We start from the raw sequence: 144179 nt of genomic DNA on the forward strand, positions 1-144179 counted from the left end.
CTTGGTCTGATCTAGCAGTGCTCTTCTTATGTTTTTATGTTCTTAAGGTCAGGCTGAAGTATTCTGCTGTAACACTAGCATTTGTTCTTACTCTCGCTCACACACGCACAGACATAACAGGTGGGTGGGTGCAACTGGCCGTGTGCATGTGTGAAGCCCCTCATTGGATCACGAAAGCTGGTTTCAGCCTGACGAGAAACTGGATTCAAAGAACTGCTGATAACTCATTCTCAGGGGTACTTTTTTCAGCTGCTGAATGTATTGGCAGTGACTGCATGTCTGAGCTGAAAAGGCTGCCATCGTAATAGGGGTGGGGGGATGATTCATTCAAGCCCATAACATGAGCAATGCAATAGTAAGTGATGACTTGCGTGGGTCCAGGAGCCGTCGGAGTCAAACGCCACATATAGAACGTCCATGTGATTTCAAATAGCATGTTTTGTTTTTAACAGAGTCAGTTCGTACTTCTGGTTTTTGGTTATCAGCTTAGTAATCAAGTTATGAAAAATCGTGTGTATCATGAGATAGGGAACCTCTTTCAGTCCAATGGCCAAATTCAGTTTTAGGGAAGGTCTTGTGGGCTGCATTCCCAGGATATGTGGGGCTGAAAGCAAACAGGCCAAAGGCAAAGTTTTATGCCCTAAAATACCATAAAATACTATAGACTTGTGGAGTTTGTAAGCTCTGTTCAGTCTGTGTTTTTTGGATTATCATTTTGTTCTGTCATCCACTTCTTGATGGCATTGAATTTCCCAAATTTGTGCAAATTCACACTTGCAAAAATGCACAAATCCTCCTCCCCAAAATGCACCTTCTTTTTTAATGGGCCTTCTTTGTTAATTTTACATCTTTTTCTATGACTAAATTTTGTGTAAAATTCTGGAAAGTAACCCCCCCCCAACTCCTCTGCTGGTCTGTGGAAACAGTGTGACTTGGGAAAAGCTGGTGCACTGCAGAATCTGTGAGTCAGATTCATAGAAATCCAAACTCATTTGATTCCATTGCAGACTTTCCGACATCCCTATAAAATACCAGAATATTTTACCTTAAAGCTCTTGCTGCCAGTAATGAAGCTTTAGGAGAGGCACTCCAATGTTTTAGAATAGGGAACAAATTGCACAAAAGACAGGAAACCACCAAACTGTTGGAGGCTGAGGGAAAGGGGACATGGAGGGCTTGATTTGGCCCCCGGGCCTGAGGTTCCTCACCCCTGATTTGTACGAACCAGACCATGGAATCCTCCAATGCCCAGATGTGACAGCATGGCCCATGGACGTCCCATCCATCTGGTGCCCCAGCCATCAATCTATGGAAGCCATAAGAAGCCCTGAAATATCACCCACCTGCCCATCACTGAATGCAGGATCAATCTGATCACATGTAGATCTCATCTCACACACACCTACTGCTGAGCCATGGGGGGAGCCACTGAATGAATGGGAGAGACTGGGTTAGTTGAACGGAGAGGGTCTGAGTGCCTCTAAGAAGCTGTTGTGTCTGATGCTCAGGAATCGATAGCATGTAAACCAGGTTTGATGATGGAGGTAAGTGCATGGGTTGCCTTTTAGGCTGGAATGTGTTGCTTTAGGCTGTTGTTCATGAGCGCCAGGTTATCTGAAGGAACATCCCCCATTTTGACCTACCTGGACATTAAGATCATCATCTGAGTCCTTCTTATAGATGCTCCTGCCAAATGAGGTGAGGCTGGAGGCTATGAGAGAGAGGACCTTTTCAGTGGCAGCACCTCATTTGTGGAATGCGCTCCCCAGAGAGGCTCACTTGGCACCTTTGTTGTGGCCTTTCTGGCAACAAGTGATGACCAGAGAACTTTTGGTGCTGCTGGTTTTTATGATGTTGCAATGGATTTATTCTTTGCTACTAATTTTATCTAATTATTATCGTTTTATTCTGTGCTGTTTTTCTTTTTTCTTTTAACGTATTATACTGTATATTTTAATGCATTTTACAACACCCAGAGACCTTAGGTGATTGGGCAGTTTAAAAGTACAATAAGTGAATAAATAAATAAATACTGCCAGTAAACAAATTGTATTATTTACCCAGAGTGTTTGTGCTTCCTGGTTCTTTGGCACAATTGTTATGGGCTGCATTACATGGGAGAAGAGAGGAAAAAAGGGGTTAGAATTGAATATTTCCCCTCCATTCAGTTCCATTGGGTTCGATTGAGACAGTGCCATGTAGTGGCAGAATATCCTGCTGTTTCCCAGCTATTGCCACTTTAAAAGTGGTTCTTTTTATCCTGGGATTTCCAGAGGATTCTGTGGGAGATGTCCTGGTTGTTGATGACATCATGAAATTGACCCAAAAACTTCCATGAGTGGTCAGTCATGAGTTTGCAATAAATCACTCATTTAGAGGAACCCTAAGCCTTAAGAGAGATGTTTTATCCTTTTAGAATGGGGAAGTTACATTTCTCACGTGTGTGTGTGCTTCTGCCCTAAGGTAATACCTTGGGAGATTCCTCCTGCACTCCCAATATATTATGCACTAAGAGTGTCATCACACAGGGGGAAATCACGTTTCCTTACCGTCACTTCTCCACCCTCACTTCTGTCCCTTATTACTTCCTCTTTTTCCCCAATGGGAAAGAGGAAGTAAACGAAGACCACGTGGCCCACTCAGGGGCCATTTCTATCACACTGCTTTTCCTGCACACAGCAGGAGATTGCAGCACATTCTGACTTTTGTTTTTAAAAAAGTTGGATTTTGAGGGATGGAAAAATGAGCAGAAGGGCCGGGAGGTGCACAGGAGGTGGATGCTGTTGTCTAAAGGATGTGCACACATCCGTAAGTGGGCAGTAGCGAGTGTATAATAAAAGGCTCATCTGATGAACCTCTAAAAGCTTCATCCCATGTACCTGCTTCCCTTGGATTATCCCCGTAGCGCGAAGCTTTCGCGGTTGTTGTTGTTTTTGCTACCAGGTGACAGCGATCCTTTGCATACCAGGAAGTGAGTTTAAGGGGGGGGATGTAAAAAATCATTTAAAAAATCAACAGATGACCCAATTCAATTCAAATCTGGTATGCTTAAAGCTTTCCCTAATATCTATTACTGTGCCAATTTTGGTGTCCTTATCTTTAAAACTTAAGCAGATGTAAGCATTTCTTTAAAATCCTGCTCCTGCACCCCAGTGGCGGCTCAGAAGATACGCTCAAAATGTAGGGGCTAAATACGGTGAATATTTTTGCTTTTATTTCACAATTAAGGCAGGATGCATGGGAGTACTTCACAATCAAAGCCGATCATAAGGTGGAAAACTTCTGAGTCCTTTGCATGCAATTCGCAGTGATTGCACAGTATAACGCTGGTGTGATAAAGCTCTAAGAGGCTTTAACTGGAGTAAGGGGCTGCTTGGTGAAGGCAGGAAGAAAGGGGCTACAACAGAGAGCTTGAGTAGCTCCTTTCTTTCCTACTCTTGCAACTAAAAGAACTGCCTTAAGAGGATTCAGAAGCCATGACTTACAAAGAATTTATAAAGAAATGATGATGATGATGATGATGATGATGATGATGATGATGATGATGATGATGATGCAATACATTTTAAGATACAGCCAGTTCCAGTCTGCTGCTGGTTATACAATCCTAGGCCATTCTACTTCTTTCAGGATACTGATGATGGATGTCCTATATTCTGTAGCTTCTTGGAGCCCTAGTCCAAGAAACGACTAATGCAATCATCTGTACAAAATGCACCTTTTCATCATCTGGCCGGAAGCCCCTGCAATTTTTGTCCTGATTCGCAATGACAACTCAGAACAAGTGACCCATTTACAAGGGTTTTCTGAGGTTGACTGCCAGCAAGCAGATTGCCCTGGAAAGCATATGCAATGTGAGGGTGATGACATTTTGCTACCCAAAACAGGGCAGTGCTGAACTATCTGAAAATAGGACTATATAATCCAAAGGATGAAGATGTAGACCTATCCACCATGGTCACCTTTAAAAGTCAGAATTTACTCATGATTACAAGTGTGGTGGCAGATCCAATCCATATTTCAAAGGGCTTATTTTAATATGATTTGGAGCAACAGCCACATTTTTAGAAAATTTAACAGAAACATTTTTGTTGGTTTATTTGTTAATTACTTTGCCTGCTATAATTACTCTTGGCTTATGGAAGTTCTTTATTTCACACACACACACACACACACACACACACGTACGTGTACTGGGTGCTTTGAATTGTTCAACCATGTGTGGTGTGTGTGTGTGTGTGTGTGTGTGTGTGTGTGTGTGTGTGAGAGAGAGAGAGAGAGAGAGAGAGAGAGAGAGAGAGAGAGAGAGAGAGAGAGAGAGAGAGAGAGAACAATTTAATTGAACCCAGGGCCATTTCAGACACCACACTTCTTTTTTTGGTGTATAACCAAGTTGTTTTAATGTGTACCCCTAAAGATGTGATGTGACAGTGCAGCAATTGTGTTTGTGAACATGTTCCTCATACAGGTATACTTGTCAGGGAGCTGTGATAGCCTGCAGCTCTCTGTTAACTATACATCTGGCAGCAAAGCCATTCATGTAAATGCCCCTGCCAAGGTTTCTTCCATGTCCTGGACCCCGTGAGCAATTCCTTAAGCATCTCTGTCGCCTTTAGAGTCCCACTTTCCTTCTTTTGCCTTCCCCTTCCCAGTAACATGGGGTTTAGGGTTTAGATGTGGGGTGAATGACAATCCAGACACGTGTGGCTTAACACAACCATTTAGTAGTGAATCAAAATAAGCAAATTATAAATAAATGTATTTAGTCAATAGAGCTGAGTGCTGCAAAAGGCATTAAAAGAAAACAGAAGTTGCAAAAATGCAAGTTCTTTTACCCTAAGGTGCACCTAAACATCTTCAGGCTGCTTCTTTCTGCTCCTTCCTCATGCTCTAGTCCTCTCAGGCTGGCTGGCTTTCTCCTCTCCTTTCATACCCTTTCCCCAAAAAGACAGAAAGTACTGTTGAATCTTGAAGAAATGAAACTTAAGTGGAGAAATGAAACTTGACCAGGGGATGAACCTTTGACCAGAGAAATGAAAGTACTCCTCTCAGGGATACTCCTTCCCGAAAGAAAAGCTTCAGCCTCTAAGGTTGACTTTATTACCTTTCCTCTGTAGGGTTAAACCTTCACAGGCACTGAGACAGGCATGTTCTTGGATAAGCCACTCTGGGACAACTTTTGTCTTCCACATTTTAAATTTCAGAGAGTATTTTTCCTTGTTTCTATTCAGCTTTGCACCAAAAGAACACTTGCCTGCCCACAGAGTACTTAGAATAAGACAGAATAAAAGCAAAACAATAAATAATTTTGCTGCCATCACTGCCCCACTGCTGTTTCTAAGGATGTCAACAGGGGCATGTTACCACCAAACCTAATGGTCCATAAATATACTTGCTATGGTCACCATGATGACCATTTCTCCACCTTCTGGTGAATGTCCCTTCCCTTATTTCTGACTTTACATTGTGCTTCAAAAGCATTCAAACCTCTAAAGTACAATGCCATTTATTTATTTATTACATTTTTATACTGCCCAATAGCTAAAGCTCTCTGGGCAGTTCACAAAAATTAAAACCATAATAAAACAACCATCAGGTTAAAAGCACAAATACAAAATACAGTATTAAAAGACCTGCAATAACAATAAAGTTATAAAACAGCCTAAGGGGCTAAAAAACACTCAAGGGCTATTACAAATTTAAAAACCAATGCCTCCTTAAAGAGTCACATTTCTATGTGCTGCCTAAAAGAGTAAAGTGTTGGGCCTTGGCATATTTCTTTTGGCAGAGCATTCCACAAGGTGGGTTTAAGCAAGGGGGCCAGGTGTCCTCTTTTACAGAGGACTGTTCTCTATTTGAAGGGCTGCCAGAGGACTGTCCTCTGTTTTGAAGCTGTCCTCTCTTTGAAGGGCTGTTCAGTTCAAGTTCAGTTTAAAGAAAAAGAACCACCAGAAAGAAATGCTGGGTCTTCAAGTTATCATCAACAGCACCTGGATAGATTGAGCAAGGCACACAAGTCAGTTATAGTTTACCACTATGGTGAGATGTACTGTATTTCTATTTAAATTATAATAAGTATTTCTAAATTCACATCTCTATGCAAATTTTAGGCGAATCTGATTTTCCTCATTTTTGGCCACCCAGAGAATGGGCAGTATGATACTGAAGGTCCTATCTGAACCATCATGGGCTGATGGACCTATGAAATCTTGGATACCACAAGGGAGCAACTAAACAGGCAGAAAACATCTTAAGCATCCTGGGTTCCTGAGTTGTTTAGGTCTTCTTAAGTACCAAATCTTAAACCTGGCCTGGTAACATATTGGCAACTAGTGGAGTTCTCTTGCCACAGCTCTCTTGCCATTCTACACATCAATCATTGCAGGTTGGCTTTTGAAAAGGTCAAAGTAAATACACCATGAAAAATGCGTTACTGGGAATTCCTCTGAGATTGCTCAGAGAAACACCTGCCGTTAATTTCAATGACGACCCAATTAGAAGCTTTGCAAATTGTTCATGAATCAAGCAGAGAAATGGGTCCTTTCAAAATATATGGGAATGCACTAAATTTCAATAGCATTATAGTCTACATCTGAGTAAGCCTGCCACCAGCGATGGCCCACAACATTTTGCTGCCTGAGGCAGAGCAAAAAATTAGGGCTATGCACAGACTCCCCCTGATCCGCTCTGGATCTCGCAACTTCTGGATTGGGTCCGCTCTGCCCTGCATTGATCTGCCTATGCTCTGCTCCGCTCCGCTGTGGGGTTCTGTATCTGTATCGGAGCTCCGTGTCGTAGTCCCCCCCATAGATTTGCATTGAAAATCAAAAGCCTATAACTTTTTTACTTTTAACGTCAGAAACCTCAAAATTGGCACCATGAGAGCTTATACATGTATCCACATTCATGTCCAGTTTCAAGCAAATCTGAGCATCTGGAGCCAGGTAAGGCCCCCCTCCCCTCTCCCCACTTACCTGCCTCCTTTGTGGCCCAGCAGCAGCTTCAACTGAGGCTGAGGCCTCAGTTTAAGCTGCTGCCAGACCGTGATGGAGGCAGGTAAGCCCCCCTCACCCCTGCCCCTTACCTGGCTCTGCTGCTGTTGCTGCACAGACTGCGGTGGTGCCGGTGATGCCAGGTAAAGCCCCCCTCACCACTTACCTGCCTCCATCGCGGTCCAGCGGTGGCTTCAACTGAGGCCCAGGCCTCAAACCGGAAGACCAGGCCACCAAGTAAACCCCCCTCCCACCACACTTACCTTTTTTTCAGAGCTCCAGATCAAGGCAAAGGTTCTGCTTGGTCTTGATCCGCTTGGTCTCGATCCACAGCTCCCCCGACCCGATCCATCTCTGCCTTTGTCGGAGGCAAATCAGGCTGCTCCGCTATCGGTTCTAAAGCGGAGCACAGCCCTACAAAAAATAGCAACCACCCAAGTCAAGGTGTATAGTACCCAAAGTTAGCTGAATTATTTTGGTACGCGTGGCAAAAAATGCCATAACACCTTTCCCCCTCCATGGCTGTAGAAATACAATAACATGTTTAATAACTAATAATTGCCACCTTTTTATGACACCCCAAATTTGCTGCCTGGGGCAACTGCCTCACTCTGCCTAATCGTTGGGCCGGCTCTGCCTGTGACTACTATCAGTTTAATTTTCTTTTGTTCCTAGCTATTCACTGAAAGCAATGAAGTGGAGATCTATTGTCTCACTTACCGATCCCCTTCATTCTCGCAATGGCTGAAAACACAAAACTGTAATTATTTTTCATGAAAATATGGGGGGGAAATGGATTAGTCATCTGCTGGCAATACTGTGCTGGCTAGAATCTGAGCATTGATTAAAGCAGCTTTCCCCGACCTGGTGCCCTCATGTTGTTATGGAACTGCAATTTTAAAATATTGTAAGTTGCACCAGAAGGGTGGTATATAGATGTTTAATTAATTAATTAATTAATATTGGATTTGCCTGTTACCCTACAAATGAGGCTCCTGTGAGTTGCACAGTGTTTTCCCATAACTACTCACTTTGCCCTGTACAACTTGAAAGTGATGTGTGAAATTGTTTGATGTGTGAAGTTGTTTTGGAGAGCAGTTTTGCAAACTATTCTCTTGGCTGCCAAAAGAATTCAGGAATTTCTCTGCTGTGGATTGACTGGATTTGCTGATGGCATTCCGAATATCATCTCAACCCTTGTTAAGGGTAAAAAATTTAAAAAATAATCCCAGAACACTGTCTTCCATGCTCACATTAGCCCTGCAGATGCAACTAAGCAGCACTTCCAAAGGACAATATATACTTGTGGAGCATTTATTTGTGGCACATACCCTATTGTGGGGCTGCCCTTGAAGCTGTTCCAGAAGCTGGAGCTAGTGCAGAATGCTGCAGCTCGGCTGTTGTCTGGAGCTGCCCCTTTCCAGCATGTAACTCCTCTGCTGAGGGAGCTGCACTGGCTGCCTATTCGCTACCGGGCCAGGTTTAAGGTTCTTGTACTTGTGTACAAAGCCCTAAACAACTTGGGACCAGGATACCTGAGAGAGCGTCTTCTCCCTTACCAACCTGCCCAGTCATTGAGGTCATCCGAGGGCCTGCTCCTGGTGGTTCCACCTAGATCCATCCTCCGATTGGAATCCACCAGGGGAAGAGCCTTCAGCGTGGTGGCCCCCCTCCTGTGGAATTCCCTGCCTCTGGAGGTCAGGCAGGCGCCAACCTTGTACTCCTTTCGGCACCTCCTGAAAACATCTTTATTCCAAGAAGCCTTTCTTTAATATGCAGCCTTGAATCTCTGTTTTTGCTTCTTTAAAATTTTGTTTTAACTGTTTTATTCTGTTTTTATTTTCATTTTATCTTGTACACCGCTCCGATATTTTTCAATGGGGAGCAGTATAGAAATATTCTAAATAACAACAACAACAACAACAACAACAACAACACTCAGCGGCAGGGCAGCTGCTTTTCATGCAGAAGGTTTTAGGTTCGATCCCCTGCTTCTCCAGGAAGGGCGAGAGAAGAATTCTGCCTGAAAACCTGGAGAGCTGTTGCTGATCACTGTTGAAAATATTGAGCTAGAAATGGTCTGACTCAGAATGACGCAGTCTCTTAGGTTCCCGTTCCTGCTTTTTATGCCATTTGCGGCCATAGGGCACTTACATTTACGCACATTGCAGCCATTTGTGCCATAAAATACACCATTCATGGCTGTAATTTTTCCAAGATAGGCTAATGGCTGTTGCCATCAGCCCATCATGTCTTTTCGAAAGCTGGAGAGCCGCCCCATGGTAACTCTTGTAGGCACAGAGGTGAGTGCCGGTGATACACTGCAGACTCTTTGGAATCTGGCCTCATTTGAGTCCCCAACAGATTTCTCTAGGGTCCGTACTTGGCCCTCATGGGGCTTGGAAGAGCTTTAAACAGCATCTCTTCTCATATCCTGACAAGATGAAGGTTTTGTTGGTGGTTGGTTTATCAATAGCTCTTTTGGCTTCTTTTGAAATGCCTAATATGTTTTGGCTGAGAAGGAATCTCAAAAATTTACTTTGTATTTTGTTTGAGATGAACTCTGATGACAGACCTGGGATGTGCAGAACATCCTGATGTTCTTTTGTTTCCTGCAAGGTCCTCAAATGTTTTGCCCAAGGAAAAGCCTCCAAATCAATGTCGAACTTTGCTTTAGCTCAATTCCCGTGGTGATTGTATCATATTGGCATTTTCAGTAAAGTTGATACAAAATGTCTTTCCACGCACTAAAGATTTCAGGAAAGTAGAGAAGGGTGAGAATTTCATTTGGTTCATTTTGTTAATATAAGAACATACTGAATTTTGCCTGCGTCTTTTTACATGGGATAGAAAGAACCTGAAATTTTAAAAAACTGATTGTAGGAGAAACTCACAGATTGGCCCATCTGGACAGGAACAGCTGTTTGAAGGAGTCAGGGCCAGTCCTACCATTAGGAAGGGTGAGGTAGCCACCACAGGCAGCCAATGCTAGCAGGGAGGTGTTGGAGGAGAGTGCCCCATAACCTATCCTTCAACCTCTAAACTAGCCTGATGCCCCCAGATGCTGTGGAAGATGCTGACCAATCGCCAATCTGGTCAGCTTCTTTAGATGTAATGGGAGCGGACACAATCTTGTATGTCATTTTGGGATGTCAGAAGAATCCTCAATGGAATCAAATGAGTACAGATTTCTATGAATAATCTGACCCACAGATTCCAGAGTGGACCTGCTTTCCTAAATCACACAGATTCTACGGACTTGTGGTTCATTATGATTGTTTAACCTTCTGAAATTCTATCCAAATTTAGTAATAGAAAAATACGTTTAAAAAAGAATCAATCAAAAATGCACATTTCCCCCATAGACTAAAGCATGAAAATTCTCATGGGGACAGGATTTCCACATTTTGAAGGAATTTCTGCATTTTTGCAAGATAAAATTTGGGCAAATTGTGGGGGGAATGATTCCATCATTGAGTTGATGACAGAACAAAAGGCACCTGGCAATCGGTGAAGCACAGATGGAATGGATTTTTACAAGATCCGTACATCCCTACCCTTGCCTCAAGCATCAAAGTGTTTGGGGCTATCCCTAGAAGGAAGGGGAATGTCTCACTGAGTTTTACAAGGATTGGACTATGGAAGGTGGAGGCATGGACTGTTGGATGTGCAATATGAATGTACCCACTTCAGCTGTCTGCCTGCGTTGAGGTTTCTAGCAAAGTGCTCTCTTGTCTGTTCTGGTCTCCTAGTTATGCAGAGTGTGCTGTATTTGTCATTAGAGAGATTCATCCTGAAATCAGCTAACGTACAAAACGAATCATAATGGAAGTTGAGTTTTAGACAATCGAAACCAATCCACGAAAGAACACTGATACCAAGTACCACGCAGGGTGCAGACTTTTATATGGAGCCTTACTCGGATACACAGTCATATTTGCTCAGACATACTATGGTTTCCTTAATTTTTTATTATTCACTAGATGACGCATAACATAACCTTCACTGATTTAAACCAAATAGACAGCAAATGACTCCAGCATCGCCAGAGGTCTAAAAGAGGTTACAGTGTTTATCTTTTCCTTTCTTTCAGAATTCAACCTCTACATTTCCAGGAATAGGTCTTTGCTTTCAGTGAAAACTAGGGTCAGAACAGGAGCCCTAAGCAGACTGATAATGACCTGGCAAAGGAAGATACTCATTACAACTGGAAGTTTCATTTATGTAAAACGAGAAATAATTTAATTAAACCTGAACTGTGAGCCCCGTACACTTAATTGGATTTGAGCCACATGTCCCTGGATGGCTTTCCAGGGTGCTTCCTAGGGATCATGTGGAAGTATAATTATTTATACCGCAATGATAATGATCAAATGTTTGGATTATCATGATAAATCTAAGGAAAGTGCTCTTAGAGCATTCCAAATGGATGCATCAAATGCCAACATTGCAAAACGTGTAGTGATTTCAATGGATTTTATGTTTCACACTCGGAGGCTCAATTCCCACATAGAAAATGGCAGGGTGGTATTATGTTCTAGTTATCACATTTGTATTGCTGACATCACCTGAGATCCTCAGGGTAGATGGCATTTAGCCTCCCAGCCACACTGCCTGTGAGACAGGGTAGGCTGACATAGAGAACCTGGAGCGATGTCAGTCAGGGAGCTTCGTAGCAAATGGGTCAGTTCGGCAATATGTATTGCAAGTGTGTAATATTAAGAGTGCAGCAGGAGGGAAAGGGTTAAAGGCCTTCTAACTCTTCTATAGCTACTTCTATAAAGCAATGTGTGCCCTTGCCCTAGTGGGGATTGGAAGAGTGCTTTAAGCAGCACCTCTTCCCATATCCTGACAAGATGAAGGTTCTGTGGGTGGGTGACTTGCCTGATGAAGGAGGCAGCATGCAACTTGTTACAAAGGGGTTACACCATCCCCGAAGGAATGGGCCCATAGCCTGGGTGTGCTGATTGATCCAGCTTTGTCGCTAGTGGTCCAGGTGGCCTCCGTGGCCCATGGCACCTTCCACCAGCTCAAGTGGGCATTCCAGTTGCAACTGCTTGTGGACAGAGATGGCTGAGACACAGTTCTCCATGCCCAGCTAACTTCTGAATTAGATTATTGTAATTCAGCTTTCCCCCAACCTGGTGCCCTGCAGATGTGTTGGATTACAACCCCATCACCTCCAACCAAATGGGACTGATGGCTGGGGATGATGGGAGTTCTAGCCCAATTCCCAATCCAATATAGGTCTTCTCAAATTCAATCCAAACAAACAAAGACCCACTGTACATACACAATGGATTTATTTTTCCTCAGCATATAAAATAACAGGGAATACGCAGATATGAGAGAGGGAGAGAGAGGGAGAGAGAGAGAGAAGAAGGGAAGGAGGGGGAGAGAGAAAGAGTACATACAGTTTCATCAACACATAAGTGAGAATGCACAACAGAGGACTATATTTCAGACTCTAATCACAACCACTGAGTACTGGTAAAATTCTGTTTTGACTATGTTGAGTCTTTCTTTATCAAGTCACTATGAAAAATAGGTTCAGTGTTCTTTTCTTTTGGTTTGGTTCTGGTTGACATAGCCAGGTCAAAAACCTCCTGTTCTTTTGATGAGAAAAAAAAATCCTCCAGTTGTTCATACCATTCCAAAAGAGTATACCCATTTTTGTTACTATACATTCCTATTAACTTTGACATTTTTTTGTGGAGGTGGGCCAGGAACAAATTCCTGGGAATGGAGAGAAGCAAGAATCACCCAGTGGGGACTGCAGAGGGCCTTTCACCCATTACAAACCTAATTTGACCCTGACAGGAAAGTTTGAGCTAATCACAGTTCCCTCATGACAATGTCTGCAAACCTGTGTTGGTAACACCTGGTCCCCTCTCACCAAGCTGTGGAGCACTCACAGGCCTGCTCATCAAGTGCCCCAGGGCTTGTTGAGTGTCCAATGAAGGCACCCGCCCCTTACCGAGCTGCCATAGTTGCACAAAATGGCAGCTTGGGCATTTCCAGGAAGATCGTGCTGTGTAAGTGGTGGCCATAAAGCAGTCATTTATACAAATTACAGGAGTGAATGGAGCATTCATGCCTGCAGTGTTACATAAATGGTGGCCATTTACACAACTTGACCTTCTTGGAAATGCCCAAACCGCCATTTTGTGTAATGAGGGCAGCCAGCCCTGTGGCCTTGTCAGGCGGTCAATGAGGCAAGGAGAAGATCGCGGTACCACAAGTAGAGACGGTGGGTAGTGGCAGCTGCACAAATGCCCAATGAGTCCAGGCACAGATGAGTCCATCCATCCCCAGTTTAAAATGACTTGCACCAATCCAGCCGCCAGAACTATGCAAACAGAAGCAGGCGTTTGCATGCACATTCTCAACCAGGTGGAAAACTTTATATGCAAACATAATGTAATTCACCCAGGGGATGGGACATGGTTCCCCTCTCCATCAAGCATCTGGGGCTGGGCATGTAACTCTACCAATCAGTTGTTCAGTAGCTGAAATCACTCCCCTAACCCACTGCCTGCCCAACAAAAAACAGCTGATTGGCAGCTGCAAAATGTCACAACTTTCTGATGGCATCCATCGCCCTCGGAGTACATCATACCTGATGAATGACCCTCCTGTTGCAGCTAAATCTCCCCTCCTGTAATTGATGCCCTACTGCTAAGCATCAGGATACACAAACATTATCTTTGTGTTTGCTTTTGGACGGGATGCAGAATAGAGCAGTGGGGGTTGGTGGCTCTGATTTTGGTAGGGCTGTCAATCCATTCTGCATTTCAGTCAGAACCAGCCAGAACTCTAAAGGAGATATCCAAGGTGCTGAACCCTATCCCTAAACTAGGTTCAACACCTTGGATGGCTCTCTTAGAGTTCTGGCTAGTTATGACTGAATCCCAGAATGGATTCACAGCCCCACTGAAATTGAAGCCACCGGCCTCCGTTGGGTGAGCGATTCTAGAGCCAGAGGCATGAAGGGAAAACCGCCAGAAATAAACAGCCGCCTTTCTCACATCTCATTTCGACAGGAAGCAATCCCTGCTGCTGCATTCCTTCTAGCTTAAGTCCCCTCCATTGTGGATGCTTGGCTCCGATCCCTTTTGCAGTTTTATAGGATTGTTATCTGGACAAGTTTTGAATGCTATAGGTCAGTAGAATATGATCCAGATTTACTCACAGCAGGTGAAGGTTGCATAACCCTCACTGCCAGCAACCGCTCATGTGGAAATGGTGGTTCCAGCAGTTCTGAGAAGACATAACATACCAGAGGGCTCAGAATGGCCTGAGAATTTATCCCCTTTTCTATGTGAATCCCTTTCCCTCACATGCTTTAGACATGTTCATTACCAAAGATCTAAGAAGACTGTTCTTCAGGGTCACATTCAATGAATGTATAGTGAAAGGGTAGAGGGGGAGAAGAAGCAGTGTTAAAAATGTAAATTTTATTTGTTTGGTCCTGACTTGACTCAGCTAGGGCCCTCCGGCTGTTCTCTGATGTGCCGTGTGAAAATGGAGACCTGCAAATAAAATGCTTGGCCCTGTTCAGACAACACGTATTTTATGGTTTTAATTGGGCACTGCCCAGAGAGCCTAGGCTAATGGGCAGTATAAAAGTGTAATAAATAAAATAATTTTTTTAACAAAAAATACGTTAAGCTGCAGTGGTAAAGCATTTTGAGCTAAACATTATGACTTAGGCCATAGCTAGATGAGGTCCTATCCTGGGGATCACCCAGGGATCATCCCTGTGTGTCCAGATGACACACAGGGGATCCTGGGGGCAGGGAGGGATGATCCCTCCATTTCCCTGGGATCTTGCCCTACCCTTCTATCCCAGTTTTTCCATGGTCCCAGGCTGATCCCATGACCGTGGAACATGTGGTCGGGTGTTGTGGTTTGTCCTGGCTCCTTGCAAGTAACCGCGAGCAGCCGGGAGCCACGCACGGGGCACAGTGCTCCTCAGGAGCGCTGTGCCCATTGGGGCTGGGGTGGGAGGAGCATGGAAAATTAATTTTTTTTAAAAAAAACTTACCTTCTGCGCACAAGCGCTCATGCGCTCCATCTCCTTTAAAAGAAAAAATGGCAGCCACGATGTCGCGTGCCATGTCTAAACCAGCGTGTAAATCGTGAGATTGCCTCACTCCAACCCACCTCGTCTTGCTGAGGCCTTAGTGTGTCATGTGAAATATTCCTAACCATGGTGGCTACATAACCACAGTTTAAACACGCTCACTAACCATTTGCTGCAAAAGGGTGAGTGGCCTAACCATGGCTTAGCATGTTGTCTGAACGGGCCCATTGTGTGCGCCAATTCTGGATAGATGTACAGATTACTGAACTGAGACAGGTACTCGAGAAGGTATCTTCCCAGTACTTAAAGAACTGGACAGAACAACCCTATGGAGGAGGGAGGGTGAGGAACCGAGGCACAGGAGCAGCCATTTCCAGCAGGACAGAAGGGGTGTGTGGGTGTGGGTGTGTGGATGTGTGAATGTGGCTTTTTATTGGCCTGTCTCTGTCCGTTTTCTTCCTGTTTTTACTTTACTTTTAATTATGCCAGCTCCAGGGCTGGTGTAGTTCTTCCCCAATTCCAGGAATATGTTGTTCTGATCCTATAGGGTTAGAGTCTCTCCTGGCCCACGCATGAAGCACCTACACAGTGGTGCAGTCAGGGTTGTGTTACAAAAATTGTGGATTACAACCCAATTAAATCAATGAAAAGGCATCCGGATGCAGTTTTCAAAAGGAAGGTTTATTTTCCACTCCAGGTACCAAGGAATCTTCTTTGCGCAAAGGTCCTCCCCTCAGATCAAATGGGAAAGGGAAGGCCACGAACAGAGATTAACTTTTAGTTTTATACAGAGGGAAAAACATCCTACCCTTACAATTGGCTACGAGTCCAAATTGTCACCTTTAGCATCACCAGACATGCTCAGATAGGGAGAAACCCCGTTGACCTTGCAAAACTCCATTATCACATGTTTCCCTTAGCAATGAATCCTGGGACATTCCTGCCACGTATTCCATTGTCTTTAACTAATCCCCGTCCACCACTCCCTCCCTGGTTCCCCCTCCCCGAGCTGTGGAGAAAGGAAAAGGCGTGTGTCTGCACAAGCAAGCGCCTGGCGATTTAACCAGCGGCTAGGGCCCGTCCTTTACACCTGAGTGTAAATAGGTACCCAAACAGGTAAATGGGGCTTTTCTCCCCTACCTGGGAGTAGAGGGTCTATTCTACTCATCTAAATCACTTAGAAATCACCCAAGGATGGAATTTTGGGGCAGGGGAATGAGGGATCTTGGAAGAAGAAGAAATGGACGAAGGGAATAGTGGGAAATCAGTTATTGACTTTGGGGCCAAAGTTTAGGGCCCCATGGCCCAAGCTGCTCCCAAACGCCCACCGAGAGAGCATCAGGTGATGAGGGCATCAGGGCAACAGAAGCAAAGTCCATTTTATTCTTGTAGTCATGATGGAGGTATGATTTAAGAGAGCTTAAAATGTGAAAGTGTGCATCCTCAGAGCATTTCTCTCTAAAAAACAAAAACAAAAAAACACCTTGTTTGGCAAAATGCCTTTCATTTGTTGCTCTACAGGGCCAACCCTACTGTTACGAATCAGGGACTTTGTTTAAGCTGCCTGTCTATTGTTCAATACTTTGAAAGCATTTAGCCCCTCGCTTGCTACCTAACAAAAGATAAAATACATCTAAACGAACATCTAGGATTGTTTCGTGGGTTGCAATCCAGGCTTTGTACTAACAAGAATTAGTACAGGAAAACCTTTCTTGATCCATGTTTTATTTCATTACAAATATGCTTATAACCTGGAGTGGATTCGCTGCTTCACTGACACTGGAACCACCAGCCTCTACTGGTTGGGTGAGGTGAATGTAATTTGTGTACAGAATCTTTCTTTTCTTCCTTTTCCTCCTTCCCCCTTTCTTCTTTTGACAGCCAGTTCCAGGAAGAAAAGGAGAATGGTCTTCCAGGAAGAAAAAGAAAAGTTTCCAACTGCCTTCAATAGCTGCAAATTCTCTTTTTTAAATTTTGTGTTTGTTTGTTTTTTTAAAAAAAACCCTGTTAGCCTCATCTTTGGCTTCTTGCACACAGCAACAAACTACCAATTATGCATTTCTCTCCCCGCCCTCCTTCAGTCTTTTCTTTAAGCTTGACCTTTTCCATTAGATTTCAGGCTCTGTCATATATGATTTCAATATCATTTACAAGCGGACAGATAAAGTCTTAATGAAAATACAGGAAGGGCATCCCATGACCATTATATAATTGTTCTGTTCTGTTCTGTTTCATTTGAATCGATTAAACTAGAGGCTGTCTTCAAACGAAACTGGCTTTATTCAAAGTGCAAGACAAGCTTCTGCTGAGTCCCAGCTAAGAGTCTCCTATCTCTGCTGACTGGGGCTCGATGCAAACCAGTTCTTGTGTGTCAACATAACAATCCTTCAAAGAGGAACAGCTTATGTTCCCAACGACATCCCCTTCTCTGACTTCCCTCTTCCTCCTCCTCCTTTTCCTGCGTCCGTTGCGTTCTGTCGGCTGCTTCAACTGAGTCCGAGGATTCAAACAGAAAGCAGTCGTGGCCTGGTCTTCCGGTTTGAATCCTCGGGCTCAGATGAAGCCGCTGCTGGAACGTGACGGACCCAGGTAAGGAGGAAGGAGGGAGGGGGGCCTTACCTGGCACTGCCACCGCAGTCCATGCAGTGACGGTGGCAGAGCCAGGTAAGGGGGCAGGGGGGAGGGGTCTTACCTGCATCTGTCGTGTTTCAGCAGCATCTTCAACTGAGCCCGAGGATTCAAACCGCAAGACCAGGCCGCGACTGCGACTGCGGCCTGGTCTTCCTGTTTGAGTCCTTGGGCTCAGTTGAAGCCACCGCCGGAATGCGACGGATGCAGGTAAGGGGGGAGGAGGGAGGGGGCCTCCACCACTGCGGAGCTCCGATTCAGAACCAGAGCTCCACAGCGGAGTGGAGCAGACCATAGGTGAATCGATGCGGGGCGGATTGGGCCCAATCCGCAATTTGCAGATCAGGTGCGGAGCGGATCGGGGTGTGTGTCCATGCACAGCCCTAGTTTCTACACCAGCCCGATAGTCCGGGCTGGTCACAGCTGAGTCCCTGTGCACAGGGACTCCCGGGGGCAGGGGGGATGGGCACAAGTTTTCCCAGGGAAACCCCAATATTTCCCACGGTCTTGGGATCATCCCGAGACTGTGGGAGGTGTGGGCGCCCATCCTGGCTTCTTCCCTCTTACCCTCGAGTAGTGGGCAGGAAGGAAGGAGCTGAACTGGGAGGAATTCAGGGACATTGGGAGGGAGGGGTTGGGCCATTTTTTTAATCTTCATTTTCACTGGAGCTCAAGAGGAGCTTCAGCTCCTCTTATTAAAAAAATGGCTGGTGTGATGGATGCAATGCTTCTCTTCCCTTCTGGGATGTTGCACATCTGGACACCCTGGGATGATCCCAGAAGCAGATAAGTCCACAATCGCCCCCCTCCCTCCCTCCCTCTACACCCTTAGGTGTAGCAAGGGCCACACACGTCAACTTCTAAGTGTTCTGTGGTTTCCCAGCCTTTCTGCAGTTTTTCCCCACCCTAAATGGTTGAAATGCCTCTCCTTCAGTTTAGTTACTGGCAGTAAGAGCTTCAAGCTAAACAATGCTGGGTTTTTTGCCCCTGCCCCTTTGGTCCCAACACCTTTTTTAATCTCCCGCTACACCCACCACTAGAATACAGCCCAGGAGAGCTTCTCTGAAATGCAATTGGTCTCTCAAGCTGAAAGAGGTTCTGCATCTCCATTTTCCAGGAAGCCTGGATCCTGGCAACTGATCCAAAATGGAAGGGATGCGATGCTGCAAATTTTGGAGGTGTGACTAATCTTAAAAGGAATCAGAGCAGTATACGCTCAAGACTCCAAACAACGGTGCTTCTCTTTGTTGTGATGTGATGTCTCCGCTTGGGAAAAATAGGGCATCACATGCTCTTGGCTGCTTATTCTCAACTGCTTCATTTCTCTGGAAATGACGCGGCGTTGGTGCCTCCAAGGCAGCCCTCAAAAAAAGAGATGGTTGTGTTTCCTGTTCATAACTGTAAAAAAGTGGAGTTTTGGCTGCTGTAGCAAGCGGTTGTTGAACAAAGCAGCTCCTGTGTCCTGGGACCCACACAGGAGACAAAAGTGTATTGCTGTCTGGTGTATCATGGAGAACAACATGTCTTAAGGCAACCGACGGATAGAGAATTGCTATCCAGATGGCTCATTTCTAGTGTGTGTATAGGCAGTTCCTCAGCCATTTTTCCAGCCTGAAGTAAAAGGCCAATGCGAAATCTAGCTGTGCCTTGCAATGTACAGTGGATGAGCAGACCTGCGGCAACACACACAAATGCATTCAAATGCCTAGATTATGACAGCTTTGTTTGGCTTTCCCTCTGCAGTAGAGATATTGACGGAGTTCACCCAAGCCAGGCTTAAATACAATTTCTAGAGGCTTGAAAAGCCCGCCTCAAAAGAGAGGTGCTGTTTGAAAGCCCCCTAATTCTTCTTTGGTTTGGATCTAAATCTGAGCTGGAGAAGAATTTCTGAGCTGGCCCCAGAAGCTCTCCCCATGAGCTCATCACCTCCAGCAATAAACTCCCCCTTCCGGGGCTGCAGAAACTATTTCAGTGTGAGGGCCGGATTCCATTTTGAAGAGGCTCTTGGGAGCACACTCCAGTGGTGGGAGGAGCTGAAGGCAAAGGGGGCGGGGTCAAAAAACAAAAAGGGCCAGTATATTTCAGCTTAAAGCTCTCCTTGTCGGTAACTAAACCTTAGGAGACACATTCATAATGGAGGTTGGGAGGAACCTCCTGGGGGTTGGGGGGGGGGAAAGGGTGGAGCTAGGGGAAGCAGGTGAGGCTTTCCACATGCCCATGGAAGGCCAGAGAGCTGCACCCCTGCCTGTGAGGATATGTGTGGCAGTCTGAGCAGCCAGCTGCAAGGCAAGTGGCTTGGCCAATTGGCACACAGAGGGACACAGAAAGGGGAGGAAATATGGGAAACTCAAGCTCCTGCCAGTGCCATTTGTAGCAATCCATTTTGACCAGGGAGGGGAGGGAAAATTTGTTTGGGGGAGCTGAGGAGGGTGTCTGAGGGCATGTGTGTTTTGGGTGTGTGTGAATTATTATCCAAGCCCCTCAAAATGGCTTGGGGGGAAAATAAAACAAACATTCTCCCCCCCCCCACATGATTTTCCCCATGAAAAACCAGATAATTAACAAATCCATTTGAGGCAAGCCTGGGACACCTCAATCATCTCTACTCTAAAGTAACTCCTTTTTTCTTATTTGTGCTGATGATGCCTTGCACTATCTAAAGGCCGGCTGGAGAGAACAGATTTTTCACAGAGTACCAGAATACATGAATGAAACAAAGGTCACTCTTGGGGATTACAGACTGGGAACATTCTCAGTTTGGCTGCCAAAGGAGTCAAACCTCAGATCTTATTATCATATTAAATCTGTGGAGGGAGGAGGAGGAGTCATATGCTTTTGTTTTGTTTTTTTCTGATATGTTAGAGGGGGAAACTTCCAGCAGTATATTCAAACAGGGCCACCCAGAGGAATCCTGGGGGCCTGGAGCAATGGAAATTTTTTTTTGGGGGGGGTTGTTGTCACATACCCACACACATACAAAATTTTGTGAACTGCCCAGAGAGCTCCGGCTATTGGGCGGTATAGAAATGTAATAAATAAATAAATAAATAAATAAATAAATAAATAAATAAATAAATTCTTATTGCTGTTTGGTGGCCTGGGGCAAATTGCCCCCTTTACCCCCCACCACATCCAATAGGTAAACCTGTATTCAAAAGAAATTACAATTCAGCAATTGTGCTTTCTCTGGATGTATTTCTCATGGACCTTTCCTCTAGAATGGCATTACTGTGTGAGTTTATGGTCTTTATTTATTTATTTATTTATTTATTACATTTCTATACTGCCCAATAGCCGGAGCTCTCTGGGCGGTTCGAAAATCTTTATACAAATCTATGGTGCAGCCACACTTAGCATACTGTGAACAGTTCTGGTCATCACACCTAAAAACAGATATTGTGGAGCTGGAAAAAGTGCATGTGATGTGATGGTGACAGCGTACTGCATAATGTATTGTGCAGAATCTTGATCACACACACACATATATATATATATATATATATATATATATATATAATATAAAATAGCCTCAGAAACGGAATAAAGGAAGCTGAAAACATTTAAAAGGTTAAGTGCCCCATTGAAAGGGAAAGGCGACCAAATACATCTCTAAGTATTGGTGCCAAAGATAATATAGTTATGGCCAGGGTATTGTTGGAGGAGATCATAAGGAAGCTATACTTTAAGGGTCACCCTAAGTAACGACAATTATACTTCCACATCACCTTCTGGCAACATTTCTGACATTGAAGAAAAGAAATGTAGTACTCCATCTGGAAGATGGTTACATTAATGTAGTTTTCAAAGATACATTAGAAGTAATGGTGGGAAGTTATTGACCTGGTGCAGCCAATGCATTCCCAAGTTTTTCCATGAAAGTGTGAGCCCTTAGCCTCAAGTACAAACAAGCTAATGTGCACGTAAAGGATGCAGAGTGGATGCACATTTCACACTTACGTTCACACTGTGATGTCCATTTGGGATATTCTTGATGCAGATGGGAATGTGCATCGCCATCAAGGACCATGACTTATTGCTAGTTATGTGTGATTGGGTGTTTTTGTTTTTTGTTTTTAAAGGAAAACTGAACTCCCAGTCCATAAAATTATTGGGAAAGAGAAAAGAAGGAAGCTTGGACAGTAACTGAAGGGCACCCTATGGTGAATTCCAACCTATCACTAATAATCAGTGCTAGCTCCAGGTTTTTGAAAGGTCTTGGCCAAAACTCCCTCAATAGCTCCTGTCCTTCTCATCATCATTATCACTAGCTGCTTTTGCTTGTCCTCCTCTTCCTTATCATTTCCACCACTTGCTTGCTTGACAGAGAGCCAGGTAGCAAGTAGGCAGTGATACCTTCTACTCCTTCTTCTCACCACCACCACTATCTGGGCTGCTGGGCTGCTGGGCCCATTGTTGGGCCCTCAGCAGCTGCCCAACAATGTCCACCCTTGATGCCAACCCTGCCAATAAGAAGGGAGGACCTTCCCAGAGGCATCTGGTTGGCTACTATGAAAAACAAGATGCTGGACTAAATGGAACATTGGTCTGATTCAGCAGGGTTCTTCTTATGTTCTTAGAGGTGTTCCTTTCCCCCCTAGCACAGACCAGTTAATTCCAGCCTGTCACTCAAAGGCACTCCTTCATCCTTAGTTGGACATGGGTCATCTTGAAGTATTGGGGTTTCACTGACAGTAGCAATGCAGCTGCTAGTTTATTCCATTGGTCATCTGTGACCTACTTATAAGATGGCCAGACACTGGGCACTTGAAGCACTTTCTCCATGCATTCTATTTTTAGAGAGCTCTCACTTTATATGTGCACTTATATCTGTCATCAACAGATCAATGGCCAACTTCTTATTTATGCTACTGTACTGTGACACAATGTCAAGCCTTCATTTCAGTTATAGTTTGATGGCCTATTGAAGGTCATTGCTTTCTCTAGCATTCTGACAAGCTCTCTTTTTGTAGCTCTGCAAGCTGATCTGACTGAACTTCAGCAGCTCCATGCTCAAGTCCAAACAGGCTGCCTAAAACAGGAGTCAATAATAACTACCATGCCAACAGCAACCACTTTGTTCACAACCAGGTATGGGAAGAAGGTGAAAGTTAAGAATCCTTGTGGCCAAAAGTGTCGTTGAGGACAGCAAAAATCTGGAGAGAGAGAAAGTGAGAATGGACATAATATGGTCTGAACTGTGGAGGTCGGGGCCAGCATCCCTGGAGATGGGAGGGGCAGGGGCCCATTCTGAGGACAGACTTTAAGCCCTCTTGTAATTCAGGTAAATGCTTGAAGAGAGCTAACAAGGAAAGGGAAACATACATATGGCTGTTTCTGGAAGAAGCTGCAGAGCCTCCAGCCCCAGGTCCTCAGTATCTGGCATCCTCAGGCAGCTTCTGGGGCCCACACACCACAGCAGGGGTCAGTGACTCTGAGCCCACTGCCACAGGTGGCTATGAGCTGCCATTTTAGATTTCCTGCAATGCCACAGAACACCCAGTGTAATGGGGAAGTTTAAAATGGTGGCCAACTAGCACCAATCAGAGGGGCAGCTATTTTGCTCCAATTGGAGGGGTACAACCTCTGCAGCACTTGGGAGGCACCAGTGCACATGACATTGAAGAGTTCCTCAAGTCTGGAGTTGGCCCTGCCCAGACCTACCTCCAGTTTTGTCCAACATAATCTTCCATTAGAAATACAATTCATGTTATCTTACCCTTTCTATTTTAACACAGCCACAGTTGTTCAGAGCAAATGGACAACAATGGAAGAAGACTTCAAAAATCCAGTTATTGGCGTTCATCATGGCCAACGGTGAGGTATGATGGGAGTTGCAGTCCAAGAACATCTGCAGGGCCACACATTGCCCATCCAATTCTTTATATCTAAGTCAGCTCCTGAGTCTGGACAGATTGCCTCATGAAGCAGCCACACTTCCCTGCTCTGCCCAGGCCACTTACACATTGCCAAAAAAGAGGACAGCAATTTCCATAACAGTAGAATATGCACATTTATTTGTATAGGGGCAAATTAGGAAATAACAGTTCTATTTTAAATAAAACATGAGACATCTCACCATTGCTGAGGAGACTGTGACCAAGTGACCTGATGCCTGCCCAGACTGCTGCCCAAGTGCTAACTGCAGATGGGCATCTTCAAGGCCCAGCTCTTCCTTCTGATGGTTCTTTAGCTCCTGGGCTTGAACTGGACATCCCATCAAATTGATGATACCTTCAAACAGAGGGCTGTCCTCTGTCAGCTCTCCGAAATAGGGAACTGTGCTTTGTAAAGTAGGATACTTAGCCACCCTACCTTGTGCTCACAGGTGAACTCAGTGGCAAAGAGCACCTTTTATCAGCTTAGGCTGATATACCAACTGGACAGAGATAGCCTAGCTACAGTTATCCATGCTCTGATAACGTCTCGTTTGGATTACTGCAATGCGTTATACGTGGGGCTGCCTTTGAAAACGGTCTGGAAACTTCAACTGGTACAAATCAGGGCAGCACGGTTACTAACAGGGACTGGCCGACGAGACCACATTACGCCAGTCCTTTTCCAGCTTCGTTGGCTGCCAGTCCAGGTCCGGGCCCTTCAAAGTGCTGGTATTAACATTTAAAGCCCTAAATGGCTTGGGGTCAAGCTATCTGAAGGAACGCCTCCTCCCATATGTACCTGCCCGGACCCTAAGGTCATCCTCAGGGGTCCTTCTCCGTGAGCCCCTGCCAAAGGAAGTAAGGCAGGTGGCTACCAGGAGGAGGGCCTTTTCTGCTGTGGCACCCTGGCTGTGGAATGAGCTCCCTATGGATGTTCACTTGGCACCTACATTATATTCTTTTAGACGCCAGGTGAAGACCTTTTTATTCTCCCAGTATTTTAACAGTCTATAAATTAATTTTAACTTTGCTGTTTTAAATTTGTATTTTAAATTTGTATTTTTGCATTGCCGCTGTTTTATTTTAGTTGTGCTTTTATAAGAATGTAAGCCTATGCGGCAGGGTCTTGCTATTTATTGTTTTACTCTGTACAGCACCATGTACATTGATGGTGCTATATAAATAAATAAATAAATAAATAAATAAATAAATAAATAAATAATAATAATATTTTATATTATTGTTTTATACTATTGTTTTGTTTTGAATTGTCTTAAATTTGTAAACTGCCTGCAGAGCTTCGGCTATTGGGCGGTATAGAAATGCAATAAATAATTAAATAAATAAATTGTGCTGGAAACCAAGTTGGCCCATCTACCTCTGGGTCTTTTGACCCTCATTTGCTTGTACAACCCACTAGCGGTGGCCTGTCTCTGAGCTTGGCCAGGATCTGTCAGGTCTTGTTCTGGCTTGTATTACTGCCGCCGAAGTCTCTTCATATCCATTTTTGTTCACAAATTTGACTCCAAATATCCCAGTAATTGATTATCTATGTACAGAAAAAGCAGGGTCATTTGCAATCTTCCTCTATCACTCTACTGCCCTTATGGTTGCCTATATGTTTTGGTCCAATATAGTTGAAGGCCACTTATGAAATTATCACCCCCAAAAATAGGACAAACAAGGCCAGTGATTTGCATAAAATTTATATATGCTAATATATGTGTACATGCAAATTATATAGTAAATCTCACTATAGTGCAGAAGACTGTAAGCAGGTGACCTCTGTGTCTACCTGTTCAGTTTCCTCCTAGGTTCTACCTGTTGATGGGCAATAGTTCTTTTGGTTCTTTATTTTGCATTGCTGCTGTTTTTATCTGGTTGAGCTTTTATATTGTATTTTATATTATGGTTTTATACTGTTGCTTTATACTTTGAATGTTTTTAATTTTTGTGAACCGCCCAGAGAGCTCCGGCTATTGGGCGGTATAGAAATGTAATAAATAAATAAATAAATTTATCTTTAACCTGGAATTGGACCAGGCAGTTCTTCCAAAAGAGGGCAGCCCTCTGGCAGGCCTTCAAACAGAGGGCTCTCTTCTGTAAAGAGGACACCTGACCACCCTGCTGGGAGAATTCCTCGTCTAGATTTGTGTTCTCCTGGAAACTGCTGCTATCTCCATAGTGAAGTTAACAGCTGGTGGATTGCATGACAGCTGTGATGAAAATAACCCTGGGTTAAAATAAGTCTGTTTTGTAGGGTTTTAGGAAACAATGCGATCCAGTTTAGCCATGGCAATTATTTGGATTGCTGGAGGGTTTCTTGTGTCAGGGTTGTTGTGGGTGGGTGGGTGCATGGGTGAAAACAGGGATTAAAATATACTGTTTCCTGTATTCTAGACTTCAGTATAATTTTAGCATGTCCATCCCTATTGTGCAAATATAGTACAAGGAAAATTCCTTGCACTTATTATTATCAACAGACATTTACTTAGCAGTTTCATATTCGTTTCTTGATTGAGGTTGTTTGTTTGTTTTAGTTGGGGAGGGGGTATGTTTACGCAATAAATAGAATATAGAAACATAGGAAGCTGCCTTATCAGAACCATTGGGCCACCCAGGCCTGTACTGTTGACGCTGGTTGGCAGTGGCTCTCCAGGGTTTCAGGCAGTTTTTTTAGCCCTACCTGGAGATGCTGAGGATTGAACCTGGGACTATTTGTATGCAAAACAGATGCTCTACCACTGAGCAAAGGCCCTTCCCCAAGCAATTCCATAAAGTAGAGGCTACTGTTGAGAAGGCTGTGTTACTAGTTCCCACCAATCAAACTGATCTTAAAGGCTGACCAATGAGTAGGGCCTCCAATCTTAAAGCATGGCCAGATTCATATGGGCAAAAGTGGTTCTTCAAATAATCTGGCCCCAACCAGTGTAGGGTTCTAAATCAGCACTTTTAATGGGACCTAGAGATGCTTCGGTACTTAGTGCACCTGGTGCTGAATTAGTGTACTATGTTCTGACAATCTGGGTCCAACACACCACATGGACACACGGGCACATTGTGCACCAGTGGAAGTTTCCAAGTCGTCTTCAATGGCACCCTAACATAGAACATACTACAGTAGTCTAGTCTACTAGTGCATACATGACCAAGGCTAGATTCACTTTCTCTAGGTAGGGTCACACCTGGCACACCTGCCTAAAGTGGTAAATTCATTCTTGGCCACCACCACCACCACCACCACCTGTGCTTCCTCAGACAGTATCAATTCTAGAAGGCCCACTCAAACTTCAAAGTTGGTCCTTTGGGGGTGGTGCAGGGTGTGTGTGTGCGCAACCTTATCCAGAACCAGTTGCATCCTTTGTGTTACAGTTGAACCCTTTGACAATGCTTTTGGGGCACATTAAAGACCAGATGGGAAGAGACCATGCTATTCTATGGCTACACATTTGCTGCTAACTCAAGCATGGATTCAGCTGGGAAGAGCCTGGAGAATATCCCCACATACTGTTAGCTGATCAATAAAGAGGAAGATCTGGTGCATCATGATCATGATTAAAACTAGCAACAATAAACTGCTATGCAACGGGAAGACACAACCAAACATAAACTGTTCTCCAACATTGGACGTCCATTATTAATTAATGGAACTGATACAGTAATTAATGGAACTGATAAATTAGCAACATTGGATATTCTAGGTGTGAGATCATTTCATCTATTAACATTAAGTTTATATATGACCATAAATCTGGTACATAGGAAAATTTGGACTGTATCCAAAGAAAAGAAACGTGGCCCTAATAATTAGGGGTGTGATCCGCTCCGATTAGGAGCGTAGAAGCAGTAGCGGATTGGCCTGCTCCGCCTTACCCAGAGGCGGAGTAGGAGCGGACCGCGGACCCCTAGAAGCAAGGCGAAGAGAAGCGGCCATTTTTCGGAGCTCCTAGTTCAGGCGGAGCGCTCCGGTCGCCATCTTGAAAACATTTCGCCATAGGATTGCATTGCGGCAAATAATCCCGGATAACTACGTTCTTTTTGAAGCTATCGTTCTGGAAATTCTTGTGCTCAGAGAGTCGTGGATGGGGGTCATTTTGAGACCACTCTCACCTCTCTGCGTTGTGCGGGTCGCGTGCTATATTTTTTTGAAAATCGGGTCAACCGCGCGGCTCAAACGGCGTTTTCGGCTTTTCGCCCATAGGATTGCATTGAGGGAAAGAATCGGGGATAACTGGGGGGGGTTTAAGCTATCGTTCTGAAAATTCTTGTGCACAGAGAGTCGTGGATGGGGGTCATTTTGAGACTACTCTCAACTTTCTGCGTCCTGTGGTTCTTGTGCAATATTTTTTAAAAAATCGGGGTTTGGGGTTTTTTGTTTTTTTTTGGAAGCGATGACAGGCACATTCAACTCCCAATCCTGATGAGAATTGATCTCCTCAGAAAGCATCATCCTCCAATCCCAGCGTTGGAGGGGGGACTAAGGCAGACCCACCCTGAGAACTTTCTGTTTTGTGTCTCTTTGTGGGTTGGCGTTCGTGGAGGGAACACTTAGTTAGTTAGTGCTCCTGCTTTGGACTTTGGAGATAGATTAGGATAGATTTAGTTTGGCGCGTGTGTGTGTGTTTGCTTCTTTCTGACTTATAGCTTAGTTTGCCCTGTGTTTTTCCCTTACTTTGATTTAATATAAACTTTATTTTTAAATTTTGGAGTGTGTGTTTGGTGGGTTGGGTTGGTTGCCCCCCCCCCCTGACTGTTCTGCTTTTGTGAAAGCTTTCTTTTGAAAGCATACACACACTTCTTGTCCCATTTCCCTACATTTATTAGTAATATTCTTAAACATATTTTATTATATTCTTTTACATAGTCTTAGTAGTATATTAGTATCTCATACATATTATTAGTAGTATTCATATTTTATTCTTCTTATACATATTAGTAGTAGTGTTTGGTTGGTTCTTTTCCCCCCTCCCCTCTCTTAAATCCTGATTGTGTTTTCTTCTATCTTCTATATACCAAAAAATACCAAAAAATACCAAAAAAATATTTATTCTCTTTTTCTTCTCTGTGTAACTTGGACTGAGTGGGCTGCTTTTGTGAAGTGCAACAGGCAGCCACAGATTGAGAATTTTGGGGAAAGCATACACACACTTCTTGTCCTATTTCCCTACATTTATTAGTAATATTCTTAAACATATTATTAGATATTCTTAGTAGTATATATATTAGTATATTCTTAGTAGTATAATATTTTATTCTTTTTATACAGCATACACACTTCTTGTCCCATTTCCCTACATTTAAACATATATTCTTCTTATACATATTCTTAGTAGTACCTTATACATATTATTAGTAGTATTAATATTTTATTAGTCATCATGAAAAGAGGGAGCAGGCGTGCTGAAAGCAGCAAGGCTCAGGCTGGCAGCAGTAAGCAGGCTGCCTCTCCTCCTGTGAAAATCAAACGGGCAACTCCTTGGCTGACTGCTCCAAAACAGAAGCAGGACAAGCAGCAGGCAGAGCCACTCTCTTCTGCAACTTGTGCCCGGCGTTCTCTTTTTGAGGGTGGGAATGGGAAAAGTGCCCCTTTACAAGAGGCAGGTGGCATTAGAGGAGGAGGAGTATCCCCAACACCTTCATTATCCTTTCAGCCCACGAGCCCGCTGATGGACCTAGATGAGGGGGAGGGGGAGGAGGAGGAGGCGGTGGGCCTCCAGGATGTGGGGGCTGAGGAGGAGCAGCAGCAGCAGCAGGCCGAGGCTCTCTCCCCAGTCTCATCCCACACCCCTGTTTCTGTGGCAACACCAGAGAGCTCAGGCGGGCAATTGGTGGTGTCACCACGGAAACGAAAGACAAGCATCGTGTGGGACCACTTTGAGTTGGGAGCGGATCCCCGCTTTGCTGTCTGTCGCCACTGCAAACTCAGCCTAAGCAGGGGTTCATCGACAGGGCATTATGGAACCAGCAGCATGAAGATGCATCTTCATAGGCAGCACCAGGCGATCTTGCTGGGGAAAGAGGCGGGCAAGGCGACTGGTTCCAGGGGAAAGCCGAAGGCTGCTGCTGGCACTGCCACTCTAAGCTCTCCATCTCCCATCCCCACAAGGGTTAGGCAGGCAACCCTGCAGGACATGGGGTGGGGGAAGTATTGACCCACAAGATGGTGTTTTCCAATGCCCACCCAGGGTGCTACTGTGGTGGGGCATCTGCCGGGACTGACTCCTCCCCAATACTAGATCTATGACATGTCACTCTGCCTGCCCCTCTGCTAGCCTGTCCTCCTCGGTGACCGACTCACTGGGATGGTTTGCGTTTGCAATGCGTGACTAACTGCAATGCTGGCTTAGAAACCAGCCATCACTTCCTTGTGCCCCCAGAAATGCCCGCAGCCTGCCTGCCTGCCTGCCCGCCTGCCCGCCTGCCCGCCTCCCCCGGGGTGCTGCTCTGGTGGGGCATCTGCCAGGACTGACTCCTCGCCTACTCTGCCTGCCTCTCTGCCCGCCTGGTGCCTGGTTTGCTCCCAATCGTCCTCCTCTGTGCCCCTCAAGGCGTAACTGCTGGCTTAGAAAGAAAGAACCAGCCATCTTTGCCTCACTTGCTCCTTGTGCCCGCTTACGGGTTGGTTTGCTATGCGTTAGTGCTCAAGCCATCCTTGCGGCACTACAATGCATGCTGCCTGCCTGCCTGCCTGCCTTCCCTCCCTTCTCCCCTTCCCGCCTTGCAGGGATGGTGTATGTGTCTTGCTTTGACTCAGGGGAGAAGTCCTTCCTGCGCTCACTTAGACTTTATCAAGTTCAATAATCCCTTTTTCAAATGTGCCAGAAGATTTAGGGTTATCTCGTGGCATGTTGGGATTTCCTTGGAACTGGCCCCATTGAGCTGTCTGCATTGCAACTTTAAATCCCTGACATACTGGAGTGCCCGATTTTCAAAAGTTCCCCTAACATCAGAGGATGATGGGATTGCCTTGAAACTTGGTGTCCATGGGGACACATGGGTAAGCTGTCATGGGACCAAAGGATAGGTTTCTGACGTGCAAATTGACGTAGTTGTAGAATGGGACTTGATTTGGGGTGAGTTAAAAAGTTTAAGCCGCGCCAAAAATCAGGGGATGATGGGATTGCCTTGAGTCTGGGCGTCCATGTGGACACATGGATAAGCTATCATGGTGCCGAGTTTGAGGTTTCTAACATGCAAATTGACGGAGCTATCCCAAGGGGTGCGAATGGGGTGCCCGATTTTCATAAATTCCCCAAAAATCAGGGGATGATGGGATTGCCTTGAAACTTGGCATCCATGTGGACACGTGGATAAGCTATCATGGTGCCGAGTTTGAGGTTTCTAACATGCAAATTGACGTAGTTGTAGAATGGGACAATTTGGGGTGAGTTAAGCCGCGCCAAAAATCAGGGGATGATGGGATTGCCTTGAGTCTGGGCGTCCATGTGGACACATGGATAAGCTTTCATGGTGCTGAGTTTGAGGTTTCTAACATGCAAATTGACGGAGCTATCCCAAGGGGTGTGAATGAGGTGCCCGATTTTCAAAAAATCCCCAAAAATCAGGGGATGATGGGATTTGCTTGAAACTTGGTGTCCATGTGGACACGTGGATAAGCTATCATGGTGCCGAGTTTGAGGTTTCTAACGTGCAAATTGATGGAGCTATCGAAAGGGGTGTGAATTAGGGTTATGGGTGGTGCGTTAGAGGTTAGAGCCGCGCCAAAAATCAGGGGATGATGGGATTGCTTTGAGTCTGGGCGTCCATGGGGACACATGGATAAGCTTTCATGGTGCCGAGTTTGAGGTTTCTAACATGCAAATTGACGGAGCTATCCCAAGGGGTCAGAATGGGGTGCCCGATTTTCATAAATTCCCCAAAAATCAGGGGATGATGGGATTGCTTTGAAACTTGGTGTGCGTGTGTATACCCCCATGAGGTGTGTTGGTGCCAAACATGAGGTTTCTAACTTGAACAGAAAAAAAGTTGTATACTTTTTTAGCTTTCAATGCAACCCTATGGGGGGCAAAAACGGAGCTCCGGATCCGGATCCGGAGCTCCGAGCGGAGCGGAGCGGAAGTGCGCGGAGCGGGGGCGGGGCGGAGCGGCCCGATCCAAAAAATGGCGGATCTGCAAGTGAAGCGGAGCGGGGGGTCCGTGCACACCCCTACTAATAATGGATTGTAGCTGAGTGGCTGGAGAAATGATAGCCACAATGATGCTTTCGAACTTGTTCTTACTCTCTGTTTCTGGCCTTTGGCCCCTGGCCCCATTTCCTACATCTGCAACACCTTCACCCAAATCTCTCTTTACCCTCATTATTTCAGTTCCATTTAGCTGTACAGCCCATTTCAATAGCTGTATCAGTGAGCTGCCTGCAACGTTCTCCAGGCCCTGAAGAACATATCCTCTTCCTCAGCTTCCACAGTCAATTAAGTGCCAGACAGTAGCTGTGCTGGTTGTTCCTCACCTCTGAATATACCTAGGAATGTACAAGAATTCTGTCTCTATTTGGAAATCATGCCAATGTGTCACGATCCCAAACAAGGAATATCGGAGGAATCTGGTGGGGGGCAGTGGATCTCATGGAGCATTCATTGGCTCCCCCCCCCCCGACTCCATTCCATCTTCCATTAGGGGACCCATCTTGGCCTGCAGTGCATCAGGCTTGCTAGTGGATTTTTGGTGATTTTGAATTTGCATAAATTATGTCCATAATGTGTGAAAATTATGGAAATTTCAGTCATAATTTGTGCAAATTATGCAAATTTGTGCAAAGCAAGCCAGTTTGGGTGCACTAAAGAAATCCAGAAACCCTCAAAAGGAGTGTATTTCCTGGTGATGGACATCCCTATCCCAAACAGAAATGTGAACTGGAGCTCTCTTTTTTTTACAAGAAATGATTGCAAACTCCCAAATTTGCATTAGGGAGACATTGCACTTTGAAATGCACATTTCTCAAAACATTCATTTTGTCACACTTCAGTCAATGAGGCAAATGGAGCACTTTTGAAAAACATGCACAGAAATGTGCCTTTCCCATTTGAATGATCCTGTTAAACGATAAAGAAGGGAAGGAACGCAGGAGCCTTGACGTTGTCCATGAAGAGTCAGCACCTGAGCAACAGCTAAATGGGCAGGCCCACTGGTCACAGTATTCCCCACTGTGGTCACATGTACTGCATTTTTTATTTAAGTCATAGTAATTACTTCTAAATTTGCACCTCTTCATTTAAATTAGCATATGCAAATATTATGCAGAACTGTGTCCTTCATTGTCCTCTTTTTTAGGCTAGGCCTAAGTGGCCACCTTACCTCAGTCCAGGTCTTGAGGATTCTGCACTGAGAAGCTGCCACCTGCAGTTCAGTGGGTCACCACATGGGGCAGCTGTCCACAGACCGTAACAACTCCTGAAACTTTGCTTGAGAAGGCCCTGAAACTGTTAACAATGCAATATAATTTAGTTATTTGTTTTCTTAACAAAGCTACCGCTGCCTTAATGACCGCCGCTGTCCTTTCAGTAGACGAATCTTAGCGTAAAGTGCCAAACAAGAGATTTGCACTTTCCGTGTTTGTTGCTCATCTGGCAGGGTTAATGCCGCCAAGGTTAGTTGCGTTATGCAATGGATCTGTGATTGTATCTGCATTTTGTTATCAACATTGAATGCTGACATTGCACCTGCTGTTTCTAAAAAGTGGTAGAGGAAATCCTATAATATACTCTGCTATTACATTACAAATCCTGAGGCATGTAGCTAAGAGCTCCATAAAGCCCCCAATGACAGATTGCCGGGTTAAAAATAGACTGAAAAAACCCACATAACCTGACCAACTTGTAGGTTGCAAATGAAAGACATTTATGCAGTGCGTGGCTGTGATTGGCTCGACTGATAGCGGATGTCTGGCTGACCTTGCCTACTCAACCGCAGCTTGCGTTCAAGGAGTCGGCAGGCAAAGCAAACAAGCCAAGAATGAACCCAAAGCAGCAATATTTTTACTAAGTGCCTGTCCTCATGGGAGATCCTGCACTTGTGATGTTTCAGGTTTCTCTAATGGGGATGAGGAGGGGCAGGTTGCAATCACCACAGAGGCAAACAAATAAATATTTAACAATTTTTACTGTACTTAAGGAGGTTTGGTGAATTATACCATGAAGAAAACAATTTACAGCACTATGAGCCAAATATATTCAACTCCCTTTTTGACCCACAGTTCGCTGTGAAGACCAGTGCTATTTTTGTTGGACCAACAACACTTGAGTATCCGCATTCCTTAGCCTTTCATTGCCTGCTTCTGTATGGAGATGCACTCTTTGTTGAGCTGTGGAGTGTCTCCTTCTCCACCCCACTGCTGGTTTCTCCATCCTTCCTTCCCTTTTCTCCACCTTCAATCTCTTTCTGCCTCTTCTTCCTCCAACTCTGGCATTTTGCGCTCATCACACTACGTTCCATGCCTCTCCTACTTTACTCAGCCTGCATCCCAAGGCCCTTGAGACAGGTATTACATAGAGTCAGCAGGCAAAGCAAACAAGCAAAGAAAGAACACAAAGCGGCACTATTTTTTACTAAGTTCATGTCCTTGTGGGAGATCCTGAGCTGGTGCTACAACCAAAGGTATAGGGGGGGCAGGAGCAGAGGGAAAATGTGTGCTGCGTGGCACAATTGCATGGGGATTGTGGTGTACTTTGGGGTCAAATGAAGCTGGTCCTGCGATCCCCAAGTCCATCATGCTAAAAGGTAGAGAATCGTGCCCTGTGTGTGTTTTTTAGTATCAGATATGCTGAATCAGTTCGCCTGAGAGACACACCCTGCTTTGCAAATAAAATAAGTTAAAACAATGCAGTTGAATATGCTATAATACTTAGAGGAGCAATTGTCCTCCATAGGGATATCACTGTTGTTGTCCAAAGCTCTCTGCTAATACCATACAGGATTAGGATAGCTTCTCCTGGAAATAGGCATTGCTATCTCTTCAGCAAGCTAGGAGTGCTTCCAGGAAGAGGCACTTGTATGTACTGGGCAGGCTGGATGAAGCTTCCCAGTACCCACAAACCATACTGGGCCAGGAATAGGAGAGCAATGACAGAAGGGTCAGGGAGCTGTGAAAAGTGCTAACAGAAAGTAGTTTAAACCTATTGCTTGCTTATACCACATATCTAGGGTGGCCACTTAGGCATCACCAAAAAAAGAGAGTAACTGCATCACCAAAGAAAGAAGACATCAATTTGCCTTGAAAACAATGCAGTGATTACTAGAAGCCAACATGGATTTGTCAAGAACAAATCCTGTCAGACTAATCTGATCTCATTTTTTGATCAGGTAACCTCCCTTGCGGACTGTGGGAATGCTGTGGACATAATATACCTTGACTTCAGCAAAGCTTTTGAAAAAATGCCCCATGATATTCTGATTAACAAACTAGCTAAAAGTGGGCTAGATGGAACAACTATTAGGTGGATTCACAGTTGGCTGCAGAATCGGATTCAGAATCGGTAACTTCTCAAACTGGGGGGAGGTAACGAGTGGAATACCACAGGGCTCAGTCCTGGGCTCAGGACTCTTCAACATTTTATTAATGATTTGGATGAGGAGGTACAGGGAAAGCTTATCAAATTTGCAGATGACACAAAATTGGGTGGGATAGCTAAGACCCTGGAAGACAGAAACAAACTACAAAGTCATCTTGATAGGTTGGAGCACTGGGCTGAAAACAACAGAATGAAATTTAATAAAGATAAATGCCAAATTCTACATCTAGGAAAAAGAAACCAAATGCACAGTTACAAGATGGGGGATTCTTGGCTCATCAATACTACAAGCAAGAAGAATCTTGGAATTGTTGTAGATCACAAGCTGAATAGGACCCAACAGCGTGATGTGGCTGCAAAAAAAGCAAATGCTATTTTGAGCTGCATTAATAGAAGTATAGCTTCCAAATCGCGTGAGGTACTGGTTCCCTTCTATTCATCACTGGTCAGGCCTCATCTTGAGTATTGTGTCCAGTTCTGGGCACCACACTTCAAGAAGGACGCAGACAAGCTGGAGCGTGTTCAGAGGATGGCAACGAGGATGATAAGGGGTCTGGAAACAAAGCCCTGTGAGGTGAGACTGAAAGAACTGGGCATGTTTAGCCTGGAGAAGAGAAGACTGTGGGGGGGGGGGGGACATGATAGCACTCTTCAAATACTTGAAAAGTTGTCACACAGAGGAGGGCCAGGATCTCTTCTCGATCCTCTCAGAGTGTGGGACATGGAATAATGGGCTCAAGTTACAGGAATCCAGATTCCGGCTGGACATCAGGAAAAACTTCCTGACTTGTAGTAAATACTCACGCACACATCTGAGAGTTGAAGTGACTTGAAGCGACCGAGGCCACTCAAGTGAAGTTTATTGAGCATACACAGGGTTTTTGTAGGAAAATCTCTCTTCCTTCTTCCCCCTCCCTCTCCGCTGAAACTCCTTTGATCACCTTGCTTGTATCCTGAATCCACATCTTTAATCCCCTCTGTTTGCTGAGTTAGTCTGCCTTGGTTGTTGATTCCATGTTAGTTACTGGAAGCCAACAGGACATGTCTAGCATTTGAACAATGGTCAATTAACAGGGAGGAAGATAACAGCAAAGCCCTGCTTTGCCCGGGCAGTCTTCTGTCAACGTAACTCCACAGGCCTGTGCTGTAATACTTCACTGACTGTTAGAGCAGTATGTCAATGGAATCAGTTACCAAGGAAGGTTGTGGGCTCTCCCACATTAGAGGCATTCAAGAGGCAGCTGGACAACCATCTGTCAGGGATGTTTTAAGGTGGATTCCTGCAATGAGCAGGGGGGTTGGACATCATGGCTTTATAGGCCCCTTCTAACTCTACTATTCTATGATTGTATGATTCTATGCCTAATGTTTTCATATGCAAATGTATTATTATTATTATTATTATTATTATTATTATTATTATTATTATTATATACCACCACGTAGCTGAAGCTCTCTGGCTGGTTTACAAATGTATATGCACAGTTGTAAATTTAGAAAGTACTATAATGTATATAGAAATACAAGACATTCCACCATGATGCAGAACAGGGATGTTTCTGAGGAGTAGAGTTTTGGTGGGTTTTCCTAGGCTCATCCCTCTCAACTTTGCTTTTTTTCTCACTGTGGCACCTGAATTGATCACACTTTATTAGGCAGTTTGCAGTTTTTCTGAAAATTTTGCACATGGGGGGCAGGGGGAGGTTTTGCAATTTGCACAAATTTCTGAGCAATTTGTACAAACTTGGTTGTAATTTGCGCAAATTCTACAACTTTACTAATAATAACTTTCAAAAATGTGCAAGAAAGTTCCTGGAGTTCAGAGAACAGCCCATAGGTCAACTCACAGTGACTCGTACATGCCACAGAACTCCATCAAGCCAAAAAAAAAAAAAAAAGATTTCTGAGCGACAGACATCCCTAGTGGAGAAGACCAGCTAGGTGACACCTCTGTCTGCTGTCCAGGCACTAAGTGTTGATGGGCAACATCAAGGCCTGTGCTGCTTTCTCTTGTTATAGCTTTTATTTTTTTAGTTTACACCAGACTTGGACTGGACACCTCTTCAATTGTAGGACTATCTCCAAAATGGAGGATTGTCCTCTTTAAAGCAGGATACTTGGCCACCCTACATCTATCTCAGTCTTCCTTAATCTGGTGCCCTCCAGATGAGTTGTACTACAACTCCCAGCCTGAACTGGAGCAGGGGGGTGACTGTAAAAAAGGGCTGAAATTGTGTCCCCTCTTTCCCCATTCAAGGGTGGGAAAAAACACTCATTGGTTCCCCTATGATCTCCCTTCAGCTGGTGGTTATCATGTTTGTGTTCTAAGAGTTTATTATCCATTTTTAGAAAGTGTTTGTGCAGGCTGCCATTTCAACCTACCCCCCAAAACTCCCTGTTGCTGAGATCAGTGTAGCAGCACAAAACAGCATTGTTTGGGGCATTATTGGAAAATAAAATTGAGGGCCACCAACACAAGGAGGTAGGGATGTCGCGGGAGTTTGAGTTGGGGGGATCGACTCCATCGGACTCCCCCCTCACTCGGCATCCCTGGACCTTACTTGCCAAGCTGCCCGCCATGTACCAGATCCATCTGTGAGTGCTGACGTGGTCTGCGAGTGCCCAGCGGCACCTCATCATTCTAGCGAGCCACCAGTTTGCACGGAAATGGCGGCTCTAGTATTTCAGGAAATTCATGTTCAGGCCCTATAGTGTTGCGTAAATGGCTGCTTTATGGCTGCTGTTTGGGTAAACTTTGATTGACGGAAAAACAAGGAGTTGCCATTTTTACGCAAAATGGCAGATCACTGAGGACAGCTGCTGGGCATTTGCAGGCAGGTCTGATAAGGTCCGGGGGCTGGAGGAGCTCAGCAAGTGGGATCCAGGAGGCCTGGGGCGGGGAGTCCCCCAGATTATTGTGCTTGCACCATCCCTTGTCCTCACGTAAACCAGGAAGGGACATAAAGTTCAAGGTGATTTCTATTATTATATTCCACTTCTCCACATCACTATTGCTTTCCTTCATTCTCTTTGCATCTTTGCTGGCCTTTACCCTGACAACACATTGGTTTTCCACAGCAATACTTGGGGAGACCCATGTAAGACCAGGGTAGGGTTGTTACCTTGGATGGCCTCTCCTTGCTTAACCTTTGACAACAGAGTGAGTTCCTCTGGAGATACAGGTCAATAAGTACAGGGTTTGCCAAGTATTTTGACTAATACAGAAGTTACCATTTGGGGATAGGAAAACAGGTTACATTACAACAGATCTTGGCCTTAAAAACCCAATCGCAGCATGCAAAAAGTGTTTATACCATTGACTAATTTAGCAGACTGAGTCAGGAATGGAGCACATTAATCCAATTACTTGACCTGGCTTCTCAAACCCATACACAACCAATTGTCAGAAGAGTTTACAGTCCTGCCATCAAGATGAAAAGTTAAACTTTGCGTGTTTATGGCAGGCCTAAAAATACACTAGAAAGCATTCAGAGCACCTGACATCATAATGAGGCTCTCCTTTTTCTAACAAAGCAAAATTACGCACTTGTTAAAATTTGCAATTTGTCAGAGGTGCAAGACAGGCTGTTTCAGCTGTACACAAGAGTATAGCAGACATGTTTGCCTCACAATAATGAGACAAGAAAAAACAAACAAACTACAAATCTTTACACCAAAACATTTGATCGTTTCAGGATTAAATGTTGCAAGTAGTTCAACATCTGCTGCAGCTTATTCATTGTGATTCTCTCCAGTGAGAGTCAAACAACCCCTAAAACACTCTGGGCAGTATCCAACTGTATCCAAATGATGTTGCACTAGCAGAAACTAGGTTCTGAACCATGTGCAAGAGAAGAATCCCACTGAAGTTATTTTTTGCGCAACCACGGTTGGGCAAGCAGTGCTGCATAACTCTTGTGCAACCCATCGTGCAACCGGTTTTGCAAGTGTAACGAGCACAATGGAAAAATTCAGAGGAGCTCTGCAAGTGCTATTTTTGGAATGACACCATTGAATACTGCCCCCTGTGCTGAAAAAACCTCATCATAGTTTTTGGAAGTTATAGTAAATACATTAGTAAATACATTAGGTATAGCCAAATCGTGGCTATATATTACCACTAAAAGCACCTGGAGTCAAAACATGTTTGGTTCTGGGTTTTGTGTGTGTGTGTTTTGGACTAAATTATATGATAGCTGTAAATTTTCGTTTGAAAATATAAAGTTGTTTATATATTGAAAAGCATGGTCATGTTCCATTGATTTGACCCAGTAGCCCCAGCATAATTCTTGATCATAAGAACCCCGTCCTCCCATTATGAACCTCAGTCAAGACATGTACAAACGGTGAACCCCCTACACCTAATGGCAACATTCTCCCATTGACACCTCGACAGATCAGCCCTGAGCTTCGGCAAATATTATTTTATAAACCGCTTATATCTGAAGATTTCAAAGCAGTTCGCACAAATTGTAAAACATGCCCTATAAAAATAATACATCAAATCCATATACAATCTCTACATTATCCATACATGGTAGGCTAAACTATGCCAGAAGGCTCACATAAAGGTGTATGTCTTCAACGTATGCATAAAAATAGGAATTGCTGGCACACGTTTAATATCAGAGGAAGAATATTTCACATAATGGGTGTCAACATGCTAAATGCTCTTCTCAATCATCATCATCATCATCATCATCATGGTAGACTTCAGGAGTGTGTGGCACCACCAGGGGACCTCTCTAGATGACCTCAAGAGCTGAATGGGTCTATAAAGGAGAAGGGCCTTGCCTGGGTGTCTCAGCTCAAACCATAGCTTGTGCTCAGTTGTGTGGCCTCTCCGTCAATACCCCATGCACTGCATGTGGTGGGTTTAATGCAAAGCAGAACTCTGGGCAGAACTCTTTCCACCTTATTTATTTATTTATTTATTTATTTATTTATTCATTTATTTATTATTTTAGTTAAACTATTTATCTACCACTTGATATCATGAAATCTTTAAGCAGTTTACATAAGAAATACATAAAATACAACATCAAACTAATATAAACAATATAAATTAAAAAATACATCAAAACATCACAGAAACAATAAAACAGAACAGTGAAATTACACATCAGGGAAAGCCTGAGTAAACAGGTGTGTTTTCAAGAGGCATTTAAAGTTCACCATAGTTTTTGCCTCTCAGGCCACACATGGGAAAGCATTTGAGAAGGTGGGGTGCTACTACCGAGAAGGCCCACTTGCATACTGTACTTGATGATTTATTGACTCAGAAACCTCCCTCTCTCTCCCTCTCTCCCTCTCTCTCTCTCTCTCTCTCTCTCTCTCACACACACACACACTGCTTGCACACCCATGGGGGGAAAGATACGGAATGTTCTAGAACTGGGAATAATGAAAAATAAATCTATAATGGTATAAAATAGGGGTGTGCATGGACTCCCCGCTCTGCCCTGCGGGCCGTGGACGGAGGCAGGTAAGGGAGAGGAGGGCGGGGGGGTTACCGGGCCCTGCTGCCATCGCCGCCCATGCGGCGACGGCGGCAGAGCCCGGTAAGGGACCAAGGGGGAGGGGGGCCTTACCTGCCTCCGTCCGCGGTCCGTCGGCTTCTTCAATTGAGCCCACAGTTCAACCAGGAAGTCTGGGCCGCAAGTGTGGCCCAGACTTCCTGGTTGAACCGCGGGCTCAATTGAAGAAGCCGAGGGACCGCGGACGGAGGCAGGTAAGGGAGAGGAGGGGGTGTTTACCGGGCCCTGCCGCTGTCGCCGCATGGGCGACAGCGACAGCGGCAGGGCCCGGTAAACCCCACTTACCTTTCCGGCGGAGCTCCGGATCAAGGCAAAGGATCCGCCTTCACCTCAATCCTCTTCGCCACGCTCCGCCGGCCCCCCAATCCTCTTTGCCTCCGCCTTAAGGGGAGGCGAAGCACCCCGCTCCGCTTCTAATTCGCTGGTCCGATTAGAAGAGGAGCACATCCCTAGTATAAAAGAAGAGTGGGCAACTTCAGGCCCTCTGGGTATTGTTGGACTGCAACTCTCATCAGCCCTAGCCAACATAGCCAATGATGAAGGTTGATGGGAGCTGTAGTCCAACAACATTTGGAGAGCCACAAATTGCCCACCACGATTGCAAGCGTAGGAGCAGCATTCCTTAAAATAGGAGAGGAATTGACCATTGGGAAACACTGCTTGCAATCCTAACCATCCGCCATCTTGTCTCCTACAGCTGTGGCAGCCTGAAACATTTTGTTTTCACAACTCTCTTCAGGATCCATTGAAATACACAGAGGGCCACTTATATTCGAAGGAGAACACTTGCATTGAAAGAAGGGGCTGTGTCTGTCCAATGCTTGTACCGTCTCAATGGCCAAGACTTACAGAATGATATCCTTTGGGCTGATGGAGCCATTAAAAAAGTGTAAATTCCCATCTAATGAGCCAGCTGCAGTTTTCTAAGAGCCTCCTCATGAGATCCTTGGGGACTTCATACAGAGGGAATGGGAGAGCAATTGGATGCAAGGATTCAGAGTGATATCATTTTGTGGTTTTGAGGCTTGCAGTTCCTTTTATTATTGGTAATGCTTTTTTCCCTTCTCCCTTCTCTGATATTTCTTGTACCTCTTGCCTGTTCAACCTCTTGGGTCTGTCTCTAACCTGACCAACGTAGTCAGCTAGCTACTTCGTTTTGTTTAGTCCTAAGGAGGGTGAGTACATGACCCTCTGCAATACATCAGGCAGTGATGATCACGTGCTTTTGACAATTATTATAAACATACTCATTTACCGTGGCATTTCCCTGACTGTTAACTGGTCTAAATGTTGTGGCGCTTTTATAATGATGCATTGTTTTATTATTTGTTGTAGGCCATAGCTAGACCTAAGGTTTATCCCTGGATCATTCAGGGGTCAAACCTGTTCACCTAGATGACACACAGGGCATCCAGTGTTCAGGCTGGGGCGAACCCTGGATGATCCCAGGATAAACCTTAGGTCTAGCTGTGGCCGTAAACTGCTTTGGGATTTTTTTAAAAATGGGAAGCAGTATGTAAATATGCTAAAATAAATAAAAGGAAAAGAATAAATCTGCTCTTGACAGTTCCAGCTCACCTTCCGGATGAGCAGCAGATCATTTGAAAGCTGGTCACACAAATGGGAGATGGAAGTAGAAGTAGAAATTCTTCTTATGCTAAGCACTATTTTGGCCACCTTCTCTTCCTTAGAGGAAGCCAAGGAGAACAGCTCCACCCCTCTGTTCTGACATTTGTTTGACTTTGCTATCACTTATTGCTACAAGCTTCATGTCAGTTTGGAAATAGCCCTATGTAGAACGAATCAGAGGAAGGCAAAATCCCCACCAAGTTATCACTCCTCTGAATTCACACACACAGCACTATAAAAACTGATTTTTTTTAATTGCCCTGCATTTTTGTTACCCATTAAAAGTGACGGGTGAGGTTGAAGTGTTGTCAGACTGATGTAGTGCCCTGTGAGTGTCACTAACTAGCCAATGAGGGTAAGAGGGAAATAAATGACCACCTGTGTTTCTATTATTCATTTGAAGCAAACCCATCACCATGGCCCTAATGCAGTGGTGCACAACCTTTTCAGTCCCCTGAGGGAGGCGGGTGGCGAGGGGAGACGCTCTACTTTCTCCCCCAGAGAGCCTTATACAGATTGCTCATTTCCCGCTGCTTCTACTAGTGAGGAAAGAGCCCTCACTCTGAGGATCTTCATGGGATGGAGTGGAGTGCCTTCTCTTCACCCCTTCCCCAACAATCCTGACACAGATCACTCTATCCTTTCTCTTAGAAGCAGCAGGAAATGGGCAATTAGGAATGTTGTGGGCCTTAAATGCAGGGGTAGACTCTGATGGACTCCTCCCATTTTGGCCTGCTGGGCTGGCTCCCTTTTTGGCCCTGTCAGCTGCCCGCCCCCAGCTCGATGCACCATGTGAGCCGCCGGATGGCCCACAAGTGCGGTGCGTCCACCTTAGTGTGCCACCATTTTGCATAAAAATGTCGGTGCGTTATTCTGCGTAGAAGTTCTTTTATGCAAATGGTGACCGTAAAGCTGCCATAGATGCAAAATTGGCAGGGTGAATGGGCAGGTGGCCGGCCAGCCGGCCAATTGGGGTTCAGCGAGCCCCCGGCGGTGCGGACAGAGTTGAGTCTGTCCATCCCTTTGCACCATCTGTATGAGGATCTCTGGGAGAGAAAGTAGAGAGCCTCCTTTCCACATCCTCCCGCAGCAATCCCAGAAAGCTCATCCATTTCTTGCTGCTGCTGCTCCCAGTGAAGACAGAGCAATGTGTATCAGGATTGCTGAGGGAGAAGGCAGGAAATTAGGTGGTATTTGGTGGTAGGAGGGTTTATTATTTTGTTTTTAGCTGTGTATATTTATTGTTTTATGTTGTATGATTTTATCTGTACGCCACCCTGAGATCCTAGTGATATAGAGCGGGATACAAATGTTTTTAATAAATAAACAATAAGCATTAAGGGGCAGTATCCAGTTGGGATCTTCTGTATGCAGCTAGCCCTGCTGGTTCCAGTGTGCGAGCAACCAGCCCCACCAGTCCTGGCCTACCACTTGCATGATGTGATATAGTACTTCCAGGAGCCCGATTGGTGCCAACGCAGACTTTATTCCAGCACCAAGTAAAAACATGGCTTTTAAACAAAGCTTTTAAAGGTTAAATTCACATGGCTTGCATATTATTTTAACTGTTTTAATAGTTTTTACTGCTTTTAAATTATATTCTGGTTTTAACTTGATTAATGGTTTAATTAATCAATCCAGAGGGAGAAGGAGGTAATAAATAAATATTATATTATTATTATTATTATTACCATATTTCTTCAATTCTAAGACACACTTTTTTCCCATCTCTAAAAACGGGGTGCGTCTTAGAATCGCGGGTGTGATTATTATTCTTAGAATCAACGCTTTTTTTCTGTTGGTGGTACTGAAATTAGTGTGCGTCTTACAATCGATGGTGTCTTACAATCGAAGAAATATGGCATTTTGTTTTTAGCTGTGTATATTTATTGTTTTAGATTGTATGATTTTATCTGTACGCCGCCCTGAGATCCTAGTGATATAGGGCGGGATACAAATGTTTTAAATAGATAAATAAATAATAAGCATTGAAATGAACAGAAATTATTATTCCTGAATGGGGCAGGGCTCTGAGGACCTGCCCCATTGTGGGCCATTTGTAGACTGGGGACAGCATGGCTTGCCACATGTGGAAGGCCCTAGTTAGATCCTGCCCAAGGACTTGTGGGCCACACATTAACATGACATAAGGACATAAGGAGAGCCCTGCTGGATCAGACCAAGGGTCCATCTATTCCAACGTTCTGTTCACATAAGGGCCAACCAGCTGCCCACAGGAAACCCACAAGTAGGACATGAGTGCAGCCTCAACCTACCACCCATGTTTCCCAGCAACTAGTGTGCATAGGCGTACAGTGCACCCCTGCTCTAACATGTGCATTTCAAAGTGCTTGGAAGAGAAAAATAAATGAATTTATACCCTGCTCACAATTCACCTGTACCCCTGGCTTCATAGAGGACCTCTGCTTGATTACTGTATGGCCAAGATAAATTGGTTTTCAAAAAAACTATCTGAACCTTGCACACAACCGTCCTCGGGAACAGATAAAAAGCAGATACCATCGATCAAAAGGATATGGTACAGTCAGCATTTCGTTTTGTAATTGCTTTTCCAAGGCCAGGGTTTAAGGAGAGGCCCCATCTGATGGCCATGTAATTCAGATTGCAGCAGTCAGCCAGTCACGGAAAAGCATCCTGGGAGGTCCTGCTCTCTTCTCTTGGATGAGATATGGGTTGACATATTTTGACTGTTTACTCCAGAGCAGTCCTACTGAATTAATCTTCTGGTAAATTCGTCTTGTCCTGCTCCCCCACCGAGCTGTTTATGGCCACCATTTATGGAAATGGCCCTTCATGACAAAGGCTGAGCTGCCATTTTTATGCAAACTGGCAGCTTGACAAGGGAATGAGGATCTCCATGCTTGTTTGAAATCTTCAGGCCTCCAACTCCAGCCAGACACCTGCAACATCCCGATGTGGGACTGGTAAATGCTCATTGTGTTTTGCCTTTTTGTTTTTTCTCTGCTAATTGCCTTTCTTACAGGAGGCATCATTACTAATAATCCCATCAGAAGGGACTGGGATGTCTCATCATGCAAGTGTAGTTCCACTGGTGGGAGGGTTGGAACCCACACATTCTTCTTTTCATCTCTCTCTCTCTCTCTCTCTCTCTCTCTCTCTCTCTCTCTCTTCTTAGTGAGTATCCTTTCCTCTCCAGCTCTAGGGGTCCTTTTAGTCATGCCACTTATTCCCATTTGTGGTCAATTCATATCTCTGCTCTGCTCGGAAATCTCAGCACCCCACCCCCAGCCTATCATTAGAAGTGACAAAGACCTCAGACAGCCACAAAGTTCCCTCAAAGAGAAATTAATTTATCCTGAAAAGGGCATGATTGCTTTCAAGCACATTGTAAAAGGCATAAAAGCCTCGAGGAGCTATCTTTATTATGTCCCCTGATGTGCTCTTGTGTTCCAACACCTGTCTGGTAGAGGCACAAACAGTTTTTCAGAAGCCACTTAAGAAATGGCAAAGTATATTTGCAAAGTTGCTCTTACTGCATTTGCGTGGGTAGATCAATGCCACTTTTTACTTTTTTAAAAGGTTGAAACTCTTCTGTTCAACAGCTTGATTAAATACTTAAGAGTGGGATAGTCTCACAGAACGCAAAAGAACAACATTGTCTGCCCAGATTGCAAGTAGCACTCAAGTCGCCCTTTCCTGGCAGGGATCCCATGCCTTTAACAGTTGTGTGTGTAACAAGCAGAAATTAAACACACACACACACTCACTCTCTCTCTCTCTCTCTCTCTCACACACACACACACACACACACACAGAGAGAGAGAATCATCTCCCAGCAATGGGGTGCAATGTGCCGATCTACACCAAGCAGGATATAACACTTTTAAAATGGTATGAAAACTGTATACGTAATGTGTCCTGGGCCTGAACAGTTGTAATAACCGTTATAGATTGTTATAAGCAATAGTGTAGATCCTGCCAGAGGAATCTGGTTGGGAAGTGGAGCTCACGAGCTTTCTTTGGTTTGGCTCCCTGGACCCAACTTGGCCTGCAGTGAGCTGATCCAGTTAGCAAATTTTCAGTGATTTTTAATTTGCACAAATTATAGGTGCAATTTGTGCAGATTTGCATAATTTCTGCAAATTTCTGCAAATTTCAATTTTTCTACTTTTTCTATTTTTAAACACCCTGGCACTTGCAGGAGCCCAGTTCTTCCTGAATGCCTATTGGAGTGGGCAAGGTCACATGGTCTCCAATAGGCATTCGGGAAGAATTCCTGGGCTCCTCCAAGTGTCAGGGGTGGGTTGTTTTTTTAAAAAAATAAAAATAAAAATAAAAAGAAGACCCTTCAGCAATTGGCTCAACTTAAAGAAGGTTTGTGGCAATCCTGTCCCCCTCACCAAGGAGAAAAAATCTTCAAAATTCTCTCCCTCCCTGCAAAAGAGGCAGAAAAAAAACATGCCTCTTTTGCAGGGTGAGAAAAACTTCGCGATAATAGGGGGCAGGATTTGGCACAGCACTAATTATTTCTAAATGTGCATCTACACACATGCATTCTCAAACGCATATTGGTATCTTTCTTTGTTCTTTTTCTTGATGATGATGATGATGCATTTCTGGCAAGTCTGACATGGCTGCCCTAGCAGGATGTGTATGTGTATGTGTGAAGTGGCCATGAAACAGCACAGTAGTTGGGCCTGACCTTTTGGCCTGTTCAGGGCTTCCTAGACTTGGAATATGAGTTTGCCATTCTCCTTTTCTTGGTTTGCCCAAGAAAATGACTTACTAGCCTTCTGGCAGTCCTGACAAACCTGCTGCCAGCACTCCAGCTTTCTCACAAAACGGCATCTAATTCTGTGCCAGATACCAGATACCATGTTTTTGCGTTCATCCCTTTGAAAGCCTGGAATGCGCCCAGGCCAGGCTATAGCCACCCTCACACTTCAGATGGGCTCTGTGTGATTTATTTATTACCAACAATGGATTCCTTTCATAATTCAAGGATGTACTCAATTATTTATTTCAAAATCCCTTAAATAGGGAACGGCTCTTCAATATTTCATGTCCACAGCTTCAGTGCTGCCACGGCACTTCACAGGACTGGCCTTGCTCCGGGTACGTTCCATGATGGACGTCCTGTGAATTGGCACCAGCACATTTGAACCGGCGAGCGTGCGTATGGAGCCCAGCTGAAATGCTGCTCCTTTAGAACCAAGAGGAGTTTTGCCATTGATGTGTATAGGAGTACAACTGCAGACACTGGCTGCAAGGGAGGGACAGCAGAGTCTATGCAAAGGCTCAAGGGTTGAACCTGGGACTTCTGCATGCAGAAGGTTGCAGGTTCACTCCACTTGGCCTCCCCACTTTGGAGGATCAGGAACAAGGTGACCCCTGCTTAACACCTGGAGAGCTGCTGCCATTCAAGGTGGATAATATCAGGGAAGATGGATGAATGACCCATCTTTATACCAATATGTTTTTGATTCCTAGAGGGATATAAAGAAATGTTAGTGTCACACTGTTTCTGCCTGATTAATAGGACTACGGTCATGCACAGGACTCAATAATCTTCTACCCACTTCTGTTCAGTGTTTCCTCCATTACCCTGTTATGTGCATATCATTGAGGATAAATAATTCAGCTTATTATCATTACAGCAGGCAGATACAGTCCTTACTTGCACTGTTCCATAGCACTAAGACAATATCCCACTGATGAGATATTAAAAACAATGAAGGCAATCTTATTTTACCACTATGCCATTTAATGCACTGGAAACACATTTAGGTTACTGTGACCGGCTTCTCAGTAGAAAATCACAATGCTATTCACTTTGGTGAAGGGCCAAATGCAACTCTCAGCGTTTGATTGACATGGAGTATGGTAGCATGTACATACTAAGGCTGTGCATCATCTTGGGTCTGAACCCTGAATCCGAGCCAAAGCGGGCTGATTCAGCCTGACTCCACAGCAATACTGGATTGGGCCAGAGCACCCCAAAGTGGATTAGAATGGGTTCAAAAGGTTTGGGGCACCTTGACCCAATTTGGGCTGGTGGTGAACTGCTGCCCTCACCTGCTGTGAGATTGGGAGTTCATTGGAATCCCTGTTCATCCCAGAACCTGGAACTGCTGCCCCCGCCACCTGTGAGACTTACCTTAGTCTGACGTCCTCGATTAGAACTACGCTATTTCTTCGATTCTAAGATGCACTTTCCCCCCCATATAAACATCTCTAAAAATGGGGTGTGTCTTAGACTCACGGGTGTGTCTTAGGTTTTTTTTACTTTTTCTGTTGATGGTACTGAAATTAGTGTGCGTCTTACAATCAATGGTGTCTTACAATCAAAGAAATGCGGTACCATTTTACATGAAGATGGGGACTCTTGTCATTTTCCTTGATCTACAATCACAAACAACAGCAGCTGTAAAGAACCATTTGAGATTGTAGATCTAGAAAAACTACAGCGCCCCCATCTTCGTGTAAATAAGCCAGGTCAAGACTTGCCTCTTCTGTCAGGCATTTAGCAATACATGATGAGCCTGGGTTCGGTTTTTTTAAGGCTCATAGTTTTTAAAAAGTTGTTATAGTGGTTTTAAATCTATGTGTATATTGTATGTTTTTGTGGTTTAAAATTTTTGTATATTGTTTTTAAGTGTCTTAATCTTATCTAAACCACCCAGAGAGCTTCAGTTATGGGGCATTATACAAATAATAATAATAATAATAATAATAATAATAATAATAATAATAATAATATAAATAGGCATTTCAACCTTTTAGAATGAGAAATACTTGTGTTGAATCCAGGAAACTGTCTAGCTCCTTCCTATCTTTCCTCTCTCATCTCACATTATTGCCCCGCTCGTGCTCTTTGCTCCTCTGATGCCATGTTTCTCACCTGCCCAAGGGTCTCTACTTCCCTTGCTCGGCTTCGTCCATTTTCTTCGGCTGCCCCTTACGCCTGGAACGCTCTTCCAGAACATTTGAGAACTACAAGTTCAATCGCAGCTTTTAAAGCTCAGCTAAAAACTTTTCTTTTTCCTAAAGCTTTTAAAACTTGAATTGTTCTGACTTTTATACTGCCTGTTTGGTGCATTCTCTTCCCCTCCTTATTGCTTTACTATGATTTTATTAGAATGTAAGCCTATGCGGCAGGGTCTTGCTATTTATTGTTTTACTCTGTACAGCACCATATACATTAATGGTGCTATATAAATAAATAATAATAATGATAATAATAATAATTGGTAAAGGGGGTAGAGGCAGGAGAAGGGGGGCATGTGAGGAAACCCCAGAGAGCTGGACTGGGATCCCAGGTGGGATTTGACTCACAGGCCTGTTGAATGTCAGGCCCACTACATACCATTTGTCCAGAGATGGAGCACAGCACATGGCTTGCATGTAGAATATCTCATATTCAATTCCCAGCATCTTCAGTTAAAAGATCTCCAGTGGCATAGGTGGAAAAGGCCGTAGAAGCTACGGCTTAGCTCAAGACTTGAGCAGGTGGAGGTGAGGGTACTGCTAGTCAATATAGATAGTACTGAGCCAGTTAGACCAACAGTCTGGGTCTGTTTACAGCAGCTCCTTACATCAAGCATTGAACTCACACAGACACACACCCCTCAATTCTTCAAAAGGGTAGAAACATGCTTTGGTCACCCCTAAGGAAATAGACCTTAAAAAGCACAAGGTACATAAAAGCCAGTTTTTAATTTAAAGCCAAATTTATTTATCAGTTTTATTGAACATCTCTTTCTAAAAAGGACCTTGGCTTAAAATAAAACCTGAATTTGACATAAATGTGCTGAAGCCTGCATATTTCAATGGAATGGGTTCGACTCTAACCCATTTGAGCAGTCAGAGAAAATGGTCACCCTGCCCTGTTCCTCCAGCGCCAGTGGAACGTCTGCTGAGACCACTGAGATCTAGGATGGTGCTCTGCAGACATTCTGTCGGTGCTAGAGGAACGGGGGCAGGAGGCTCATTTTCTCCAATTCCCTCTCCCCCCTGCAACCCCAGTGTTGCTTCCCACACTGTTCTGGAGGGTTGGGGGCACCCTCTGGAATGGTGTAGGTGGTGGGACTGGGGACAGAAGAGGAACAGGGAACCAGAGCAAAATTGCTTTTCTGCCCTGTTCCTCTGATAAGGTATGAACATAGGAACCTGCCTTATACAGAATCAGACCATTGGTCCATCTGGCAGCAACCCTGGAGAGCCATTGACTGGCAGCAATGGCTCTCCAGGGTTTCAGGCAGGAATTTTTCCAGCCCTACTTGGAGATGCTGGGGCTTGAACCTGGGACCTTCCACATGCAAAGCAGATGCTCTACCACTGAGCTATAGCCTTGCCCTGTGAAGGAGTGAGTCCGGATCCAGCCCAATAACTAACATCAACCAAACAATTTACTTCTCATATCGCTGAGAAATACTGTTTTGCCTAGTAAATTACCACCATTGCCAGTGGAAAGTTCTGGGCAAGTTGGACTATAATCCAGATCATCTAACTGCATGCTGGTTTATATAATTGTGCAGTGCAAACAGCATGTGGGCTGCAAAACCAGAAGTTTTGGATTATGATCCTTGGGAAATATAAAGGCCTTATTTAATCGCAAACCAATAAGCTTATGGTTATAGAAACCAATTAATATAGGGTCTTGGTCAGGAAATTCATAAACTCTGTTTAAAATGAGTTCAGTTGAATTGCATCACACTTTGAATTACACACTGACAGTCCAGAATGCCCTGGGGAAAATGGTATATGTGAAACAAGAGTTTAGCCTCCATTCCAGGAACAACCACTGGCCATGCTGGCTGTGGGTGATGAGAGTTGAAATCCAAAACATCTGGAGGGCATCTGTTGAACTGCAATCCCATAATCCCTCACTATTGCCTATGCTGGGAAGGGCTGATAGAAGTTGCTGGCATCAAATCCTGGGCATAGTTAGGCTCCTGCTGAGGTCACACACCTGCCAAGAGCCCACTGCCCAAAACCTTGCTCCTCTTCTTTATCATTGCAACCTGCTTGTTCACCCACCTCTCGCTCTGGCCCAGAAGCCAGAAGGAGGAGCAGTAGATGCCACGGGCTACTTCCTCCCTGGCTCTCTGCCTGTCAAACAACCAAGTGGTAGCAATGAGGAGAATGAGAACAGGGAGCAATAGCAGCTGGTGGCCATGGTGGTGAGAAGATAGACTTACCAAGGGAGGGCCCCTATTGATGGTGTTTTGCCCAAGAGCCTTCAAAAACATGGAGCTGGCACTGGTTGCAGTCCAACAACAACCCTAAACAGCTTGGGACCAGGTTATTGAAGGATTACCTCCTCCCATATGTACCTGCCCAAATCCTAAAATCATCTTCAGAAGTCCTTTTCCGTGAGCCTCTGCCAAAGGAAGTGAGGCGGGAGACTACCAGGAAGAGGACCTTTTCTGTGACGGCACCCTGGCTATGGAATGACATTGTACTACTTTTATTTTCCCAAGATGTCAGCATTTTAGCATCCTAGTCTTTTAGCTCTGCTGTTTTAAATCTGCATTTTAAATTTCTGCATCGCTGCTAGATTTTATTCTGGTTGTACTCTTATATTGCGCGTTTAAGTTTCTGTGTTTTATCTGTTATGCTGTACCTTGTGGTTTTAACTTTTGTGAACCGCCCAGAGAGCTTCAGCTAACGGCCAGTGCAGAAATGAAATGAAATAGATAAAGCAACAAACAATGTTCCCCACCACTGCTGTACACTCAGCAGAAGCTGCAGCTTTTCTTTAAGGGTCAATTCTTTAGCTGTCAAAGAAGAATGAAGACCATTGCAGTGGGGATTATGTCGTGTAAAAAATGCAATGTGTTCTGGGCTCAACCTCTGCATATCTCTGCCCCTGAAAGTGCACGAATTTCGCTTCCTTCACATTGAACAACATGAGCCCAATCACTGCTGCCTAGGCTGCTATCTCCAATCCACCAGCAGTACATCTCGGGAAGGATGAATATAAAATTAAAAATACGATCTTGTACATCAGCAGAATATTCGGTGCTTACATCTTCTGTGTTTAAAGAGGCAGCAGGGGGCGGGGAGAGAAAACCTTTTGGCTTTTCCCCTTCTGACCCAAAGCAAAAATTGCTGTGGATTGGCAAAAGAATACATTATGCGCTACACAATAATGTTGTCGAAAAGCTCCTCCAGGAGGAGATGGCAACCCTAAAAGAAGCAACGTTTGCGAACGACACGACATAAACCTCGCCAGGTTACGGACAGCCTGGGCTGTCGAAAGCCAGCTCAGTCAAGTAAAAGTTCCTTTGGGCCTGCTGGGGAAGCCTGCTGTTCCCAAATACATTGACCACACAAACCCAAGGCTGAATGCAGGATTGCTGAGATCAGGGCTATTCTAGTGCAGACAAGTTATGTACTGCTGATAGGGGAGGATTAATGAGCTGGTCTGCTCATCCGTTGCAATTAGAAACAACACTGGAACGATTCGGGGGCTATTTCTATGGCGAGAGAACTTGAACTGCAGCTTACCGGAGCCCAGCCACCAGTCGGCCTCCACAAAAACCCGAGGGCTGTTATAAATATAGGATCATAAAAGCAGGAGCAGCATCAGACACGTTGCTCTCCTTTTAGAAGGCACAGGGCTATTTGTTAACAGTCACACAGCGGTTTTCATAAAGGGCAGGATTAGGGGGAGGGACGAGAAGGGGTTTTTTTTTTTTTTTTAGCATCGCTTTATTGAAGCTCAGGTTGCTCCGGTATTAAGTGCCAGGGTGTGTGTGTGTGAGGGCAGCAAGACCGAATCCAGGAACTGTTGTGGGGCTTCAAGAAACTTGCCACAATTGGAGGTCGGGGTGGGGGATGGACAGACACACAGATGGTTTGAAATCAGTCAATATTGGGTAGCCCTATTTTGTTATTGGGATCAGTGGTGTAGTGGAGGCAAGGCTTCCAGGGGCACAGTGCTGGTACTTTTTTATTAGCAGGGATGCTGATGTCATCTGCATGAGCTCCTCAGAGAGGTCCACCTGGCGCCTACACAGTACTGCTTTCGTCGCCGGCTGAAGACCTTTTTAATCTCTCAATATTTTAACACTTAATTTTAACTTAAATTTAAATCTTACTGTTTTAACTCTGTATTTTAATCTTATATCAATTTTGCTGTGTGGTTTTATCCTAGTTGTGCTTTTTATACTGTATTTTGTAATTGTGCTTTTAACCTGTTGGTTGTTTTATTGTGGTTTTAATTTTTGTGAACCGCCCAGAGAGCTTCGGCTATTGGGCAGTATAAAAATGTGATAAATAAAAATAAATAAATAAATATATAAACAAATAAATATCTGCCACCCCCCTCTGAATTCCCTGCTCCCCCCTGAGCTTAGCTGCAATCTTCACAGTAGCTGGGGGAGGGGGCTGAATTTCCCAGCACTGCTATATTGTCCCTTGTTGTCATGCAAAGCATTTTGGGGTGGCTTGATCCTGAAGGGGCAATTCAGACCCATTAGCTTTACAAAAGCCCTGCTCCTAGCAGACGAAATTCTTAGATCTGGTTTGTTGGTATGAATCAACACAATTGGCTGCAATTTTGGATTCTCTTTGGGGGCATAGCTGTCATGATGAGGGCCTGCACTTCAGAACTGACCTCTGCACCACTGAATGGGATGTATGATTGCTGGTGTCGCTTCCCCACGCTGCTAATGGTTTTCCATATAGAGTTCAAGTTCAAGACATAAGCAGAGTCCTGCTAGATCAAACCCAAGCCCCGAGTAGCCTAACGCCCTATTTCCCCCAGAGTGAGCAACCAGATGCCTCTGTACCCTGCCCTATATCACAGGGATCTCAGAGACTGATGCAGATGACAAAGGAGGGCTTTTCAGAGTTCTTCAAAACCCTAAATCATGTGGGTGACTTAAGGACTACTTCCTCCCATACGATCTTGCCTGCCAAGTCAGATCATCTTCAGAAGCCCTTCTTTTCATGCTCCCAAGAGGACCAGTTCTGTGATGGAACCCAAACTTTGGACTTCCTCCCTTGTCATGTTCACCTTGCCCCTTCATGACTCTTCAGCACCAGGTGAAGCCTGCCCTCATAGGCTTTCAGCGATACCTGAGATCTATTTTAGCTACCTTTTTTATTCTGCTGCTTGCTGTTCTGTTCATTTTTGGGGTAGGGGTTGTTGTTGTTGTTTTTACAGTGACACTTGACTTTTATATACACTTATTATGATATATGGATTTATTTTGTAAGCCATCTTGATAGCACTTGTCAAAAGGTACGGCATAAACCCAGCCAGTGCATACATATTTAGCAGAAGATCTATGGTTATAAATTGCCCTTTATGGCCCCCTCAGTTTGCAACTGAAGATCAAGAAAAACTACAGAGCCCCCGTCTTTGTGTAAATGGAGACTTTAATCGAGGACTTGTGGCTGAGGTAAGTTGCGTGGGTGGCAGGGCAGCAGTTCCAGGTTGGGGGAGTGAGTGGGGAGGTGGGATTGAGCAAGTGGGTAGTCTAATGGACTCCCAGTTGGCCTTGCGGTGGGCAGGGCAACGGCCCACCACTGCCCTGAATTGGGCCGAGGCACCCTGAAGCTTTTGGATCCATTCTGATACACTTTGGGGGTGTCTCAGCCCAATCCAGTAGTGCTCAAGTTTTGGGTCAAAGTTGGCTGAATCAGCCCACTTCAACTCAGATTTGGGTTTTGGCCCTGAGACAGTGCACATCCCTAGTGAATGGTGCAAGGTAAATACTCCTCCCCCAGCACAATTTGGCCTCCCTGCAAGCAGCTGTTCTCTCTCTCTCTCTCTCTGTATATATCTCTCTCACACACAGGTCCTATGCAGAGCCCTGCTCCAATTCCCCCAAGCTGCTGCATAAATTGGGGTTTAGAATTTGAAGAGATTAAAGGCTCAATTCTATGCATGTTTAGACAGAGAAAAGGCCTACCAATCCCAGCATGTCTCAGCCAGGCATATTAAAATCATTACCCCTGAATTAAAAACACCACTTCTGCTTCAAGAAACACACTTCCATTCTGTAAAAAAAAATCACACACACACACATATACATCCTTCCCTAATTTGGTGCCTCCAGATGTTTTAGACTACAACTCCCATCCACCCCAGTGAGCATAGCCAATGGTCAGGAATGCTAAGAGTTGTGGTCCAAAACAGCTGGAGTGTACCAGGCTGGGGAAGGCCAATATACGCATGATATACACACACACACACACACACACACACACACACACACACACGTATATACAGGCAAGGGTGGGGAGAGCCTGTGGCCTGCTGGCTAAGGCTGGTGGGACCTGGAGTCCAACAATGTCTGGAGAATCACGGGCTCTCCACCACTGACATACAGGGAATAAAAATCTTGAGCCATGGATGCAGCCCTTAAAACAAACTGTGCAAACTCACCCTTTTAGAGGAATGTTGTCTATTAGGCCACTCTCTTTCATACAAATGAGGAGCCAACAACTCCAGGTCCTTCACTGCTTTGGGAAAACCCCTTGAGACAGAGAAAAAAAAACAGAAAAGAAAAGACTACCACTGTTCAGAGAAAGCAAAAAAATAATAATCAATTCTTGTAGAAAAATAGTTTAATAAAAGGCATAAAAATTCAAGAAAATATCTGCATAGTAACAACATTGTTTGGCAAAAGTGCACAGAAATATACATATCTGGGGTCAATATACATCATTTCTTTTGATACACCTTACTTCACTTTGTTCAGTCTATATAGATTTGGATCTGAAAAGAAATGAAAATGCCCTCACTGCAGCTATAAAGCTTCCTGGAATTACTTCCACCATGATGAAACACGTCTCTAAACATTCTGAATTCATCCTAATCAGAGGCACAATTCGCTTGGGAGCTCTGCTGCATGCACCATTGAAATGAAGGAACGGCACAACACTGCTCATTTTGATGGCTCTGGTGCAGGAGAGCTTTGCAGAGGATCGTGACCCAAGTTTTGGACTAGCAAATGGCAAGATTATGCTAGGAAGTGGGAAACTCCTAAAGGCGACTACTTGAGAAACACTAGTGCACCTAAGTGAAAGATCAGTGGTAAATGCTGTGTTTACATACTGCCATGATCAAAATAATATAACAAATACATTGGGAGGCAAATTCAAATTTAAATGCTATTAAAAAGGGAAAGGCCATTCCCCTAAAGAGATACAAAAATAGTTATCATTCTGAATATGGACATTAAATTAGTCAGCAATAAGCTGTTAGCAGGAAATGGGCAGAATGAGGGTCTGCCGTGAATTCTCCAGGGAGTGAGTTATCACATCATAAGCACACAAGAGAGATTCCTCCATTTATTTATTTATTTTGCCTTGCTGCTTCCTCAGGATTCCTGTAAATGTAAATGTGTATAATTTGCTCCAAGTGGTGTGAAATGGCAACTGCTTAGCAAGTAATTGGCTAAGAGCAACTGCATACTGTCCATATACAGTGGAGTCTGTATTCAGTGTCATGTCAGTGGGGTGGCAAATGTGCTCCAGGTTTCAGTCAGAACCAGTCAGAACTCTAAAGGAGTTATGCAAAGCATCTTGGATAGCTCCTTTAGAGTTCTGATGGGTCCTGACAAACCTGGAGTGGATTCACTGCCCCACTGACATTGGAACTGGCATCCTCCACTGGCTATGCAGCCTACACAGAACAGATGGGAAACCTCCATTGATCCACCCCTGGCATAGCTCTTTTTCATGCTGCTGGTTCACTACTTGGGACTTAGCTAGAACTAAGTCTAGCTAAGTCTAGACTTAGGATCGTTCGGCAACATACCAGCATGTGAATTTCATCAGCCATATTGCCCCCCCCCCCTTATGGACTCATAAGGACTAGTACAAGCACTTTGAAGATGTAAGAGATGCTGGTTATGTGGATAAGCACTGGCAAAAAGCCATCTGTGGATATGCCCCATCACGACCAATAATTTCCCCACCCATCTAATGGTCTCTTTTTTGCTCTGCAGTTACACACCACAAAAAAGTCATGTCCCTGGGAAAGGTTTACATTGGCAACTTGTGAAATAAACTTTAGAAGGAAAGGGGGAACAAGTTCAATCATCGTCCAAAAATGGAAGAAAAGGTAGAGTGAAGGTGAGTGTTAGAGAATACTAAGGGCCAACGTAAACCTGATAAGAGCTCTGAGCTATACCATGTAGCATATTTAAATGCTCTCATATGCACCTGGCCATACATGTGCAGTGTCAACATGCCAGAGGTAACTGGTGGACGTGTTTCTAGTGTACTAATGCTGCACACATACTAATCAGTTGTTCAGCATGCAGACCTGGTTCATATATGATCACTTGGTCTGACTAAACCATGAAGACAACTCCAAGAATAAGTATTGCCCCCAGACCCTTCCTACTCTCCTTCCCCTAAATGGTTTAATTCCATATATCTAGACTTCCATAAACCATTGTTTCCTGTTACATTTGAACTTGAAAACTGTGATTTAAGAAAACCCAGAAGTATTGAATTAAGGCGTGGAAGAAAAGGGGAAGATGGAAAACCTGTCAGATCTCAGTTCTATAAACCATTGTTTAATTCAGCCTTCCCCATCCTAGTTCCTTCTGATGTGTGATACTATAACTCCCATCATCCCCATCCAGGAACATGCTGGCTGGGAATTATGAAAGTTGTAGTGCAATACATCCAGAAGGCACCAGGTTGGAGAAGGCTGAATTGGACTGAGATGATTGTATCTAAACTAGGCTACTATAAGTACATCTAAACTAGATAGGAGCCACATGGAACACTTACATGGGTAAGTTATCCACCTGGGAGTCACAGCAAGCTCCCCAAACTCTTTGCAGATTGAAAGCTTTACTAGTTAGGAGTGTTTTACTAAAGAAATCAGAAAAAGGACACACGCACACACGCACAATTTCTAAAACAGTTTTCATTTTATAATCAACTTTTTTTTACATGAACAGAAACACACTGGTATTTTGTGCGAAAAAATATTTTAAATAAACTTTGCTCGTTCTTGATCTTTGTACATTCTGATATACATATGTAACAAGGTTTATGGCACCATAACCAGAATCAGAAAAGGGGAAAAATAATTGCTTTTGTGGTATTCCTTCTTCTAAATCAAGCCAGCCACCTTTGCGCTATATTTTAAAAAAATATTATTGGGCAGCCAGCTGTAACTGGCTTGAACACTCAAAATAAAGAACTCTTTCCATTCCCGAAAACTATTATTGCACAAGAAGCCAGTAAAGGCATATGGCATAAAATGGTCAAGTCCCTTGGTGTTAAAATGTCCTATCCCCACCCCCACCCCCACAACATCCCACTCCCTACCCCAAATAGAAAAATAGTACCGGAAGATGAAACACGGCAAATAAAAAGATTTTCTCTAGTCAGGAGGGTGAGAAGTGATTTGCAGATAGTTTAAGCTGCTCTGATCTTCTTTGCACCAGCAAGCAATTTGCTTAGGTTTACTTCAGCAAAGCCTTTGAAATCTCAAGGCCCGTGGACTTAGTTGCCTTTTTTGCTTTTATTTCGGCTGGTTGTGGTTTTTTGTTTTTTGTTTTAAACATAGCTGTCTTCGGTCTATGAACCCGCACAGACTACTTAGTCATAATCTCTACAAGTAGCTGAATCACCAAAAAGGAAATAAAAATATATAGTGTCCAGTTTCTCTCACACGCACATAGAATTTTTAAAAACTGGTTTCTTTTTAAGCCTCTCTCCTGCACCCCTTTTTTAAATTTGAGAATCAACTTGCAACGGCATTCCCCATAACATCTGTGAAGTCCTCGTGTTTTTTAGAATCTTGTCCTCAAAACATTTTTCGTCCAGAGTTTGTCTTATAATAACCTCTCCCCAATAAAGCTAAAAAAACCCCACCCCACCCATGCCTTCTAAGTCCACATCAAGTGAAGAATACGATCGTCACATGCTTCTTTCCCATCACACGACAGTCTCCACCCCAATTAGCTTCGGCGTAAGAATTCGTGGTGTGACTCCATTGTTTAGATCTTCTTCGAACTCCAATAACTGCCCCATAAAATTAAGGTTAGGAGAAATGATTGGTCGCTTGCCTTTGACAAACTTATAGGCATCAGTCATGGTCATCCGTGTGTGCTTCATAAGGTAAGCAATGACTATGGTAGCCGAGCGGGACACCCCAGCCTGGCAATGGATAAGGAGGCCTTTCCCACATTGGTGAGCTTCCTCTGAAAAAGAACAGAAAAAGATGCAGATGTTCACTTCAGGATGTGAGCTCACAATGCATTCCACAAAATAAACACTCAGCAAAAACACTTACCAGTTTAAAAGGAGAGAAGACACTCTGTTTTTGAGTGTGGGTTGTTATTGAACCATGGGTCATTTGTTGAACAATCCTGGGTTAGTGTATTGTCTGAACCCAGGACATTTTCTGCATGGTGGCTTGTTAGCCATGCAGTGTGGCTTCTTAACCACCCTGAACAATGCAACAACAAACCATGGGTTCTCAAGGTGGCTTGTTTGAGAAAAATAAGCCACACTGCATGGTTAATAAGCTACATAGGAACATGAGAACATAAGAAGTACCTTGCTGGATCAGACTGAGGGTCCATCTAGACTAGCACTCGTTCACCCAGTGGCCAACCAGCTATTGATCAGGGAGCAACAAAGCAGGACATGGTGCAACAGCACCCTCTCACCCATGTTCCCCAGCAACTGGAGCATACACGCTTACTGCCTCAGATACTCGGCATAGCACATAACCATCAGGGCTAGTAGCCATTGATAGCCTTTTCCTCCAGGAATTTATCCAACCCCCTTTTAAAGCCATCCAAATTGGTGGCCATCACTACACGTTGTGGTAGTGGATTCCATAATTTAACTATGCACTGTGTGAAGAAGTACTTTCTTTTATTTGTCCTGAATCTCCCACCAATCAGCTTCATGGAATGATACTGAGTTCTAGTATTTTGAGAGAGGGAGGAAAATGTCTCCCTATCCACATTCTCCACACCATGCATAATTTTGTAAACCTCTATCATGTCTCCCCTTAGTCTCCTTTTTCCCCAAGCTAAACAATCCCAGCTGTTGTAACCTTCCCTCATAGGGGAGATGCTTCAACCCCTTAATCATTTTAGTTTCCCTTTTCTGCACTTTTTCCAGCTCTATAATATCTTTTTTTATGTGTGTGACCAGAACCATTCATAGTATTCTAAGCATGGTCACACCATAGATTTGTATAAAGACAGTATGATTCGAGCACTTTTATTCTCAATTCCTTTTATTATCATGCCTAACATGGAATTTGACTTCTTTACAGTGGCCGCACACTGGGTGGACATTTTTGTTGAGCTCTCTACCACAATCCCAAGTTCTCTTCCTTGTTTGGTCCCATGAGGTTATACTTGAAGTTGGGTTTTTTGCCCCAACATGCATCATCTTACACATGCTTACATTGAACCGCATCTGCCATTTGGATGCCCACTCTCCCAGCTTAGAGAGATCGCTCTGGAGCTCTTCACAATCCTTTGTGTTTTAACAACCTTAAATAATATGGTGTCATTGGCAAACTTGACCACTTCACTGCTCGCTCCTAATTCCAGATCATTTATGAACAAGTTGAAAAGAATTGGTCTCAATATTGATCCCTGTGGGACCCAATTATTTACTTCCCCCCATAGGGAGAATAGGGAGAATTGACCATTTATTCCTACTCTCTGCTTTCTGTTCTTTAACCAGTTACTGATCCATAAGAGGACCTCTCCATGACTGCTAAGTTTGTTCAGGAGTCTTTAGTGAGGGACTTTATCAAAAGCCTTTTGGAAGTTAAAACCATCAGTCACAAAACTACATCCCTTCTCTCCCTCCCCCATCTCCCCACCCTGGCATTTTCCCTAAATGGCTGGCTTGAAGAAAGATGTATCTATTTTTGCAGACACAGTGGGCCTGTTTGCATGTCAAGACAGACCACCATGGCTTGATTTACCTGTGGGACTGTCGCATTGTGCCTGATACCCACACACACCATTTTTGCATGGTGCCCATGGACACCTGGCTTGCCATGTCATGCAAACTCAGGCGGCAGGGGATGCTTTAGAATTAGACAACCCTGAAATAACCCTAAACATGGGCAATTTGAGAGTTGTCTAACCCTCAAACAACTTCTGCCACTTAGGTTTGCATGACATGACAAGCCGGATGCCATCTTTGTGTGTCTGTATCCATCCAAATTTCTGAATCATTAATTAAGCTTTGGATTGGTGCAGATTCTGATTCAGTCTACTTGGGAAGAGCACTGTTTTGATTCGGACATCTCCTGAATCAACCCAATCTGGACTAGATTGAGTTGTATCCAAAGTGATTCAGAGTTCACACATTGCTTTGAGCAGGGAGGGGGAAGAGCTACTCTTAAGATTGTGTGTATACATTCCTGTCTTACAGGGAAGTCATTAGCAATCTTCTTTGGTTGTTGTAAAAAGCACTTAATGTTCAAATGGCAGAAATTCTGTAACATATGAATTCCACCATATATGACACATTTATAAGAAGAAAGCCCTGGAAGAATTTTTCGCTTAGGGGATGTTCCCCTCTGTGTTTGCCCTTAAAAAGCTTGCATGGTCTCATTACAGCTCTTTTTCTCCATCAAAACCATCTTTAAAACAACCCCCCAAATAAATGCTTCTTTGGCCAGTCCAGCTCTGTCTCCAGCGCTGGCCAGTCCAACGTACAATGCATGTAAGATTTATGAACATTAAGAAAAACATTTTTAAAGCGGCAATTACTGCCAGGTATCCCATTTGTTGCCCTTAAAAATCCTGATATCCTCTTGTCTTTTACATAACATAACGTAATGTATTATGCTCTCTCTTTCACACACACACACCCTCACTATGCAGGTGTGAATCTAGCTGGCTAGTCAGGAAAAAAAATCTTTTTAAGGGTGGGCGCACCAACTACCTTCTTGCTGCTTTCAAACAGTATACCTGCCAATGAATCAAGGAATAAGCAATACCAACCCTGTTGGTAGGAATGAGAGAACTCACCTGGGTCTAACTCATCAGATGCTCAGCCTGCCACTGCCGCTCACCCCTGCTAGCACACCACGAAAGCTTCTTTGGTGGCTCAGTGATTGTCCTATGAGCGCCTGGCAGCTGTCCACCTTCGTCCGGAGCCTCCTTTGTGCACAACAATGGAGGCTCCAGAAATTACACATTTCCTCGGGGAAATCAAGTCATTTCCAGAGCCTCCATTGTCACGTGCAATGGACGAGGGCGGATGGCTGCTGGGTGCTCATCAGGCCACGTGGGTGCTCAACCCACAGGCCTGCAAACATGCTGCGGTTGCTCAACTGGGCTGAGGAGGTGGACACAGGGGAGTCCATCAGATTCCCAGACTCAGTCGGATGCCCACAACATCCCCATGTTGGCCATATCCAGTTCTCCTCCCCCAGCACAACCAAGCAGTTCTAGTTAAGTTGCCACACAGTAGTAGTGCAGTGCAGCTTGGGTGGAGCTGGGGGACATCTTAGTTGGCTAGACAAGGCCAGAGGCCTTACAAAATTTCCAGTTGATGGTAGACTCCATCTGTGCTGAAAGAAGGAGAAAATAAACCTTCCTTCTTGTGCAGCAGGCCAATTCTGTTCAGGGGGCGGTTGCGTATGTGCGTGCATGCGTGTGCGTGCGTGTGTGTGTGTGTGTGTGTGTGTGTGAGAGAGAGAGAGAGAGAGAGAGAGAATGGGACCTGAACAAAAAGAGATGCGTAGTTGAAAATGACAGTAGACAATACAGGAGCATTCGCAGGGAACCAAATTTATGCCAATTCATTCATAAACCTGACCAAAGTGCCAAAAATTGTGCATCTACTTCATAAGCAACCAATGAGGCAAACATCAGCCCAGTTAGGTACTATGCCGGCACAATGGTTTTGGTTCCCAAGGAAAAGGTAGCCTCTTTCTACCTCTAGAGATGACGTGGCAGCTTATTCACATCGCAACAATATCTAAAAGCACATTTATTGTACTTCAGGAATTCTGCCAAGATCTGGAAGCCAAAAGGATGCATCATGCTAGACATAGTGAGTGACGAGAAAGCATTTCTAATGCTAGAATAACAAAGGAGTTAACATTTATTTTCTTTTGCAAAGGGGGCATTGTACTTTAAAAGCAAGGATCTTCAGCTCTAAACAACAGGCAATTATTTATTCTTGACAAGTTACAGGCTTCTATATTCCACTTGGTTTGCTACCGTTTCCCCTGCATAGTCTTTCCTATGCTTCTTTTTTGAAGGGGGGGGCAGGAGGGTTTGAAAACTAGAAATCGTAAGACTCTTGCAGGTTTTCACCTACAATCTGAGTTGTGCTAAACTGGGGAAGAGGGTTTGGACACGCCTGCAAGAATCCTCTACCCCCAACCTGCATTCCCAGGATTCTCAGTTTTGGGTAGGGTTGTAAGAGCCTTCAGGCAAACACACTTACAATCCACTCTCAGATATTTTCACTAAATTTGCCAAAACAGATGGTCATGCTGGGATGTTGGGGGCAAGGCTTGCATGTGTCTGCCACATCCACTCCCTGGTTTAGCCTGACTCCTGTTGCAGGCAGATACCTGCATTAGGGCTTCAGTCAAATTGCATTCTGGATAAAGCTGGGTTCCTCAGAAGCTTCTTAGGTATACCTTGAGGAGGTGAGCAGTAACGATAGTTAAGCATCTCAGACAGGAGTGATGGGGAAAATGGCTTAGGACATAAGAGCACCCTTGCTGGATCAGATCAATGGTCTCTCTCATCCAGCAACCTACTTTCCATAGATTGAGACCTCAGCAATAGAGGCTAATGGTTCTGATGTCAGTGAGGCAGTGAATCCGCTCCAGGTTTCAGTCAGAACTCTAAAGGAGCTATCCAAGGTAAAGAAGTGTCTTGGATAGCTCCTATAGAGTTCTGACTGGTTCTAACTAAACCTGGATTGGATTCACCACCCACTTAATTGGAGCCACCAACCTCCACTGGACCCAAGTGTAGTGGGTAGGGGGTCTATTAAGATCCGGATAGGAGACCTACACCTACTCTAGCTGCTATATCATTTCTCACTTTTATGCTAGAAACAGATTTAAAGCAATGTCAGTTTTGGCCCTTAGATCATGTGTCCATGTGGAAAACAGATGTTTGCAAACCAATGCATCACACAAGTCCAATTGCCACAGTGACAGAGATTGGCTGCAGCACCTCCCCGTCAAGCATACATTCTGCTTGAAACCCATGTAGACCTTGTGTAATGTGTGTAAAGAAGCGACCAGTCAATTTCTCTGGAAGTACCACTACCACTAAAGTACCAGAGGTGTTGCAATGCTCAAATAGGGATGTCCATTGCTGGGAAGCACAGCCTTTTGAGGGCTCACTGGACTTCTGCAATGCGCCCAACTTAGCTTGCCTTTGCAAGTTGAGCAGTGTGGTTTCCCTGAGTTCTGGGGACTTATAACACTTTTTTTTGTCTTGGCTGTAATTTATGCAAATAGAAATCTCAGTCGCAAATGATGCAAATTTGCATAATTCGTGCACATTGTGGCTGTGATTTGTGCAAATCGTGCAAATATGCACATTCTGCAGCCGTAATTATTATTATTATTATTATTATTATTATTATTATTATTATTATTTATTTATATAGCACCATCAATGTACATGGTGCTGTACAGAGTAAAACAGTAATGTTCGCAAATGCTCTTTTATGGGGTGGGGAGAAGATCGCCCAAATTCCATCAACTGGCCCGACTCAATGGGCACCAAGTCGGGGCAGCTGGTGGAAGACAGAAGGGGGGGGGTAAAGCCAACAAAAGCTCGTCAAACCCCACCCCCCAACCGGATTCCTACCACATCCCTCTGCTCAAATCAAAAAGGTGGCTACAATTACTCTGCCCCTTGGGCACAGATAACCACTCATCGCTTCTGTGCCTCTTGGCCCAGAGCTAAACACACCCAAGCCATGAAAAAGCAGCCATGGGAGCCACGGGCTGGGGAAGAGGGTGGCGAGCAAGGATAGTTACCGATGAATTCGAACGCCTCTTCGAAGTACTGCCTGAGATTCTGCTTGTTGCTGTCCGTGGCAGGGAGCCGCTTGTAGTTGAACAACCCTTTCTCGTAATGGTAGAGGGGGAGGTGAGTGGTGACGTTGACGATGTAGCCGATGTTCAGCCGCTGCATCTTCTCCAAGTCCTGCGCGTCGTGCTCGTTGCCGAGGAAGAGGAAGGGCAGGATCAGGGTGAGCTCGGCGTTCTCAATGTCTGGCGTGGTCGGGATGGACTGAGGTAGCGTACACGTCACCGCGGCGGCGCCTCCCCCTCCGCCGTCGGAGCACTCTTGGAGCTGGAGGGAGTTATCACAGAGGTTTTCGTGGTTCTGTTTAAAACTGCTGAGTCCACCTGTAACGGAGAGAAAGAAGTGGGAAAGGGTTTCAGAAACACGAGTCACGCAGAGCTCGAGTACAACTAACGCTGACATCCATGATGCACCAAGCAAAGTCACAACCTTATTTATTTATTTACAAAATGTGTGTACCGCTCCGTATCTGAAACAGATTCCAGAGCAGTGAACATAAGAAGTAAAATAGTAAAAGATACAAAAACTAAAAACAACAACAACCCACCATTCAAATTATGGTATACTTTTTTAAAAACAAAATGCCAGTAAAAACCGTGGCTGTTAGTCAAGGAATGCTTCCTGGAATAGCGTTGTTTTCAGGAGGTGCGGAAAGCAACACAGTATTGGCGCCTGCTTGACTTCCAGGGGCAAGGAGTTCCAAAGAAAGGGGGCCACCACACTGCAGGCCGTTCTCCAGGTCGACTCCAGTCAGGCCATAGGTCCATGTAGAACCACCAGGAACATGTTCTCTGACAACCTCAGTGATCAGGCAGGTTGGTAAGGGAGAAGGCACTCTTGTACTGTTACCGAGGCTGTGGCTCTCATTCCCTGCCAAGCACTGGAACTGAAGCCCATAAGACTGCTCAGGAACCAGGCACTCAGGAACCACACAGTCAGAAAGTGTGGCCACAAATACTGGTGGCTGCAGACAACGGATGGAGTGCAGCCGTGCAGATGATGGCAACTGCTGCAACGCAGGTAGTATCTTCACATTATTATTAATAATAATAATAAATACTAAACCTCTCTCACATAAATGCACACACTAGGGTAAACAACATGAATGTGACCATTATCTCTTTATTTGAACTTTTCCACTGGTAATTAACAAGATTGCCACCAGCCACATAACCCACACCAGGTAAACTCCTAGTGGAAATAAAACACAATGGTTGTCAATAGGTCAGCTTGGTTCCAGTGTGTTTTTAAAGATGCAATCCTATGCATGTTTAGACAGAAAAAAATCTTACACTCCCAGCATTCCCCAGCCAATACTGCTGGGTGTGGAATGCTGAGAATTGTAGGACTTTTTTTCTGTCTAAACGTGCGTAGAATTGCATCTTAGGTGAATCTAACTCTGTTTGGTATGGAATGTTGCAACCCTGCCTCCCAGATGTCTTGGACTTCAATTCCCATCAGGCCCAGCCAGCACAGCCAACTATCAGGAATCCCAGAGTTGTAGTCCAAAGCATCTAAAGGAAATCACATTGGGGAAAAGTGCGATATTGCACTTGAATTTCCAAATTCTCTCATTTCCCAGATGTCTATTTGTTTTTCAAATGGGGAGAGGACAAACAAACATCCACTTAGTATCTCCTTCTCCACCTTCTCTCTCTTTTATTTTAATTATTTTTGCTGGTTTGAGTTTTAATTTTAGTATCTAACCCTAGTTCTCCTTCAGTTCCTAGATGCCAAGGAGAAAATTGAAACAATACTCACAGCAGCATCTAGATTCTCAACGTGAAACACACATTTCTTGGCTTTGTGCGGGCAAAATGACTATCACTCACTCATATCCATTTAGACCGTACAATAAGATTTTTGCTTTCCTTACAAAATGTAGCAAAATTCCGTAATGGACACATCTGCTTCACAAAGAAGAGATTATCTGAAGGATGGGGAGTGGAGGTGTCAGCAAAAGAATACAGAAGAAACCAAGGCACTTTAAGGGAAAAAATACTATTGCCCTAACGTGCTTCAGGATTCCCCAATCGGTTTTCGAGCAAATTGTTCCAGAAACTCCGAAGTAGAAAAGCAGAAGCTTCACAACTTTCTTCACCTCGATCCGAGATGACATCAGCTCAGGCTTCCCACCTGCCCGGTTTCCATGGCATTTACACAAAAGACATACAATGACATCAGCTTGGCATGACATCAGCTCTTTGAGTGCAAACAATGCAAGAAGAGCGACTTTGTTTGAGGGCTTTTGGTACAACTGTGTTCTTGGGAGCCAGTGATGTAATGCTAACAGGTGGTTAGGCCAGCTTTTGCCCAAGCGGGAGGAGGGAAAACACAGCGCTCTCCCTTCTGTATACATGGGAGATTATAGGTTAAGCTTTTACTAATGGCATGTGAGACAATGCATTAATTCAAGAGAAACTTTGCTTAACACGCACTGGTCAAAGAGAGAGAAATTTGCAAGAATGGGATAGCAGTGTCATCTGGAAGGAAAGATGTTTCTCACTATAAAAACTTCACTGAGTGGAAGATGTTGATATATATATGGCAACCCAGAGGCAGTTATTTTTAGATCTTCATATTTTCTTTATTTTGTCTGTAAGCCTCTCTGTGCCACAGCAATGAAACTTTTAGGCATCCCAGACTAAGCTGTCAAAGATAAGACATGAAGTTGATCACCTCTTCATACACACCGTTCAAAAGAATGAAAGACTGACCTTTAACTTTAAAAGGGGAGCTTCATGTATTGGAGTGCAGGTAACAAGAAGATGGGAAATTAAGAGTTTGACTCTCCTAACTTAGCATTTATTTATTTTTGGTTGATGCATTCAAAGACCCAGTGTGGATTTTTGCTTATGTGACCATTCAACAGATGAATATGACGGTTAGGATCCAGAAGTCATTTTATAAAGGCATTGCAGAAAGATTGGTCAGAGCAAGCTTATTTTGCTTTTGGACTATATCCAAGTCCCTTTCCCCCAGTTCAGAGAGAAAAGCAGCCAGCTAACTATTTTTACTCAAGGTGGTGAAAGTCTTGCAACATTGCACAAGACAGTTTAGCTGCGATAGATTGCAACTCTGGCTTTAATCACAGAGGAAACCCTTTCTCTCCCTCCCTCAACTCCCAATCCTCATTAGCATCTGTAAGTTCGTTTAATCAAAGGCAATTGTTCTTTAAGTAGTAGTAGGGGCTGTCACTTTTCCTACAATATAAACGCTGTCTCTTTAACGCTAACCAAACCCAGTCTGTACTGACATTCCCAGCTCTCCCATGCAGGGGGAAGGCAGGACCTGATGCCATTTCTTGCCATGGATGGAACTTCTACCAAACCTGGAGCCTTTGTCTGAAAAGGGGAGAAGCCTTGAGTACAGCTTCACTGCCACTTAATATAAAAGAGGAGTTGGGAACAACTAAAGTACAACCAAAGCCTCGGGGAGCCTTTTAGATGTCTGTAAGGTTGCTTTGCTCGAAAAACTCCCTTTAACACATCGTTAATTCACTGCTTCATTGCCAGGGTCCTTATACCATCTTTATTCTTACTGCCTCATAGCCTTGCCCTTAAGGAGCTGGGTTGGCGATCAAAAATATATTATAAAAAAATAATAATTCTCAAGACTACCATATCTTTGTGACATCTGACAAATCTATTCTTATACATAATAGTTTGAAGGTGGTGGGGAAGGTGAACGGAAAGGGAATATCATTAAACCACAGCCTCAAGACCACCCACACCTGACTTCTTCTCCTGTACTTCAAAAGGACTAGCAGCAAAAAGGGAGCACTTAATTATTTGGGGGTGGGGGGGACTAGAAGTAACATCACTCCTTCTCTCTACATGGCCAGAACCAACTATCTTTGCTGGCTTTTCTTTTCTCTGTGTGTGTCTGTCTGCTTTTATTTGCTTCTTGTAGTACCACTCTATGCTCCCCTTTATGTGTTAGTGTGTACATGTTCTTACTCCACAAATGGAGATAGGGGACTTTGATTTTTGCAGGAGATTTCTAGTTTCTGAAACTTCTGCAAGCTCTCTTGAGAGAAGTTGAAGTGCATTTGAAGTGTGTGGGGGGGAGGAGAATGGTTGTAGGGGGATTTTTTAAACAAACAAACAAACCTAATTATCAAGGAATGAAGGGATCTGCATCCAACCTGTCTTGGCTAAAGCCCTACTTAAGAGCTACTAGGATGCCAAGTTTCAATGCTTTATCTTTAAAAATGACGGAGATGTAAGCATTTTTGTTAATTCCCATTAGAGTGGTTCTCTGAAAATGGAGTGGTTTTCTGCCGGGTAGTCAATCAGACAGTGCATGGAGGCAGAGCCACCCTGAAAATCAGGGTGGGGAATTGCCACAACAGCGCTCTGCCTCGAATTTCAGGGAGGAGCAGACCCACTCTGCACACCCATAACACCTGCTGTGATTGTATTGGTTGTTGTTTACTGAAGGTGTATTTACATGTCACATTTTGGAAGGAACAGTTAGGATTATCACTTCATTCACAGTTTGAGGTAGTGAGGGTAAGAGTGGTTTTGGAAGCACATAAGTAGTGGCCAATGCATGTAGGTGCACAGAGAAAAGCTCTCAGTAAATAGACAACACCATTTTGGGCTCTCGTTCTTTCCTATGTCACTATTTGCTACATTTCCTCTTAGCATTGTCCACTCTTCTTTTAAACTGTAGCATAATCCCACCCGTATTTGTCAGAAGTAGGCCCCACTGTGTATAATATGGTCTTGTCCCTAGCAAGTGTGCTTTGAATTGCGGCCATTGAGAAAGATCCAATGGTATCCATGTGCTAGCAGTATTGAGTGCACTGGCATAAACCAACACATAGCACTTGCAAAAACTTCCATTTTCTCAACATATATTCAAGCCGGCAGAGCATCCTGCCACTTGCCCCCAAATGGGCTCAACCCTTTGTGTGTGCTCCAAGTGAGCATGCTCAAAACACTGTGGGTGTCCCAAAGCACCCATGGCCACCATCTTCATTTTCTTTGCCCTCCCAAAGGCCCACCATAGTTATTTGGGGCATGGGAAGGGAGAGGTAGAGAAATAGAGTTCTATGTCCTTAGAAGAGGGGCCTTCAAGCATTCCCCCTCCACGGAGGAAGGACAGCGGAGTCCAGAAGTCTCTTGAAGGAATACAGCACAATTTCCCTCTCTTTTAGGTAGGATTTCACTTATTTCAAGTGCATGGAGATATCTGCACACGTCAGACATGTGTACTTAATGGAAACATACAATTCCGTAAAAGAGCTGAAACCAACTCCTTTCCACAAACTGAAGATCATATGTTTGCCCTAAGAATTACTCCCCAATATTATAAAACAGCAACTAAAATTACCCTACAAAAACCCATATTTTAAAAAGTAGAAAATTAAGAAATCCTAATGGAACTTTGATTGTAGGAAGCACCCAAGTACGACTACTGCATATCTCATGAGGGTATGAGGCCTGTTTGTTCTGTGTCAAACTCCACAAAATCATGAATTTAAGTTCCATTGGCTTCACATCCTCCAATTTCTCATCCAGAGACATCAAAGCATCATTTTTGCCTCCTCTCCAACATCATGGACTTCCACCCCCCACCCCCCAAGAACTTGTCATCCTTTGGATGAGTATTTGTCTAAGTATCTGCAGTTTGGGGGGGAAGGATGAGAATAATATTTATTCACCGATATTTATTCAGCACATTGAAAAATGACTGCATATGTTTTGCTGATAGTATTGAATAAAAATCTGGGAAACATTTTTTAGATATTTATTTTTTATAGAGTTCTGAAATATTAAGGTCTTGTCATTGAGTGCTGCCCCATTGCTCATCTAGACAATTTTTCATTACTTAAGGTCTTCTTCCTCTATTATATTTAGCTCTGTAATTAGAATCTATTGATAGAGGCTGCTTAACACCAGAACCAATAGTTCCAGATACATGACTTTTAAAATTATTTATCTATTTTATTTTTATTTCTTATCCCACCCTTTAACATTGGGATCTCTGTGTGGCATACAGATAAAATCAATTCAAATAGTATAAAACAAAAAAATAATGTACACAGCTAAAAATGTATTAAACTATTAACAAGCTAAAAACTAGTATAAAAATTAAAAGCAATAAAAATAATTAAAACTATGTGCAGCTTTTAGGCAAATTTAGCCCTCAAAGGCTTTGATAAAAAGTCACATTTAACTTGGCAACGAAACAATGCCAACATCGGCACCAGTCGGGCCTCCAAGGGGAGGGCATTCCACAACCGGGATGCCACATCTGAGAACACCCTCTCCCATGTCCCACTATAATTTATGTGTTGCGTTGGTGGGATTCAGAGGAGAGCTCCTCCAACAGATCTCAAATTTTGAGCAGGCATATAAAGGGAGAGGAGCTCCCTCAGGTATCGAGGTCCCAAGCTGTTTAGGGCTATTTATTTATTTATTACATTTCTATACTGCCCAATAGCCGGAGCTCTCTGGGCGGTTCACAAAAATTAAAAACATTCAAAGTATAAAACAACAGTATAAAACCATAATATAAAATACAATATAAAAGCTCAACCAGATAAAAACAGCAGCAATGCAAAATTACAAATTTAAAACACCAGTTAAAATTTATTTATAGACAGTTAAAATACTACACTTGATCTTAGCCAAAAGGCCGAGAAGCGAATACTGGGAGAATAAAAAGGTCTTCACCTGGCGTCTAAAAGCATATAATGTAGGTGCCAAGCGAACCTCCTTAGGGAGCTCATTCCACAGCCGGGGTGCCACAGCAGAGAAGGCCCTCCTCCTGGTAGCCACCTGCCTCACCCCCTTTGGAGAGTGGAGAAGGACCCCTGAGGATGACCTTAGGTTCCGGGCAGGTACATATGGGAGGAGGTGTTCCTTCAGATAGCCTGGCCCCAAGCCATTTAGGGCTTTAAATGTTAATACCAGCACTTTGAATCGGGCCCGGACCTGGACTGGCAGCAATGAAGCTGGAAAAGGACTGGCGTGACATGGTCTCGTCAGCCAGTCCCTGTTAGTAACCGTGCTGCCCTGTTTTGTACCAGTTGAAGTTTCCGGACCGTTTTCAAAGGCAGCCCCACATATAACGCATTGCAGTAATCCAAACGAGAGGTTATCAGAGCATGGATAACTGTAGCTAGGCTATTTCTGTCCAGATAAGGGCGCAGTTGGTATATCACCCTAAGCTATAAATGTGGGAGATCAATAACTCTATTATTGATAGACAGTTTCTAAAACTATTGCTGTTATTTCAGTTAAAAGTATCCTTTTTTTACATTCATTCTTGTTATTTACAAAAAGAAAGAAAGACATGGGCCATAGCTAGACCTAAGGTTTATCCCTGGATCATCCAGGGGTCAAACCTGTTCATCTAGGTGACACACAAGGGATCCAGTGCTCAGGCAGAGGCGAACCTGGATGATCCCAGGATAAACCTTAGGTCTAGCTGTGGCCATATTCACACTTTAAATTCAGCCATATGAACAATAATTTTCCATCAGCCATGACATTTGATAAAAAGTGTAGGTCCTAAATTTGAAAGTTTTGCCATTTGCAGTCATGTCAGAGAAGCAGATAGGATCTACCTGGGAGGGAGATCGTATCAGATAATGGAAACTTTTTTAATCTAGTAGACGTGGACATGAAGCTGGCAGGCAGACAGGAACAGAGGAAGGAGAAATTTGGATTAGTAAGGATGTGCAGATACCAAAAGCTCAGCACTGGAATGGATATGATAGGGTGAACATATGACCGGATTTGCCCAGATTTGCCCGGGTTTTTGATGGCAAATCCGGGAGGGGGGGAATCCGGATTTTTTTTTCAAAGAGCAGCTCTAATGGGAATTAATGAAAATGCTTATAACTCCATCATAAAGACATGAAACTTGGCACAATGGTAGCTCTTAGGAAGGGCTTTAGTCACACCAAATTTGAAACAGATCCGTTCATCCATTGATTTTTTAGGAATTTTTTTAAAATTGAGGTTTTAAAATTGTTATTTTTAATATTGTCATTTTTAAAGATAGAGATGAAACTTTGTACCATGATAGGATTTACGTAGAGCTTTAGCCACACCAAATTTGAAACAGATACATTCATCCATTGATTTTTTAGGAATTTTTTTTAAAAATTGAGGTTTTAAAATTATTATTTTTAAAATCATCATTTTTAAAGATAAAGAGCTGAAAGTTGGCACCATGATAGCTTTTAGGTAGAGCTTTAGCCATACCAAATTTGAAACAGATCTGGGGCCAGTAGCAAATCCTGTTAACAACAACAGCAGCTTGCAATGAGTGAAGATACAGTCAGAAAAGATATTTGAGGGAAAGGGCGAATGTAACACACAGAGTATAGCAAAAGCTTCAAAGTACAGCAAAACCTACAAAAGTAGGAGTGAGTGAAGTTAATTTCAGATACATTGAATCTCTCACTTGTTCTTTATTTCAGTGATTTTAACATTAAGATGTTATGTAGAACAGATTTGTCTTAAATGTGTGCTGTAAAATCAGACATGTGACCAAGGCTATGTTTGGGTGGACACGCCCCCTTGGGGGCAACCATGTTGTCCTCCTTTTTGGTTTCCAAAATACGGTCACCCTAGATATGATGAAGGTCTAGTTTGTGTAACCATGGGTTTAATCCAACACAACAAGACGTTCTTGTTCTCTTCTCCCCCTTGAAACCCTCCACACACCCCAAAAATCTTCCCCACAGGGTTTCTCAGCCCACTGGAACAGATTTTGAGGGCACATGGAAGATTTATTAATTAAAACATTTGTATCCCACCCTGTATCACTGGGATCTCAGGGCAGTGTAAGATAAAATAATGCGAACAGTATAAACAATAAATACACGTAGCTGAACACAAATTAAACAATTAATCAAACTAAAACCAGTATAGAATTTAAAAGTAGTAAAAACAATGAAAGCAATTAAAACCATGTGCAAGTTTGGTGAATTTAGCCATCAAAGGCTTTGTTAAAAAGTCATGTCTTCACTTGGTGCCAAAATAAGGCCATTGCTGGTGCCAGTTGGCCCTCCAAGGGGAGGGCATTCCACAGCCGGGGTGCCACAACAGAGAAAGCCCTCTCCATGTCCCACCATAGCGTATGTCTCACACTGGTGGGACGCAGAGGAGGGCTCCTCCAATAGATCTCAAGTCTCAGGCAGGCATATCTAAATTGTGGTAGGGAGGGAGAAATCATCCCCTACCCAGTTCCATCAGTGGAATAGCTCCATTGGATACAACCCCATAAAATGATTTTTTTTTAGCAATCTATGGCATAGATTCTATGCTTTCATGATCTTAGAGAATGAACCAAACATGATGGTGCCTTTGACATAACATATCTGCTCTTTGTAGAAAGAAAGCTGGCAGACACTGATCTGAAGTGATCTTCTGAATACATCTGGACAAAAAAAAGGCAAAAGTTTCCATTTCCTTTCCTGCAGCAATGCTCCAGCTGTCACTGATGCTACACAACCATGGAGTGTGGATTGCAGAGGTTGCTAAATCTAGTTTTTAAATATATTTCTGGCATTAGATCTCAGCTCCCAGCTTGAAAAACAAGCACTGGTCAACTCGGATATTCCAGAAAGTGTTGAAGCTCCTCTCCCAAAGCCTTTCTGGAACACATTCTGGATTCTACCTATTCAGCTACAGATTCATTAGAACAGCCTTCTTCAACTTCATGTCCTCCAGGTGTTTTGGACTAGAGCTTCCATAATTCCTACTTGGGGCTAGTGGGAGTTGTAGTCCAAAACATCTGAAAGGCACCAGGTTGGAGAAGGCTGCACAGGGACATATGGAGACGGGATGAAAGACACTCACACATATTAGGAACTGATTTCCACCCTCAGTTCCAGAACCTGAAGCACCTTGGACAGACCATCCTCAGGTTGGGTGAGTATTCTTTTATGCCACAGATCTTTCTTTCTGTACAGCCCAAATGAAGTGGGAACATTAAAGCCCATTGGCCATCTTGGGAATCAACAATGTCAGACCTCATCACCCACGGAAGCTAACCTGGATGATTGCAAAGAACCATTTTAAAAAGGAACTTCCTATGTGGTTTGAATTGCTTAAACAGGATTTTTTTTAAAAAAGGCAGGAAATTATGCTATTTTGTTCATCCTCTTTACTCAAACGAGCAACACTTTTTAGAAGTGTTAAAGTCTGCCCAGCACTATAGAATCTATCATCATTATAAGAACATAAGAAGAGCCATGCTGGATCCATCTAGTCCAGCATTCTGTTCACATGGTGGCAAACCAGCTGTTGTCCAAAAACTCACAAGCAGGACACAATAGCACTCTCACTCCCATGTTCCCCAGCAACTGGTGTATACAGGCTTACTGCCTTGGATATTGGAGGTAGCACATAGCCATCAGGACTAGTACCCATTGATAGCCTTCTCCTCCAGGAATTATCCAACCTACTTTAAAAGCCATCATTGGTGGCCATCACTACATCTTGTGGTAGTGAATTCCACAGTTTAACTATGTGCTATGTGAAGAAGAACTTCCTTTTATCTGTCCTGAATCAATCAGCTTCATGGGATGACCCCGGGTTCTAGCATTATGAGAGAGGGAAGAAAATTTCTCCCTATCCATAATGTTGTTCCACACCTCAATCCAGAGGGAGAGGCGGGTAAGAAATAAATGTATCATATTATTTTGTTGTTATTATTATTGTTGTTATTATTATTATATTCCCCACACCAAGTATAATTTTGTACACCTCTATCATGTCTTCCCTCACCCTCCTTTTCCCCATCATCATTATTCTCATCAATGTATCAAATATGCTAGCATCCAGACATTAGATGACATATTCTATTCAGATTAAAGAGGTCTCAAACTATGTTCTTGTGGTTAAAAAACCAACAAAACTAAAAACACAACATATGTAATGCATATTGGTAGCCTCAAAGTCAGATCTATTTCCTCCAGCAATGAAGCTGTTGAACAGGACAGTTTATTAACAAATGCTTTGCTTAGTTTATTCACAGAACAATCTCTGGACAGCTACTGTGGTACAGTGGATTGTATCAGATGAACTGGCAGGAACTGGGTTCAAATGCCCATTCATTCAGCCATGAAGCTCAACAGGTTCCTGTAATCATAGAATAGTAGAGTTGGAAGGGGCCTATAAGGCCATCAAGTCCAACCCTCTGTTCAATGCAGGAATCCACTTTAAAGCATACCTGACAGATGGCTGTCCAGCTGCATCTTAAAGGCTTCTAGTATGGAAGAGCCCATGACCTCCCTAGGTCACTGGTTCCATTCTCATACTGCTCTAACAGTCAGGAGGGTTTTCCTGATGTCCAGCCAGAAACTGGCTTCCTGTAACTTGAGTCCATTATTCCATATCATGCACTCTGGAATGATCGAGAAGAGATCCTGGCCCTCCTCTGTGTGACAACCTTTTAAGTTTTTGAAGAGTGCTATCATGTCTCCCCTCAATCTTCTCTTCTCCAGGCTAAACATGCCCAGTTTTTTCAGTCTCTCCTCATAGGGCTTTGCTTCCAGACCCCTGATCATCCTCATTGCCCTCTTCTGAACATGCTCCAGCTTGTCTGAATCCTTCTTATTTATTTATTAAATTTATATACTGCCCCGTAGCTGAAGCTCTCTGGGCGATTTATAAAAGTTAAAAACAGTGAACATTAAAAAGTATACAAAATTTAAAACCATCAAAAATATCAAAACAACAGTATAAAACAACAGTATCCATTTAAACAACAACAGTTCTGGGGTCCATTAAAAAATAAACTTAGCATATGTTGTTAAATGCTGTTAAATGCCTGGGAGAAGAGAAAGGTCTTGACCTGACGCCGAAAAGATAACAATGTTGGCACTAGGCGAGCATCATCGGGGAGATCATTCCATAATTGGGGGGCCACCACTGAAAAGGCCCTCTCCCTTGTTGCCATCCTCCAAGCTTCCCTCAGAGTAGGCACTCGGAGGATGTTAGATGTTGAGCGCAGTGTATGGGTAGGTTCATATCGGGAGAGGCGTTCCATCAGGTATTGTGGTACCCAGAACTGGACGCAGTACTCAAGATGAGGCCTAACCAGGGTCAAAAAAAGGGGGAAACAGTAACTCGCACCCAAGCTAACCATTCTAGCTTAACCAAACTCACAGGGTGGGGGGATGAGAGGTGGGCTGTGAACACCACCAGGGGCTAGGAGAAAGGATGGGAATTTTAAAAATGCAACACCAGCTGAAATCACTATATCAAACTGGTCTGGCACCATAGTCATAAAGAGCTCTGCTGTTCACAGCCTCCCATTGTCTGCGCTTCTCCATCCAAACCCAGAACTGACTGGAGAATTCTGGGAATTGTAGGACATCTGTCTGGCTAAACATGCATAGGATTGCACCCTAAGGAGGTTAATTTCACAATTTTACTTCACTGTGAATTTAAAAATGAAATACTGCGAAGAGGGGGAAATCTAGCCCTCACTCTTTTTTCTCCTGAAGTTTATTTTTAGGTTCAGTCCACTAAGAAGTTGAAAGCTTTAAGGCAGAACTTCAACTGCTGAGCAATATAGATGATTGACAGAAGATGGTATAGATTGCGTTAGTGCAGAATTGGGGGGAGGGGAGGGAAGGAACTCTGAATAAGAAAGATTTCAGTGCACAAATCTGTTATTTCCATCAAATAAGTAACACTGTGACAGTAATTTTAATACACACACACACACAGACAGAGAGACAGAGAGAGAGAGAGAGAGTCTGAAAGCACAATTTGCAATCCTGCAAGTGCAGCCAGTTTGTTTAAAAACTGTGACCTCATTTGTTTATATTACTGCAGAAAGTCCTGCCAGAGCAACAGCTGATGACAGCCTTATGTATTTTTCCACTAAGACAACAATTAAATGGCTTCTGTGTTTTAATGAGCAGAGGACGTAATGTCAAACTGATTCAAAGCATGAGGCGGTTGAAGGATAAGGCAATGTCATTCAAAATACATAAAACAAACACACACACACACACAGCAAGACAGAGATTGCTTGGAGCATGGGACCTTTCTGTGATACAATCAGAACTCTGTAATAGAAGACGCTTCAGCTATTGGGTGGAACAGAAATGTAATAAATACATACTTAATATGCAAAGTTGCTTAGGTCTATATGGCTTAAGCACCCCCTTTTTTCTTTTCTTTTAGAGCATCATCAGATGTGTCCACACAGTTGCCAACATGCTGTCGACCAGGGACCCACAAGCAAGATACAGGTGCAACAGCACCATTACTCCCATGTTCCCCAGCAACTGTTGCATATAGACTTACTGCCTCTGATACTGGAGGTTGCACAAAGCCATCAAGACTAGTAGCCATTGATAGCCTTCTCATCCAGGAATTTATCCAAGCCCCTTTGAAAGCCATCCAAATTGGTGGCCATCACTACATCTTGTGACAGCAAATTCTGTAGTTTACTATGCGCTGTGTGAAGGACTTCCTTTTAACTGCCCTTTGTCCAGAAGACTCCAAGTATACCAAACTGTACTGAGATAGATATGTGGCAGAGGGAGGGGAAAGGCATGGCTGCTGGCCGGGGCTGATGGGAGTTGCAGTCCAACATTTCTGGAGGGTATCAGGTTGGAGAAGGCTCACCCAAGTTCTGTTTGTTTGCTCCTTGGGTAGAAGCTAGATGTGGAAGCCAGAAGGACTATGGTGTTTGACTTCAATATAATATTTACAGATGATGCACAATGCAGAGATGACTGTCCTGCAGGGCATAGGTTTGATTAGAACGGTTCCACCATGTGTCAATTATAATTAAGTGAAATGCTGTAACAGGGCACCAAAGGAAGACACACACATTGGCATTGCTAAAGGCAAACTCAATATAAATGAGCCTTATTATAACATCCTTTATACCTTTAAGGCTGTTCCATAAACCAATGTTAATCCACACGATCAACCAGGATGTCAAGGAGAGGTTTGCCCCGAGGCATTTTAACTCTTGGGTTAACTAAGGCAAACATCAAATATGTTAATCTCCATTACTGGCTTATTGTCTTAGGCAATAACATTGCGGAGTGGGAAAAGTATGTTTAGGGTCACACTCTTCTTGATTCCCCATTGTGTTCTAGTTAAAACATTGGGCATTCTGTCTCCTCAGCCAAGAAGATCAAACTATTTTCCATAAATGGAGGGAATGCAGGGTTAGCATTTACACTCAACTCAAATGTTTTTTAAGCTAATATTTTTGTACTTTCCTAGATCAGGTGTGGACAGCTTGAGGCCCTCCAGAGTTTAGGACCTACAACTCCCATGATCCTTAGCCAGCACAGCCAAAGGTGAGGGACGCTGGGAGCTGTGACATCCCTCACCTACAAGCTCCCCACCCCAGCTCTAGATGTACAGACTGTATTGAAGATTGGAACTAGAGGTGGTTAGGTCAGGCTGTGGCTACTAGGTGTGATGGGGGTGGGACTAGCCCACATGGCCCAACAACATCCCCCCCCATAAATGTTCTTTCAGTGCATGGAGGGGAGCTGAACTCCCCTTACAGTTACTGTCCTGACTCTCACAAGTGCAATCCATGCAGGAGCCGAAATCTGAAATGATACAAAAAGTAAGTGAGGAAAATAGTATTTCCCCAGTTTCAAAATATTGCTGCCTGAATCCTTCAAAATGTGCACTCTTGCTCCAACAGAAGCATTGCTTGGAACAGATGTCTGGATTTTTCCCATAGTAAAAACAATGAACTGTGCATTTATTGCTTCTTTTTTAAAAAAAGTAGAATTCCCACAAATTTCCAGAGCCCCTAATGACCCGGCAGTTTCATAAGCAGCCACATAGTTATCATGAACACTGCATCACTCTACTACAAGGCAAGGAAGAATCAACCACTAAACGAACAGCTCAGCAATTGAGCAGAACGTAAGAAGAGCCCTGCTGGATCAGGCCAAGGGTCCATCTAGTCCAGCACTCTGTTCACACAGTGGCCAACCAGCCATCGGCCAGGGAACAACAAAGCAGGACATGGTGTAACAGCACCCTCCCACCCATGTTCCCCAGCAACTGGTGCACACAGGCTTACAGAAGACTGAGGGATTAGCAAGAGGCAACTGGGAAAGTTATTTCCCCCCTGCTGAACTCTATCACAAGAGTAAAGCCATGGAAATATGGGTTTTCTTTATAGTACAGTGGAATAAAGTTCCAGGATGCCATGCAACCCTACAGACTACTTTCACTTTAGTAAATAAGTATGATTGTATTTAGGTATGCATTATCTGAAGATTAACCCAAATAAACAACCCCAGTATCAATTAGATTTTATTTATTTATTACATTTTTATACCGCCCAATAGCCAAAGCTCTCTTTCAGCTCTTTCAGAATGAGATCTTTCAGCTCAAATTTGAGTTGTGTGAAATCCTCCAGCAAATTTCAAATGTAGGAAGGATATGTTCATGGAGCCAAAAGCTCATCAGCTCCAGAGAGGGCATCTGGAAGGCCGTAGACACCATTTCCCCCAAATGCCCCATCAGCAATCACTATATGACAACACAGGCATTGATCGGGGGTGGGGGGCATGGAGGCCTATGGAGCTCCTCTCCCAGATGTGGCAGATGGTTTCATACAGTGCTTGAATTTGCCACAGTCAAAACACACACACACACACACACACACACACACACACACACACACAAACCCTCCAAGGTGCCTCCTATATTTTGCCCCAGAATTTGGGTAGCATTTTTCTTGGCACTAGCATATGACAAATCTGAGGATATATGCCTATATAAAATTAAGTGCCCTTTTCTTCAGCATTTGAGAGAAATCCATGCACAAGCCTTCAAACACACACACACACACTTTCAATTGAGGAGAAGGATTGTGTGTAAGATGTACACATTCCAGATGCATTTGGAACCTGTGCACCTTGCCATATGGGGAGTGTGTAAGATCTTCCTGCATAAAGAAAAAAAAACATTTAAAAAATGTCCTCTTGCAGCTACTTTTTATTATGTGCAAGACAGCTTTGAATCTGGGGGGGGTGGGTATAAAATCTAGAATCCATTCCAAAATCTCTATTTCTTGACTATGGGAAATACCATTCAATATCTGCATAGAAAATTAGAAACACAGCTTTCCTTCAGCATGCACAGATAATATCCAGAACTATCACTGGGACCCCACCCCCCGACCCCAATCTAAGAATTTTTAATGCATGCGAAAGAGAAAATCCCACAGCCCAACATTCCATCTGTGCCTTGGCTTGCTGTGTGCTGGAATGCTGGTTGCGGTGATGAGGCAGATGTCACGTCCCATGTTCGGAGGGTGAGAGAGATCAATGCTCTGTTTTCTAATATTTCTGGCTATCCAGCATTGAACTAGGGAGGGAAGTTGCAGGCACAAGAGTCTCCCTGCAGTGGGTTTTACTCAGTTGGGGTTAGGGATGGACGCATTTTGTTAAAAGCATTCCATCTGTTTTGTGGACTGTCAGGCGTCTTTTGTCCCAGCACCCACTCATGGACAGAATCGGATATTTGTATGAGGATTTTGTTCCTGTGCATTTGTGCTAATTCGCCCTCCTCCCCAAGGTTTTAAAAAACAACAATTCACACGTCCACAAAATCCATGCGAAAGAGCTGGCCCGCTGTGGAATCCACATGCTGGATTCATAGAAACTGAACTCATTTGAATCCATTGAGTATTCCTCCGCTATCCCTAACTGGGGTTCCAGGCCCAGGTTTAATCAAAGTCCTTCCTTCCTGCTGTTTCTCCCTAGCAAAACTGCCCTTTCCTGACGCCATTTTGCAAAGAAGGGATGTCTGGCATTTTGGAAAGGCACAAAGTAATAGATAAAGACCCTGTTCATTTTAGATCAAAGCATTTTGAACTAAACATTATCGCTTAGCATATCATGTGGACCATTCCAAACCATGGTGGCTACTTAATCATGGTTTAACCATGCTCACTAACCATTTGTTGCAGAATGGTTAGCAGCTTAATCATAGCTTATTGTGTTGTCTGAACAGGCCAAAAGAAAGTAAGATGGAAGTCAGCAATGGCCTGGAGGTTGTCCATCAAAGGTTAGCACCTGGGCAGCGAACTGAGCAGCCACACAGGTCACCTGGTCACTCTCCCCTACTATGGTGAGATGTATTCTATTTATATTTAAATTAAAGTCATTTCTAATTGTGCACCTAGACATATAGAGCGTGTTCAGACAACATGCTAAGCCATGGTTAGGCTGCTAATGGTTTTGCAGCAAGTGGTTAGTGAGCATGTTTAAATCATGGTTATGTAGCTACTTTGGTTAGGAATGGTTCACACAACACACTAAGCCATAACATTTAGCTCACAACACTTAACCATCATGGTTTAGCTTGTTGTCTGAACAGGGCCATACATTAGCATATGAAGAACTTTATCCTCCTTTATTCCCCTCTTTTTTTTAGTAATACTTTTTCCTCTTTTTTGGTGAGGTACAAGTGGTCATCTCAAGAAGAAATTTCCCTCTGGGAGTCCCCCGTCCCCACAACTACATCACACAGAGCCATGAGAAGGAATACCAGAGTTCATTTCTATTTTCAACTCCTAGGTGACATGGCTCTTAGGCTGTGTCTACACCAGGCCGATAGTCCGGGCTGGTCACAGTTGTCCAAATGATGCACAGGGACTCCCGAGGGCAGGGGTGATGGGCACGGGTTTTCCCAGGGATAAAAAAAAAAACCTGGGAAAATCCAATTCTTCCCACGGTCTCGGGATCGTCCCAAGACCGCGAGAGGTGTGGGTGCCCATCTCGGCTTCTCCCCTCCTCCCCTGGAGTAGTGGGGGTCAGTAGAAGGAAGGAGCCAGGGCTGGGAGGATTGCAGGGACACTGTGGGGGGAGCGGGGTCAGGCCTTTTAAAAAATTGTTTTTACACCTTAGTTTCCACTGGAGCTCAAGTGCTCTACTTTCTTTCTTTAAAAAAAATGGTGGCTGCGACAGGAAAAAATACAAAATGTCAACATACAAGGAAGTCAGACTAAGAAAATAAAAGAGTTTAACAACACATTGGCAACTGATTTGGATGCTACAGTCCAGAACATTGCATGGCCATTTGGATGCAGGGCACTGATCCCAGAAGTAGGTAAGTCCGGGATCGTCTCCACTGTGTCCCTCTACACCCCTAGGTGTAGAAAGGGCCTTAGTCTATAGTTCTACAAGCATTCCCCTTACCTGCCACAGGCCATGCAATGTCCCAGACTGTAGCATCCAAATCAGTTGCCAACGTGTTGTCAAACTCTTTTATTTTCTTAGTCTGACTGCCTTGTATGTTGACATTTTGTATTCTTTCCTGTTTTGTTTTGAATTAGATGTGTACGCAAACACCTGCTTGGCTATTGCTCGAAACTGTGGTACTCAATGCATAATTGCTGTTTCATACACACGGTTGGTGACTCTGGGCCAAAAGAGACATAGCCTGAAATCCATATCTAGCATCTACATTTTTATTCTAGAGTAGGCCCAGGGGGTCTGATCCAGATCCAGATCCAGACCGGAGGATACAAGGCCTTTTAAGATGCCAACCTGGGCCCTTACACCTACTCTAGAGTAAAAATGACAAAACACAGTTGCTAGATATGAATTTAAAGTAATGTTTGTTTTGAAGCTCAGTCTGATAGTGACTAATAAATTTAACAACGCCCCAATATGCTCCTTGTTTAACATAGACCCCACTGTGTGGACAGAAACATGGCGAGAACAAGACACCACCTACCATGCACTCTGGTGGTTGGCATACCACCATTTTAGTTGGAAACTTTCATTTCAAAAAGTTCTATCCTTTATAACAGCCTTTCCCAACCTTGGATCCTCAGATGTGGGGTTGACTATAGCTCCAAGCATATTCATCAACGAGGCCATTAGTAAGGGATGATAGGAGTTGCAGTCCAACATCAAAGGAGCCACAGCTGGGAAAGGCTGCTCATAGAATCAGTCTGCCTATTTTCAGCATGCCATGCTCACCTAGCTCCCAAACACTGAACATGCTCACTATTCCAGAATTCAATGTATTAAAAATGTTGGTGGATCTGGAGGTCTACACTGAGCTTCTACGTATGTACTCAGAGCACTCCACTCCAAGTGCCAAGCAAGGGGTGATGCCACACTGCCTTGGTGCTCTTTAATCCAGAACTGGGCTAGTTTTTTCGGTGCATTTGGGAATCCATCTGTGTTTCATGGATTGTCAAGCATCAGTAATAATAATAATAATAATAATAATAATAATAATAATAATTTTATTTCTTACCCGCCTCTCCATTTTGATAGAGGTGGAGAACAACAATAGGTGGGGAACAACATCCGCTCCATGACAGCATCAAAATTTCATTTATTTGCACATGTTCATTTCTACTAATGCATATTTGAACAAAACCCTTTCCCCAAATGAACAAAAATGGTCCACAAGTCCACAGAATCTGGGGTCGGTTTTATAGAAATCGGAACTCAATTGAATACATTACAAATTTCTCGAACATCCCTAGCTGTAATCCACTCCAGAATCTGCCCAGAGCAGAATTTCCACCAAAACTTTTTAGAGCACAACTGCTAGGGAGGAAGCTAGTTACCTAATCAGCTAAATAGGAACAATTTGAGCTTTAAGTTCCAGTACTAGGTACACAGCAGCAACTAGTAGATCTTGTGAGAAAAGAGAGTGTCCTGTTTGTACAGCGGGAAAGCATGCGAGACACACACTGGTCAATCCAGTTTCTCTCCATGTTGCAAAAAGCCTGTGGAACAGGATAAAAGGCCCTCCCCGCTTTTGCATCTTTTAGACAGCCCACTTTGTTCTCTGCCACCAGCATTCAGGCAAATCCACCCCTCAACTTAAGCCGTCAGGGTGAATCATGGGCAGCAATTTACAAATCAACTGGGAACATTCCATACGCTTGCAAGATCACTTGTCTTCTCCTCCCCACCCCCCATATACTCTTTACCTGAAGAAGCAGGTTCATAAACAAACCCGTTTGTAAAGAAGCTCATGAGCCAACCCAGATTGCATTGAAACCAATTTTGGGTTTTGAAGAAGCTAGTGGCTCGTCTGTGAGCCACAGCTAGCTATTTAGGTTAGGTGAAGTAGACCCAGGTGTTCGCATGGGGCAAGCAAGTGATTTGGAATCTTGAACTGGGCACCACCATCGCCTGTGCGATTGTACATCTGGACCTTCAAATCTCCAGAGGTCACACTGGAAACCAGCACCAGGGTTTCTCTTTGCACATATCAATTGTAGCTGTTTTCCAAATGTCTATGCCTAACATCAGAAGAACTAAATACGCCTATGTTTGCTTCGCATCCACCCCTAGATGGAAATGGAGGGCCAATTCACACATGACTTTTCTTAGGTGCACAAAATTTGTTTGTATTTATTTATTGCATTAGGTACATGTTGGAAAAATGAAAAGCAGCTTCAGTAGCCTCCACTTTTGGATAAGGAAGCAATAGAAACATACTGGAATTCATGGAATTCCCTGCCTCTGGGAGTCAGGCAGGCGCCAACTTTGTATTCCTTTCAGAGCCTCCTGAAAATGTCATTGTTCAAGGAAGCCTTTCCTTAATGACCTGCCATGGTTCACAGTTCACCTTTCATTTTGCTTTTAAAAATATATTTTAAGGTGTTTTATTCTGTTTTTATTGAATTTTATCTTGAACACCACTCCAAAATTTTGAATGGGGAGCGGGATATAAATATCGTTAATAAATAAATAAATAAATACTGCTTTCGGTCTCCACCAGCCATTTTTCTGCTCTAATTTGCCCATGTAATTTATTTATTTATTTATTTATTTATTTATTACACTTATATACCGCTCCCATAGCCAGGGCTCTCTGGGAGGTTTACAGAAATTCTAAAATTGAGGTAAAAACAAGTATACAAAATGTAAAACTCTAAAACACAGAACATACACACATAAAGCATTAAAAACCGATTAAAAACTAAACATGTGGGTAATTAGGATGTGCCGCCATATGCCTGGGCAAAGAGGAAAGTCTTAACCTGGCACCGGAAAGATAGCAGCGTTCTCCCTGTCCAAGGTTCCAAATGCATTACTACCCCATTTACCTACCTTGATGCTAAGATAATCTTCAGAGATCGTCCTCTGGATGCCCCCAGTGAATGAGGTGAGGAAGACACAGGTACTAAGGAGAGGAATGGTTGGAATTCTTTCCTCAGAGAGTGTTGCCTGGCGTCTATGTTGTAGTTCTCTCAGTGCCAAGTGAAGACCTTTTTATTTTACCAGGCTTTTTAGTCCTTCAGCTTCAACTTTAAACATGTTGTTGTGTTTTAGATCTTTATACCATTGTTGTCTTTTACCCTTTTTTTTACTTTGGTTTTATTCCATTTAAAACCTTTAAAGGTTTTGCATTTTATCATCTTGTATTTTGGGGTTTCAACTCTGTCTGCTATTTTAGAGCAAGCCTATTAGGAAAAACATTGTTTTTTATTTGTATTTAGCTGTTTGCACTGTTTTAATTTTTTCTATGTTAAAATTTTAGACCATTTTTATTATGCTCTATTTTATATTTTTATCAATTGTTTGTAAACCGCCCAGAGAGCTTCGGCTATGGAATGATATAGAAATGAAATTCATTAATTTCAGTTCTCCTCCCCTTCCCCTGTTCCGTACCTCCCCTTACGCTTGCTACCTGGGGAAGTTGGTTCATAAGCAAACCCTTTCCCTAAAGAAGCATCATGAGCAACCCAGATTACAATACAACCAATTTTAGTTTTTGAAGAAGCTAGTAGCTTGACTGTGAGCCGCAGCTAACTATTTAGGTTAGGCGAAATAGACCCAAGTGTTTTAATAATAATAGTTTTGTGAATGGCCCAGCAAGCTTTGACCATTGGGCAAATGTGATAAATAAATAAAACTAAAAAGAACTTTCCCCTATCATTCAGTGATGCCATAAACCACTTTCAGGAGTGCATGCTTTCAAAACATACACATAGATTTGGGTGCCATCATGCACCATAGCCACATTATCCCAACATACATATGCTTATATAGGCACCTCCTCCTATAATAGGCAATAGTGCCCATGCAGGGTTCCTGACTACAGGGAAAGATGTAGACACGTGTAGGTATATTGCAGATACATTGGATTGTGGGCGTGTGGGGGATGGGGGAGCAGGGAGACTGCCACTGCAATGCCATTCCTCCCACCCTGCACATGTTCACTGAGCATATGGAACTCAAGGTACACATCTCAGAAGAGCTATAGAAATAAGCAGCAGGTTAAAAAAAAACAACCTTAAAATGTTTGTTTTACCACAAACACACAAAAGTATATTCAAATAGTGCTTAATATTATAATGGAGGGAAACCAGAATCAACCTACAAACAGATTCCTAAACATCTTTCCAAAGTCTACAACACTCTGCACATGATGTTAAGATAGTATTGTGTTGAGCAAAACAATCGGAGATATTCCAATGCTTAAGTAGAAACTCTCTGGAAAATCCAGAGCAAAACAAAAATGCACTCATCTCAGCTTGATGTTGGGGTCTAGCTCCTCCACAAGATGAAAGCCTTTACTGAATCACAGTGCCATAAAACTCCTTGAAGTCAGTAATACTGGTATGAAGCACGGTGCCATGAAGCACAGCTATTGCTCCAAAAATGCAGTAAGAAATACCTGGAAACTAATCAGCCAGCCGAGAAAGGATTCACTACTTCCCCTCCACCCCACTGAAAATTGTAGCCTCCCAAGTGTTTGTTTGTTTTTTAAGCTGGGGGCAGGGAGAGGAAATGTTATATGCATTTGTACAGGACGTCATATGCATTCTATAGTTGTTAGTATATGCCTACCAATAGCTACTACACAAAATGGCTATATGCCAGCACCAGCGCAACACATATGCGATGATTGTTTTATATTGTATGCTTTTATCTGTATGCCACCCTGAGATCCTAATGATATAGGGCAGGATACAAATGTTTTAAATAAATAAATAAATATGCTACCAACCAGTTGCTAGGAACAGAAAGAGGGCACTATGGCCTTCACATCCTTCCCGTGGGCTTTCCAAGGGCATCTTTTTCGCCACTATGGAAAACAAGATATTGGACTAAACAAGCCTTTGGTCTGACCCAGCAGCACCCTTCTTAGGTTCTTAGAAGCATAAAGTACAAACACACACACCAGAAAAGATTGAAAACATGCATCACAGAGCTGGACTCATAAGGGATAAGGTTTGGCTGCAGTTCCTTGTTTGTACAAACCCAGGTTTACTACTATGTTAAGTGTAAAAGCAGTAGAGGCTGGTGCCTCCGGTTTCGGGTAGCTGTGAATCCACCCTGGGGTTCAGTCAGAACCTGCCAGAATTCTAAAGGAGCTATCCAAGGTGTTGAACATATGGGGGTTTAGGCTTCAGTACCTTACATAGCTCCTTTGGAGGTCTAGCAGGATCTTACTGAATCCCAGAATGGATTCACAGCCCCACTGAGATTGGAGCCACCAGCCTCCACTGTGTAAAACAGACTGGACTAATGTTAATTTTTGCTACCTTTTTCCTCCTGTGACAGAGGCAGCTCTCCCCTGCCCCTTGACAGAGGTAACTAGCAGCTTCATAGCAGATAGCTTTTCTCTGCATAGAGATGGGAGACGCTGCACAGTTTCTGGATGTAGAGCAACAGCTTGCCAGAGAGCCTCCAGCTGTTACAAATGCAGCAGTTTGGATGGAAAGGCAGCACTTTCAGGTAGAACTCGAAAGGATTTAGAACCTGCTCTTCAATAGAGCTCTGTGCTCCTCTCACTTTACAAATTAAGCATTGTTCCTCCCTCCACAACATTCTAGCAGATCATTGTGTCCTTTGATCTTTTCCAGCGTCCAAACCCTAAGACAAGGTGCGAGGGCTGGGGGGTGGAAGGAAAAAACATTCAGGAAAGTATAGGACTCATCTACACCAAGTAGGATATTCCACTATGAAAGTGGTATATAAAAGGCAGGAGCCACACTAATGCTTTATAGTGGTACTTTAGTGCACTGACAAATGTTAGAGCCCATGACACATCTACACCAAGCAGGATATAGCACAATGAAAGCAGTATGAAACTGGTATATGTAGAGATGTGAAGGCCCGGAAAAAAACTGGGAAATTTGGGGAAAAAACAGTTTTTCCCTGGTTTTTTTCTGAAGCTTTTGTTTTTTTCCAAAAAATTGGAAAAATTGGAAAAAAATGAAGAAAAAACGGATTACGGAGTGTTTTATTTTAGCATGATGAATAAAATGTTTAAGACAAGGTGTTCAGATATTTACTTCTCCAAATGATTTCTAAAAACTGTACAGTATCAGATTATTACAATGTCTGTGCACCAAGGACAAGCAAGTCCTAGGTTGCAAACCGAGACTACAACTCTCAAATGCAAGAAGAAGATGCATTTCTGCCTCTAGGGGGCACTTCCATGGAAGTAGAGACTGAAACTGATAGCTATAGGTCAGAAAATGAGTCTGATTAAATTAATACATATTCATTGAATCTTGGTCCCCCCCACCATTTTTCTCAGTTCTTTTTATGGGAATGGGGGCTTTATGTCTTGACACTGGAGGACTAGCAGAGACATAAATAATTTTCTTTGTTACTAATGTTGGTGGTTTCTTCAGTTGTTTTTTAAAATTGTTTTTTTGCCTGCTCCTCATAAACTGGCAGAACCAAAGAGGTTCCTTACAGTTCAGGAGCATGTAGCTCCATTTGTTACCAAAAAAAGGGGGGGAGGGGAGGAAATTAAATTTGTAATAATTGTTTGAATACACTACTTTTAATGTACCAAATGTAATAATTTTATGTCAAACCAACTTGGCCATAATTACATTTTATGTTCCTAAAGTAACAAAGTGGCTTTCAATCTGTAAAAAGTGCTAATATTGCATTATTTCAATTTTTCCAAAAATTTGTTTTTTTCTGGAAAAAACAGAAAAAACCCCAGTTTTTTTCCCATGGCTTCAAAATTTCCGGAAATTTTACATCTCTAGGTAAATGGTATGTGCCAATGGGCCCCAACAGTTGTCAGTTCACTTCAACACTGCTATAAAGCAGTAGTGTGGCTCCTGCCTTTTATATACCATTTTCATACCACTTTCTATCCTGCTTGGTGTAGATCAGCCCTTAGTAACTTATGGTGAAGTAGCTTCCAGCTACATTAATATGGGTATATTAGTAATTGTTTGCATAAAGCAAAGGCATTTACACTTTTACCATTCATAAATAAAGCATATGTTTATGTGTGATGAGTTATGCATAATACATTTGGTGTCTTCCTTTTCAAAATACTGCAGCAAACCATGCTGGCTTAAACTCAGACATGGAACTCCAGCCAAAGCCAAAAGGTCTGGAGAAGATCTCCATCACTGCAAGTTTCTCCAGTTCTTTAACAGTCTAGAACAATGGCATTCTACCTTTTACCATGGGGGCCAATAAGGGGATTTCATGCCTAGGATCCATGGGTCAGTTATGTTTCATGGTGCTAGTACAAGCACCTGTTTATGGCAAGCCACCAATGTTCACAGAATCCATCCCATTGTTGCAGATTTACCTTGGAAGCACTGTCTAGAGTAGAGATGGAGAATGTGTGGTTTTTCAGGTGTTGAACTGCAACTGCCATCAGCTCTAGGGATGTACAGATTATGTAAAATCCATTCCATATATCCTTCGCGATTTGTCAGGCACCTTTCGTTCCATCATCCGGCAATTGACAGAATCAGATTTTTTGCTGTTGTTTCTGAATTTGTGCAAATTTGCATTTGCGTGAATGTAAATTTTCGTAAATTCACATTCGCAAAAATGCACAAACTCCCCCCAAATGTGCATTTTCACATTTTAGCTTATGGAGGCAATGAGCAGTTTTGGCTGATTTTTATTTTTTAGTATATTTTTCTACGACAAAATTCATGCAAAATTCCCAAAGATTAAAATCTTCCGCAAGTTCACGGAATCCCTCCAATAGGAAAGAAGCCGGTCTGCTGTGGAATCCACAGGTCAGACTCAAAAACAATCAAACTCATTTGGTTTCATTGCAGATTTCTTTGACATTCCTAATCAGCCCTAGCCAGCATAGCCAACAGTGAGGAATGATGAGAATTACAGCCCAACATCTGGAGCAAAACGTGTTCCCCATCCCTGATCTATAGGGATTCCTTTGCTGAGGAGAAATGGAAGATGGTGGCCAGTTTTACCCCCAAACAGGATAACACACATTTTGGAACTGCAAGAGTCTGAAATAGTTCTGCATGTATGTCTTGTTTATGTTTTAGAAGTCAAATTGAGATTTTCTTTTCCTAGAAGGGGTTTTAATACCTCCTCTATGCTGTGAACTGATTTGTATTATGATTTTGTATTGCTTATAGTATTAACGGTGGAATTTCCAATTTCTGCACATGGAATTCACTGTGGGGGTATGCAATATTAAACTGATTTGAATTAAAGAAAAGCAGAATATATAAATTAAAAATACTCCTTTTGCCCTAATTACAATATAGTGATCCTTTGTTTGACGACAATAGAGTTGTTATCCTCTCTGAGTCAGCAGATACGATGTGTGTGTTAAAATATAGCATTTAAATAGGTCTCTGAAAATCCTTTCCCTGTATTAAAGAATTTATATGTTTGCAACTTAAAGAGAGGCTGTACAGAAGTAGATCTTTTTTCTTCTCCCTCTGTCCACTAGGCAAGAAAGGGCCATTTGTTGATTAAAGCAAAGGTGAATAGCAAAACTAGTGTTACCTCAAAATTTCTCCTGAAGTGAGATTCAAGCCAAACATGGAGGCTCCTCTGAGGTAAATATCTATAGTAATTTTCAGGGAAATTACTATGCATTTGGGAGGGGGATTCACATCTCTCTAAACTGAGAGAAATGTCTCTCAATAAAGCAGTCTTACAGACCAAATGCTTCAACTTTAATCTTCAGTCAACAGATGCATCTCTTCAAGTAATGGGAGTAGTAGAGTAGCACTACTGGTCCACTGTACTGAAGAGGGGTCCCTGTGGCTAAGTTTTTGGACACCAAACTAAAGGAAATGCTGATGAAAAGGATTCAGACAGCCAATTCAGAGAGCTTAAATTACGCGAAGTTTAAGGAAAAGAAATGAAGCTTAAGGGAAAAGCTCTTTTATACAAGTGGAATCTGCAACAAAATGTTATACCATAGAACTTTTCAGTGTTCTAGCCAGCCATACCTTCTTCCAAGAGACTCCCTTCCATTTCACACACCCACACCCACCCGTCTAGTTTTCCATCCCCTCCCCAAGTTAGTCAGCATTGGGCTTATTCTGTTTGTCGCTGAGCATACTCAACCTTGAGCATCTTCAATCTTCATTGGGTTCCCTCCCAGTTCCTCCCCCCCCCCCCCCGGCATCAATAAGTGTTTTGTTTCTTTACTTCTGCAAACCTTGGGGTTTGGAGGATATGTCTGCTGTCAGATTATATCTCAAACTCAGTAACTTTCCCCAGCAGCACCTTCAGAAGATTACCATACGTAAGAGGACGGTCAGCTGTTCACGCCTGAGAAAAGGAGCCATGGTTGCATCAATGAAATTGCACCACCGTGGGGATGACTCATGACGAAAATCTTCCAGACTTAATACTAGAACGTGCTGTCTAAAGCAGGGGGTGGGGAAGCTTTGGCTCATGGGCCAAATGTAGTCCACTTGGTCCCATCTCCCCCCAAGCCCCGCTCTTCTTCTTGGCCCCATCTTCCCCGCAGTTCCGTTTCCCCACTGATCAGCTGCTTCCCACAGATCAGCTGCACAGTGTGAGGGAGGACGATTGCAGAGGAGGGGAGATTCCAACACATTCCCCTCCCACTGAGCAGGAAATCGTTGAAACAGGGGGGAAATGGGCCTGGGGAGGGGGTGGGTCACACAGTACAGGGATGCCGAGAGATGACAACGTAGGACGCACTGCCAGCTCAACCCCACAGCCCCAAGAAAGGGGGCAGGAGAAGAGAAGGGAAGAGAGACTCTAAAGTAGCAGTTCTCAAACTTTTTTTTTTTTTTAGGACCACTTGAAAAATTCTGGGGGTCTTAGCAGAGCACTGCATAAATTTGTATGTATCTGTTTTGATTTTCAGAATAAGACTCATATTTTAATAACTTTTTTTCCTCAGTGCCACCATCATTGCCAAAACCAGTGCTGTATTTTAAAAGTCACAGGAGCTTGGCCAGGCCACTGAGAAGGGCCCCCAATTAACTGGTAAATATTAAGGGGAAATTAGTAGATTAAAAATTAATAGACTGCACCAGTGCCACATAATGAAAATCACAGGCCCTAAGCCTCATTAGCTTGTTCGAAAAAAACAGCTCTGATTTAAACAACCTCAATCTCCATCTTCAGAAAAAAATCAATCCATCAATGGCCAACTGCAAATATTCTAGACTACAACCTTACCACGGATCACCTGTACGCCATGGAGCTCTCAACCACCACCAGTCCATGGACCACATTTTTAGAACCACCGGTCCAAAGAAACCGCAGAATCTCCTACTCAAAAGTGCTGTGGAAGAAGCATTTCACAGGGAAGATTTCCTGCCTTCCTGTTTGGAACATTGCACATGCTGGTGTGGACCAACTTTATTTCTGTCTTCTCCTCCCCACTATGTGTGTAGGGAGCAGCATTTGATTGGCACACATATCACATACGCTATAGCCATTTTAAGACTCTCTCCTAAGCAAACACAAGAGGATTTTCTTTGTTTGAAGCCCGAAGACACTATATTCCTATCCACAGATTTAGCCAACAGATCAGCCTCTATTAGTCCTGAATTAATAATCGGGAGGGGGGATATGGGAGGAGAGCATGCCCGGTCCAAAATAGAAGATGAAATAGTATGATCAACCATATGAGCACAAACATGCAAGGCAACTGGAAGAAAGAGTAGGTTGTAAGCCTGCAGACTGGGGCGTTCTCAAGTATTTTCTATTGTACAGAACAAAATTTCTAAAGCACTTACTACACCAATAAATATTAGTAATTTGAACCCTAAGTGCAATGGTTGCAACCGAGCCTGATTAAAATAAATGCATAAGATGATCCTGGCTGGATCACGCCAAGGCCCATCTAGTCCAGCATTCTGTTCACACATTGGCTAAGCAGCTGCTTGTGAGGAAACCCACAAGTAGGATGTGAGTGCAAGAGCACCCTCAAAGTTGTGTTTCCCAGAAAATGCCTTACATACAGATACTGCAGGTAACATAAAGGCATCAGAACTAGGTTGTATTATCCTCTAGAAATCTGTCTAATCCCCTTTTAAAGCCCTACATATTGTTAGCCACCAATACGACTTGTGGTAGTGAATTCCAGAGTTTAACTATAAGTTGTATGAAGAAGTACTTCCTTTTATGTGTTCTGAATCTCCCACCAACCAGCTTCATGGGATGACCCCATTTTCTGGCATTTTGAGAGAGGGAGGAAAATGTCTCCTTATCCACTTTCTCCACACCATGCATCATTTGTTTACCTCTATCATGTCTCCCCTTTCTCATCTTTTTTTATATTAAACTAAACAGTCCCATAAGGTGTAATCTTTCCTCATGGGCATATTCTTCGCCTTGCCAGATTTTAGATTATGAGCTCTTTGAAGCAAGTTCCTGTGCTCCAGCACTACTTTATTTGCAGGAACAAATAATGAGATGTCATATATTTTGAAGAAAGAGATGAAAAGTTCTTTTCAGCTGCAGCTACATCTCTCCTAGGAAGTCTAGTTCTGACACAAGAAGAGCCCTGCTTGATCAGACCAAAGGTCTACAGTGGCCAGGCAGCAATATTTATTTATTTATTTATTACATTTATATACTGCCCCATAGCTGAAGCTGTCTGGGTGGTTTACAACAGTTAAAAACATTTATATTCCAGCTTTTTCCCTCCAAGGAACCCAAGGCAGCATACATAACCTCCTCCTCTCCCATTTCATCTCACAACAGCAACCCTGTGAGGTAGGTTGGGCTGAGAGTCTGTGACTGGCCCAAAGTCACCCAGTGGGCTTCCATGGCCAAGTGGGGACTAGAACCCGGATCTCCCAGCTCCCAATTCAACACTTTAACCACACTGGCATGTAGGACATGTGGACAATGGCCCCTTACTGCTATTGTTTCCTGGCTGACTTTAGCTGGATTGGGGTCTATCCTCTGCAGAGCTGATTCTTTCTAGGAGCAAGAATTTGAGACACGGACATTAAACTTTGCAAGCGGCCCTGCATGAATTCCGGCATGCAGAATAGAGACAGGCACAGTCCACCCTACAGCAAAAAACAACATTTCACATCCATTCTGCTCACACTCTGAACTTCTTGCCACCTATGACCTCATCCCCTTCCTGGGGATGTGACGGGGAAGACTGTAATCAAATGGTCCGCTCAAGGCTCCCCTTTTGAGCCATCTCAAAATCCTTTGAGGAGGCAACGGAAGCACTCAAAGACTCCAACAGATTCTGGGCACGTCACTACCCCTACATTTTCACAGGAGTATATAAACTTCCCTAGGGTGGGGTTGGGGGTATAAACCCAACATGTGGGAGCCAGTGTGGTGCAGTGGCTAAAGTGTTGGACTGGGAGTCAGGAGATCCGGGTTCTAGTCCCCACTCGGCCATGGAAACCCACTGAGTGACTTTAGGCCAGTCACAGACTCTCAGCACAACCTACCTCACAGGGTTGTTGTTGTGAGGATAGAAATGGAGAGGAGGATTATGTATGCCGCCTTGGGTTCCTTGGAGGAAAAAAGGCGGGATATAAATGCAATAATAAATAAACATGTGTACAGACAGAACTCTTTCATGTATAGCGAGACAGTGTGTCCTAGCGATTACAGTGTCGGACTGGGACTTGGGAGATGTGGGTTTGAGTCCCGTCCCCCACCTTCGACATAAAGCTCACTGGTGACTTTAGGCCAGGGACTAACTCTCAGCCTAACCTACCTCACAGGGTTGTTGTAACGAGATTAGGAGGATTATGTAAGCTTTTTTGGGTTCCTTGCAAGAAGAAGAAGAAAGATGGGATATAAATAGATTAAATAAATAAATCCAAAGGAGTCTTAAGAGCATAAGAGCCCTGTTGGATCAGACCTAGAATCTACCCCATCCAGAATTCTGTTCACGCAGTGGCCAACCAGGTGATTATGGGAAGCCCACGAGCAGGAAATGAGTGCCCCTCTTGTTCCCAGCAACTGTTCTAATGAGGCCTACAGCCTCAGATAGTGGGAATCAAATATCTGCAAAAACTGCAAATGACTATACACATCTACTAGGTGAAGCACTCATACCAAAATTGTATTATTTTTCCCACACGCACACACACAAAAAGGTGGTGAGGGAGGAAAAACTCAAAGATCAAGCCATTAACACGTGTGCCCAATTCTTTACATAAGTGAAAGGTGCTTTATCACTTTGAGCAGACTTCGTCAGCACACATGTCCCCACTGAGCACTCGGAAAGGGACTTGTATGAAATATTAATCTGTCCATTTGGGGATTTTATTGCTGATTCTCTCCTTCATCCAGCCAGCAGGGTATTGGTATCTAATGCAACACTGACTGTTTGCCCTTCATCACAGCCTCCATTTGGAAACAAAATCAGCAGCTGGTGCTGTCATGTGGGGGATTATGAGAGCATTAAGACAAACACAAAGGATAACATTCAGCAATTTGGAAAGGGGGCAAAATAAGAATCCCCTTGGATGGATTTAGAGATCTGAAACTCTGGAAAGGTAGAGAAGGCGTGCTTTTGCTGAAGTGGGCAGGTTTAGCAAAAGCCATCGTGTTGACGACTTCAAGGCCTTAGACAATGCTCTTTCCCACTCTCCCCTGACCACCCCACAAAAGAAGTGCAGCGCATGACTAAAGATACCATTTCTCCAGCTAGTTTTCCATTCTCAGAGCTCTATTTCTCCCCTACTCCAACTGCAATAGTGAATTGCTGGGGAAATGCATTTTTTCATGTCACAGTGTAGTTGTTGATTGTACAATTCTCAGGCTTGAATACATGTTTGGCAAATGAAGGCAAGGCAAATGGCTGGCAAAGAGCAAACATCCCCCTCCCCTTTCCAACACCAAATTATTATTATTATTATTGGCCAAGTGCTCCCTGCAGTAGCACTGTGGCTTTGAGCAGTCATAGCCCATTAAAACGCCAGACAAAGCTAACTATCTAGGATTGCCATCTGATCGTCAACATTTTATTTGTTTATTTATTACATTTGTATACTGCCTAATAGCCGAGGCTCTCTGGGAGATTTACAACAATTCAAACCACTAAATACACCATGAACTAAAAAGTTCAAAACTACAGGATAGAAGTACCATCCAAAATAAAAACTAGCAGCAATGCAGAGATTTAAAATACAATAACAGGTTTAAAACACAGCCAAGTGACTAAAATGCCTAATAAAATTTAAAAAGTCTTGACCTGGTGCCAGAAAGAATACAACATAGGCACCTGGCGAGCCTCTCTGGGAAACTCATTCTACAACCAGGGTGCCGCAGCAGAAAAGGCCCTCTTCCTGATAGCCACCTGCCTCACTTCCTTTGGCAGGGGCTCCCAGTGAAGGACTGTCGAAGATTATCTTAGGATTTGGCAGGTATAAAAGGGAGGAGATGGTCCTTCAGGCAACCTGGCCCCAAGCTCTTTAGCGCACTAAATGTAACTTAATATCAGCACTTTGAATCAGGACTGGAAATGGAGTGGCATATAATGTGGCATGACCAGCTCTGGCCATTTAACAGCAGCCTTATAGGAAGAAATTAGTTGGTTGAGTTTTCACAGATGGAAATAAGAAACATCGCCTCTGAATGACTGCAGAAACAGGGGACAGGAGCATCCAATCAAAGCATTGGAAATCCCAAGAGTACCTCTTCTCTCCACTGCACTTTGACCCTTTTTCATGCAAATCCCGTCCCGTAGTAATTATGCGGGCCTGGATCAGAGCCCTAGCTAACATCTACAGGGGTGGATGAATCATCATCTAGAAAAGTATCATGGCCACCATGGGAGAGGTTGTCTCCTTCAGGGATACTCTAGTGGCCATCCACCCCAGATTGCTCAACTTTCATTAGAAAGATACTAGCTCAGGTGCAATCCAGATTTTTTTTTAGGTGTTCAACAATTTTATTGTTTTCTACACTAAAAGACAAAACTTAACAAACAAAACAATACTACTTATAAAAACACATATACAGAACATACAAAGCCATAGTACATTTAAGGCATTCTTCATGTCAGACATATTACTGGTTAGTAATATGTCTTACTGTTCTTACTGGTTAGTTCTCTAAATACAGTAACATTTTATCGTTCTTACTTCTCTCTAGCCAGCACAGTATTGTGCACTGAATCCACCGACATTATATGTTGAATCCACAGACATATAAATCATTTTTTCCAACTCTTGCAAATACTCCATCAGAGGTTTCCAGTCCATTACAAATGAAGCTGTCAATTTTTCTCTTAACAGTGACATAAGTTTGGCCATCTCCGCCAACTCCAGAACCTTCAGCGGCCATTCCTCCATTGATGGTACTTGTGTGTTTTTCCAGTTTTGAGCATAGAGGAATCTAGCAGCTGTTGTCATATACAAAAACAACGTTCCTCTTTTTTTCTTTAAGTTGATCATCCATAAGTCCCAACAGGACCATCCAGATGTTTTTAACTACAATTCCCATCAGCCCTAGCCAACATAGCTAATGGGCAGGATTTTTGAGAGTTGTAGTCTAAAACATCTGGAGGGCCCCAGGCTGGGGGAGGCTGCCCTGAAATTATTCTACTTCTGCAACTCACATGGACAGCATTCCATCCAACTGCTCATAAAGTAAATGCAATTAAACCCCTTTAAAACATATCAGGCTGCCTGCATTTAGGTTCTCATTCCTCTGCAATGATTCCCTAACCCATCAAAATGTTTTAAATAAAACAAAATAAATCAAAACAAAGCATCTGGCGACCAGCCTGTCTGACAAACCCCAAAGACACAGGCCCCCAGTGGAGGCTGGTATATCCTATGTCAGTGGGGTGGTGAGTCTGCTCTGGGTTTCAGCCAAAAGTCTACAGGAGCTATCCAAGGTGCACCTTAGATATCTCCTTTACAGTTCTGACTGAAACCCAGAGCAGACTCACCACCCCACTGACATCAGAGCCACCAGCCTCCACGGACATGTCCTGTTCATATTCTGGCATTCCCCATTGTTCGAGGGACAAGAATGGCACCATGCCAGTTGACTGCATCTCTCCGCTATGTACCTGCCATCCTTCATGCATGGGAGGGGGCAGGGGAAGGTATGAATGGGGAAAACTGCTCTAGACATGTAGGTTCTCCGCATGATTTAGAATCCTGTGTGATCAGTGTTTTAAATTACTCAGGAACCACCAACCCCATGCACACACATACAACAGTTTCCCACTTTCAACTTTACTGCCGAGAATGCAATGGAGTGGTTGGCCCCTGGACTCCTCCCGTTATGTGATGGGAAGTATGAATGCCTGCATGGGGCTATGTTTGTTCCCAAATCAAATGAAACATATTTTAAAGAAGACTAAAAAATGTTCCACCATGACAGGCTTCACACATGAGAACCCACATTCAGTGGTTGAGTATGGGCTGAGTGTGGGTTGTTGTTGAACCGTGGGTTATCATGGCCAAGTCAAGTGCATTTTCCACAGGGTAGCTTGTTAACCATCCATAGCAGCTTGTTAGCCACCCTGAACAACCCAATGACAAACCATGCATTCTCATGATGGCTTGTTTGAGAAAAATAAGTTAGCCTGCATGGTTAACAAGCATGTGGAAAATGCACTGGGTTCAGACAACACAGTTCAACAACAATCACGAGTGTGGATAATTGTGTTGTGAGATCCCAGTGATTATATAAAAAAGCATCTACTGTTTATTCCACTAAATCCAGGGGTCGACAACCTGGAGCCCTCCAGATGTTTTGGCCAACAACTTCCAACAGCCCTAGCCAGCATAGCCAATGGTGAGGGATGATGGGAGTTGCAGGCCAAAACATCTGGAGGGCTAGAAATTTCAAAAGTGTTATTGCTTAGCAGTTCAAAACATGGCGGTCATGCATGTCAATGGCTAACATGGTGATTTTGTATTTGGTGATCATCATTATTTAAATGTGGGGGCAGCATTAATTTTCCTCCACTCTCAGCCCACCAAGAACTGTAATAAATTATTCTCATGATTGTCATTTCAGTTTTAACTCTTTGATTTTCCACCCCAAAGGTCACATTTCCCCAACCATTGAGTATAAGGCCTAATCTACACCAAGCAGGAATTGCACTATGAAAGCAGTATGTAAAAGGCAGGAGCCACTCTGCTTTATAGCGGTATTGAAGTGCACTGACAACCGTTGGGGCCCATTGAAACATACAATATACTACTTTCCTGCCTTTTATATACCGCTTTCATAGTGCAATATGCTGCTTGGTATAGATTTATTTTATTTATTTATTTATTTATTACATTTTTATACCGCCCAATAGCCGAAGCTCTCTGGGCGGTTCACAAATTAGATTAGGCCTAAGAGGAAACCAAGAGGGTTTCAGGTAGGATAGTGAACCAGATACAGTAACAGAAATGCCCAAATAACAGGATCTGTTCACATGTTACTTTTCCCCAGTCAAAGAGATTAACTGGGGCAGGATCTGCACTACTGCTTTATAACAGTTTATAATGGTTTTGACAACTGTTCAGGCCCAGGACACATTCCATATACCATTTTCAAAATGTTTTCAAAGTGTTATATGCTGCTTGGTGTAGATCTGTCCCAGATCTCTTGTTCTCAACATACCAATGCATTTTACATTACTGTTCAAAAAGCACAGAGAGTTATAAAGATACAATGTGGGCTCAGGAATAAAATGGCCATTTTAATTTTGAATGTGCATTTTGATAGCAACTTCAGAAGTATAACCCATTTCAAATTGAAAGCAGCAATCAAATAGTCAGTAGAAGAAAATGAATGTTCCTGGCAATGGTATAATAGGACAAACCTGGCGGAGGCCTAAAAGCTGTACTAGCAGCCAACAATAACCTTGATACAAAATCCTGGCAGGACATGTAAAAAGCACACCTTGGAGCATGATCAGTGTTACTGTAGGGAAACAGGAGGACACAGAAGTGTGCCTAAGGCGGGGGAAGAGGGGCAGAATCTCAAGATCCAGGGGGTCAAATCCCTATCTGGAGAACTCAGGGGAGCTGGAAGTTCCCTTCTTGAGATCCCATTCCTTTTGCCCCAACTACCAATCTTTCAGTGGTTTCCCAGCTTTTGTGCAATTTATTTATGCATTACATTTACATCCCACCTTTTTCTTCCTTAAGGGACCCAAAGCAGCGTACATAATCATCATCCTCTCCATTTTATCTTCTCCACAACAACCCTGTGAGGTAGGTTGGGCTGAGAGTCTGTGACTGGCCCAAAGCCATCCAGTGAGCTTCCATGGCCAAGTGGGGACTAGAACCCGGATCTCCTGATTCCCAGTCCAGCCTTCTAACCATTACACCACACTGGCTCTCCCCAGCTTTTGTGTAGTTGAAATGCCTCTCCTAAGGCTTAGTTCCTGGCAAAAAGAACTGTAAGCTAAAATAGGTGGTTATTTTTGGCCCCACCCCTTTTGCCACTAGATGGCTTTAAAAAGGGGTTGGCTACTAGTCCTGATGGCTATGTTCTACCTCCAGTATCAGAAGCAGTAAGCCTATATGCACCAGTTGCTGGGGAATATGGGCAGGAGGGTGCTGCTGCACCATGTCCTGCTTGTGGGTTCCTGGTTGACATCTGGTTGGCCACTGTGTGAACAGAGTGCTGGACTAGATGGACCCTTGGTCTGATCCAGCAAGGTTCTTCTTATGTTCTTATATTGTGCTAAATGGAGAGGAGAGATTTACCACATTCTGTAGACTGGACAATAATTTAGTGATGCAATAATGCTCTCCACACCACTTGACAGGTTGATAGGTTGACACCAGCAATCAAGAGAGCCCTGCAGCAAGTTCTCATTCCTTAGGTTAGCATAGATGATTGTCTCATTCTGACAAATAGCATGGAACATCTCACAGAAAATCAGGTCCGGTCAGGTTGCCTGGTGGTCAGCGAAATACACTCAGACAACCTCTATACAGTCATTGGCATTCATGCTATTGTCTACACCAGCCTTTCACTATCAACTCCCTCCATAAGTATTGGACTACAATACCCATCATCTCTGGTTAGCACGGCCAGCGACAGGTTGACAGGGCGCATCCACACCAACAAGCAGACAGCCTTGCAGTGAGCTCTCACCCCTTATTGTAGCGATTGGCAAGGCTAGCTGAGGATGATAGAAAATGGAGTCAATATCTCTGAGGGGTGCCAGATTGGGGAACGCTCTTATATAGACTGACCACCAGTGGCTTTATGGGGTTTGAGACAGGAGTTGCTGTTTTTCCAGGCCCTAACTGGAGATGCTGTGGGTGGAACTGGGAATGTTTTGTATGCAAAGCAGGTGTTATCTCTAAGCTACACCACTCACTAGTCATCAGTCAGTGAGCACCTATGCTCACCTGGGCCTAGGGTCTCTCCTCACCCCACTCAATGACATAACGCATTGAGAACTGAACCTTGACTACTAGATTCCAGATTCCTCTTAGGAGTTGGTGATGTATCAGGCTTATGAACGACTCTGAATCACAGCCCTGCAGCAGGACTCCTCTTCTAGGAAAGAGAGGGAGGGCAGAGGCTCGGTTGAAATCAAGGAGATAGTGGACCATGAATTTACTGGGCATGATCAGCTGAATTGTTTCACACAGCAAGGTTTGAAAAATACCTGTACCTGGCAACTTATCAGAAAACGCATAAGTGTAAACTAGTATTCGGCCGAATCCTGCCCCTTATTTTTGGGAACCATCTCTCTTCCTGCAAAAGAGCCATTGTTTTTTCTGCATCTTTCACAGGGAGGGGGGAATTCTGAGAATGTTCTACTTGGGGAGGGGGGCAGGGTTTCCACATGCCTTTTTAAAGTGAAGCTGATCACTGAGGGGCCTTCATCCTATTTTTTAGTTTTTCCAAAACAAACAAACAAACAAAACCTTCCTCTTGGCATTTGGAGGAGCCCAGCAGTTCTTAGTGTATTGACCTCACCCTCTCCAATAAGCATTCAGGAAGGACTTCCAGATTCCTGAAAATGCCAGGGTGTTTTTAAAAAAGTTAAAAGAAACAAAGACCTCCTCAACACTGGCTACATTTAAAAGGGTATGTGGAAACCCTGTCCCCCTCTTAGAAGGAGGCCTTTGATCTCTGAGTACTGAATGCCCTGCCACTTTGTCAGCGGGAGCAACGGAGACAATTTTCACCTCTCCATCCTCCTTTTTCTTCTAAATAGGCCTCTGAGCCCATCTAGAAGAGGTGGACTGCCAGGGAGGGGGGGAAGCTGGAGAGGCCATAAGAGTTTTTGTATCCTGGCCTCTCCAGTCCCCTCCCACCAGAACGCTCCCTCTCTTACCTCTCCAAGGTGCCTTTTCTAACCTTGGAAAGCAGGCACAGCACTTGCAAGGGGGTCGGGGAGGGGGCAGGGGAGGGGGAGGGTTCAATTTGGAGAAGAAAAGATTGAGGGGAGACATGATAGCACTCTTCAAATACTTAAAACTAAGGTTGTCACACAGAGGAGGGGCAGGATCTCTTCTCGATCCTCCCAGAGTGCAGGACACGGAATAACAGGCTCAAGTTAAAGGAAGCCAGATTCCGGCTGGACATCAGGAAAAACTTCCTGACTGTTAGAGCAGTGCGACGGTGGAATCAGTTACCTAGGGGGGTTGTGGGCTCTCCCACACTAGAGGCATTCAAGAGGCACCTGGACAACCATCTGTCAGGGATGCTTTAGGGTGGATTCCTGCACTGAGCAGGGGGTTGGGCTCAATGGCCTTGTAGGCCCCTTCCAACTCTGCTATTCTATGATCTTGCAGATGAACAAACAAACCACAGCTTATTTTCCCAATTTCACATTTGTTCTTTCCTGCCCATTTTGCCAGCCTTCAGAGTGGTTTCATTTCCAGACTGCTCTTGCTGAGCCCCTCTGTTTCCAAGTGGACAGCAGTGTAAACAAGTGAAGGATAAGGCACAGTTCCAGATGCAGACATCACGACAAGCCCTGGTTTTAACAAGCTAGGGCTTGTCTTAATTCTACAACAAACTATTCTTAATTCTACAACAAACTATTTGTGGTTTATAGCCAGTAAACGAACCATGGATTGTGGAATGGGTTCAGACACAATGACAAACCAGATTTCAATAACACAACCATGGCTTAGAATTTTGTGTGAACCAGGACTTTACCATGGTTGGGGCTGACAAATGAAGGGTGGTGAGATCTGCATCAAAGAGGAGTGGTAGAGAACACAGCCCACTCTGATCACTTAACCCGAGTTAAGACACTGACAAATATTATATTTGCATTGGGTTCTAGTAAAGTAACAATTCATTTTAAGCTACTATGGCCCTGAAAGTTTGTAGAGCACAACTTTAATAAACTACCTTGAAAGTTTCAGTAACACCAGAGTTAAACATTTACTCCCTTTTAGGGATGACAGACTCTCCAAAAATTATTAAGAAACTAAGTTTTGCTAGAATTGTCCTGTTTTTTTGCAACTATTACATCCTCGACTGCTCTCCTCAGTTCTGTATCTAGAGCTGTAGGAAGAAAAACATGATGTTCTTAGAAAGGAATCCACTAGAAAAACTGCTTTTTTTGGTTTAAAGAGCCACATGATGCAACTGTCTATTCTTAAAAAATGAAAGAGGAGAGCTCTCATGTTAAACTAAGCAGCCAAATATAACAGCAACAGTTTCAAGCACTGTTCGGCTAAGTCATTCCAAAATTACAGCTAGCTAGTTCAGACATCGACTCTCAGCCATTCATTCTTCTGTTCCTTTAGAGGAGCTTGCTATTTACAAGTCATACCAAATCTCATTAAAAAAAAACCACGCTGGTTCAGACCAGAGGCCTATCTAGTCCAGCATTCTGTTTCGACAGTGGCGAAACAGCTGCCTGTGGGAAATCCAAAATGAGGACATGAGTGCAATAGCACCCTAATGCCCATGTTCCTCAACAACTGGCATACAGAGCCATACTGCCTCTGATACTGGAGGTAGCATATATCCATCATGACCAGGAGCCATGGATAGTCTCATTCTCCATGACTTTGCTGAATCCCATTTTGCGAATTCCACAATTTAACTAAGCGCTTCATGAAGTAGTTCCTTTTATCTGTCCTGAATCTCCCACCATTCAGGTTCATTGGACAAGCCCAGGTTCTAGTATTATGAGGTAGGGAAAAAAATCTTCTCCACTTTCTTCTCCTCACTGCACATAATTTTATACATCTCTATCATGCCTCCCACTCTTGCCTTTTTTCTAAGCTAAAAAGCCCCCAAATGTTGCAGCCTTTCCTCTTATGAAAGGTTACGTCTCGTGCCATTTCACTGTGGTTGCTCTTTTTTTTTACCCTTTTCCAGCTCTACAATGGGCCTGTTCAGACAACACATTAAGCTATGGCTGCTAACCTTTTTGCAGCAAATGGTTAGTGAGCATGTTTAAACTGTAGTTATGTAGCCACCCTGGTTAGGAATGGTTACAATGACACGCTAAGCTATAATGTTTAGCTCAAAACGCTTAACCTCTGTGGTTTAGCAAATCACCTGAAAGGATCAATATCTTTTTTGAACTGCAGTGACCAGACCTGTATTAAAAGTGTAAGTGCACTATAGATTTGTATAAAGATGATATTGGCAGTTCCAGTATCTTTTCTAATGTTCCTCAAAATGGAATTTGCCTTTTTCACAGCAGGTGCACGCCGGGTCAGCATTTTCATTGAGTTGTCCACCACAACCCCAAGATCCCTTTCCTGGCCAGTGACTGCCAGCTCAGACCTCATTAGTCTATATGTGAAGTAAGAGGGGCTTTGCCCCAAAATGCATCACTTTTACTCTTGCTTACATTGAACCACATTTGCCATTTTGACGCCCTTCTCCCAATTCAAAGAGATCCTTTTGGAGCTCTTCCTTTTTGTTTTAATCACCTTAAATAATTTGGTGTCATCATCAGTACATGTGGCCACCTCACAGTTCAGCCCTAGCTCCAGGTCACTTATGAACAAGTTGAAAAGCACCGATCCCAATTCAGATTCTTCAGGGGCTACACTGTTTACATCCTTCTATTGTGAGAACTGTCCATGAATTTTGCACTGAAATTACATGTTTCACAGCTACCATTTTGGGAGGCTGACATCTCAGGGCCATCAAGAGAGACAAACGATAAGCGATAAAGAGTTATGGAATAGTCAAAATCACAATGAAATGGAGGAAGGAGATGTTGCAATTCCTGAAATAAGGTCATCTGCAAATGCTAGCATAAATGATCCACTTAATAGAATCAAAGAATAGTAGAGTTGGAAGGGGCCTATAAGGCCATCAACTCCAGCCCCCTGCTCAATCCCTGACAGATGGTTGTCCAGCTGCCTCTTGAATGCCTCTAGTGTAATAATGAGCATGTGTATATATTACCTCATCTGCACCAAAGTCACTGCCATCTTATGTTAGATTTCCTGGCTAAAGATGTGAGCAGAAATGGCAGCGAGAGCACAGGAGGCAGGGAAGGAGAAAGAGGGAAGGCGGTGGAGTCTGGAAGGTATACTCTGGGATTCTGGCGGGTGCCAATGTGCCTGCAACACCACGTTGCTAACCCCTATGCTAGAGGAAGGTTAATTATGCTAGAGGTAGACAAGTTGCTTCCTACTTGTGTTTTAAGCAGGGGCTATTGAGCTGTTCAAGAAATTTGCAGTGGCTTATAAGGTCAAACACATCAGTTACCTGCCCATACTCCAGCCTAGCTACAAAATGGTGGCAATCCAGAAGGAAACAACATCAACTGTTGGCAATACCTTTGCCCTTTTCAGTGCCGCAGCTCACACAACAGAGGTGGCAAGCTGTCTCTAGCTAAACAGTGGCTTATCTCATGAGGCCTCAGCTCTAGCAACAAAGTTATCTGCATGCACAGTTTGCTCCAATAAACACATATACATGTCCACAGCTCCGTTTGATTTGGGTTGCTGTGCACATACTAACCATAACACACACTGAAGTTTTAATCTGCAGAGTGCTTTCAACCCTCAATGTGTTTTCCCTTCAAAACATCCAGTGAGAGACAATCACATTTTATAAATGGAGGACCATGCTCCAGGGAATCCAGATTCAAATCCAGATCCCCTTTCGGTTATGAACTTCTATAGGTGGTTCACTGGGCTGGATCCAAATTTAGTCATATTTTGAAATCAATGGAAGTCATCTTAGTCATGTCTGAATCAAGACCAATTTATTTCAATGGGTCTACTGTGGGTATGACTATCTCCAAATTTAACCTACTTCACAGGATCATTGCATGGGGCATAGTGGGGGAAACAGAAAATATGCTAACCTGAAATCCTTGGGGGGGGGGAGGACAGGAGAGAAGCGTGACAAATAAACCACCATTTCCAAGTCTACGTTCCAGAAGACGAGTTTAAAATGTATTTTAACAAGAGGGCAGTCTGGGTTTCTATAGATATTGCCACATTTCTGCACACTTAAAAGATTGCCCCCTCCCACCCCCACCCCCCCAAAAGCACCAGACGTCTAGAAGAGGAATATAAATTTGATCGAGGTCACCAGCCAGAGCTGTAAATTAAGCCTGTAATTTAATCCCAGGCTGGAGGGAGGGGGTGGAGGGCTCTCTGATCAGTTTCGCCTCCGTGTGACACCGTACCACTGAAATGGCAACAGAGCTTGCTTCCCTGACAGGCAGCACCAAACATGGAGAACATGGCACTGGATCAGTGGGGGCCGTGGAGACAAACTTGGATGGGGTAGTTAGCAACCAATGTTTACAAACATAAACCGGGAAGATCAGATGGGGCGGCCATAAATTATGACTGGATCGCAGTCAAGCAAGAGTCTCACTCAACATAAAAAGCAAGAGAGGCTTTATAGCTCAGCTTCGGTTTGAGTTCAATCTCTAAAAACAAAAATTGCATCACATGCGGGGCACTAAGAGCTACTGAAGCATGATGGAAAAAATGCCATCTGACAAGTGAAATTGAATAACAAACACCTCTCCAGCCGCACGGCAAGCACACATGCTGGAACACAGCCTCATTATAAGATGTCTCCCTGGTCCAGATCACACTTCCAAACAAGGCAGGGATAAGAAATAGGGCTTCATTTGTTGTTGTTCTTTGAAGTACTGATGTTTAAAAAAAGGGGGGGGAACGTACGGAGATATTACCATCACTCCTTTTTCTGCTCCCGTTCATTCTTGCTTTTTTCTGCCATCATTAAATTAAAGTGGGTGGGTGGACCACAACACCCTGCAGTTATTAATCCCTTGATCTCCATCCACAGCTTCCCCTAACTGGCAGAGGGGAGGAAAATTATTGTTTCTTCTAAAGCTTCTTTAGATCAAGCTGCTAAGTGCTTTTAGTTAATTTTAAATCTCCCAGCTTCAGAACAAGGCAATAGGAGCTAGGCAATGCTGTGAGGATTCTTTTCACTACCAATTGATGCAATCGGGGACTCAGCAGCCTGAGAGGAAACCCAAGTCTTTGGTTTCTGATACTCTGACAGACGGTTACTCCGCCCACTTCCTTTCAGCCATCTTAAAGACCATCTAGGACACTGTTCTTCTCAACCTCCATATTTTAATGGTTAAGGCTGGATTCCATGGTGCGGAGTGGTACTGGTTTACCAGTATTCTAACTTTTTGCATTCCCTGGTAAAAAGGTTGTTTACAGAAGGAGGCAACTTTAGTTGAATGGGGAAAACCATTATCTATCATCTGTCTTCTTATTGGTTCTCCATGAACTAAAAGAGCAAATAAAATGCAAAAGGAGTGAACTTTTATTAGCCTCAGTTAAAACTCAATATAATAAACTCTTTCAGCCAATACAATATTTTAACTAATTTGTGTGCACAGTTGCTAATGCATAAATTCCATATGCTTGTCCCTAATAAAACACCACTCCATTTTGCTTCAGAAGTTAAATCCCAAAATGAGGGCAGTTGCATCAGTGGACATGGTTGTAGATGTTTGCTCATGGACACAAAAGGACAGGGCTAGCCTTCCCATGAAGCAGGGTGAGGTGCCTGCATCAGGTGGCAAAGTGAGATGAGTGGCAAATCACGCCATTCCCCACCAACCCACAAACAACAAGGCCTACCATCACCACCACAGCCCACCCCCCCGCCTCCAGTGGGTGCTCCAGAGAGCCCCACCAGCTTCTTTCCTGCCATGGTGTTTGCTGCAGCAAAAGAACGGCTGGTGGGGCTCTCTGCAGCAACTGCCTTCTGTTTGACTGCTTGCGCAGAGAGCCACATGGCCAGAAGCAGCAGCTGTGGGAGATACAAGCAAGGTAAGACAGGAGGTGGAAGATGTTGATTTCATTAAGCCCCCCTTCTCTTACCTCCTCCACTCCATGGCTCAGTTAGGGTAGGTTTGTTGGGCAAACCAATGCTGGGCCCCAAGCCATGGCACGGGCTGGAAGAGCACTACTCCACCCCATAATTTAGTCAGGCTGGCTTCAATAAGTGTGGGCTTTATTGATTTACTTGCTACATTTATATCCCACCTTTCCTTCAATGAGCCCAAGCAGCATACATAGCCCTCCTCCGCTCTATTTTACCTTCTCAACAACCCTGTGTGATGGGTAAGGCTGTTCAGACAATACACTAAGCCATGGTTAGGGTTGCTTTTGCAGCAAATGGTTAGCAAGCATGGTTAAAGGCCTTCTTCAGTGGGTTGGCACCAACGAGTATCAGATGACACAGCCTAGTGTTAGAGAAAACTCTGCAGAATTCTCACAACCCCATGAAGAAGGCCTTTGAAAAGATACAGGCCGAAACGCATTGGGCTCTGCATCCTGAGAACCTGTTTCTCCCTTCTTTGGATGCCCCCCTGGCTGAGATGAAGGCGGAAGAGCATTCCACCATCCTGTACCTCAGCCCGAAAGGCTTTGGTGTCCACCAGGGAAAGCCAAGCCCCTGGCTGAGATGTGGAGAAGTGCTCACCATGCACAGCTTTGATGTGGGTGCACCCCACAGAAAGCCAGCATACACCAAAACTGGAGCTCAGGCCTAGGTGTGGCACAGAGAAGCATTCTTCTACCTGGCACCTTGGCTGGGGAGCAAGGTCTTTCCTGAGTGTGCAACAAAGAAAAATAAGGGGCAAGGCCCCCACTCTCTGAGATAATTCAGCCTACTAAGAGGTCAGGGAGTAACCAACTACCAACCCCTACCAAGTTCCCAATCCCTGATCTAGAAAGTCACACCATTACAGGGTTCCGCAGTACTGTTTCTAGACTTTGGATGTCTTACCATGAAAGTTATACTGAACATAATTCTCAAAAATTGTCCTGCCTTTCCTGTAAAAATGTTCAAAGCAGCTTACAAAAATACATTCCAACAGTATTAGAAGCAAAAGGGTCTCACACACACTTCTTGATGGGGGTTGGGGGGAGATTGTTTTTGAACCAGACAACCTGCCTTCACTTTGAGTCAAGCCTTTGTTCTTTCTTTTGAGAAGATCTTAAAACCTGTAGAATTGCAGCTGGTAGCTTTTGTAATAAACCTATGGCTTCTGACAAAAGTACATCATTCCTTACAGAAGGAGAATGGCAATGCATTAAAAGGTTTTAAAACCTTTTAAAAGGTTAGGTAAGAACATGCAAAGTTCTCTCATGTTGAGTCAGACCATTATCCCATATACTAAGGACCACCTTCAACAGGGTAATGCTGCCCATACTGTCATGTCTGCTTCGGAGGCCCTGCTCATATGCCCACTGATAAAAACAGTAAGCTGGTGAGAACGATAAACAGGGTCTTCTCAGTGGTGGCCCCCACAGTTTTGCAATTCCCTTCCAGTTGTTTTCAGCTTAGCCCCTTTGGTGCAGACCTTTCAAAACTAATTTCTTCACTTGGGAATCTGACTGTCCTATGTGATACACAGTCGCTAAGAGGAAAACAGCCATAAAACTATCTTGTAACATGACTTTCTGTATGTCACTTTGCAAGCTCTCAGCCAGCCCTAAAAAGCAGTTTATAAACACTTTGAATTACGAGATTAGCAACAGCTCTCTGAAGTCTTCATCAAAGGTCTTATCCAGTCCTGCTACAAAAGGTATCTTGTCTAGATAGGCCAGTGCTTGAACCTGGGACTAAATGAGCCTTCCCCAATCTGGCGTCCTCTGGATGTGTTGTGCTACAACTTGCAACAGCCCCAGCCAGCATTGCCAATGGTCAGGAATCCTGGGAGTTGTAGTCTAAAACCTCTGGATGGAACCAGCTTGTGGAAGCCTGCACTGGATTCTGCCTTCACCCTAAAAGAAAGGTGTGGCCCCAGTAAGAATCACATTCCCAACCCCCTGGTTTACCAGTGCTCTGATCACTGAACTAAAAAGCCACCTATCCTTCTGTATGCATGACATTCCACTGGTCTGTTACCCAATCAGAAATGACCTTATTTGTTTGCATGCCTCTATCAAGAAGTTACCCTAAATTGTCATGCCCCACTAAAATTAAACATGCGTACTATTAGTTCTTGTTAACAGATCATCACCATCATCATCAACAACCAAAAAAAACCAAAGAAACAGATGATTTAATTACCAGTAACAACCAGAGCAGTATTTAAAGTATTCTCCAGCATAAAGTTACTAAACCTACAGTAAGTCATCCTAGGCAGTAGTACCAAAAAAATGAAATAAACTGAAACTGCATTGGGCTTACAGCCAATAGATGCGTGCTGGATCCATCAAGATCAACATCCATTAACTATTCCTTTTTATTCCTTTTTAGGAAGTCCATACCCTCATTCCATTTTCAAGCCACTCACTCTGCGACTGCTTCATAAGTTATCAAGAAGTGGCCAAAAAGAAGAAGCATGGGTGACTTCCACTTCCTCTCTAACATGAGGCTTGGAACTCCTCTTACCAGAGGTGAAACCCATGAGCTCCATCTGGGACCATGGGATGTTTCTCCTTTTGCATTCAAAAGGAACTAAGTCACACATAGACAGGGCTTAATACTATGCCATTATCTAGAAATCTTTTGTTTATTCCATTTTTTAAAAAAATAGACAGACTACATATTTTTTTTAAAAAAACTACACACACACTACAGCCAAAGAAGAATCCTGTGAAACTCAGAAGTTTGCATACCACATTGTGTACCACATTGATTATTCCTAAGGTAAGGGATTAGGTTAATATATGTGCAGTTTGACCCTCAAACTTGCAATCACTTAAAGAAATAATAATTAAAAAAAGATATCAAGACCTCATTCTCCCTTAGAAGCCCTCCTGCATGCATGATTTTAAAATATTGACATGACCTAAAAATATTTGACAGCATCGGAGGTTTTCCCTTCCAGTGGCCTGGCGTAGGAACTGCAGCCTCCACCACTGCACAGAGGGGAAAGCAGCAGAACATTGGTTATAAATACCTTTGAGAACCAGCGGCTCCTTGCCTTCTCGCTTGAGAGATTCCAGCACTATGTGCAATGGCTGTGAAGGTATTACTCTGCTTGGCTCATTGGTATTCTCATCATAAACAACAATTTCTTTGGAAAAGATCCTCTTGAAAGAGTCCTTGCCTTCCCGGCAAGAGATCAAGTCCAAGACCGTGATCTTGCCCTGCTGAAGCCTTCTCCTGCTGATCTTATCCGAGCAGTTGATGTGGACCGCCCCTTGAATGTGGCTTTTGTTGTACTCCATGAACGGCCGGCAATCAATGATGACAGGCCCTTGGTGGCTCTTGGTGCATTTGGTCATCTTCTTAGCCAGGTCATTGGGGTAGATGATTTTGATGCTCGCCAGTTGCTTCGTCGGGCCCGAGACGGGGCTCCCCACCCCGCTTGAGGGACTCAGAGGGCCAGAGTTCTCATTGTTGTTGACCATTTGGTTAGCAGGGCAAGTGGTCGAGGTTCCTACGTTGGCAGAGGTGCTGCTGGTGCTTGCTTGCGCTTGGGCCTGATTGTCCTTGTCGTACGTTGCCACAGTGCAGCAACTGGCACTGCTGCATCCACAACTCAAGGAGCGGGCAGAGCCGTTGGATGAGGGCATATACGTGAGATTCGCAGCCTTGAGGGACACGACAGCGGTGCTAAGGAGACTCACGTGGCTCTCGCTGGCAGAGGAGGCAGATTCAAGGGAGCTGGAGTCTAAGCAAAGGTTGAGATCCTGAGGTCGGACAGGCCTGGAGAGTGCCACTACTACCCTGTCGTCTAGTGGAGATGGAGGCATGAGGAGGCTGAGAATGGCAAGTCAAAAGGAACTCAAGCTCTCTCTGTTAAAAAGGAAAACAATAATAATAATAATAATAATAATAATAATAATAATAATAATAATAGGGTATCTCGTGATGCACGAGGCTTCATTGTTAGACCTGGAAAGCAATGTCCTAAACACTGAGGGCCAAAGGGGCCTTTTTGCAGAAAAGCAAAGGAAAATGGAGACGTTCTTATTAGCTACTATCAGTTTGCGTAGAACAGGAGGAGAGCTGTAGCTGTGGGGCTTTTAGAATAGATCATAGAATAGTAAACTGTAACCAAGTCAGAAAATCATTCATCCCAGCCTTTGTGCTATGGCAGAACTGCCCACACACACACACACACACTACAAACCAGGGCTGTGTGTATGCTGCAATTCTGTGGGCACACAGGAAAACTGTGGCATTCACTCCAGAATACTACTTAAGAATCCCATCTTGCATTTAAAAAAAAAGAGTGACTTCATAGTTCTTGTGATGGCAAAGATATGCTTGAGCAAATGAGCAATGCCTGGCAAAGTATCAGAGGCCAGAGAAGTTGCAAAATAAGCTTTCTGCTGGACAGAGGGCATGGCTTTTGTTCCTTCCCCTTAAGTAGCGGGAAAACATCACAAAATATTAATTATTACGTAACAAATTATGGGGGGAGATTGATTCCACACATTTTAATTTATACAAGTTGCAGAATTCATCTTTAGTTACTGCAGAATTCTGATGTACATTTACAGTGAAGTGACAGGTCTGCCAAGACAACTAACCTAAATAATCTACCTTATAGTGGACAACACACCAAGGAGTCTACAGAGCAGATAGCATTGAACAACTCCAGTAAGTGAGCCCAATTCTGTCTTGCTTTCCACTGTGGAAGTTCATTGTGGAAAAAGATCCTGACACATTGCTATACTTTTTCTTGCCTTCTGCAAATTAAGTATTCCAAGATACCAATGGTACATTAACAAGTGACAAGAATGCAGGACAATGAAATCTGGCCTGGAAGGATCTTACCCAAGGAAGCTATTTTCATAATTGGCTTTTTGTAAAAAGTAAAAAATAAAAAATAAAAGTCTCAAGCAAGTCCTGAATACATACTAAAAAGGGGAAATGGAGTGTGCTGTGCATCCCTTATGAGCAGCAATGCTATTTTGGAACTACACTTCAGATACTAACGCAACCCTCATAGTGACAGCTTCAGAATATCCAAGCCTTAAGGTACCAAAATTCCTATTTTTACATCTTTCTTATCACCCTCTAACATGACAGGACAAGCTTGAGATCAACCCCCACCCACTCCGCCTAAAATCAGAGCTCCCTCCAACCCACCCCCACCACACAAGATTATATATATTCACGTTACCACACCATTTAGTGACCAATTACATTGGCATTTGACATAGTCCAATGGAGGTCAGTCAAATGACACTAGTTTTTAAAAAAGGTTATTGCATCACCCTCCAGTTTCTTAAGGTTAAAATTCTAAGCAGTCATAGCAAAAACTTATTTCCATTTAAGTTTAAAAAAATAAAATAAAACCCCTCCATACTTTTTAGCAAACTTGCTTCAACATACTACAACATGGCATACAAAATTAAGGACAGTTGAAACTATCCCTATCAGAATGTATAGTGCCCCATTCAAAACAGAATAGCATAACCATTTTACCCAATTCAAGAATAGGTTTGCTTCCCCCCCCCCCCCGAGTAACTGCAATTGTTCTGTGACAAGTGATTCCCCATCCAACATTCGACTGCCTGTTTCTATAATCTTACAATGACCTCTTCCCCCATTAGGATGGGCCATTTATCCCAGGACCACAAGCAGAAAACATAAACGCCTTTCCATCACCTATGGAGAGTGGGTCGGAAAGTATTTGCAGGATGAAGATAAATTATCGCCGTAAATGGGGAGAAAGAAGGAGAGCACGTTTATGACCATGTGGAAAGAAACAATCCAATAATGCTATGCAAAGAGAGGAAACCTGAAATAACAGTAAGCAAGTTGCCTGCAGTTCCTTAACCTTCTCTCTGTCCTGCATTTGAAGAACAAATGCATGTGTGTGAGCGTGTGTGTATGTCACACAAATACACTATACACTCCAACAGGGAACAGAGATCCAAAAAGGGGGGGGAGAAACAGTACCCTGCTTTTTTAATAAAAGCAAAAACAAGCTGTGACTTTTGTAACCAAGTCACGTGTGGGACCAGTAAGATTATAATATTTTAAAGACCTCCTAATAACGTATTTGGAGACCAGATAAGAGAACACTGGTCCCTTCAGACGGCCAGGATATTTGGGAAGAGCTGCATCTCTGCAGCAGAGGTAATAATATTTACAGCCAACCCATGAAGTCAGACTGCGAGTTAAAAAGATCCCAGCCAAGAGAGAGCAAAAAAGGCACCTTTTCAAGCTCACCCATCCGGAGCCTCTTCGGGTGTTCACCGAAAAGGGAATGCGTTTTACGGAACATTCTCCCCCCCGGGGGGTGGGGTAGGTAGGAGGGCAAAATATACAAGGGATGCTGATACCGAGAGACTCTTATGCACTGGGATCTCCCCCCCCCGCCCCCTCCCCGATACTGCAGCAATCCCAAACGAGAAAAGCGTTCGCTTCTTCCAATCCATTCGGTGGACGTTCACCAAAGAAACGCATACAGGTCAGTTTACACGGACGGAGTGGGTGTATTACGAAAGTACTACTATAGCTTATTCCCCACCAAACCCCCATGCATTTCCCCAGTTGTTCTTTCTCGAAAGGCATCTCTTCTCTAAAACCGTGCGGAGGATAGAAGAGTGTGCGTAGTCCACATCATTCGGCCCCTTTCCCATTCGGCCCAAAGTCTTCCACTTACTTCATAAATGGATCTTTCCCTCCAGCATCTGGCGCTCGTCTGTGGCTATCGATTTACGCATTAAGCCCCCGTTCACTTGGCTTCATTGATCTCCCGCTGCAACATACTTACTTTCTCTTTTGCTACACAGTAAATGTAAGGTTCGAAAGGGGCGTGGCGGGAGGAGGAATAGGCGGCAAGCCGAGCCAATCGGGGCTCTCCCCTGGAAGCCGCTCGCTCCCCCTCGCGGGGATGCCAATGATTGGTATGGGGCGGGTAAGTGGGCGGAGTCAGGGGGCTGGCCTGCCGTCTCTTAAGGGCTGGTTTGTGCGAGTCCGGGGTGTTATAACCAGAGGAGGGAGTGATGTCATTGGCAGCCAATCAAGAGCTCCAGCGGGCCAGCCTAAGCCGGAGAGCAGCCGCCGCCGCGCTCTATTTACATGTAAACTTAAGCAGGAGGATGTGGTTAACTCTTCCCAGCGCAGAATTGTCAATGGCGCACAAGAACTTGCCTTTCTCAAAATGGCTTGTCTGCCTCTCCCCGCCCCTTCCTTTCTTTTAAAATCCCTTGATCCCTTCTGTCCGTATCTCCACAGCATCCCTTTCTGGCGTCCTCTACTCTCCCTTTAAGACCCACTTCTCTCTCCCCGCCCCTCCCCGTTTCGTTCTTTCTTTCAATGAATGAACGAATCAATGAATGAATCTCACGTCCTCACGGTTCCTCTGAAACAGCAGGTGACACACCGGAGCTAGAAGCTGAATGATCGAGAGCTTTTGATCTGGCCACCGGGTGCCACGCAGAAACAAGCCAATGAAGCAAAGGCAGTTCGTGCAACTTTCACCCTGCTCGGCCATCGCTTGGGACTGGATACAAGCCCACCTTGTCAGTGTTTCTAACCCCCACCCCCATCCCAATAATGCTTCCACTGTTCAGCACAACCCTTTGTGCTTCTGATGGAGTGGACAGCAGTCCACGGAACCTTATGCCATAATAATATATTTGACCATATTTAAAGTGCCACAAGCCTTATGTTGGTTTTCCTGCAACAGACTATCATGGCTCTATGTCTCTGGGAAATGCCCAAAGCGGCGGCGTTGTTGTTGTTGTTTTCCTAGGGATATTTTATTGTTTGTGCAAGGCAGGAAGTGAATCAAAAAGCAAGTATAAGTATAATAGTGTCTCTTCCCAGTCAATCTGATATGAATAAGGAAGCAAGAATAAGAGCTATATCCTAGCTTCTGGATATCCGACCCCACATGTTTCAATGTCCCCAAATAACCTTCACTTTCCTAGAGTCAGGCCTGAGGTCAGTGCTGGAATTATACAAGGGTGTCAGCCAGGCCCCTTAGCTTTGGTGTTGGCAGGTTTCATTAACACCCTACCCCCACCCCTAAATATGAGCAATGCTGACAAGTATGATTTTCTGTATGTTCATTCTATACTTCATGCTCACCCCTGGTCCAGTATTTGGAACAATTGTGGAACAAACTCCCCGGAGAGGTTTTCCCTGGCATGATCCCTGGGGTCTTTTTGGTGCCAGGCGAATCATTCATGCAGCCTCTGTTTTTGAATCTGTGTGTTTAATGTTGGGGTACTGTGAGTATTGTTTTGTGGTCATTGTGTTGCTGTATGTTTTCTTATGGTTGTATGTTTTGTTTTTTGTATATAAGTTGTTCTTACTTAAGTCTTCAGTAGAGAACTTTTTGTTATGGGGTGGCATGCAATTCCATAAATGATAAAGAACACAGGGTACAATCCTGTTTAGACAGAAAGAAGTCCTAAAAGTTCCAGCATGGCTTGCTGGGGAATGCTGGGAGCTGTAGGGCTTTTTCTGTCTAAACATGCATAAGAATGCACCCTAAAAGAACCTAAAGACTCCCTGTAATGCGAGAGCTGTATGAGATATTGCAGAGAGCTGCTTTGAGGAGTTTCATGTAGAAGATGGATCAAACATTTTTCTCTGTCACTCCTGAGGGCAAGAACCCATGGGTGGAAATTGCAGAGAAGCAGATTTAATCTTAGGAGAAATGCCTACCAGTGAGAGCACTTCAGCAGTGGAACAGATTACTTCGGGGTGGTGGGGTTCTCTTTCACTGGAGGTATTTAAGCAGAGGCTGGATGGCCACCTATCAGGGATGCTGCAGCTGCACCCTGCAGTGCAGAGCCTGCATTGAGCAGGGGATTGGACTAGATAATCTCTAGGTTCCTTTCAAGTGTATGATTCTATGACATGTTGAAAAGTGCGACAAAAATGTAATAAATAAATAACAGATGGACCAATGGCCTGAATTGACATAAACAGCTTCGTACTGGGTTGTATCCAATGGTGTCATCCTGTAGCACAAAGCTTCTTCTATTTTGTTCTTATCCTTGCACATGTGTCAAATCCAATCCTTTGATTTTGCTTGCACAAATTGTTGTGCAAGGTGTTTCATTGCACACTGCACAAGCTGTTGTGCCAGCTATTGCTTTTACTTTCCATTGTACATCATGTTACACAAGCTGTTGTGCAAACTGCTGCACAAGGGGTTTCAGAAATCATTGCACAAGTCATTGCTCAAGCTGTTCTGCAAAATGTTTCACAAGATGTTGTACAACTCGTTACAACTTCCTTAGACCAGTTCTGATAGCCGTTGTGCACAAGAACAATGGCAAGTCTTTCTGCTAGCATATGGTTGAATATAGCACAGAACTAGTAGCACAACTAGTGCAACCAACACTTAGTCTATTGAAGTTGCATTGCAATGTGTGATACATTGTGCAATGCCTGGTGCAGCAATTTGCAGAACACTTTGCAGAACAGCCTCGTTGTGCAATGATTTGCAGAACAACTTGTGCAACTCTTTACGAAATGTGTTGTGCAACAGCTGGTTCTACATTGTACAATAGCATGTACAGCAGCTTACAAGCTGTACTGTGGAAGGATACAAACAGGGCTTCTGCAAATGCTAGAAGCTTTGCACTGGATATAACCCAATATGTGTTTGTTTTAGGCAAGTACCAAAAAACATACAGCATTCGCCATATTAGTAAAACACATACAATCCACTAGAACAGTGGTGGGGAACATGTGGCTCTCCAGATTTGGATAGCTTTAAAAAGGATTGGACAAATTCCTGGAGGAGAAGGCCATCAAGGCTATATGCTAACTCCAGTCTTAGAGGCAGTATGCCTATGTAGACCAGTTGCTTGGGGAAATGCGTGGGAGGATGCTGTTACACTCATGTCCTGCTTGTGGGTTTCCTGTAGGCAGCTGGTTGGCCACTATGTGAACAGAATGCTGGACTAAATGGACTCCTGGTCTGATCCAGCATGGCTCTTCCTATGCACTTAGAAGTTGATGGACAGCACCTCCCATCAGCTCTACTCAGCCCAGCCAATGGTGAGGAATGATGTGAGCTGCAGTCCAATGACATCTAGAGGGCCACCCCCACCCCATCCCTGCACCATGACAAACAGTGTAGACAATCTGGGACACCTGGACACTAGCATTATGGTGCGATTCTATATTGAAAAGCTACTGGATTCAGTAGAAGTCCTGCTATGGCAATGGATCACTACATAGGCTAGCGTCCTCCACCTCCTGCAGAACATCTCCAATACACTGGCAGAACACTTTGCCAACAGAGCCATTCCACTGGCAAAGATATACCAGCAGAATGGCTGAAACAGTGCAGAGGCATAGGTGGGATGTGGGTGGTGCAGAGGCAGACCACATTTATACTGTATCTTATGACCCTTCAACCTTTAGCCCTGACCCCATTGACAGCACATATTAGTATCAGCCCCAGACATGGCACAGAAAATTTTCCTCCCACTGACTTCTATAAGAGGGAGGATTGATTGTCTGGCCCATGTCATCACAACAGAGCATTTGAAATGGCGTAACTCAGCACCAAATCATAGCACACCGCTACCAGTATATCAAACCCATGCAAGAGCTCCATTTCAGGTGATAGGATGTTTGATATTGCTCCCATGTTGTGCACACTATCCAATCACTCAATCTAGTTGCTGTAGTGGAAATGCAGTTGGGCATTTTGAAGTGTTAGTGGTGCATCAGTTCTCTTGCCCATGTCTAGAATGCCTTTGTGCCTGTTTGTTGAATTTATGGGGGTGAGTGGCTCTGCTGATTCTCACGGTTAAGGCTGTTGGCCCTGTGCTCAAGCTGGTAAACATCTGGAAGGGGTGGGTGAGAATCCTGGGCTGGCAATCTGCCCATTATTAGGACTAGTATTTTCCCTCTGCAGGATGAATGAAGTCATGGGACCATTCCCAGAACAGATGGGATCAAGGGGATAGCATAGGGTTCCTTGGGACCCTCTGTAGGCAGAACCTCGCCATAGTAGGCCATATTGGTGCTATGGGCAAGGGCATTGGAGCCATTTGTCATGCTCTTATTTCATTTGCTGATCTAAGAGTACAGGGCTTCCAGTGATGAAAAAACTTCATGCTTTGTGTTTTGAATGTATTGTCCTGGTTTTTCTTGCTTTATTAGTCTATTTTAGCTAAACATACTCCTTTCCTTCACCCATTGGTATGTCCATTGCCTCTGAATATCCAAAAAGAAGTGTTGCCTATTGACAAAACAATTGGCAAAACAGTTATTTCTACTTACTTAGTTGTACCTGTTCTAGTACTGGGTGGTGGTTATCAAGGCAATGTTCATATGATATGTGTTATCCTGAGTCTCCATGAGCGCATGACGACTCCGAAAAATGTTACATCACTGGCAATATGATGGCTACATTTATCAGCTGTCACATAATACCCCAGTAAGTGCTGAGTGGGTGGAAAAAATACCATGAACTTCCCATAAGTAGAACGATGTGACATTCTGAGCCTATAGAGGGATAATCTGTCTCAGCCTGGAGTGGCATGCGTGTCTGTCATGTGGTCTATCTGAGCAGATATATGGGAAAATGCTTGTAACTGCTTTTGCGGGTGGGCAGCCTTTTTGGAGAAGCCCCATGCATGCCCATAACAAGAACAGAAATAAAATTCAACATGTAAACCTAGCAAACCATCTTCCCCTATATGCACCAAATTGAGCCCTGAGATCTTAACATAAGAAGAGTTCTGCTGGATCAGACCAAGGGTCCATCTAGTCCAGCACTCTGTCCACATAGCAGCCAACTAGCTGTCAACCAGGATCCCACAATCAGGGCACGGATACAACAGCACCCTCCCATCCATGTTCCCCCGCAATTGGTGTCTATAGGCTTACTGCCTCTGATACCGATCTTCTCAGAGGCCTTGTTGGTTGTCTCGCGACCAACAGCATGCGGTTGTGAACGAACAGCACGTCAGTGGGCCTTCTCAGCAGTGGCACCCTCCCTCTGGAATGCTCTCTCACACATGGGCCAAGAGGTGGATCCTGTGGCAAACTTGAGATGCTCCTAAAGATGCACCTGTTTACCCAGGCTTTCCTTGACATGCAATTGCACTGCTCCGTTTTACTTTTTCTGTGCTGTTTATAATATATTTCTTATTTTATGTTGTTTTAAAATTAACTTTTATGTTGCACTTTATATATTTTGTAAACCACTCAGAGATCGTATGATATCAAGCAGTGTATATAAGTAGTATAAAAAAATAAATAATAAATAAATAAATAAATGCAGTGCTAAATATGTGGACAAATGCAAAGAGGTTTGGAAAAAATAAACGACTCCATCTTTTTTTTTCTTTTCAAAAAAAACATTAAAGTATAACAATCACAAATGTCACATCATAAGCAAATTTGACATTGTTGGCGTCAAGTCTTTGGAAGCCTATGCCCACCCAGTGGGGGAGGGTAAAGCTCAGCCGGTACGGAAAGCTGTCCATTCATCTATCAAAATTGTGATTGATCTCGACTTGCTGTTGTGGAAAGTATGAGAGATTGCTGCTTGATTAATCATTTCCATTGTAGTCCATATGTCTATGGTGCTCTATGGCTCAATCCAGATTCCTGAGGTTACATTTCCCGTTTGGTATGAATTAGAAACAAACACTGAGATAAGAATATGAGGGCTAACAGAGGCTACTTTAAATTTATGTCTTTTCATTTTTAGACTACAATAGGACAAGGAATCTCATCCAGATCTTAAAAGCCATGCCCCACTCTGATGCTAGGGGCCTGATCTGGACTGCCAATCCTTACAGCTCAAGCAGCAAACCATAAATTAATCTGGTGCTGTGTGAAGGAGTACTTTCTTTTGTCTGTCCTTAATCCACCCCCAATTTAATTGGATGACCCTGAGTTCTAGCATTAGGAGAGAACTCCATCCACTTTCTCCACACCATGAATAATTTCTAAGCCTCTCTCATGTTCCATGTTAGCTGTTTTTTTCTCTCTCTAATCCAAAAAAAGAAGAAGAAGAAGAAGAAGCCCCACATTTTGTAGCTTTCCTTCATAGCAAATCTGCTTTAACCTACTGACCATTTGGATTCTTCCCTTTCTGGAAATAATGTGCCACAGAAACCATATCGTCGGAGCCAATGAAAAAGCAAGAGAAGGAGAACTAATTACATTTATGTAGCAGAAGCTGTTGGCAAATGTGCAACATTGTATACATATGCAATGATTTTTCACAGTGATTTCAACTTTATACATATGCAATAATTGTTCACAGTGATTTCAACTTTATACATATGCAACGATTGTTCACAGTGACTTCAATTATATACATATGCTCTCAGTGACTTTAATTTGCCCTGTCAAAGCCAAGCAGTAATATTTAATTATGAACCGATTTGTCACTTTCCAGAACTTTGCCACCTAGCACCTCAGCTGCATAACCCCACTAGTGAATATCCACAATTATTTGAGAGGTTGAAGCAGAAATTGGTCATTACAGAGGGAATCTAATGTGAATACCCAAAATGACAACAAAACAAAACAAAAACAGACCCAAGCTAAGTTTCGGAATTCACCCTAGTCCTCCTTCAGTGCTGGACTTCAAGGGCAAAACTGATTTTGTGAGAGATCCCTTACTGAATATTGTGGGTAAATGATAATTGTTTTGCTCAAACAAAGTCAGGAAATGTATAGATAACTTTGGGTTCCCAGAGGCTTCAGTGAGTATTGTTATATTTTAAGACTGAAAAATAGGTGGATGGATGTATTTATTTCACCTGCAAAGTTTCTCTTGCTTATATTATCAGTAGCATGTCATGAGATAATTCACCACTGAAAGAGGAGCATTTTAAAGGATGGGCTACTTCTATGACTAATATGCTTTAGTTTTAGAATGATGTTGTGCATGATTTTGTCCCACTTTTCAGAAGTTGAAGATGTTTTTGATCACTTTTGCATGAGTATGTCGTATGTCTAATAGATCAAAACAATCCAACATAATTAGCAATAGAATGGGCTACTCCCTGATCTCATCTCTTCCACAAACCCCCATCGATTTTATTTTATATTTAAACTCCATCAATGGCTACCCATCTATGCATTTGTAAAGGTCTCCTTCCCAGAGGCATATATATTTGATTGCCTCCCCCCCCCCAACTCCCCCCCCCCTCACACATTTTGAAAAACAAAGTTCTGTGTGTTGGAGGTGAATTGGCCACTTCTGCAGCTGTCATGCTTGTCAGTGTTCAGAAATAGGGACAAGGCTCTCAAAGCGTTAATAGTCTGCTCCAGAACAGGATGTAATGATGGCACAGAACGTTCTGACATCATAGCAAATCTTTGCCAGCCTCACTGCACTGCTGTGACTGGTTCTTTTGAGAGTCAACAGGGGGTTACATTGCTTCCATGAAGATCCTTCCCCAATCTAGACAGGGATTGGTGGGAAATCTGCCTCCTGATGATTGAGGTCACTCAGTAGTTTATTTATTTATTTATTCATTCATTTATTTATTTAATTTATTATTAAGTCTGGATTGTTGTTGAGCTGTGGATTAGCACGTTGTCTGAACCCAGGACATTTTCTGCAGTGTGTCTTGTTAACCACCCTGAACAACCCAACAACAAACCATGGGTTTTCAAGGTGGCTTATTAGAGGAAAAATAAGCGGTACTGCATGGTTAATAAGCCACCCTGCAGAAAACCTGCTGCATTCAGACAACACAATAACCCATGGTACAACAACCCATGTTGCAACAACAATCCACATCACTGAGTGTGGGTTATGTTTGCAAGTAATGGTGCATTCAGGGCATGACTGTGGGGCCAATGTTCAGGACCCCACCCAGGAGAATAATTAGGAGGGGGCCCAAACACAGCAGGGCTGGCTTATCAAATTTTGAAGCAAGTGAAGTAATACACATTAGTATCTGAAGAAGGGGCCCCTGTGTAAGACCATTAAGTCCAGAATTTTAAATTACCTAAGTGCATCACTGTCTGAATAAACCCTTTTACTTTTTCCCATAAAAATTAATCTATGACATTCTTACCACTTTGGATAGCTCCTTTAGAGTTTTGACTGGCTCTGATTTAAACCCGGAGTGGATTCACTGCCCTACTGACATCAGGGCCACCAGCCTCCACTGATTGTGACTGCACACAATGTGCTTATACCCCCACTTTGAACTAGTACCAATCTCTGTGGGCCCCTGCAATACCCCTGCTCACCAGTTTGAGAAGCATTTACTTATGAATGATTTTTCATAAGTAAAATAAGTAAAATTCATAAGTAAAATTTTTCATAAGAAAAATTCACGTATTTTTACGTGAATACAGATATACAAGAATTTTGTTTTGATTAATTTTGAACCCACATTTTCCTTGTTCATTCTCCATGACATGAACATATTTGGGGGGAAATGAGAGCATATTCCTGAGCTTACATTTGCATTTGAAAAAATGTGTACATTAGAAAAATATGAACATAAGAAGAGCTATGCTGGATCAGACCGAGGGTCCATCTAGTCCAGCACTCTGTTCACACAGTGGCCAACCAGCCATTGGCCAGGGAAGAACAAGGCAAGACATGGTGCAACAGCACCCTCCCACCCATGTTCCACAGCAACTGGTACACACAGGCTTACTGCCTTGAATACTGGAGTTAGCACACAACCATCAGGGCTAGTAGCCACTGATAGCCTTTGCCTCCAGGAATTTATCCATCCAAATTGGTGGCCATCACTACATCTTGTGGTAGTGAGTTTCATAATTTAACCATGCGCTGTGTGAAGCACACTTCTAAAAATGTGCTTTTGGGGGGAAATGCACATTTTCATGTTAGTGAATGGGAAAATGTGCATTTCCTCATTTGAACAACAACAGCAGTAACAAAAGCTCACAACTGGGAATGGAAAGGAGATGAACCAAGTGCCGAGGTGAAACTCAGAGAAACTTGACATGTCTGAGCTTTGCTGATTCTCCCATCCCGAATTGTGACAAAGCCTGGAGAATACTCAAGTTAGTTTATTCCACCAAACGTTTATAGGAAGCATGAAGGAAGAGAGAGAAACCTATGCAGTATGTGCAGAGAATAGGTGGCTGTTACTGCTATCTTACTTTTGCAGGTGTTTCAGAAAGTCTTGATTGAGAGGTCCTAAAATTACACTGAGTATCTGTCCTAAGTGAAACATGCAAACAAATTTGTACTTCTGCATACATTTTGCTTCGTAAATATCATCATGTTCATTTTAGTATTCAAGACCCATCCATCCTGCCCAATTCTTGTTCTTTCTGCTTCGTGGGGATGTCAGCATCTTTCTATCACTTAAAACATTATCAGTATTCCTGTGGTGATTGATCTTAAAGCGGTGGGGGGGGACCATGAGAACCAAAGCTTTAATAGTTCAGTGGAGAAGGTAGTTGGTACATCAGAAAAATCCTCACTAAGGAAAATTATCTTAGGGCCTTGCTAGACGAGGTCTTAGCGTGCTGTGAGGCCTGGTTTCCCTGCTGTGCATCCAGATGACGCACAGGGGAATCTGGGGTCAGGCTGTGCTGAAACCTCATTTGACACACCATAAGCGAAGTCGCTTATGGCACGGCTTTTCCACAGCCCCAGCCTGAGGCCGAGGCTGCAGAACGTCTAGCAGGGTCCGTGGCTTTTTACGGCTACTTGTTCGCGAGTAGCCGGGAAAAGCCACGGACTGGGCACAGCGCTCATCCGAGCGCTGTGCCCATCGGGCCGGGGGGATCCCGGGGGGGGGGAGATGGGGGGGAAGGCCGGACCGGCAGGAGAGGGGGATGGCGGAGGGTGGCACATATCAGGGGCGGGGAGGGATGGTGGAGGGTGGCACATATCGGGGCCGGGGAGGGATGGTGGGGCTTAATTAAAAAAAGGGTGGGGGGGCTTAATTAAAAAAAAACCCACTTACCTTGTCTGGAGTCTTCGGGGCGCACGTGGTCCCTTTAACAACAACACCCCAAAAAAAGGCTGACGCTGCAGGGCTTCCAGAGTCCCTGCGCGTCGTGCGTGTAGGTGGCGCGGTGGCGCACGCTAAAGTTAGCACGCCGTCGCCCCGCCTCCCTGCCGGCTTATCCGGCATAGTCTAGCAAGGCCCCTAGATAATAGGGAAAGGAAAGAATAGGGCACTTCTCTTACTAGTCCTTTTGCCGCAATGGAAATTTCTTTTCAAGCTATTATCTATTGCCTATGCAGTCTGTTTGATTCAATATTTCCTTATTGCATTCAGCCTCATGATAACTCCGGATAATCCACTGTGATTCCCCTTGTGCAACCTGAGAAATCATGATCCATCCTCAGTCAACCAGCCAGTTATTTGTGGACCTGGACTTTGAACTCGATTTCATGTCCATATAAACAGTTTGTTTAGCAAACCTGCAATCTGGATTCACACTGTTCTTGCTGAGGGCCTCTTCTAATGTTGCATTTTCCTTCCCTAGACAAAGGAGGGAGGCACCAGAAAAATTGTCAAACTTTGCTATGTTTGAAAGGGCCGGGCTGGGAAAAGGGAGAAACATCAAGAAAAAGGGAGAACCTTCTCAGGATGCTGTAGACGACTTTATTGTGAACAAGGCCAAAGTGTTTCAGCCTCTTGCTTTCTGTTAGGCCTTCTTCAAGGGCTGTAGCAATGTCTGCAGAAATTATTTACAACAGGTTGTCTTTTTCTTGGATGCTTACCCACCTTGCACCCTGGGAGAAACATCAGGCAAAGTTCCAGAAAATGCCTTGTTCTGAGCCATGCAGCACCATCTAGGATTGTGTTATGTATTTTTCTATAGGGAACTCAAGAAGAACAACCTGCTATGAAGGACGATTTAGTAAAATCCCAATTAATGAACGGATATGTCCCTGTGGCTCTGGAGCAATAGAATCTGTTGAACATGTCGTTTTGCATTGTAACATGTATGAGGAATGCAGAAAGAAGTTAATCTTTCCATTATTAACAGCCTTTTTTGGATGTAACCATGCGCTGGTTATTTCACGGTTGGACTACTGCAACCTTCTTCTCTCTGGCCTTCCTTCTTCTCACATCAGTCCGTTGGTTTCTGTTCACCACTCTGCCGCAAAGATCATATTCTTGGCTCGCCGCTCCGACCATGTTACTCCGCTTCTGAAATCTCTTCATTGGCTTCCAATTCACTACAGAATCCAATATAAACTTCTCCTGTTAACCTTCAAAGCTTTTCACGGTCTAGCTCCTTCCTATCTCTCCTCTCTCATCTCACACTATTGCCCCGCTCGTGCTCTTCGCTCCTCTGATGCCATGTTTCTCGCCTGCCCAAGGGCCTCTACTTCCCTTGCTCGGCTTCGTCCATTCTCTTTTGCTGCCCCTTACGCCTGGAACGCTCTTCCAGAACATTTGAGAACTACAAGTTCAACCGCAGCTTTTAAAGCTCAACTAAAAACTTTTTTTTTTCCTAAAGCTTTTAAAACTTGATGTTGTGCAGACTTCTACTGTTACTTTCTACTGTTAGTTTTACCCTACCCTGTGCCTGCTTACCCTACCCTGTACCTGTTTGCATTCTCTTCCCCTCCTTATTGTTTTACTATGATTTTATTAGATTGTAAGCCTATGCGGCAGGGTCTTGCTATTTACTGTTTTACTCTGTACAGCACCATGTACACTGATGGTGCTATATAAAATAATAATAATAATAATAATAATAATAATAATAATAATAATAATAATAATTTGTTTAAGGGATGTGACCTCCCATATTACTGACAGGGTCTCTAAGTATCTTATGACCTCAAGGCAAATTAGAAAAATAATGTTGCAATCCTCCCGAGAGAAGGAACTTCACCAAGTTGTATCCTTTGCATGTTTTATATTGATTTTGCTGGTCTGCAACCATAATAAATAACAATCGTCATCACCTGCTATGAACCATGGCAAAAGACTGTACTGGGTTGTTTGAAGATTTGCTGTGTCAGTCATTTATGTGACTTAAGGAACAATCCAGACATAAATGAATGGACTATTGTGACTTTTTTCCACATACCCCCAATCAAATCACCCATGTCTGTTGTTAAAGTGATTAACTCACTGGTTTTATATCCAAGTCATCTGCTTTAGCCATTTAGGATGCAATCCTATGCATGTTTAGACAGGAAAAAAAGACCCACAACTCCCATGGCTAGCTGGGGAATGCTTTGAAATGTGGAATTTCTTTCTGTCTAAACAAACAGTGGCTTTTGCACTCTAAGAAGAGGAATGACAGCATCCCAAACATCTCTCCGTCTCTCTCATTCATACATGCATGCACACACACCTACACACGTACGTGCATGCACACACACACACATAAACTGATGAGAGTTGTCATTGAATGGAAGCTGCTACTTCAAAAGTGTCAATGGAAAGGTTTAATCCACAAATTTTCCCACTCTCCTTCCCTGGCATGGAGACATTTACTCTTTCATTTCTTTTCTAAACACTGACTAAATTATTTCTGAGATTTTGATCTACTGAGGATTAAATTTGCATGTGATTTAGCTCAGCCAAGGCTCATGGTTTTTAATCAACTTTAATTATCTAATCCCCTGAGGGTCAGCATGGAATTCCTCTAGTAAACATATGGGAGGCAAGGGAGAAAAGGAAGCAGAGGTAAATAATTGATGATCATGAGGAACCAGAGTCAAAAATTTGAGATTGAAGATTGGAAGGCTTCCATCCTGTTTCCTAAGCCCTGTGATCATTTTACAAATTAATGCTGCCTGACACTTAACTGGTTAATTTCCATTACCTTCAGCTAGTATGACCACACTACTACATTTACCTAAAAAGATAAATATTGGGCAGCATCCAGTGCTGGCAATCCGTCAGCAGTCAATATGTTGCACTAGCAGGAACAACTGCTAGTGCAATGGGAAAGTAGTGCTTCCTAACACAACCCAAGATACTACCCCAAACTTTGTAAATATCACATGTCCACAGTACTCCCTTTCATGACCTCTGCTGACTTGTCCCATTCCAGAAGTAGTAATTTCAGAGAATTTGCAGTTGCACTAGCAAACACTACTTTCCCATTGCGCTTGCAGCTATTCCTGCTAGCACAACAGTAGTATTGGATACTGCCCAAAGTTTGTGTTAGCAAGTAATTCTGAACAATGTTCACAGAAAAATACAGGAGCTTCCTGAGAGAAGAAAAAGTTTGGAATTAGTGGCCATGGATTAGCCTCGATACAATGCAAATCACCTGGAGGCATGGTGAGAGAAGATAGGTGTGGTCTGGGAAGACTTATGAGGTCTGGACTAAGAGGACGGAAGGACCACATTTGGTCCACAAGTTGAAGGCTCCCCACCCTTGCACTAGCAGATGAAATTATGGCAGTGGTGCTGTCCCGTGGCTTGTTGTGCAGGAACTAGCAGAAGACATTGTGTCATGTTGCATGAGGCCTTGTGCGAGCTCTTGTACAACACCTCAAGATGTGTGCTGAAACAAGGTATTGCACAGAAAGAAGCACATCTCAGTTCTCAGTGTTCTCCCCTTTAGGTTTCCTCCTCCCTTCTTCATAACATCCTGTATTGAAAGAGCAAAGATTTCTTGTATATCAGTAAAAACATTTACATTTGTGTAAATGTTGTGTCTCATGCACATCTCTTTGCTGGCCTACAATGGTTTAGCAGTAGATCGTATTACTCTGCATGTCATTCACGAACATTTCTCCATATTAATTGGACTTACTTTTCTTTTAGTAATTTGTTGTAATCTGAGCAGCTAAGGTCAATAGATTGTGAATCCAATTGTGTATATTCAAAAAATGTTTTTTAATTTAATGGGAGCAAAGGTCAGCCCAAAAGATATGTGGACCAAGATTGTCACAGAATGAATTCTAAGCATGATGATAAAGTCTACATGAAGTGAGTATTGTAAACACCTGTAAAATATTTGGTAATGTTCATGGAATATTAATTACTAGTATTGTATTTTAATGCATGCAGCTATAGTCTGTGCCATAAATTCTGTGCCATAAATTAACATTTCCTTTTCATCAAACCCAGGTGAGGCAGTGGCTGTTCTGAACCAGTGCCTGGGCACGGTAATGGACTGGATGAGGGCTAATAAACTGAAACTCAATCCAGACAAGACGGAGGTACTGTTAGCGGGTGGTTCTTCTGTCCGGCGAGGTGATGTTGCCCTGTCCTGGACGGGGTTGCACTCTCCCTAAAGGATCGGGTCCGTAGTTTGGGGGTGCTCTTCGATCCAGAACTGTCACTTGAGGCACAGGTGAACTCAGTGGCAAAGAGCACCTTTTATCAGCTCAGGCTGATATACCAGCTGCGCCCTTATCTGGACAGAGATAGCTTAGCTACAGTTATCCATGCTCTGATAACCTCTCGTTTGGATTACTGCAATGCGTTATATGTGGGGCTGCCTTTGAAAACGGTCCGGAAATTTCAACTGGTGCAAAACAGGGCAGCAAGGTTATTAACAGGGACTGGCCAGCGAGATCACATTACACCAGTCCTTTTACAACTTCATTGGCTGCCAGTCCAGGTCTGGGCCCAATTCAAAGTGCTGGTATTGACATTTAAAGCCCTAAACGGTTTGGGGCCAGGTTATCTGAAGGAACGCCTCCTCCCATATGTACCTGCCCGGACCTTAAGATCATCTACAGGGGCCCTTCTCCGTGAGCCCCTGCCAAAGGAAGTGAGGCAGGTGGCTACTAGGAGGAGGGCTTTCTCCGCTGTGGCACCCCGGTTGTGGAACGAGCTCCCCAGAGAGGTCCGCCTGGCGCCTACACTGTACTGCTTTTGTCGCCAGCTGAAGTCCTTTTTATTCACTCAGTATTTTAACACTTAACTAAATTTAAATTTTACTGTTTTAACTCTGTATTTTAATCTTATATCAACTTTGCTGTGTGGTTTTATCCTGGTTGCGCTTTTTATATTGTATTTCGTAATTGTGTTTTAACCTGTTGGGTGTTTTACTGTGGTTTTAATTTTTGTGAACCGCCCAGAGAGCTTCGGCTATTGGGCGGTATAAAAATGTAATAAATAAATAAATAAATACAAAAATAACTGACCCCCGAATAGTTGTTTTAAATGGATATTGTTGTTTTTATGCTTTTGATGGTTTTAAATTTTTGTATATTTGTTTTTAATGTTCACTGCTTTTAACTGCCCAGGGATCTTTGGCTATGGGGCGGTATATAAATGTAATAAATAAATAAAGTATGTTCCTTTATCTGTTTCATTTGTAATTTTGTCATTGGTTCATAAAGAATTAAGTCATCATTCTTTTGTGGTGTTTATTGGAGAATTAAACAAGTGGAAATTTGTGCAAATGCTAATTTTCTCAAATTTAGAAAACTGGAAAAACCCATTTGCTCAATAAGGGGACAATGGAATGAAAGGCACTGGACATTCCACAAAATACAGACAGAAGGGAATTTTACAAAATTTATACATCCCTCTGCAAACTTGGCAGGGGTGGCTTGTTGCTGTGATTATCAAGCCACCCAGAACACATCGGCTCCTTAAGGGCTTTTCTCTAATCTGTTTAAACCATTTGACTTTTTATTTAGTTGCCTATACATACACATTGAGTGTGTGTGTCTGTGTCTGTGTGTCTGTGTGTGGGTATACTCAGTATGGCAGAGAGACTTGACTATTTGGTAATATAGTCAAAGCAAAACTGAATTCTCAGCTGACAGAAACCTGGCACTGATAGCACCTAAAGCAACTGTCCACCTCCTGCTCTGCTCAATGAGCAGATCCCAGGGGAAAGGAGAGCAAATTTGCCATCCACAGCTGGCACCCTGGTTCCGGCGGGATCATAACCAGCTGTCATATGTTACGGCTGCCCTCAGGAACTTCTAGCTCAGTGGCAGGTCTTCTTGTAAGAACATTGAGTAGCCCATTATGAGTTTTGGGCCTGCCTGCTGCCTTGCCTGATAAAGCAGGAGGGGAGGAACTTGGCTAAATGAATGGAGCTAGCAATGAGATGCAACATGCGTGAAGTCAGGACAAATCCATACCTGCCGCCCTTGAGCCCTAATACACACACACTTCCCTTTCAGAGCACAGTCATTTAGGGTGCAATCAGGTCTTTTGTAAAGCTAACTGGACTTAATTTCCTATTCAACACCAAGCCACCCTGAAATACTTTTATTACAACAGGAACTATATATTGTTGCTCGGACAATACCTTTCCCCCTCAGCTACAGTGAGGACTGCAGCTAAGCTTAGAGGGAAAGGGGAATTTTGTGAGTGAGAAGATGCCAACATCCCTGCTAAAAAAAACAATGCCAGCGCTGTCTCCCTAGAACCCTGGCTCCACTACACCACTGGCAGTAACAATACCAGACAATGTCAGGAGAAGCAGTCATAGTTCTAAGCAGGAAGTAAGCCCGTGTGGTGTAGTGGCTAAGGTGTTGGACTGGGAGTCAGGAGATCTGGGTTCTAACCCCACTCGGTTATGGAAAACCCACTGGGTGACTTTGTGCCAGTCACAGACTCTCAGCCCAACCTACCTCACAGGGTTGTTGTTGTGAGGATAACATAGAGAGGAGGAGGATTATGTACGTTGCCTTGGGTTCCTTGGAGGAAAAAAGGCGGGCTATAAATGTAATAAATAAATAAATAAATAAATAAGCTGCTAGCATGAATGCTCCTGCAATTTCAAATGGTACGAAAGCATGGTGATGTGTCTTTTCTCACAGAGGTCAGTTCTCTGTTTGAAGGGGGACTAGAGGACAGGCCTCTATTTTTAAGGCATCCTCTATTTGATGGGCTGTTCAATCTAATTCTGGTATAAAGGTAAGGAACCAGCACAAGGAAGAGTTGGGCCTTAGAGTGGGCCACCAACAGCACCCGGATATGGTTTTCCACACTATGGCGAGATGTAGTGCATTTTTATATAAATGCTTTCTAAATTTGCATCTCTCTATATAAATTAGAATGTGCACATTTTATGAAAAGCTCCTCTAGAATTCTGGCTGGTTCTGACTGAAACTCAAGGTGGACTCGGTGCCCCACTGACATCAGAGCCACCAGCCTCCACTGCCCTTAGGTATCCAGGCTTCAAGCCTTTCAAATATGTGGCACTTGTGAATTGCCAAAAAAGAGGATATGCATCTCCAAAAGGGGGACAAAAGGGGGACAGTGGTTCGCATCAAATGTGCACATCCTAATTTAGATGTATAGACGCAAATTTAGAAATCATTCGGTCAGACTGGTTCTGACTGAAACCCAGAGTGGATTCACTGCCCTATTGACATCGGAGCCACCAGCTTCCACTGAGTGACACTATATCTTCTTGCCCGTTTATACCTTGTAGTGAACACAATGATATCTGTTGTAGTATTTTGGAGAATACAGAATAAAAAGTTGGGGGAAACAGTAGAAAAGTGGTAGGGGTGAATGGACTCACCAGTGCTTGCCTTGGCAGGCGCCACCCTCCCACGATCACTTGGCCAGCAGGGTGAGCCTCAGAAGAGGTTCTCAAGGCTCTGGCGAGGGCTCAGCAGCCCGAGCCCAAACCGTGCACTTCCACTTCCTACATCAGTGGTGCTCGCCACTGATATCACAGAGGGAATTATGCAATTTCCAATTCCTCCGTAAATTGCGCACTTCCCCCCTGCACCAATGGCAGCCTTCAAAGCCCCATCGACACAAAGGAAAAGGCACAATTGGAGCATTTGCACCTTTATCTTTGCCATTGATATAGGAAGGGGAAGTGCACACTTTCGGCACGCAGGCAGGCAAATCCTGAGCGCTCACCGGGGCTTTGCCGGACTGAGTCTGGGGGCTGGATGCAGAAGGGGGGTCTGCAGGACTCCTGGATCCAGTTTGGCATGCATGGCATCCCTAGAAAGTGGTATATGCCAAACACATATGCAATGTGTCCCAACAGCAATCACTGCAGTTCAAAACTGATAAAAAGGTCTAGCCTTGGACAACACACAGGCCACCTGGTCACAGTCACCCCCACTATGGTCAGATATCTTGTTTTTCTATTTATAGTTATTATTTCTAAATTTGAACTTCTACATATAAATTTGCATATGCAAATATTATGCAAATTAGTATCATTTTTCTCCCCCCCCCCTCTTTTGTCAATGCATAAGTGGCCACCCTACTGAGGGAGAGTGGTTGGTGCAAGGCCACCCAGTGTGTTTTTTTAAAAAAAGCATTTACATACCAATGGCACGAGCTATGTTCTGCCACTCTTTTGGTATCGGTCGAGTGGTTTTGTGTGAGCACCATGATGTAGAAGGTGTGGATGTTTGTGGATTTCTGTCACAGCAACCCACCCTCCTTCAATATGGAGCTTCAGGATTCAAATGGGGAGACTGCGTGCATGAGAGGGGAAATGTGGCAAAAAGCAATATGCAAACCAGGCCTTCTGAGCACTATGTTATGGATTAGGTTTTAACATGTGTCCCTATGTTACCTGCAAGAACCATAATATGACCAACTTAATGCAAGTTTTAGATGGGTTTATGCCATAACATATAGATTAGGGGATGAGACCTAATTTGTCCCATCTGGATCATACCAAAGATTGTAGATACAGCCTTTCCCCCTGAATAGTAGTATTTCCTAGCCTTGTACCCACCAGATATGTTGGACTACAACTCCCAACATCCCCCAGCTAGGAGTTGTAGTCCAACGTATCTGGAGGACCCCAGGTTGGGAAAGGCGGCTTTATAGCAACTTTCCAAGCTGTAATTAATACATACGGCTGATGGTGTACTTCCATCCTCTTTGTGCTGAGGTAAAATAAACCATTCTTCTTAAGAGGAGAGCTTTATTGACCCAGATCTATTTAGCACAATTCCAGGTGTTTTGCTAGTGAATGGAAACAAATCATTTTCCCCTCAGTGCTTTTTTGCTTCTCCTCTTGCTGTTTTCAATACAGGAAGATGAAGCAGAGTCAGTTTAAATGGCTGAGATTATTTTCTTCTATTTATTATTAGGGAAGTCAGGCATCATATCCACTCCAGCGCCTCTGCCATGTGGCCAAGGCTCTGTCACTTTTATTAAAAGGCATTAATGAGAGAAGAGGTACTTTTTCAGCTACACCATTGTTCTTTGCTGCCTACTACAATCAGGTCCAAGTCCAATGACCCTCACCCACAACTCTCTGAGCACAGCGAGTTTCAAGGAGGTAGCTTGAAAAACAAAAAAGTTATCTGCTAATCTTTTCCGCAATGCAATCCTATGGGGAAAAATATCCAAATTGGCAGGCAGAGCGCTCCACAAAAAGAAGAGCGATTCGCTTGTGGTTGCTTCTCTTCACCATGCTCAGCTAGCCCCCTGATACGCTTCTCCTCCGCCTGTACCAGAGGTGGATCACCCCGCTTCCCTGTTGCTTCTCCGAATGGAAGAGAAGCGGATCACAGCCCTACGTTAAACACCGATGAATAGTTCACACAACTGTTGCACATTTGCCTTTTTGTTTCTTACCAGTGCTCAGATTAGTAGCTGGTGACTGAATGTGTGGGCTCCAATCTACCCAAAAAACTTTGCATTTGAGGTGGTATTGAATAAAATTATGGTCTGTCCTGTTCTGTTCCATAAATCACTAACATGACGGCCATATATTACTACCTCCAACATTAGAGGCAGTATACCTCTGTATACCAGTTGCTGAGGAACATGAGTGTGTTTTGCTCAATTCCTGCTTACGTGCTTCCCATGAATGTTTGGTTGTCCACTGTGAAAACAGCATGGTGAACTACTAGATACACCTTCAGCCTGATCCAGTTTGTTATATGCTTACTATTGCAGTTTACAGTCTCTGGCTCTTCTTCAGCCTAGTGGAAATGTGGGGAACAGAGTGACAGTTTTGGGGTACATGTTTTGGCCCTTCACATCTATAAAATGTGTTATTGATTTTGATCTGCACAATTCTTATAGTGTAAATTGTACACGTATTTTTCTTTCTTTCTAAAGTGCAACCAGTATTGGCAGAGCATCGCATGTCTTGGATTTACCTCTTTATTAGGGCTGTGCAAACTTTGGGCCTCGGATTCAAAAATTTGAATGATGACAGCCATTTCATGACGGATCCACTATTTTATGATGGAACCGCCATTTTAATTCTCAGCCCTAGGCTGAGAATTGCCCACGTTTGAGTTCAAATTTTATGTCAGCTGTAGTTCACCATCAGAAATGGCATGGAGGAGTGGGCAACAAAGATGAAACTAAGAGGTACAAGGAAAGATTAAAAGAACTAGACATGTTTAGCCTTGAGAAGAGAAGATCGAGGCAGGATATGATAGCACTTTTCAAGTATCTAAAGAGTTGTCACACAGAAGAGGACTGCAACCAGTTCTCTGTCATCCAAAACTGTAGGATGCAAAAGTGTGGGCTTCCCCAACCTTGTGCCCTTCAGATGTTTTGTATTTCAACCTCTGTCAGCCACAGCCAGCATGGCCAATGTTCAGGAATGCTGGGAGTTGTAGTCTAAAACATCTGGAAGGCCCCGGTTTAGGGAAGGCTGATATAAGGAAACTGCTTTGCAAGGAATCTCACTAAATCACTGAAAATGGGAAGGGTTCACCAAGATCAATTGTAAATAATTTCAGTACTATTCCATAGCAGAGTTCAGGTGTGTATATAATCCAAAGAAAACATTTGGTGTGGGATTGTCCCAAATAAAGAACTGTGAAGAAAGAAGAGATGTAAAGCATTTATAAGAGTCAACACTGTGGCTTTGTATGTTGTGTTTATTATTATATTAAAAATTATTGGTTGCACTTACTACCGCAGCTTTCTAATTGCTGTTTACTTTGAATTACGTGTTGCCTTGTGCTAGTTTTACAAGTAGGTACAACCAATTGGCAATGGCTTGCAAATCAGTTGTCCTTTATGCTTCAGTCAACAGGAGGCTTTAATTAAAGCATTCATTCAGGTAAGTACATATCAGCAGCTGCTCTGTGTATTTTAGCTGTGATCATTTCACAGAATATCAAACAATGTATTATCTCTTCTGTTGTCTTCTTTCATAATTGACCAAATATTTCATGAAAAGACTTGTGGTACCTTAAATACAAAGCAATATATTGTGGACTATAGTCCAATTCATCAGGAGCATGAAACGTTCCCTAAGTGACCGGTATGCACATGGTGGCGGTGGATTGTTAACCGTGAGGTAAAGACAAATTCAACTGCAGAAAAGGCAGGCAGGGATTGTGTTGAAGGAAGAGGTGACACTGGTCATTGGTCACAACTTTTATTAATAGACAGGCTGAAAAGGGTGTTACAAAGTAGCTTCTGTCAGCAGTACTGACTCCATTTTGAAGCAGCCAAAACCCCACCTGCAGCAGGAATGAGACTGAGAGCATTCACACTAGGATAGATCAAGTAATCATTTTCTGATAGACTTCTTCAAATGGATTCCCCAGAGACAAAGGTGGAGGTAAAATTAAGCAGAACATGAATGCTGGATGGCAAGAGTGATACCTGGTCATGCACATGCTAATACAGCCCTGCTGCTGAACTCTGGTCTGAACACATGTCCTTAAAGCAATCATTACTGTGTAAAGTCATCTTTTGTAAAGAGAATGTTTTCAGCAAGTACAGCCATCATCCCCAATCACCGTCTTTTGTTATGTTTCTCTCCCATAGCAAGTAGCATCACTTCCAGTGTTTATGAGCAGTGATGTCACTGCTTTTCTTTATATCCTATAAAATCCCTCAGGTTTTAGAGAAGGAAGGCTGGCTCTCTCACTCTCTCTTTTACCAGACGCACAGGGCCATACTAATGAATCCTGTTTGCGAGAGCAAGCTGCCATTGGTGAGTGCTTTGCCTCCCCTATCCAAGGCTCCCTGTATTTTTTTCCTCTTCACCTGAGACCAGGAGTTGCAACGCTCCCCAGTTTGTGTCTACAGGAAAGGGCTCCAGCCCAAAGAAAGGTATATTGCCTTTAAAGATTCCCACTATTCTTTCCCCTGCTGTGTGTGCATGCTCTTAAGTCTCAGAAAGTCTATTTTTCAGTCTTGAAACTACTTCTAAGCCTCCACTTCTAAGCCTCCACTTGCTCAGCTAATTTCCCCCAAAACTAGCTTGTGCATTTGTATCTGTTTCAACATTCATAAATGTGCCATTGTGGCATTATCCTCTTCAATGCTGTAGATTTCTTGAGTAAGAATCACCTTACTTAGCCACAGACGCTCTATTGCCAGTGTCAAAAGATTCCTTATAAGCGGGTGTAAGTTTGTACACGGGTCTAATGAGAGCACAGCATGTAACAAGGGGAAATCTGAGACAGCTGCCATTTGTACAGCTTCATCCATTCACCTGCATAGCTCTGGGATATCTTTTTGATTATGGGGTGTGTGTGTGTGTGTGTGTGTGTGTGTGTGTGTGTGTGTGTGTGTGTGTGTGTAAAAATACAGACCAAAGATCCATCTAGCCCAGCCTTCCCACCGTGCCAACTAGAGAAATCCAGGAGGACCACAAATAGAGTTTGAAGGCCAACACCCTCTCCTGCTGCTGCTCTCAGGCAACTGACGCTGAGTGACAACAAGCTGCCTCTGAACCTGAGGGGTGGGGAGCGGAGCAGTTCCATGTTGCCATTGATGGACTGAACCTCTATGAATTTCTCTTATCCTCTTTTAAAGGTATCTAAGCTAGTGGCCAACACCTATTTTGTTTGAGAGATGAGAGCCAGTGTAGTGTAAGGGCTAGAGTGTAATACCCGGGGCAACCGGGGGGCAAATTCCTCTTGGCCATGAAGCTCACTGCATGATTTTTGATCTGTCACTATCTCTCGGCCTAAGTCCTAAGTTACAGGGTTGTTGTCAGGATAAATTGGAGGGGAGAACCTTCCAAATTGAGAAGGGTACTACATAAGTGTAATAAGTAATAACCTTGTAACAGTGAATTCCATAAGTCAACTATTGTTCTTTGAAAGAACAGTAGGCTAAATCCTATGTTATTTGGGAAGACAACTCTGCAACAGGAGCGTCTCTTCCCCTCTTCCTCCCTGCAGCCCACTGCATCCCCCCCCCAAATTCTGCTCTAGCAGGTCCCCAAAGGGAAGGAGAATTTCAATTTGCCAGTTGCAGGGGCAAGGGGACATTCAGTCAGGGAGTGGTGTCTATTGTGCTGGTGAAAGGAACGACAACATTGGATACAACCCACTTTCTGTTCTCTGTCCTGAATCTACTGCCAGTGAATAGTCCTGTTCTGGTGTTTAAGAGAAGATAAGAGTGCTTAGAGTGTCTACTGGTGTGTGTGCTGTCCCTCCTCCTGTGCCTCATGCCTGCCTTATCAGGTTTTCCAATTGCGCTGAGAGTTCTACTCATGTTCTTGTGAACACAAGTTGAACACCTGTTCAGATTTTGCTGGTTCAACATGACAAAGGTTGAGCTGAGGGTGGTGGGTTCTGGTGTGCATGGAGTCATAGGGGCATAAGACAGGGCCTTCTCAGCTGCTCCTGGGCATTGGAACTCCCTGCCAAGGGAGGCAAGGCAGGATCCCTCTCTGCTATCCTTGCACTGGGACATTTCAGTGTCCCAGTGCAAAGACACTGAAATGTCACTGCAAAGACATTTTAGGCCCTTGGCATGTAATCTGTTCTTTTGGGTTGGGTGCTGTCTTTATTCTTTTATTGTTGTTGTTGGGGTGTGTGTATATATAATGTGTTTTTAACATATTTGTTTTATGTTTTTATTCATTTTAAATTTTAAACATTGGCTTTTATTGCTGTTAATGTTAACCACTTGACAGGGCCAGCCCTACCATTTGGCAGGGTGAAGCACTCACCTCAGGCAGCAGATGCTGAGGGATAGTGAATGGCAGTGAGGTGTTGGAGGTCAGAGCTGTGTGTGCTACTTAGCATGTCCTGTGATCCCTAAGCTAACTTTCTGCCCTCGGGTGTGATGAAGGATGGTACTGATTGCTACTATTGAAGTAAGATTTAACTGTGAGTCCAGTCCAGTTGGCTTCTGTACATGGAATGGGGGGATGGGATCATATTGTCTTTTGCTTCAGGCAGCAAAATATTTTGGGCTGGTTTTGCTCCCCCCCCCCGCCCCAGGAGTGCTATTTCCTGGTGGTATTCTCCATGGGATTGTGGACCCTGCCTTATCTGGGTTCCTATAGTTGTGCAGGGTTTTACTCATGTTCCTGATAGAAAAGCAGGGTATAAATTAAATTAACAATTAACATTCTAGCAGCTTGCTGATGCTCAAATGTGATGAGATACTGTTTTTAGTTTGGCAACCATGGGCCTTTATCAACAAGCTGCCATTTGAAAGAACCTCTAGAGGGAGCACATCCCAAGAGCTAAGAAAGTTGTGTTTTCTTTTGAACTCTGCCCCTAATACGCTTTTTGGTCAATGCAATCTTGGACTTGGACTCCCCCCCCCCTTGCCCCTTGTTCTACTGTTTTCACCATGAAAGCTAAGACGACATGGGCTGACTCTTTCTTTATCCTTTGTGCATGGCCAAAACAGAAGGGAGCAAGAAACAACTGCCACTTACTGTATCAAGTATCAAGAGCGTGATATAATGGTGTATCCACATTGCCCTTTTCATAACCACTGCTCCGTAAATCTTTGGCAATGGGAACAGCCGCAATTTGTGAAAGCTTTTTCTTCAGAGTCTCACCAAAGTGACAGATTTCTCAATCTAGCGATGTGAAGAGCAGAATGCATTTCCGAAGTGCAAAATGAATACAGCAATTCTGTTTATAATGACACAGTAAGCTAGTCATTTGTGCGGGTGGAAGATGCAGCTGTTTTGTATGGATAACAAATGGCCAACCGTAACAGCACACTCTAAACTATCAAGCAAAACAGTGATGCAGAAATATAAGTCATTTTCTTTACAATTCTATACACATGGTCTAAGGTTGTAAGAAAATAGGGAATACCAAGTAAAGAAAACTCTGCTTCGTGACTGGTGTTTGCCTCTATTATTTTGTCCCTATTGTTGCCTTCACAGTGCTGGAAATTGCATTGTAAGATTTATATTATATGGTTCTTGTGTTTTAAAATATGTAGGCTTGCTATGCAGCAGTTGTTCTGAAATGTCTAACTATTTATCTATGAATGTCTTTGTTTTATTGTACCATCTTTCATTCAGACTTCTACCTGCCCAAATGTGAAGACGTGGTTGCACACAAATGTCCCTATAAAATCCAGACATTTGCAAAATAATTTAGGTTGAAACTGTTCTGGCCCAAGGCCTTTTGCTGCCTTGAAGGAAGCCTAATTGCCACCTCTGAGGCTAGGGCCTACACTTTAAAAATCCACGCTGTACTATTCAGACGCCAATTCCTGCCTTCATCTATTTCCTCCTCATGGTGCCGCCTGAAGCAAGTAGCTTTACTCTGCTGCATGACAAGGTCGGCCCTGGGTTGAAAGTCTGAGCTTGTATAATCGAACTAAAGTAAAGATGGGCAATGTGGGTCAAGTTTTCATGCAGTCCTAGGCCAAATTTCAAATGCTTCCTGCAAGCTGTCAGCTGAGTCCGTGGAGGATGGTGGCTCTGATTTTGTTGGGGCTGAGAATCCATTCTGGATTTTAGTCAGAACCAGCCTGATCTACAAAGAAGCTATCCAAGGTCCTGAACTGATTTAGGGGAATAGGGTTAAGCACCTTGGATAGCTCCTTTAAGAGCTAGTATTCACAGGCTTACTGCCTCTGATACTAGAGGTAGCACAAAGCCAGCAGGACTAGTAGCCATTGATAGCCTTCTCCTCCTGGAATTTATCCCACCCCCTTTTAAAGCCATCAAGATTGGTGGCCGTCCCTACATCTTGTGGCAGTGAGTTCCATACTTTAACTATGACCAGGGATCTGTGTGCTTTGTCATTCTGCTGTTGTCCAGGTGCCAAGTTGTGATGGGAAACTTCAAAGCTCCTGCAGTCCCTCCCATCTTATGGTTCTTTATCTTGAAAGCAGATTGGGACTGGACAGTCAGTCAAATACAGAACACCTTCAAAATAGTGGAAAGTTCTCTGGCAGCCCTTCAAATAGAGGACTGTCCCCTTTAAAGTAGGCCACCATATAACCCTAACAGGCATGAGCAGAAAGTAGATCTGGATCTCCTAATAGATCTCTGAGTGATTTTCAGTAGATCAGCAATGATTGCTGACTCCCAATTTTGTAACAATAGCTGCAATAAAATGACTCCCGCCCGCTGCTATCTGAAAATAAACTGCTGAAATGAAGAAAGCTTGGGATAATAGTAACCAGGAATGTTTTTTTGAGCATGGTAAACCTGTGAGCTTAGTTCAGTTCTGGAAGTGAAATGAATTCCTGGACTCAACGTTCTTTACTTCCAAGTGTGTGATTCTTGTGCCGGGTTTGGTGGATCATGGGGTTCTAGAAAAACAAAACAAAATGGGACCCCTCAAGCCTGAACTCTGCCCACCCTTGATCTAAAGGACAAGGCAGTGGAGTTGATTTCAGCAAACACTTGGAATTAAAACAAAAACAAAACAATCTACTGGCAATTCAGCTGGACCAGGGTTGGAGCCCTTTAGGGTAGTGTGGGAGGTTCAGAACAGGTCCAGGTGCTGCAGCTGGGGGAAATGGAGCAGAGTGGGCTTTGTTCTGTGGGCAGAGGCCAGCCCAAAACTGCCCATTCATCTAAGATGATTAGGTTAATATGAATAATAATAAAAGCAAAAGGCGAGGGGGAGAAATAACAGGCATGCGAACAAACAAATGAAATGGCTCAATTTCTCTGGTCAATTGGCAAGCCTTGATAAAACTGCAGTGGCTCCATAAGCCAAAGCAAACAAAGTGGGTTACACTGGCAAGAAAGAGTTAATATGTAAGAGTCAAGAACCTGGCGGTTTGAAGGAGTTTCCATCATCAGCAGAGGTATTCCAGCAACCTGTTCCTGTAAGCGCTGGTGAATTTCTCTGCCCTCTCCACCTCCTTTGTCATTCTGTGTTCTTCAAAGCCCAAGGGCCAAGCAGCAAGCTTAGCACTTTGGGGACTTGTGATGCTCCAAGATTCAGGGACACCAGGTGTCAGGAGGTTCTTGTAGAAAGGATATTAAGGGTGGGAGAGTCTGTTTGGGGTCGGGTGCAGCTGAACTCATGGGGGGATTTCTGGGATTAGGACAGCCTTCCACTTCATGGACAGTTTTAAGTTCCATGCTCTTGGTAGCTGAAGGTCCAGAGTGCATGGTGCTGAGGTAGTGGAGAAGACTCTGGGACTCTCCCATGGGATAATGTTGGGCTCCATGCCCTTCCAGTGATCCAGCTTATCTTGAGAATTCTCCAGATCTTCCAGAGCTGGCCCTACCATTATTGTTGTTGTTGCTGTTGTTATTGTTATTTATTACATTTATATACCACCCCATAGCCGAAGCTCTATGGGCAGTTTACAAAGATTAAAAACATTAGATTAAAAAGACTGAACATTGAAAATCAATACACAAAATTTTAAAACAAAAACGTA

The 144179-nt window shown here is 43.6% G+C and overlaps 1 protein-coding gene and 1 pseudogene across 1 annotated transcript; both read right to left on the bottom strand.

Annotated features, from left to right (window-relative positions):
• Nucleotides 1–58567: 58567 nt before the first annotated feature.
• DUSP10 (dual specificity phosphatase 10) lies at nt 58568–116550 on the bottom strand. The gene is made up of 4 exons (XM_063124094.1): nt 116459–116550; nt 112790–113631; nt 65255–65629; nt 58568–59447 (listed from the first exon to the last, which is right to left on the bottom strand). Exons 2-4 carry the CDS (start codon nt 113586–113588, stop codon nt 59182–59184), a joined length of 1440 nt encoding a protein of 479 aa, XP_062980164.1. The 5' UTR covers nt 113589–113631; nt 116459–116550; the 3' UTR covers nt 58568–59181.
• On the bottom strand, nt 71877–71966 carry LOC134398550 (U2 spliceosomal RNA; annotated as a pseudogene).
• Nucleotides 116551–144179: the final 27629 nt, after the last annotated feature.

This window comes from Elgaria multicarinata, chromosome 4 (assembly GCF_023053635.1).
Source record: "Elgaria multicarinata webbii isolate HBS135686 ecotype San Diego chromosome 4, rElgMul1.1.pri, whole genome shotgun sequence".
Lineage (NCBI taxonomy): Eukaryota > Metazoa > Chordata > Lepidosauria > Squamata > Anguidae > Elgaria > Elgaria multicarinata.

Bases quoted from the DNA above. Each gene is read 5' to 3' on its own strand.
- DUSP10 (XM_063124094.1), bottom strand. From the start codon at position 113,588: ATGCCTCCATCTCCACTAGACGACAGGGTAGTAGTGGCACTCTCCAGG. The intron at 65,630-112,789 runs GTATTTATAACC...TCTCCGTTACAG, and splicing joins GGAGCCGCTGGTTCTCAAAG to GTGGACTCAGCAGTTTTAAA. The intron at 59,448-65,254 runs GTAACTATCCTT...GTTCTTTTTCAG, and splicing joins AGAGGCGTTCGAATTCATCG to AGGAAGCTCACCAATGTGGG.